Genomic DNA, 142,613 nt, shown 5'->3' on the forward strand with positions numbered 1-142,613 from the left:
ACTAGGCACAGTGAACGCTGGTTAGAAAGGGGGGATAGCTTTCCTTTATTCTAAACAATGTGGCAATAGTAATCAAAATATTAATAACCTTTGTTACTATGAAAATTGCCAAACGTATCAAAAGGTTTGATGTACGGTTAGAATGTATCTACAGTGGGAATGTGAAGTATTTGGGCAACTACAACAATTGAAAGCACTTTGTGCAAACCGGGAGGAACTAACGGAATACCCTGGGAGCGAAATGGCTCTCGACCACAGCAGGGGGGAAGGGGGAGACTCAACAAGAGCAGTTATGCCAAAGAGGGAGGTAGTTAATCGCTCACAGCTGGTTGTACCCAGGTGGGGAGTGCTGCTGCTGCTGTGTGTTAGCGGCTTTGGGGCGCTCTCATGCGCCAGGCACGGCAGGTTACGGCAGGTTACAGCAGGTTACGGCAGGAATGCCACGCGGTCGTCGGTGGGTTTGTGGCTTCAGCAGACGGCAGGGCTGTTAAGGACGCTATCGCGACGGGAGCTTGCTTTGTCCTGGGTGAATTGAGGCACGGCAACAGCTTGGTCGCAAGGGGAAGCAGGCTTGGCCCTAACTCCTAAGCTGGTGGCTCCTCTCCTAGCTTGCGGTATGTATGCTCGTGGCTGTGTCGCAGGCGCTGGACCGGGCAGCTCCAGGCTGTGCGACTGGAGGCAGTTTTAAGCCAGACAAGGTCCAAGCGGCTTCAAGCACTCAAGGCTTGGACAAGGCAAAGGCAAGGCTAAGCAAGGCACAGACAACTAGAAATCAGCCTGTATATAAATCTTGCCCAAGACTGATTCGACCAATAGGGCATGAAACCAGCACATAGTTACCCAGTAGGAAGGGGTTCTGCCAGGCTGTGGCCAGAATATATACCCTTACCATAGATACAGGGCTGTTTACCAGACATAGTATCATAATATCAGTCAGGGTTGGAAAGGTCCACCAAGGATCATCTAGTTCCAACCCCCCTGCCATGGGCAGGGACACCCCACACTAGATCAGGCTGGACAGAGCCTCATCCAGGCTGGGCTTAAACACCTCCAGGGATGGGGCCTCAACCACCTCCCTGGACAGCCCATTCCAGGGCTTCACCACTCTCATGGGGAAGAACCTCCTCCTCATGTCCAGTCTGAATCTCCCCACCTGCAGCTTCATTCCATTCCCCCTAGTCCTATCACTACCTGAGATCCTGAGCAGTCCCTCCCCAGCCTTCCTGTAGGCTCCCTTCAGATACTGGAAGGCCACAATTAGGTCACCTGGGAGCCTTCTCTTCTGCAGACTGAACAGCCCCAACTCCTTCAGTCTGTCCTCATAGGAGAGGTGCTCCAGCCCTCTGATCATCCTCCTGGCCCTTCTCTGGACACCTTCCAACACCTCCACATCCCTCTTGTAATAGGGGCTCCAGAACTGGACACAGTACTCCAGGTGGGGTCTCACCAGAGCTGAGTAGAGGGGGAGACTCAACTCCCTCGACCTGCTGGCCACACTTCTCCTGATGCAGCCCAGGATCTGATTGGCTTTGTGTGCTGCAAGTGCACACTGAGAGCTCCTGTTGAGCTTTTTGTCCACCAGCACCCCCAAGTCTCTCTCCTCAGGGCTGCTTTCCAGCCAGTCCCTGCCCAGCCTGGATTTGTGCCTGGGATTGCCTCGACCCAGCTGCAGGACCCTGCACTTGGTCTTGTTGAACCTCATGGGGTTGGCTTGTGCCCACCTCTCCAGCCTGTCCCCTTTGGTTGTCTTCCCACGTTACCCTGGCTTTCTGCAGGAATGAGGGGGGAGAGAGGGACCATGTCTAAGGCACCTTAGTGTCTGTCTGGGTTTGTGCTGGGGCCGTTTTGCCCTACCATGACAACACTGCAGTAGCTTTCTTCAACTAGAACCCAGATATCAATGCAGGAAGAAATGTTCCTACCCTCTTTCAGCCTACAGCATTTTCCAGATAGGAATTCATTTATAATGAAAACCATGATAGTCTTAATTTTTAGAAGATAAATGGTTGCTAATTAGTTGCAATAATTTGAAATGTTATAGCACTTTTCTCTGTGGATATCAAAACACTGCTAAGATGGTAAGTATTATTATCTCATTTTTCAGCAGAGATAACTGAGCCAGCCAGAGGTGAAATGGCTGATACACAGTGTACATATCATTACTGGGGTTGGAATTAGAATTCAGGCCTCTGAACACTCCACTGTGTATTTGTGCAACTATCTACTCTCTAGCTGTTCCTTCAGCTTGGGTGATAGCAGTTCTGTTAGCCTGTTCTCGTGAATTTCATTTAAATATATTGAGATATATTGCAGTTGCTTTCTTTTGATTGGTTTTCTGAATAGAAAACTTTCAGCAGATCTATTTTCAAGATGTTCTCAGTACTCCTGAGAGCTAAAGGTCATTTTTAATTTATAAATCAAATTATTCAGGAAAGTCAGGTTCTAGCAGACACTTAGAACTCTTGAATGAAGATTGAGTAGGGCAGTTTGACTAGTCATATAATAATAACAATAACAACAACAACAACAATAATAATAATAATAATAAACATAATAAACCAGGTTGGAAGAGACCTTCAAGATCATCGTGTCCAACCCATCAACCAATCCAACCCACCCAAACAGCTAACCCATGGCACCAAGTATGGAATGGGCTGCCCAAGGAGGTGGTGGAGTCACCATTATTGGAGGTGTTCAGGAGGAGACTTGATGGGGTGCTTGGTGCCATGGGTTAGTTATTTGGGTGGGTTGGATTGGTTGATGGGTTGGACACGATGATCTTGAAGGTCTCTTCCAACCTGGTTTGGTTTATTCTAAATAAAGTTTATTCAATGCTCCCAGGACCAGATGTAAGCAGGCAAAGACGTTTATTGCGCTATACAGCAAAGTTATATAGTCTCTCCTTCTCCTACAAACTTCTCCCCACCCTTAATGCTAAAGAGTAGGAAGTCCATTGTTGGGCAGAAGGAATTTCTTCTTTCACTGCTACAGGACAGTGTATTCATTTAACATGGCATTTATGAGCAAATTTGTCAGAAGGATTCATACTACATAATGTAATCTGTTGCAGAAGAAACTCCATCAACTGGAGAGGAGCAGGAGGAAGAAGCAGAGCAAGTGGAATCAGAGACTGAAAGCATTGGTGAGTACTGATGGCCACTGAGGAGATGTTGGCACAACCTTAAAAATTCCACTGCTTTCTTGTTTTTGGTTTTTCCTTGTTATTGGTATGAACAGCATTTCAGACCAGTGCTGTCATGTTACAGTTCCTGAGTTTCCCTTTCAGTTGACTGAACTTGTGTACTTGATTTTGCTCTTTGCTGTGACTGATGTCTGACCCCTCTGCTTGTTTTCCATCAAATGTCTAGGAGAGAAAAATTCAAGAGCAGCTTACAAAATAGGTAACACAGATTTGGTCTGAGGTATTTAACTGAAAAGTTCTTTTAACAAGTGCTTGCTGCAAGTCAAGTTGAGTGTGCTGTATTGCAGGCCAGAGAAGGGCTACCCTGGGTCACACTGTCAGTCTGCTTTTGTGAGGACAGTGGTGTCTGGTGGTCTGTTGTATGTGTTTTTCCTAACTTTTGTATAATGATGTGTCTCCAGTATCTACTGAAAAGGGTACTTGCAGCATAAGAAGGACATCTAACTGCTGGAACAGGTCCAGAGGATTGCATGAAGATGATCAGAGGGCTGGAGTACCTCCTCTATGGGGACAGGCTAAGGGAGTTGGGCCTATTCAGGCTGGAGAAGAGAAGGCTCTGGGAAGACCTTGTAGTACCCAAAGGGGGCCTTCAAGAAAGCTGGGAAGGGACTTTTTCCAAGAGCTTATAGTGATAGGATTAGAGGTAATGAATTGAAACTTGAGGAGGGCTGATTTAGACTGGATATTAGGAAGGAATTGTTTGCAGTAGGGATGGTGAGACACTGGAACAGGTTGCCTAGGGAGGTCGTGGATGCCCTCTCCTTGGGGGTGTTCAAAAGCCAGGTCCAATGGGACATTGAGCAACCTTGTCATGTGGAAGGTGTCCCTGCCCATGGCAGGGAGGTTGGAAATAGCTGATCTTTAACATCCCTTCCAACTCAAACCATTCTATGAATTTATGAGCTGTAGACTTTCTGTGGTTTTTAAGGCTGAGAACAAAACACTAAGCAAAGCTGAACTGAACTACTTTGGTAAGTCTTGAGTTTTAACCACCAACATTTTTAAAACTCAAAAATTTTCTTCCTCCATTATGAATATCCACAGTGAAGCTTTTAACAGCCTGATGGAGCACTTTTCCCAGACTCTCCCAGGACAAGTTGGTACTAAAGACATTTTACTCCTGTTTTGATCTGTGTTACTCTGTTGAAGGAGGCAAGGAATGTGTTCACCCTTTCCTTTTGCAGTTGGGTGCAAGTATCAGCAAAAAGACTAACATTTATGGTGATTATATATTTCTCTTTGTTCTGACTTTTGAAATGCAGAAGGTGATTTGGAAGAGCAAGACAATAGTGAGCAGACACCAAAAAGTCCTCAGAAGGTACAGAAGAAAATCTCAGAAACTTTCTTCTATAACTATGAAGATATCCATTCACGGCCATTGGTCACTGAAGGCTCTGGGATACCTGTTAACCTTCTTACTCTCAAGTATCCTTTCTGCTGAAGCTGTGCATATTTAAATCCCCAAATATTTCATAAGGGTTCTTTAAATAGCACTTCTCTAATTTGGAGCAGCCTATGTGCAGAATGGAACAACTCTGTGCAGCCAGCTCTACATAGCCGGCTCCATGTGGAAAGCACTCCATGTGGGTCTAGTGTAGGTGGCAGAATCACATGCAAGTCTTTTTTTCTGCTGTGCCTTCTTTCTTTCTTTCTTTCTTTTTTGGTGCAAGTTCTGCTGGTGGTGGTGGTGTTTTTCAATGATGTTTCACCACCCCAGCATCCTCCTCAGCCCCAGGCAACCACAAGTACGGGGAGCTAGCAGCTCCTGCTGGGGTAGCCTTTCTTCCCCATCTGCACAACATGCATGGCAGTAGCAGCACTGAAGTGACCACAGTGGGTGGTAAAAGGCAGAGAGGCAGCCACCTGCTCCCCAGCTACCCAAGGAAAATCCTCCTGTAGTTCTTCCCATCTGCCTTGCATCCCAACTGCACATTAGATGACTATGCTCATGCTGGCCAAAGTTTTAAATGTGGTAATTTAAGTTTTCAGGTTTGATTTAGTTGTCTTTATCTCATCACTGCCTTTATCTCATTGTGGTTTGTTTTGTTTTTGTATTTAACATTTGATTTAGTTGCCTTTATCTCATCATTAATTTGAATATTACTTTCTTCATGAGTCACTGAAAAAAGTTGCAGAGCAAAGTTGACACCTCTGGTGGCTGAGCACACTGAAGGCATGGGACTAATCAGCTGGCACATTGTACAAATCATGTGACTTGTTATTTCTTACACTTTGACTCCCTTCCCCATACACAATTTCCTTCTCCCTGTCATGCTCAGATCTGTAACTGCAGCAGCTCTTTCCACTGCTTCCCCTCTATCTGTGCCCACCCATGCTCCCCATAGTGCCATGCAGAGCTGCCATGGATGTTCAAGGGCTGTGTGGCAGGGAGGACTGGCCAAATCTGCTGACCAGTGGGGAGTTGTTCCCTGACAAGCTGGCTACATAGACTTGGCAGCAGAGTTGTCCTAGACCAGCCTATGTGGCATCAGTGGGATGCTTCCAGTTGAGACATGGGTAAGAATCCTGAGTGGTTATGATTCTGGATGAATTTAATCTTAAATGTTCTCTTGCCCTCATAAACTATTGTTACTGCTTACTCTCATAGAACTAGAGCAAGTTAACATGGCCAGGCAGAAGACTAGCATAAGAATATCCCCTGCAAAGCTCTCTCTTTTTGTATAGCCACACTGTTGTTCCCCAGGAAGCTGAGGGCTGGGGAAGAGCGGCTGCATACATTGTACCTCCTACAGAACTGCTAAGGGAGAAGTGGGGAAGAAACCAGGTAGATTTGTAGTCCAGTAGAATGAAGTGTTGCCTATCAGTTAAGAGCTACAAGAAGGCTTTTGCCATATATGTGTGACAGACGGTCAAGAAGGATATGTGTGACTTTCACAAATGCTTGTGGTTTTCTCTGCAGACACAGTCAAGTTGCTATTGAACATTGGCTTTTTCCTTTCCAGCATCTACCTGTAAACATTTAAGAAGTGAGCTGGAGCACTTCCTTGGTTTGATCTATTGTCTGTAGAACAGTTAGTGATAATCTGATACGTATCTCCTACATTCTGTTTGAAAAGAGAACACTTAGAGATTATACATTCTTTGCAGCCCCAAAGGATCCATCAGAGGCAAGAGGTGTGGCCTGTAGTGGAGATGAAAGAATGGAATATGAACTTTAGAAGGTGCTCACTTGTGCCTTCCTCTCAGCCATAGAGGCATGGTATATGTTACATTGACTATATACTGAACAAAACTATCTCCAACCATCAGGCTCTCAGTCACCAGATTCAGTATTCTCATTTCAGCTTTCATTTCTATCCTCTTAGAAAACCTTTCTACAAAGCCAGTGTCAAATCTTTTCCTTATTGAACTGTTCTCAGATATTCTTTTGGATATAACTTCACCAGAAGTGTAAATCTGCTGCCCATCGATAACCAAACCCTGATGTACATAGCAGGCAACCACATCGTGCTGCTGGACTTGCAAACTCAATCTCAACGCTACCTCCGGAGCAGCGGTGGTGGTGGAATTGGGTTTATCACGGTATGGCTTTGGTTTCATGTTTTGGGATCACAGAATCGTAGAATCAACCAGGTTGGAAAAGAACTCAGAGATCATCAAGTCCAACCTATTACCTAACATGTCATGACAACTAAACCATGGCTCCAAGTGCCATGTCCAATCCTTTTTTGAACACCTCCAGTGATGGTGACTCCACCACCTCTCTGGGCAGCACATTCCAATGGCCAATTACTCTTTTCTGTGAAGAACTTTCTCCTCACCTCGAGCCTGAACTTCCCCTGGTGCAGCTTGAGACTGTGTCCTCTTGTTCTGGTGCTGGTTGCCTGGGAGAAGAGACCAACCCCTACCTGGCTACAACCTCCTTTCAGGTAGTTGTAGACAGCAATGAGGTCTCCCCTGAGCCTCCTCTTTTCCAGGCTAAACAACCCCAGCTCCCTCAGCCTCTCCTCATTTTCTAGAAGCAAATTGTTCACTTGATTACCTGATGGGAGCTTTCTACAGCTGCACATACATATGCATAAGAAAGTGTGATATTGATTAGGGGGATGTGTGGACTCTGCAGTGTGGGCCTGTCAACATGATTGGCAGAGGACAAATATCTACATACCTGAGGCCTTGGCATAGATACCTTGAAGGACTGACAGGTGTCAGCTAGGATTAGTATTTAAAATTATTACCTTCCTATTTTGGGTCATATCAACTTTTTTTCTAAATCCAGTTGATATTAGTATATTGTTTTGCCTGCAGTTAAAGTGTAGCAAATCAAATTCCTAGATAAAGGAATCACAGAATCATAGAATGCCAGGGGTTGGAAGAGACCTCTTGAGATAATTTAATTCAATCACCCTTGCCAAAGCAGGATCATCTAGGTCAGGCCACATAGGAACACACCCAGATGGGTCTTCAAAGTTTCTAGAGAAGGAAACACTGAAACCTCTCTGGGCAGCCTGTTCCAGTGCTCCAGCACCCTCACAGGAGAGAATTTTTTCCTCATGTTGAGGTGGAACTTGATGTGTTCCAGTTCTTATCCATTGCCCCTTGTCCTGTGACAGGACACCATTGAAAAGAGACTGGTCCCTTCTTCTTGACACCCACCCACATTCATAGACATTATTAAGATCTCCTCTCAGCCTTCTCTTCTCCAGACAGAGCAGCCTCATAAGACAGATGTGCCAGTCCCTTAATTATCCCTGTAGCCCTTTATGAAGATAAAAAGTATCTGGTTTCACTCCAATAAAATCAGGTTGGATATAAAGAAAAAAAATCTTCACAGAAAGTTTCTCAGGCATTAGAACAGCCTTTCCATGAGGCTGATGGAGTCACCATCGCTGGAAGTATTAAAGAAGGACATTGAAACACTTGAACGTGTCCAGAGAAGGGCAACAAGGCTGGGGAGAGGCCTTGAGCACAAGCCCTATGAGGAGAGGCTGAGGGAGCTGGGATTGTTTAGCCTGGAGAAGAGAAGGCTCAGGGGAGACCTCATTGCCCTCTACAACTACCTGAAGGGTGGTTGTAGCCAGGAAGGTGTTGGTCTCTTCTCCCAGGCAACCAGCACCAGAACTAGGGGACACAGTCTCAAGCTGTGCCAGGGGAGGTTTAGACTCGAGGTGAGGAGAAAGTTCTTCACCGAGCGAGTCGTTCGTCATTGGAATGTGCTGCCCAGGGAGGTGGTGGAGTCACCATCCCTGGAGGTGTTCCAGAGGGGATTGGATGTGGCACTTGGTGCCATGGTCTAGTCATGGGGTCTGTGTTGATAGGTTGGACTCGATGATCCTCGAGGTCTCTTCCAGCCTTAGTTATACTGTGATACTGTGATGTGGATGTGGTACTGAGGGAAGTAGTGTAGTGGTAGTAGCTTAGCAGTAGTGGTGGGATCGTGAGCAAGCAGTTGGACTCAATGATCTCCAAGGTCTCTTCCAACCTCAAGAGTTCTATGATTACAGAATCATAGATACTACCAAGAACTTGGACTCTCAAAGGCTTCCTCTGCCTTTGTAGCACCTTACCCTGTGAAGGGCTCTGCTGTCTCTCAGTGGCATTCCTTGTGAGCAAGGCTGTCAGAATATCAGCCTGGGACCATTCAGTTCCATTGTCAGCAGCCTTTTCTGGGGAGTCATGGTACAGTTTCATGTCGTCTGAGCAACATCATTCAGAACAGCTTTCCTGAAGCTGTCTGCTGAAGTAGATGGCTGCTGACAGAAATGCTGCTCATGGAAAGATCAACTGCTGGGTTGAATGAGGTAGGAATAGTAGAAGAAGGCATGATAAAGCAAATTATTTCACAGTTTGTCATGGTTGTGCATTGTATGTCCAAAACACCCTTCTGTGTGCGTAGTAACTTCACTCTGATATTGAGCAACAGATTGGCGGTTCAGAAATCTGCTATTGATGGCATGATCTTTTGTCTAGTGAGTCAGTAAATGCAATTTAGTTATTACTCATAACTAGCAGAATAGAGTCAAAGCTGTCATTACAGCATGCAATGGGACTTTTGCTTTTCTCCAAGGCACACCCTACTAAGCAGTACTTTGCAGTAGGAGAAAAAGGCAAGAAGCCAAACCTCATCATCTACGACTACCCTTCACTCAGGCCCTACAGGATACTGCGAGGTACTGTAAGAAGCTCTATTTTCACATTACACAGAAAACCACCAGTGTTTATAGACCCCAGCAGATGGAGAAGTTGGTCACTTTAGAGGTTTAGGAGGAAATCAAAATAGAAAACACTGGTTTCAAGCTTTGTAATTATTGCATGGGAGGAAACATTTAGCAGAAATAGTGAACTGAGGGCTTTTACCTGCTGGAAAAAAAATTGCAGTCAAAGTTGAGCTGCTTCTATGTAGATTTTGCTATTGTGTCTTCCTCTTTTCTGTAAGTGAGTGCATGAGGTCTTGTCTGTTTCTTCAGGTGGAACAGAGGAAGCCTATGTTTTTGGGGATTTCAGCAATGCTGGCACTTTACTGGCCAGTGTTGGGAGCAGCCCTGACTACATGCTGACTATCTGGGACTGGAAACAAGAAAAGATAGTGTTGAGGTCAAAAGCTTTTTCACAGGATGTTTACAGGGTCTCATTTTCCACCTATAATGAAGAGCAACTCATTACATCTGGATCAGGACACATTAGGTAGGTTTACTGATTAGGGTTAATGTATATTATGAGATGACTAACAGGAATGTATCATTAGCAAACATGGACCATCAAGGAATGCTATTTTGTCTGCCCCTTACAATTACTAAAAATGAGGAAGTTCATTGGGGTACTTAGATGAAATTCAGTGAAGACCTTAGCCCCTCAGATTTACAGAGTTGAGCATCACATGCTCAAGACAGCAACCCTAAATAAGTGTATTGGCTGTAGCTATGTATGTTACACTTGCTCACTTTAAATAGTAGTTTAATGTTCATTCTGCCCATTCCAAATCCTTTTCCTCCCTTTGTCATGGGGAACAGTATAGGGAAAATTTTGTGTAATTAAAAGGCTTTATCTAACTTAAAAAATGAAATGCCAAGATGTCCTAGGAAAAAGAATAATGAATGAGCAGGCCTTACCTCAGGGGCACCCCTGGGAAGATTATTGCAGTGGCTGAAGGGGATGGAAGAGTGTGTTTAGGAAAGCTTGTGTCAGAGTGATATTTTTTCTGCACTCAGGTTCTGGAAGATGGCTCTCACATTCACTGGTCTGAAGCTACAAGGAGCTCTGGGCAGATTTGGGAGAACAGCAGTAACTGACATTGTAGGTTACGTGGAGCTGCCTGATGGGAAGGTGAGTCAGAAAAAGTTAAACTGATTTTATGTTCTCTCTCAGCCTTCTACGTTGGAGAGTTACTATTTGCTTCAAAGTTATTTAAATGAGACCCTCAGTGCACCTCTCCAGTGGGAACAGGCTGTGAGAGTTGGGGCCATCCAGCCTGAAGAAAGAAAGGCTCTGGCGAGACCTTACAGTGGCCTTCCAGCAGCTGAAGGGGGCCTACAAAAAAATGATGGGGAGGGACTTTTTACAAGGGCTTGTAGTGAGTAGGACAAGAGGGAATGGATTGAAGCTCAGGAGGCTCAGGGGTGACCTCATTGCTCTCTACGACTACCTAAAAGGTGGTTGTAGCCAGGAAGACATTGGTCTCTTCTCTCTAGCAACCAGCACCAGAGCAAGGGGACACAGTCTCAAGCTGCACCAGGGGAAGTTTAGGCTGGAGGTGAGGAGAAAATTCTTCACAGAGAGAGTTGTTAGCCATTGGAATATGCTGCCCAGGGAGGTGGTGGAGTCACCGTCCCTAGAGGTGTTCAAGAGGAGATTGGACGTGGCACTTGGTGCCATGGTCTAGTCATGAGGTCTGTGGTGACAGGTTGGACTCAATGATCTTCGAGGTCTCTATCAACCTTAGTGATACTGTGAAGCTTGAGGAGGATAGATTTAAACTGGATATTAAGAGGAAATTCTTTACAGTGAGGGTGCTGAGACACTGAAACAGGTAGCCTAGGGAGGTCATGGATGTCCACTCTCTGGAGGTGTTCAAGGCCAGGTTGGATGGGGCCTTAAGCAACCTGGTTTAGTGGAAGGCGTTCCTGCCCATGGCAGTGGGGTTTGAACTAGATGATCTCCACTCTCTGGAGCTGTTCAAGGCCAGGTTGGATGGGGCCTTAAGCAACCTGGTTTAGTGGAAGGCGTTGCTGCCCATGGCAGGGGGGTTTGAACTAAATGACCTTTAAGGTGCCTTCCAACACAAACCATTCTATGATTCTTGCCAGTGTTTCTGCATAGTGAAGTGTAGGTGCTCATGTGCCTATTTTCATTTGCATTGAAGGTTATCTCTGGGTCTGAGTGGGGCAACTTGCTGCTTTGGGAAGGGGACCTCATTAAAGCAGAGCTCTGCCGAGCTGGACAGAAGCCCTGTCACAATGGCCCTGTCAGCCAGTTAGTTGTGGAGGAAACAGAACTTGTCACTATTGGAAAAGATGGCTTCATTCGGGTGAGTTGCTCTCCTGCTCTGCCTTTAGTTGTGCAAATCTGTGGTCTGCAGGTAAATGTTATGTATTTTCTTTACCAGACTTTATTTATGAAGGCAATTTCTGTGTGAGAATGAATGCTTTTGAACAAATAGAATAAGAGCACATCTCCACAGTGTCTGTGTTTGAATAAGTGATTTTTTTTACTCTAGCTAATCAAAAGACTTTTCAGTCATTTCCTTAAAAGCTTTGTCCTTGCCTGTATTCTAACTATTTTTCTTTTCATTTGTAGTTTTGGTTGATCTTTTACTTTTCAGGCCTTGGTGTTATTGCAAAGGATAAACTACAGCAATATTTGAAATTAATTTTCTGAGTATTTGGAAGCTCAGATTATTATAATGACAAAAATTAACTAGCCTCTCAGATTAATAGACTGAGATATAGGAATAATTAAGAAGTTAAGGAAGTTAAGATATAATTCTATAAATTAAGGTCATAAAGTTTTCCATATTCATACCACCAATGTCTGATCTCCCCTCTCAGTTATCAAGGACTTTGCAGTCATGTTTGTCATCTCTTTAAGGGAAGACATGATGTGTATTGTGCTTATGTGTGGAAGACTCAAATAACCAACAGGGAGCTGAGTGCTATAGGCAGTGGAGTGTTTCAAACACCCTGGAGTTTCTGTTGTTGTGTTCTATAAATTGATATGATCCCATTAAGAAAATTCACTTAGTTACCAGGGTGCTGGCTGTTTTCTTGTCCTTATCCCACAGGACAGAACATGGATATGTTAGATTTCTCATTCTTTCTTCTGTGCTGCTTTAGTATGAGGAATGCTGAAAGCAGGCAGATAGCTTTTACTGTTTATATTTCTGAGTATTGTGTCTGGTTTTGGGTTCCCTAGTTCAGGAAAGACAGGCACCTACTGGAAAGAGTCAAACAGAGACTATGAGGATGATGAAGGTACTGGAGCATCTCTCTGATGAGGAAAGGCTGAGACACCTGGGGCTGTTCAGCCTGGATAAGGGTGGATGCCCAGAAGAAGGAGCCAGTCTCTTTTCAGTGGTGCTCTGATAGGATGAGGGGCAACAGACACAAACTGTAACACAGGAAGTCCCACCTCAACATGAGGAAAAACTTCTTTACTGTGAGGGTGATGGAGCACTGGACCAGGCTACCCAGAGAGGTTGTGGAGTCTCCTTCTCTAGATACTTTCAAGACCCATCTGGACACATGCCTGTGTGACCTGCCCTATATGATGTTGCTTTGACTCAATGATCTTCAGAGATGCCTTCCAACCCCTCCTATTCTGTGATTCACTGAGGCTGCTGTGTGTAGCTCTAGTAGTACCAGGGCTGAATTTAACTAACATGGCTTCAGAATTGGATAGAGAACTACATATACTTTGCATTGCACCCAAATATATCAGATAGTAGTTGCTGAATGTCACTAGTGCATTCAAAGCAGCAAAGCAGATATGAGAGGTTTCATACTCTGCCTGTAGAGTCTATGCTTCATGGTTTCTCATAATTCTGAATTCCCATATTAATTTTGTATCAAAACATAACCTGTTTTTTTCTAATGTCTCTGACACCATGAAGCTGTGGGACCTCAAATTAATAGAAGCTGCTGATTCTGTGGATGACACAGGGTTACTGGAAGTAAAGCCCATGAAGGAACTTGAGGTTGGCAAGAATGTGAGTCTGAGTTTCATGGCAAAAGCTTATGACAACAGAGAGCCTGTTTGGTATGCTCAGGTAAGACACACTCAAGTACATCCATCTCTGTGGAGAAACACAGTGAGGGAGGTACTGTTGAGTAACAGAAGGAGTACAATGCAGATCAGTATGTTTGCTTTTGTTAGAATTCCATCTTCTTCTGGTGATATATATATATGTGTGTGTGTGTATACCCACATCTGACTGTTTTATAGACAGATAATCTTCTTTCAAACACTGAAACAGGCTTTCTAGAGAGGTAGTTTATACCCCCAGCCTTTCAGTGTTTCAGAAGCATTTGGACAATGCTGAGACAATCTCATGAGGTTCAGTAAGCCAAAGTGTGAGGTCCTGATCCTAGGTTGGGGCAATCCCCAATATCAATACAGGCTGGGTGATGACGAAATTGGGAGCAGCCCTGCAGAAAAGAACTTGAGGATACTAGTGTAAAAGAAGCTGGACACATGCCAACAGTCTGTGCTTGCAGCCTAGAAGGCCAATGGCATCCTGGGCTGCATCAAAAGAAGAGTGGCTAGCAGATTGAGAGGTGTGATTCTGACCCTCTGTTCTGCTCTGGTGAGGCCTCACTTGAAGTACTGTGTACAACTCTGGGCCCCCAACACAAGAGGAGCATAGACCTACTGGAGCAGGTCCAGAGAAGGGCCATAAAGATGATCAGAGGGCTGGAGCACTTCTACAAAGACAGGCTGAGAGAGTTGAGGTTGTTTAGCCTGGAGAAGAGAAGGCTCTGGGGAGACCTTATAGCTACATTTCAGTATCTGAAGGGAGCCTTCAGGAAGAGTAGGGATTAAGTGTTTAGAAGGGCTTGGTGTGACAGGCTGAGGAGCAACGTTTTTTATATTGGAACAGGGTAGATTTAGGTTGGACATAAGGAGGAATTTCTTTACAATGAGAGTGGTAAAATACTGGAAGAGGTGTCTCAGGGATGTGCTTAAGGCCCCATCCCTGAAGATGTTCAGGATAAGACTGATATTGCCCTGGGCAGCCTGATCTAGTTGGAGGTGTCCCTGCTCACAGCAAGGGGTTTGGACAAGATGACCTTCCAACCTGATTTAACTTGGTCAAGCCTGAAGTGGTCCAGAAGTTGGACTGGATGATCGTTGTAGATCCCTTCCAACTGAACTATGCTATGCTATTCTGTATTTTTAGTGTATCATACATGACACTCTGGCTTTCAGAGCTAGAACCATATAATAACAGGACCAACATAACCACATTCCAGTTTCACAGTGACAACCATCAGGGAATTTTTAAGGAGCCACCTTGGGCAGTTTTATTTCCATATTCAGTTTGCAAATATTCAAGTTACATGTTTTGCTTTTTCTTCTTCAGGACACCAGTGGAAAAATCTGGAAGCTGGATTTGTCTTTTCAAAATACAGTAGGTTTGGTTTGTTTTTCTTCTGAATTCTTGGCAATAGCTTCCTTTAGCTGTGCTGGATGCATCTGCAGTGAAGTTTGTGTTTTCTCAAGCTGCAGAATTGTAGCATTGAAACATACTCCCCCCCCCCCCATTAAATTATTTGCATGATGTTATTGATTGTAATCATTCCATAGGGTTTGATTTGTGTTTCCTGGCATTTTGGCTGCCAAATTCAAGTTACCTTAAAGGAGTTCATTCTCCTGAAGTGGTGCTAAAAGTTGCATAGATGCAGGAAATTAATTCAAGGAGTATTGATACATACTATCTAGATAGGTGTTTGGAGCAATCCTTACTGTTGTCTCTAAATGGCATAAAGAACTAGGAAAAAACAAGAAGATGAGATGTACTTCACAGGTTTTATCCTGCTAGGTTCTAATTATACTGCTGGAAATGTTTTTGATGGAGAAAAATGCATGATGGTTAAAATAGGAGCATTTAACTGTTGCTCCCAAACATAAATGGGAACAATTTTGTTGAGTGTATAAAGGAATTTGACAACAGGTAAAATGATGTTCCAAGAATTTTATGGTAAATGAAAGATGTATAAAGCATACCATATTATAAACTAATGCAAAAAGTGTACAGCAAAACCTAGAATTTTTGGATGATGAAATGATTTCCCAGGCAGCATAAGCCCTAGGCTTGAAAGCATTTTCTTTGCCCTTCAGAGCAACAGCTCTTTGTTAAAACATCCTAATTCCAAGCCTGAAACAACTTAATGAAAGGCAGAAGTCATAATATCATAGTATCATAGTATTAGTCAGGGTTGGAAGGGACCACAAGGATCATCTAGTTCCAACCCCCCTGCCATGGGCAGGGACACCCCACACTAGATCAGGCTGCCCAGAGCCTCATCCAGCCTGGGCTTAGACACCTCCAGGGATGGGGCCTCGACCACCTCCCTGGACAACCCATTCCAGGGCTTCACCACTCTCATGGTGAAGAACCTCCTCCTCACATCCAGCCTGAATCTCCCCACCTCCAGAAATATTTTATATTGAGAGTGGTGAGACACTGGCTCAGGTTGCCAGTGCTAGTGTTGAGAGATGGTAGATGCCCCATCCCTGGAACCACTCCAGGTCAGGTTGTTCAGAGCTCTGAGCAATGTGCTCTGGTTGCAGGCATCCCTGCTGACTGCAAGGGGTTTGGACTTAGACGATCTTTAAAGGTTACTTCCATCACAAACCAGTCTGTAATTCTGTGGTTCTGATTCCCTTTTATTTTCACATAGAAAATGGTGGGCTTTTAAATTATCTTAATATAACTACACTAATTTTGCTTCTGATCTTCTTATGAACCTGCAAAAATAAGTTTAAAAAATGGGCATTGCATGTAGGTACCTCATGCATGCAAAATTTTGTTCACCCAAATAGCACCTGCCTAGATTTTTTAGGTCTGCTGTAGGCCTGTCTAGTAACACCTTGCAAGTGCAGCTCCAGAATCATAGGATCACAGAAGGGTTTTGGCAGGAAAAGACCTCTAAGATCACTGACTCCAACCATCAACCTAAGATCACCATAGCCATTATGCTATGTCCTGAACTGCCACATCCAAACATATCTTGAATACCTCCAGGGATGAGAGCAACCTATTCCAGTGCCCATAGCAGAACTTCTGTTCTTCTCCTCTGCATTGCAGACCCAGGAAGCAGTGTGCCTGTATACCTTTCATTCTGGAAGGATTGAGGCCATGAGTGTCTCTCCCATGACATACCTCATGGCCACCACTGCTCTTGACCGTAAGTACACTGTTCCTTTCTTCTCACACCACTGTATTTACTGGGTTTGAAGAGCAATGATGCTTAGTTTGGAACAATTCTCTTTCAAACTGAAGTTGTGTATCTGCTCTTGAAAAGTCATTTTAGAGACAATTGTTATTCCTAAGTGCTAGAGTAGAGTAGAATAGAATAGAGTAGAATAGAATAGAGTGGAATGGAATGGAATGGAATGGAATAGAATAGAATAGAATAGAATAGAATAGAATAGAATAGAATAGAATAGAATAGAATAGAATAGAATAGAATAGAATAGAATAGAATAGAATAGAATAGAATAGAATAGAATAGAATAGAATAGAATAGGAGTTGAATTAACCAGGTTGGAAAAGACCTTCAAGATCATCAAGTCCAATACTGGACTAACCAAACTTTCAGATGTTTCTCTAAAATATCATTGAGAATCTATTTGAGTATGCCACTGACACTCTTCAAACACACAGAGTGAATTCCAAGAAGCACCCAAAAGCTTTCTTGATATGGTCTGAAAGCTTTGCAAAAGTCTGTTTTAATATGAATAGAATAGAATTAACCAGGTTGGAAAACACCTCAGAGATCATCAAGTCCAATCTACCATCCAACACCATCTAATCAACTAAACCGTGGCAACAAGCACCCCATCCAGTCTCTTCCTAAATACCTCCAATGATGGTGACTCCACCACCTCCCTGGGCAGCACATTCAATGGCCAATTACTCTTTCTGTCAAGAACTTCTTCCTAACATCCAGCCTAAACCTCCCCTGGCACAGCTTGAGACTGTTCTGGTGCTGGGTGCCTGGGAGAAGAGACCAACCCCCACCTGGCTACAATCACCCCTCAGGTAGTTGTAGACAGCAAGAAGGTCTCCTCTGAGCCTCCTCTTCTCCATAATTAGGACAAATCATTAATGTTTTGCAATAATGCATTAAGACTGCTTCATCTTAAGAGCTTGTGACTTTAATGAGTGAAAATTCTAATGGGAAACTTAGTAAATGCCATTCTTTCTGAAGAAATGGCCGAAAAGATGAAACATTTGGTTTGAATAAGAACACTTGTGGACAAGGCTTTGGGTTGATAAGTGGTGGGATTTGTTTGGGGGTTTTTCTGAGGAATTACACGTAACACTATCAATGTATAAGTCATTGTGAATATCAACATCTGTGGCTTTCTTAGTAAATGCAATAGCTGTCATGCTTTCACCAACAGCTAATGCCTAATTACAGGTATGTTTATTTCACTTACTTAATATATGGCACTTCAGGCCTCTCACAATTGGCTTTATCATGCTTTGAAGGAAGAACCACTGTCCAGAACATTGTCAGTGTCATTGACATTTCTCAGGATATGCTTCAAGGGCTTTAACTCAATTCTTGTCAGCAGTATCTTGTCATTTGTCTGTGTTATACAATGTATTTGCTCATCTAGCCTCAAGACAAACTTCTACCAGTTGAGCAAATGACACTTAGGATATATGCCAGCTGGAATGTTATTTTATGCAGACCAATATGTGTGTCTACAAATCTGTTAATTTCACCTCTGGTAAAACTGGCTTTTCTTTGGATAATCTCCCATTTTCATCCATTTAAGTATTTTCCTCCCGTGGCAATCTCAGGTTTCCCTGGCATCCTGGCCTGCATCAGGAACAGTGTGGCCAGCAGGAGGAGGGAGGTCATTCTGCCCCTGTACACTGCACTGGTTAGGCTGCACCTTGAGTACTGTGTCCAGTTCTGGGCCCCTCAGTTTAGGAAGGAGGTTGACTTGCTGGAACGAGTCCAGAGAAGGGCAACAAAGTTGGTGAGGGGTTTGGAACACAAGCCCTATGAGGAGAGACTGAGGGAGCTGGGGCTGCTTAGCCTGGAGAAGAGGAGACTCAGGGGTGACCTTATCACTCTCTACAACTACCTGAAGGGAGGTTGTAGACAGGCAGAGGTTGATCTCTTCTCCCAGTCAGCCAGCACCAGAACAAGAGGACACAGTCTCAGGCTGCACCAGGGGAGGTTCAGGTTGGATGTTAGAAAGAAGTTCTATACAGAAAGAGTGATTGCCCATTGGAATGGGCTGCCCGGGGAGGTGGGGGAGTCGCCGTCATTGGAGGTGTTCAGGAGGAGACTTGATGGGGTGCTTGGTGCCATGGGTTAGTTGTTTGGGTGGGTTGGATTGGTTGATGGGTTGGACATGATGATCTTGAAGGTCTCTTCCAACCTGGTTTGGTTTATTCTGTTTATTCCTATGTTGTCAGTACAGATGTTCCTTACAGTTCTTACTGTACAGTAACCCTTAACAGACTTTCCTGACTTTGCCACAGTTCTATGATTATTGAAAATTACACATGCTAGTCAGCATGGAACTTCTTATTGCAACCCTCAGCCCCAGTAACTCTTCTGAGTGTGTAAGCTGAAGAGTGAACAAAGCTTATGTTTTTTTCATGAGGCCCATGCTACCTGTGGTATCCTATAACCATCAGTCCTCCCAGGCAGGCATTTGATACTCAAAGAGAAAAAGTAATAACATTCTATCTAGCTTTTAATTCAAATAAATAGACATTTTCTCCACAAATTTGAACATGTCAGAGATCACAGTATCACAGTATCACAGTATAACTAAGGTTGGAAAGGACCTCGAGGATCATCGAGTCCAACCTATCAACACAGACCCCATGACTAGACCATGGCACCAAGTGCCACGTCCAATCTCCTCTTGAACACCTCCAGGGATGGTGACTCCACCACCTCCCTGGGCAGCACATTCCAATGACCAATGACTCGCTCGGTGAAGAACTTCCTCCTCACCTCGAGTCTAAACCTCCCCTGGTGCAGCTTGAGACTGTGTCCCCTTGTTCTGGTGCTTGTTGCATGGGAGAAGAGACCAACCCCTTCCCAGCTACAACCACCTTTCAGGTAGTTGTAGAGGGCAATGAGGTCTCCCCTGAGCCTTCTCTTCTCCAGGCTAAACAATCCCAGCTCCCTCAGCCTCTCCTCATAGGGCTTGTGTTCAGGGCCTCTCCCCAACCTTGTTGCCCTTCTCTGGACACGTCCAAGTGTTTTGATGTCCTTCTTAAACTGAGGGGCCCAGAACTGGACACAGGACTCAAGGTGCAGCCTAACCAAAGCAGAGTACAGGGCACAATGACTTCCCTGCTCCTGCTGGCCACACTATTCCTAATGCAGGCCAGGATGCCATTGGCCCTCTTGGCCACCTGGGCACACTGCTGGCTCATATTCAGGCGGCTGTCAATCAGCACCCCCAGGTCCTTCTCTGTTTGGGAGCTCTCCAGCCACTCCGACCCCAGCCTGTAGCTCTGCATGGGATTGCCGTAGCCAAAGTGCAGCATTCGGCACTTGGACTTGTTGAATGCCATCCCACTGGACTCTGCCCATCTGTGCAGTCTGTCAAGGTCCCTCTGCAGAGCCTTTCTACCCTCTAACTGACTAACATCTGCTCCTAACTTGGTGTCACTTGCAAACTTGCTGATGACTGACTCAACCCCCTCATCCAGATCATCAATGAAGATGTTAAAGAGCACAGGGCCCAGCACTGATCCCTGGGGCACACCACTGGTGACTGGCCACCAGCTGGATGTGGCACCATTCACCACCACTCTCTGGGCTCGGCCCTCCAGCCAATTCTTAACCCATCACAGAGTGTAGTGGTCCAAGCCACGGGCTGACAGATGTTGCAAGAAATGAATTCTTACTGTCTCCTTTCCACACAGGGACAGTTCGTCTCTATGATTTCATCAGCGACAGACAAGTGGGTGAAATGAAGTTCACACAAGGAGGAACAGCACTGACATGGGCACCTACTGTGGTGAGTTTGTGCTAGTGAGTTAATAGAAATGCCTGCAGGACCTATAAACCTTCCAGCACCAAGAATGTTTGCTCACCATGGCCATCACAGAATTTACTGTGGTAGTGTGTATGTTTAGGTTTGTGCAATAGTATGCATGCAGTATGCATACAGTATGTGTACAGTTTGAATTTACCAGGGGTTATCAGGTATTTTATTTTGTGTTCCTGACATTTAAAAGTCCAGTCTCAGTGTGCAGGAAGCAGCCTTACTTTATAGACTAACAGCTTCTATGTAACCCACACAGGGTAATTGTCAATTAGCATGAGTTAGTTAACACATTTTGAAATGACAGCCCAGACAGTCCACAAACATTTAGAGAGAAATCATGGGAAACTCTTGCCAGAACTGATCATTTTTGGAGTGTGGAGTCTATCACTTTTAGACATATTTGCTAATTGTAATTAAAATGGTGTCTAATTACCTTCTTGAGGAAACATAGCAAGCCTGGTGCATTAATTATAAGCAAATTTATGGAGAATCCTGCTTACTTGAATTTCCAAGGCAAGGGTAACACTAGGACAGTGCTCTCACAACTGTAATTCTGGCCATGCAGACTTTCAGGGATGTTGTTAGGTGATTATGTATTCAAGAGGTAAGCTGACAGCCACAATAAATGGTACATCATTACAAAACTGACTCAGTTCAGTTTTACAAGTACTCTGAAGACCTGAAAAATCACACAGAATCACAGAGGGGTAGGTGTTGGAAGGGATTCCTAGAGATCATGGAGCCCAATGTCCCTGCCCGGGCAGGTTCACCTAGAGATCACACAGGAACACACCCAGGTGGGTTTTGAATGCCTCCAGAAATGAAGACACCACCACCTGTCTGTGAAGCCTGTTCCAGTGCTCTGTCACCATTAAATTAAAGAAGTACCTCCTCATGTTTAGGTGTAACTTCTTATGTCCCCCATTACCCTTTGTTGTGTCATTGGGCACCACTGGGAAAAGACTGGTTCCATCCTCCTGACACCCATCCTTTAAGTATTTATCAGCATTTAGGAGATCCCCTCTCAATCTAATCTTTTTCGGACTAAAAAGACCCAATTCTCTCAGTCTTTCCTCATAAGAGAGATGTTCCAGCCCCTAATCATCTTTGCAGCTCTTTTCTGTACCCACTCCATCAAGTCCCTGTCCTTGAACCAGGGAGTCACATGGACTTAGTCTATCTGGCTGCATTTTAAAATCCCAGTATGTACTTACACATAGTTTAGGATTATTAAACTAAGAAAAATTCATCCAACACACTTTGAAACATTGGCATAACATAATACCTTCATAGGCAGGCCAGTAACTTACAGGTTAGATAAGTGAACAGTGACATGGAGTTAAAACTGCCTAAGTGGCTGGTCCCCAGGTGGTAGGATCTGCAACAGAAAGTTTAGTTAGAGGCAAGTCTCTAGTGGTGTGCCCTAAGGGTCATTATGGGTGCCAATATTCTCCATTACCTGGACACTGGAACAGGGTGTACCCTCACCAGGTTTGCAGATGATGCAAATATGAAAGGAGGAGCTGGTACTCTAGAAGGTTGTGCTGCCCTTCAGGGGGACCTGGAGAACTGGGCTGAGGAGAATCTCATGGAATTTAGCAAGGGGAAATGCCAGGTCCTATGTCTGGGTAGGCATGCCCCAGGTACCAGTATGACCTGGTGGCCTACCAGCTGGAAGTTGGTTCTGCAGAGAAGGATCTTGAATCCTAGGAGGCACCAAGCTTACCATGAGCCAGCAATGCACTCAGAGAAGTCCATCAGCATCCTGGGCTACATTAGGAATGTGTTCCTGCTGATCAAGGGAGGTGATCCTTCCTCTTTACTCAGCACTGGAGAAGCCACATCTGTAGTGCTGGCTCCCTAGTAGAGGAAAGATAAGGAATTAATGAAGGGAGTCAAACACAGAGCCATACATTTGAGGTGCCTGAATGACTCCTCTTGTCATTTAGTGAGCAATGCTGTCATACACCTGTCTGCAGGGATGGGGCCTCAACCACAACCCTGGGCAACCTGTTGCAGTATTTTACCACTCTCATTGTAAAGAATTTCCTCCTATTGTCTAACCTAAATCTACCCTCCTCCAGTTTACAAACACTGCATCTTGTCCTATTGCTACAAGCCCTTCTAAACAGTCAATCCCCAGCCTCCCTGTAGGTCCCCTCCAGATACTGAAATAAGTTCTCCTCAGAGCCTCTTCTTCTTCAGGCTGAACAGCCTCAATTCTTTCAGCTTGTCTTTGTAGAAGAGGTGGTCCAGCCCAATTTGATGGCCATTATTATATTCAGGATAACACAATAATTAGTTTTTTGAGTTTCAACTCTTCTCCTTAAGAAGCAGCTCCTGATATATCCATGTGTCAGTATGAATGACCTTTTCCTCAGACATTACAGCCACCTCCTCATTAACATTTTCAGTTTCAGAGGCATGATGCCAGTAAAAAGAAAAAACAGTCAAAAAAAAAACTCCTAGTCCTGCCACTCCCTTTACAGCAGCATATTAGGGAGAACAAACAACATTTCCCATGTAAGAAACATTCTTTGTGCTTTAGCAACACTTGTATGAAAAAGGAGTTAAAGGGTAACCCCAGAGCATGTGCCATAGAGATTCTAAGCTCTCAGACGTTGGGATTGTTTAGCCTGGAGAAAAGGAGGCTCAGGGGAGACTACCTGAAGAGAGGCTATAGCCAGGAGGGGGTTGGTCTCTTCTCCCAGGCAATCAGCACCAGAACAAGAGGACACAGTCTCAAGCTGTGCCAGGGGAAGTTTAGGCTCGAGGTCAGGAGAAGGTTCTTCCCAGAGAGAGTTGTTGGCCATTGGAATGTGCTGCCCAGGGAGGTGGTGGAGTTACCGTCCCTGGAGGTGTTCCAAAAGGGATTGGATGTGGCACTTGGAGCCATGGTTTAGTAGTCAAGAGGGTGACAGTTGGACTTGATGATCTCTGAGGTCTTTTCCAAACTTATTGATTCTGTGATTCTATGTACACTGGGATTTTTTTTCGTCTTCATTCTTTCACTGGAAGGTAAACCCTGAAGGAAGCATAATTGCTGTGGGCTTCGAAGATGGAGTTGTTCGCATACTTGAAGTTTGTGATCCCAGAGGACTGTCTGTTCTTGCAGCATACATCAAGACAGAGAATGAAGGGATAAATCTGATACAAGCTTTCAAACCTCATACTGCTGCAGTTACTGCCCTGGCATATGAACAACATGGACACGTGCTTGCTACAGGGGTCTGTATCACTTCTTTGGGTTATTTTTATTAAGCTACAAGCTTATTTAAAGAGATAAGGTGAAGTTTGTTTCCTGACACCACAGTTCTACTTCTTTTAGTGCTGTGGATGGCTTCTTGTAGTACACAGCAGTGCCTGGGAAAAAGAAAGATCTGTTTGGACTCACATTTGTTTTCTGAAGGAAAGCAACCATGCAATTCATTCCACTCATTTGGTGAATTACTGAACTTTACTGTATAATGTAATCCCTTTGAAGATGGATTTGGGTCATTATGGAGTGTAGTGATATCTATTAGTTTAATGATATATCAGCAGTGAGGTTGAGTGCACTCTCAGCAAATTTGCAGCTGAGTGGAGTGATTGATAAGATTGAAGGGTGGGATGCCACCCAGAGGGACCTGGACAGGCTGGAGAGGTGGGCTGAAGAGAGCCTGATGAGGTTCTATGAGGCAAAGTGCAAGGTCCTACACCGTGGTGGGGGCAATCCCTGATAGAGGGAGAGAAGAACCTTCCTAGACCTGCTGGACACACTTTCCTTGATGCACTCCAGGATACCATTTGCCCTTTTGGCCACAAGGGCACATTACTCTGCCATGGAGAACTTGCAGTTCACTACAACTCCAAGGTCTTTCACCATGGATCTGCTTTCCAGCAGGGCATAGTACTTAGGGTATTCAGATTTTTGGTCAGCTTTGATTCAGTCATCATCTTTGTTGTTTGTTTGTTTTTCCTCAGAGTGAAGACAAAACTGTTTTCTTTTTTGATGTTGAAGATGAATATGAGCCAATTGGATTCATCTATGTCCCTGGGCCTGTACAGGCATTACAGTGGTCTCCACCTTCTCAAGTGAGTAATGTAGGTTTGTTTTCTTTCCTTCCCTACAGAGGGAAAATGTCACTTTGAAAAGAACTTCCAATGAACCCTAGCCATGTTCTTCATAGAGAAGCTGGGGTTGCCTAGCCTGGAGAAGAGGAGGCTCAGGGGAGACCTTATTGCTCTCTACAACTATCTGAAGGGAGGTTGTAGCCAGGTGGGGATTGGTCTCTTCTCCCAGGCACCCAGCACCAGAACAAGAGGACACAGTTTCAAGCTGTGCCAGGGGAGGTTTAGGCTGGGTATTAGGAAGAAGTTCTTCACAGAAAGAGTGATTGGCCATTGGAATGTGCTGCCCAGGGAGGTGGTGGAGTCACCATCACTGGAGATGTTTAGGAAGAGACTGGATGGGGTGCTTGGTGCCGTGGTTTAGTTGATTAGATGGTGTTGGATGATAGGTTGGACTCGATGATCTCGAAGGTCTTTTCCAACCTGGTCTATTCTATTCTATTCTATTCTATTCTATTCTATTCTATTCTATTCTATTCTATTCTATTCTATTCTATTCTATTCTATTCTATTCTATTCTATTCCATATTAAAACTGATTTTTGCAAAGCTTTCAGACCATATCAAGAAAGCTTTTGGGTGCTTCTTGGAATTCACTCTGTGTGTTTGAAGTGTGTCAGTGCAATACTCAAATAGATTCTCAATGATATTTTAGAAGTTCTCTAAAGTTAGAGTAACATCTGAAAGTTTGGTTAGTCCAGTATTCTTTTATTCAGAAGGAAGATTGTTAGTTATATTTAGATGCAAAGTGGCCAGCCAGATACATTATACTGGTGCACAGTGGAAAATTGTAGCTGATATTGCTTGTTCATGGGAACTGACAAGAAATGTGCTGGCAAAAGAGCTGTGGCTGGTATGAAATCTTACCTTACTGTAGGAATGACAGATCTGGATCCGACAGTTGTATTTGGAGTCCTTATCAGAGTATCACTAAGGTTGGAAGAGACCTCAAAGATCATCAAGTTCAACCTGTCACCACAGACCTCATGACTAGACCATGGCACCAAGTGCCACGTCCAATCTCCTCTTGAGCACCTCCAGGGATGGTGACTCCACCACCTCCCTGGGCAGCACATTCCAATGGCTAACAACTCTCTCCGTGAAGAACTTTCTCCTCACCTCCAGCCTAAACCTCCCCTGGCGTAGCTTGAGACTGTGTCCTCTTGTTCTGTTGCTGGTTGCCTGGGAGAAGAGACCAACCCCTTCCTGACTACAACCACCTTTCAGGTAGTTGTAGAGAGTAATGAGGTCTCCCCTGAGCCTCCTCTTGTCCAGGCTAAACAACCCCAGCTCCCTCAGCCTCTCCTCACAGGGCTGTGCTCGAGGCCTCTCCCCAGCCTTGTTGCCCTTCTCTGGACACGTTCAAGTGTCTCGATGTCCTTCTTAAACTGAGGGGCCCAGAGGAAGAGGTGGTATTCCTACTTAGTAAAAAGGCTCCCATAATTTCTTTAAAGTGTTAGGTCTCCTCTGAGCAGCTTTGTCTATTGGTGTCAGGTCTCCACTGCAAGATGTGAACACTTGCTAAACATAGTACAAATATCTTGGTGTTAACACTACTTTTTTTTCCTCTTTTAAAAACCCACCTTAGTGGTTAAATACTATACTTTGAATGAATACATTTGTAAGGCTGATTTTATAAGAACTATCATTGGAGGTGTTTAGGAGGAGACTTGATAGGGTGCTTGGTTGCATGGTTTAATTGATTAGGTGGTGTTGGATGATAGGTTGGACATGATGATCTCTAAGGTCTCTTCCAACCTGGTTTATTGTATTCTCTATCATTTCTAGCTGACCTTGCCATAGCAACTGTAATATGCCCCCTCTGTACATTTTTAGTGATTGGTCAGATAAATTAAGCCTTCCTCCAGACTGCTTAATAAAATTGGAACTAAATACACATTTACCTTTAAAAATGTCAAACAGTAAATAGTTATTCCCGACTTTGCCTTTTAAAGAACCTGGCAGCTACCAGCAAAGAACAAACAAACTCAAAGCTAGATAGTGTTTGGCAAGATTCCAGGCCTAGTCTTGAAGATAACTAGGATTTATTATGGTAGAAATGCATGAACTTCCAAGCAATTATCAAGACAAACCTCAGCTCCCAACTTTTGGGTCAGATTCACCCTTTAACCACACTCCCAAAATACAATCATGCTGCTTCTAAGATAGACATTGCCAGAATGATAGCTGGTTTAGACAAGCAGATGTTGGTCTCTTCTCCCAGGCAGCCAGCACCAGAACAAGAGGACACAGTCTCAGGCTGCACCAGGGGAGGTTTAGGTTGGATGTTAGGAAGAAGTTCTATACAGAGAGAGTGATTGCCCATTGGAATGGGCTGCCTGGGGAGGTGGTGGAGTCACCATCACTGGAGGTGTTCAGGAGGAGACTTGATGGGGTGCCTGGTGCCATGGGTTAGTTGTTTAGGTGGGTTGGACTGGTTGATGGGTTGGACACGATGATCTTGAAGGTCTCTTCCAACCTGGTTTGTTGTTGTTGTTGTTGTTGTTTGCATATGGCAAGGACTTCTTCAGATCCTTAGCTGAGGTTACAGAGTATAAAGCAGCTTCTGATGTCCATTTAAAGAAGAGCATAGTTTGAGCGAGTGCCTCCTGGATGGAGCTCAGCTTTGTGTTTATGTATCTTGTGACATTTTGCTGTTTCTCTTAATTCTGTGTATGCATCTGCCCTATACTTATGTTCTTTGTGGTTTTGTGCAGGTGAAGAGCACTCTGCTCATCCTTTGTGAGAACGGCTTTGCTCTCCAGGTTCCTGCCCCTTGCCCTGAGGAGCAGGATACATCATCCACCTATCAAATCAAAAACTTGCCCACGCAGTACTTCCGGTTTTCCAGTATTAAGTCTCGAATCAAGGTAAAGAACTCTCCTGTAGAGGAATTTCATGTTCTTCATGTGCCAGAGGACAAAACTACCCCCAAAAAAAGTTGCTCATCCTTGTATTGCATCACAGGATTTTTGCTAAGCTTTTTAAAGGGTGTCAAGGTGCTGGAGTGTGGTAGTTTTAGGCTATGCCTTTAAAATTCAGCTGCAGATTTCAAGCAGGAAAGTAGAAAAGTCTAGATAAATCACTATTGGGTGTAAAAAGGAAAACAAAAGATTATTCTAAACAAATTCATTGGATAAATGTCTGGGAGAAGAGCAGCTAAATTTTAAAAGCATAGCCTAAAACTACCTCATGGAGTCACTGTCCCTGAAGGTGTTCAAGAAACATGTGGATATGACACTTTGGGGTGTGGTTAATGGCCATGGTGGTGTTAGGTTGGTGGTTGGACTTGATGATCTTAGAGGTCTTTTCCAACCAAGGCAATTCTGTGATTCTACGAAGGGTTAGGGCTGGGCCAGCCACTAAATGAGTGACAGACTCTCTATTAACTTTTCTTCCTTCCCCAAGAGAGGAAGAAAGGGAATAAGGGAGAGAGACTTACAGATTGGAAAAGAAAATTAAAACTACTTCGGTGAAAATTGTAATAATAAAATGAAATAGATATAAAACCCATACTGAATCCAGCATCCCTGATGGTAATTTCTTCTCCATCACCACTGATGCTGTGGCAGAAATCCCAGACTGGACTAAGCAGATGAGAACTGAATTCAGAAGCTGGATTCTGGAACTGGATTCAGGAAGTCATGGATTGGGATTGAAGGCAAAACAGACAGAGTCCTCCTTGGATGCCAGCTGTTGAAGCAGAGAGCTTGATCCTTGTGATCCTTCAGCTTTCTACTGTATACATTGTACTCATGTGGAGATCTTGTTGGTCAGTTTAGGGTCACCTGTCCTGTCCACTCATCCCACACGTCCAGCCTTTTACTCTGCTACCCTCCAGCATAGCACACAAGATTTATCAGTGACCTTGGCCTGCACACCAATCCCTGGTACTAACTATAACCATCAAAGCATTGTCACTCCTAGAAGCAGACTCTGTGCTGTTTCTTTCAGAAAGTGCAATCACTGAGAAGAGGCTGAGCTGAAAAGTAAAATCCCCAAACAGTTTTGTCCTAACTCAGGTCAGGACAAAGGGGAAGGCCAGGTGGAGTCTGTTTGTGGCTGAGTTTCAACCTTTGAAATTACAGGTTGCTATTTGTTGATTCAAATAGAACATACACCCTGAAAGCATGAGGTGCCTTTTGATTAGGATGTAAAGATAGCATTAGTGAAAGGGAAAGGCAGTGTTGCATGTCTGTTCTGGAAGTATGTTCCTTGTAGTAATTTTCAGAAACAGTATGTTTCTTGTGGTTGGTTTTAGTCCTGTAGGAACTCTCTTTGGACACTCACACAGTCACTTTGAGTCAAGCATGAAATGTTGGGGTTTCTTGACAGCAGTCACATATTTCTGGTTTTTCTTTTAATGTTGTAACACCATTAGCTTAGGTGACTCCTTTAGTCAGTCCTATGTGGAGTGCCTTGGTTTCATGTCAGTTTCTCTGCTTGTTGTGGTAGCTGGAAGAGGAGATTGCACTAAGAGAGAAAAAAAAGCAGGAGGAGGAGAAAGCAAAGCTTGAAAGGATAAAGCAGCAACTGGAGATGGGAATGGAGATAAAAGAAAAATCTGGAGAGAAACCTAAAGAAGAGCCATTGCCTCCTCTCTACATGCCAGAGGAGCCAAGTCCTATCCTCTGTGGATTTTACTCATCACCAGGAAAATTTTGGCTTTCCTTGGTAAATAATGTTTTGTTTCACGTTGATGTGATTGCAAGCTGTGTGGCAACATGGCCTTTGCCTTTGGTGCCTTAGAAAGTGGAAACCTGCTAACTCAAGGACATGGAATTCCCTTCACAGTTGACAGTGTTTTTTGTGAATTAAACCATTAGTGCCTCTCCAATTCAGATTGCTCAGTAAATTTCCAGCAGGCACACTTCTTGGTGATGCCTGACTGAGCACAGAGACCAAGCTGTTCTCTCACAAGCAGAAACCAGAATCTTAACATATTGGTAGGATGGCTTGTACTGCCAGTGATCATGGTAGATTTTTCTCTGTGGGTGAACAGGATCTCTAGATGTTTGGAAGCAACATTTTCTAACTTGTATGGATCCTGAGGAAAGGAAAGATTAGTCTGAAAATTCCATTTACCTGTCATCTGCCTCAGTGTTCTCTTGTCACCATTTCTCTCTGGCCCTTCTCTTCTTCAGGGTGGGTATGACTCAGGGTTCCTCTATCATTGTGAATTCTCAAATGGTCACCAAGACGACCCTGAAAACAGGAAAGATGAACCCTTTGAAGTGATTCCTATTGAGGACACTGATGACAATCCCATCCACCAAATCTCCTTCAGGTAAAATGTTGTAGTTTAACAGGTAGCTTTGGGATAAAGCTTGGTGAAACTGGATTTTGAAGGGAGGGTGGTACCCTGCTTTGTGCCTTTCTGATTGTGGCTCAACTCCTCTGTGCAGGAAGTCTCTCTTACTCACTTCAAATTTCTAGTGGACATGGTTGGGCATTGTGTGTGACAGAATAATTCTAAAAGCCCTTTAAAGATTAAAGCATCTGATTTCTAATTAAGTATTGATTCTAGGATTCAAACATCCTAGATTGTAGATCTCTAGGAGAACCATTAGAAGTCTCTGTAAAATGTGATCACCAGCACAGCAATGCTTTTTAGTAGTTACCAAAAAGAGGACACAGCCCTCAAGGACAACAGGGAGAGATTGTCCCCTCCCTCTGCATCAAGAACAGTGTGGCCATTAGGAGCAGGGAGGTCATTCTGCCCCTGTACACTGCACTGGTTAGGCCACACCTTGAGTACTGTGTCCAGTTCTGGGCCCCTCAGTTTAGGAAGGAGGTTGACTTGCTGGAACAAAGTTGGTGGTGAGGGGTTTGGAACACAAGCCCTATGAGGAAAGACTAAGGGAGCTGGGATTGCTTAGCCTGGAGAGGAGGAGACTCAGGGGTGACCTTATTACTCTCTACAACTACCTGAAGGGAGGTTGTAGACAGGCAGATGTTGGTCTCTTCTCCCAGGCAGCCAGTACCAGAACAAGAGGACACAGTCTCAGGCTGCACCAGGGGAGGTTTAGGTTGGATGTTAGGAAGAAGTTCTATACAGAGAGAGTGATTGCCCATTGGAATGGGCTGCCCAGGGAGGTGGTGGAGTCACCATCATTGGAGGTGTTCAGGAGGAGACTTGATGGGGTGCTTGGTGCCATGGGTTAGTTGTTTGGTGGGTTGGATTGGTTGATGGGTTGGAGAGGATGATCTTGAAGGTCTCTTCCAACCTGGTCTATTCTATTCTATTCTATTCTGCAAAGAGTATAGTCTTCTCAAGGACATCCTTTGAACTGTATGAATGAAAAGGGTAGACTGTTTTCAGACTCCCAGTATTAGGTTTCCTGTAAGGCTTGGCAAGTTTTGCATCTAAGGAGGCAGGTTTAATTCAGGCTTTAATCTACAGATGGCTGTGCTTACCACATTCATACTAGATGAAGATCAGGGAGAGAAAACTGCTTTTCCAGCTCTGAACCTGGTGTCTGCTACCTGCCCAACTCAGGACTGAGAGCATTTCCATGATACCCAGTAAGGGCTGTAACATTCCTGGAAAAAAATGATGTATTAGTATCACACACACTTTAAATGGTCAAAAATGCTTTGCTCCCTGCTTACAAATTTGGGGAAAAATGCATTTATTAAGCTAGATTAGCCCTTTTCAAGTCTTTTCAAGTTTTGAGCTGTGGCCTTGTGACAAGTTCCCTGCTATTTCTGTTTCTCATTGTGTATTTGACAGTACCAGCAGACAGCTGATGTTCTGTGGGATGCAGAATGGTGCCCTGCGTGTTTATCCTCTCCAAGATAAAGACGTCTCAGTGAATACCCTGAAGGAATACTGGTCCCTCAATGTACATGACAATGATCATGGCCAAATCCGAGGGATCTGTCCTAGTTTTGATGACAGATTTCTGATTACTTGCGGTGAAGATGGAAACATTTTTACTTTCAACATGTTGTCTTCGGAGGATGTTCACAAAGAGCTAAAAGCCCGAATCCCCTCACTCAGGGTAAATTGCTGCCTTCTTTCACTGAATTAGGCCTATTTAAACTACTGCAGACTGACAAAATGCAGCTCAATTACTTGGCATCACAGACCTTTCATAGCAAACAATTGAAAGAATAGCTCTTGCAAAACATGCCCTAATAGAGGCCCTGTGACTGCATTTTTCCTTCTCAATGTGTTGTGATTGTCTCCAAATAAACATAGTATGTGCTGCTTACTGCAAGATAAACATTGAGGTGCAGGACTGTGTCCAGAAAAGGGCAATAAAGCTGGTGAAGGGTCTAGAGAACAGGTCTTGTGAGGAGTGGCTGAGGGAACTGGGGTTAGTTAGCCTGGAGGAGAGGAGGCTGAGGGGAGACCTCTTTGCTCTCTAGAACTACTTGAAAGGATTTTGGAGTAAGGTGGTGGTCAGTCTCTTCTCCCTAGTATCAGGTGATAGGATGAGAGGAAACACCCTGAAGCTGTGCCAAGGGAGATTTAGGTTGGTTATTAGGAAAAATTTCTTTACTGAAAGACAGGTCAGGCATTGGAAGAGGCTGCCCGGGGAGGTGTGGAGTCGTTGTCCTTGAAGATGTTTAAAACACTGAGTAGATGTGACAGTTTGGGACATGGTTTAATGGCCATGGTTGCCTTAGGTTGACAGTTGGATTTGATGGTATTAGTGGTCTTTTCCAACCAAAACACTTCTATGACTCTACTAGTCAAGGGTATAATCATGCACATTCCTGAAAGGAAAGAACCACAAGAATTCGTCGCACTTGTCTTGGATTTAATGTCACTAAAGCAGGATTCTGCCCTGGGTGGAGATTCCAGAAATAATGCTGGAGCATACCAAATGAGCACTTTCATGGTGCATCTAGTATCATTCATATGCAATTCTGAGGTTGGATTTTTAGATTTGGCAAGTGGTGTGGACCGATGCTGATCCTGTTGCTCTTTCACCCTTGTACAGCAGTTAGTAGTAATGATTTTAATAGGTGTCTGGTAGTCACTGTAGAGCTCATCACCTTTAGCATGTTTGAACAGATGACACTGGAACATTTCAACTGATAAAACACAAAAAGAGAGAGCTGTCAACTGAAAATCATAGAATCATAGAATTGTCTTGGTTGGAAAAGACCCTTGAGATCATTGAGTCCAACTGTTGACTTCACACCATCGTGACCATTAAACCACGTTCCGAAGTGCCATGTCCATGTCCACATGGTTTTTGAGCACCTCCAGGGATGGTGACTCCACCACCTCCCTGGGCAACTTACTCCAATGTCTGACCACTCTTTCAGTAGAGAAATTTTTTATAATATCCAACCTAAACCTTCCCTGGCACAATTTCAGACAAATTCCTCTCATCTTATCACCTGATACTTGGGAGAGGAGACTGACCCCCATCTCCTTGCAGGTAGTGGCAGAGAATGTTCAGGCTTTACTGGATTGAAAAAAAAATTCTCTTGAGTTCCTGAATTAAAATAATCTAACTTGAATGAGGCAGTGAGACCTGTTGAATGAAGAAGTGCTGTCATACACAATGAATTTTCAAATAGATATACACTCAGTACGGGGTCAACATAAACCAAATCCAACGCTGAAATATTGGTAATAGGAGTTGGTAACTAGTTTTGAAAGATGCTTGATGGGGGAGGCAGGGAGGAAATTGTGATTTTTATCATTTAGCTAAATTGTTCTTGGCTGGTTGGAATCCTTTACCAGTATCACAAGAATATGTAGGGCTGAGAACAGGCTCAACATTATTTTCTTAAGCTAAGTGCATGATTGGAACCGGAGATATCAGAACCTGAGGCTCAACATTATTTTCTTAAGCTAAGTGAATGATTGGAACCTGTGATATCAGAACCTTACTATCTCCAGTATTACAAGTAGTGATTAATTTGCATTTATAAAGCATAGATAAGGTTCTATCATTGTGAGGATGTAAGTGGCTGTAGATAAAGACCTTTATGGTCAATCTCTATTGTTCAGAGTAGCAACACAGCTTAATGACCATCCTAATAGAACTTTTCCTTTATGGAAGTATATCTTAATTAAGTATCTAGTCTACATTGAAGTCATGTGGAAGGTTTTAAAAATTCCATCTTTATTAAACTTAATGGGATTCTTAGAGAATCAAATGCAAATCCTCTGGAACTAATTGAGTTAAATTACGGATCAATTTAGTATGACTGCATTCACTGCAGGGTGATAGTCGTCCCCCCGCCCGCCCTTATTTTAGAGCATGATTGCCTGGGGAAATGAGACTCATGCAACTACAGTGTCCATCCATCTGTCATTTCTTCACAGCTAATAATTGTGAACCCATTATGCAGTCAGCAGAAAGCAAACCAGATTAATTGCACATGTAACTTGGAGTTATTCCAGGATGTGTTGTCTCTTGTCAACGTGGCAGTGAGGAGAGACCAGGGAATTGGGTTTGGGGACTAGAGAATCAGAGGTGTTATGGGACAAAGTGATGTTAGAACAAGCATTGGTGGAATGGTTAATGTTGATGGGGATGATACAGGATTTCTGTTCTCTCTTCCTAAGAATGCTTCATCAGTTCTTTTATATGTAAACCAACTTAATTGTTTTTCATTCTTGAAACATTAAAGCCTTATTCTTAAGACCTCTATAGCAATATTGATCCTGAAGGCTTGTTTTGGGGTGGTGATAGGCAGTGGGAGCCCTGTCTTAATGTTTGCAAAAAACTTCATTGTCTGTTGAAACTATTGCTTTATTGTCTGTTGAAATTACTGCTTGTTTAAAGGCAAGATAACATTTTTATTCCAGAGTGGTCTGAAGAATGTGAAGCGTACTGAAGACATTAAGAATCCCGATGCCTACAAGTAAGAGATGCTTGGATAATGATAAAAGAGATTTCAAGTGCTGATAGCTTTTCCTTCAGACCATGGGTTGGTTTTTCTCCCCCTTTTAAGAGGAGGGAGAATTAGATCACCCTGAATTTGGGTTGTTTCATTGTTATACACAGAGTTTTTTCAGTCTTTTCTGTACTAAGAATTCAAATATGGTACTTGGAGACTTCAGAGACATCACGAAGGCAAGGCCAAAGCTTCATGATGTTAGGACTGTACAAATAAACAGGAAGATGATTCCTTTCTAAGTTACTTTACGAGCCATTGAGTTCACTGGGAGTTTAAGGTGGTCAAGGTTATAGGAGGTAGTGAAGGTTACATAAAATAGAATCTTTCCACTTTCCCATTGAGATAACACCGTTCCCTTTTCCATGCGTTGTCAGCATTGAGCAAGTCAAGCAGAAAGAGGAGTATGAACGGATAATGAAGGAAGCTGAAGAGAAGAAAACCAAGAAAAGGCAGGAGTTGCTTGCACTGAGGAAGGAGTTTCTTTTTCTTCTTCAAAAGAATCAAGAACTGCCCAAGCACATGCAGCTACAGAGAGAGGTACATGTGTTTTTCATTTACCTGCAGAGGTACCTCCTTCTAAAGTGCTGGGTGCCAATGTGTCAGGGCCAAAGAAGTTGAACTCTTTGGATTAAGGTAGTTCTAGGAATACATAATTTGCTGGGACTTCTGAATCACAGCTGATGATCTGTGCCATTTAAGAAGCATGTGGGCAAAAATGTGGTTCTCTATGGAGATCTGAATAGCTCCTGCAATAAAGGATTGTGGGATGTGTATGGAACTCTGGCACCTGGGCAAAAATACTTATTACCAAAACCTAGTAGCCAAGATAATGTGATGCTGGGGTTTCTGACTTTCTGCAGGAGTATCAGATGGACCCTAGGATCTTTGAGGAGCTGACTAGACAGACAGCACAGAGAATCCAGCTGGTGCAGAAAGAGCTGGCTTGGGAGCATGAGAAAAGTTTGGTTGGACTGCAGAAACTACAAAATCAGTAAGTACCACTTTCCTTCTGCTTCTCCCTCTGACCTTGTGTGGAGGTAGTCATTTATGAAGGTGTACCTGACACAAGAAAATAGAATGTGATTTGGCTTTTAGCGGTTTTTTCCCCCCACTCATATAATTAACATTTAATCTGTTCTGGTGTAATTCTGTTCTTATTTACTTGGAACATATCTGAGGGATACACTGATACGTGGGTGTGCTTACTTCTTTTGAGACTTTGGTCAAAATTCAGATACTCAAGGAAGGAGTTTCATTCTGATTCACATCTCTATTAATAAAACTTGTTTGGGTTGTTGGGTTTTGGGTTGGTTTTTTTTTGAGATTTAAGTTTGCCTGGATTTTTGCCAGTTAGAAGCCAGAACTCTTACTAAAACTCTGAAGAACAACTTGTGAAATGAACTTCTTTTTTTTTTCCAGACATGTTGAGTATCTGCCAGATATTTTAGTGTCATTGCTAACACAGTGTTCCCTATGCAATTTAAAGTCATGAAATTAACTTTCCCAAGAACACAAGTGTAAACAGGGGATGCATGTTGTGTTGGTTTTCTTAAATCTAAGTGTCTAGCAAAAGATGAATTTCCCATAAAGAAATGCACAATTAAAATAATCCACAATAACAAGAACACCTCAAGCATGCAGGATGTGTGACTGGATAAAAAGGACTTGAATTAACATATTTTTAATCAGCCCTTAAGAGAAAATATTTTCATGAAGAGCCTGATTTAAATTTTGATAGTGGGAGAGGTCTGACTATGCTTATTGTAAAGCACCTCCATTACTAGATTGAATAAAAGTCAACAGGTAGTGTCATATGTCATAGAATCATAGAAATATAGAATGGTTTGGGGGTTAAGAGACCTTAAATATCATAGATCTTAGAATCAATAAGGTTGGAAAAAACCTCAAAGATCATCAAGTCCAACCTGTCACCCAACACCTCATGACTAACTAAACCATGGCACCAAGTGCCACGTCCAATCCCCTCTTGAACACCTCCAGGGACAGTGACTCCACCACCTCCCTGGGCAGCACATTCCAGTGGCCAACAACTCTCTCAGTGAAGAACTTTCTTCCCCCTTCCCACAGCACAAACCACTCCTGAAGTGAGCACAAAGCTTCCCCACATGAGAAATCAGCCCCAGTTGCTCTGTGCCCTGGCAGGACATGGGGGTACCATGCTCAAAGCCACTCAGCCCTGCCCTGCCAGGTGTCACATCATGTCTGAGCCATGCTGAGGGCAAGGGGAAGGTCACCAAGCAGCCCTGGGCCTCATCATCTAGTTCAAATCCTCCTGCCATGGGCAGGAAGACCTTCCCCTGCACCAAGCTGCTCAAGGCCCTGTCCAACCTGGTTTTGAGTACTGCCAGGGAGAGGGCATCCACAGCCTCCTACTGTTTGGTGAATTTGCATGCTATGGTTGTATGTGCAATAAGTAAACCACCATATTCATGTCCTTTTGGTCAAAGGAAGTGGTAGGTTCTGCCTCCTGACATCAGACAGTTTTGTCTAACTTGTCTTTCTAGGTTTCGGGACTCACTGGAATTCGACACTGTTGTTGTTCACGCTATTCAGAGCAAGCATGAGATTTCCACCTACAGGCTTCTGGCACTGCCTGAGAAATGCTACCAAGATAAACAGATGGGGGAGAAAGCAGAAGAGGAGATTGTCACAGAGACAACACGTATGCATTGGGCTAGTGATGACCATTTGCAGTGTACTGGTGATATGGTTTCTGTCTTTCATCCCAATTTGTTCTCCTGAGTCCATGCTAAGGTGTCTGTATTTTGAGCAGACAGAAGCTCTTTTACCCCTTCCCAAAGGAGTAAAAGAAAAATGCTCCACACAGGCTCACAACTATATACAACTATACCAAAACATACAGGATACACAAATCCATGTTTAGCCTTGGCCTGGTTCTCTCCAACCAGGGCTTACCAAAACCTCACTAGACTAGAACCTTCTCAAAACCTTCTCACCAGGCCACAATGCACCATCCCCCTGTCCCACTCACCCACCCTGCCACCCCATAGCTCCCTAACTAGGGATGCAGTAAAAACTATCCAGGCCACTCAAGGCCAAAAGCCTCTCCTGAAATACCAAACATGAGATAGCAGTCTGCACTGGGAGCAGGAGAGAGGGAAAAGGGGAGAACAGCCTGTGCTGTCCATTTATAAAGGGGAGCTGCAGGCATGATGGGATGAATTAACAAAAGATTACACTTTCTGGTGTCTACTTCCCTGCACCTCTCTGGTACTTGGAGGACTCCAAGGTTAAGACATTCACAAACCCACAACATAAAGAAAAGATAATTTCATTAGCTCCAGGTAAAGAAATATAACCATGGTATATTTTTTCAGTACCTACATCAATGGTAAGACAGAGACATAGTTACAGTATCACAGTATCACCAAGGTTGGAAGAGACCTCAAAGATCATCAAGTCCAACCTGTCACCACAAACCTCATGACTAGACCATGGCACCAAGTGCCACATCCAATCCCCTCTTGAACACTTCCAGGGATGGTGACTCCACCACCTCCCTGGGCAGCACATTCCAATGACAAATGACCCCCTCCATGAAGAACTTTCTCCTCACTTTCTTCCATATTTAGGTCAATATTAGCAATTGTCTGTGAACCCCACGGGTATGATGTGACTAAGAGTCAAGTCAAAGAACCCAAGGATGTTCAGAACATCCACTACACTGAAACTAAACTGACTGACCCCAGCTCTACAGGGGCCATCCTGGGGGAGTTCCAGTAGTAGGGCCTGCACTGTGCTGCATGCTATTTACAGCTTCACATGATGATTTGTTTGGTCCAGATCCTAGAATTGTTGAGGAGGAGGCAGCTGAAACACTGGAGACATTAGAGGTCCAAAAGCCAACCACAAGTTACATAGAAAGCAAATATGAGCAAATCAAAAGAAGCATTGAAAGATCCAACGAGGTGAAAGCTAAGATCATGAAGAGGAAGGCAGAGTGGGATGAACTGTGAGTTTTGAACTGGGGTCTGTGCCCTTTTAGTTCTGCTTCCTGTTTGAGGGCAGGTAATGCTGTTTAGCTCTCATATGGCACTATATTCTCCTTGGCCAGCCTTTTATATTCCTAATGTTTGTAAGTAAAACAGAGGAGTTTTCATGTTTCTCTCAGTCTCAAGAGAGCATTACATTCTTTTTGTGGTGCTTCTAAACTATGAACTTGAATTCAGCTGGGTGGCTGCATTTTCAGATAAGAAGTGTCTAAATGACTGAGATGCCTAGACCATTACAGTCAACTCTTAGTTCACAGCATCATAGAATCACAGAATGGTAGAGATTGGAAGGGACCTGTGGTGATTATCTAGTCCAACCCCCCTGCTAACACAGGTACACCTAGATCAGGTTGCACAGAAACGTGTCCAGGCAGGCTTTGAAAGTCTCCAGAGGAGGAGACTTCACAACCCCTCTGAGCAGTCTGTTCCTGTGCCCTGTCACAAAGTAAATAAAGTTTCTCCTTAAGTTCCAGTGAATTAGCACATACTTAGCACATTCCTAAGGAAGGAATATATTGAAAAGAAAGAACTGGGGGAGAATATGTTATAGAATTAGAGAATCATTTTGGTTGGAAAAGACTTCCAAGATCATCAAGTCCAGCTGTTGATGTCACACTACCATGGCCATTAAACCATGTGCTGTAGTGTTTTGAATGCTTCCAAGGATGGTGATTCCACTGCCTCTCTGAGCAGCCTATTCCAACACAAGGCTTTTAAGGCTAGTGAGTATTTACCAGTTTAGAGTAGAATCAGGTATTCTGCACCAGAGGCTGCTGGAGTGTTGAGGCAGCTCCCTGAGATGGCAAGCAACAAGTACTCCCAAAACCCAGGATTCAGCCTGTGTGTAAAAATTCAATGTCTCATGGAATTGTTATAAGACTGGTGGGGTGGTGGTGGGTGTGGTATTAATCTGATGTTTTCATTCAAATGTGCAAGGATATTCTTCCAAAAGTAGCCATTCCTTCTTGGAAGAGGTGTGTGGTTCTTGATCCCTGCTTCACCTCCCAGGCCTTGCTGCACAGAGCAGAAGATACGCAATGACTCCGTTTGTTCTGTGTGCTTTTTCTCCTAAAGTTCAGCTTTGATTTGTACCTCCCAGATACAAGAGCAAACCTTCTGATGACTATGAGGATCCCAAAGATGCTGAGGAAATCAAAGCAGCACAGGAGAATATGGGGTTTTATAGGCTGAAGACTGCCACTAACTACAGAGTCCCTGAACACAAGCATATGAACGTTGAGAAGAAGACGATGCAGCTTACATCCCTGGAAGTGTTGGTATGTAAACCAATTTATTCATGTGTATATTTGTCCCTTTTGGGGGAAAGTATGGAGAGTTGAAATTACACCCCCCCCCAAACTAATTGGAATTTACCCTCAGAGTAAATCACCAAAAATACCTTTGGAACTGGGGAAGCAAAATGAAAGTCATGTTTGTTAGAAAAGGCAAACTAAAATCTGGAAGTGTAAAATGCAGTGAACTTTGTTCCACTTCTGACCCCCTGCAGTAGCTGTGATTTCAGCTTCACTATCACATATTAAAGGCAATAATTCCATCTGTCTTCCAGGACCTACAGTTATGGAGGAGTATTTCAGTGCCTTTGTTTCTATCACTATGTCAGAGCAGTCTAGATTTCTGTACAGCTGTGCATTTGGTAATGTTTACAGTAAGGATACTCTCAGATGTGATTCTTTTGTCTTGGAGGTGGAAGCTTTCTTTACAAAACACTAGAACAAATCCATTTCCATTTTGTTAGTGTATTATTTGTACTGTATGTCTGAAGAGAGGGCCATATATCAAAGCTGAGATGCTCTATATTTAATGAGAGGCAGCCCAGATGACTAATCCTCTACACCCCACAGCTTATTCTCACAGCCTCTGTCTGCTTTCTGCTCTGCTTCACCATCTCATATCAAGAAACTCTTCATTCAGTCAGGAGCTGAGAGAATGAGGAAATTTTTTTCCCCTTCTTACACCTTTACTATTTTCTGTGAAGGACAGGAGGAGAGATGGTTCCAGAGATTTTAAAACCACAGACTGAAAGACTGCAGTGTAAAGTGCTGATGTGTGGAGATGGTACAGAAAGGAAAGCTAGTGTGGAAAGGAGGAAAGCCAGTGTGACAAGCCCCTTAACAATTACTTGTGTGGGGAAGACTGAACGCTGTAAGTGTTCCTTGGGAATTGTACTGAAGTTAGTTTTCCTTTGCAGATCCATGAAAGGAAAGCAGATATGAACAAAGAGATCATGTCTTTGAGGGATCTCAAGGTTTCTACTATTGAAGAAATCAAGTGTTTGGTGCGAGACTTGGAATCCGCACAGGCAGCCTTGGATTTATCAGAACGTCTCCCTCTTCCCCCAATCCCTCAGTTACATCCAGATGAGTTTCCTGAAAAGAGATTTGAGTGTGACAGTGACATCCTCCTGAAGTTCAAAGGGGAGCAGGAGGCCAAGGCAAAGCTCCAGGAACACCTGGAAGGGTCTTCTTCTTCATCTCGTGCATTTGGGCATGAGTTTCTTCGAGCTCCTTCCAAAGAGGAGGCTGCGGGTGCATACCCACTGAAAACAGCATCATCTCAGGGCACAGGGCAGCAAAAGCTTTTTGAGATTGAGAAGTCAGAGCCAACAGAAATGGAACTGGAAATGTTGAAGAGAGAGAAGATTAAAAATCTGTATTTGCAGGAGACCCTGATTAAAAAGGTAGGATCAAAAAAGGTATTTTTTTTCTGACTGAACAGCCCTACTGCATCAGAAATAAAGCCCCAAACCCTTCCATCTCAGGACTGGAGCTACTCAGAGGGCTTTTCTAACCTAAACAATTCTATGATTCTACTCCTGCCTTTCTGAAGACCAGGAAAATGCTGTCTGGCAGGAGTTGATCTGCTGGAGGGTAGAGAGACACTGCAGAGAGACCTCGACAGGCTGGGCAGATGGGCAGAGTCCAAGGGCAGGAGATTGAACACATCCAAGTGCTGGGTTCTGCACATTGGCCACAACAACCCCATGCAGAGCTACAGGCTGGGGTCAGAGTGGCTGGAGAGTAGCCAGGCAGGGATGGACCTGGGGGTGCTGGTTGATGGTAGGCTGAACATGAGCCTGCAGTGTGCCCAGGCAGCCAGGAGGGCCAATGGCATCCTGGCCTGCATCAAGAACAGTGTGGCCAGCAGGAGCAGGGAGGTCATTCTGCCCCTGTACACTGCACTGGTTAGGCCACACCTCGAGTACTGTGTCCAGTTCTGGGCCCCTCAGTTTAGGAAGGAGGTTGACTTGCTGGAACGAGTCCAGAGAAGGGCAATGAAGTTGGTGAGGGGTTTGGAACACAGCCCTGTGAGGAGAGGCTGAGGGAGCTGGGGCTGCTTAGCCTGGAGAAGAGGAGACTCAGGGGTGACCTTATTGCTGTCTACAACTACCTGAAAGGAGGTTGTAGACAGGCAGAGGTTGGTCTCTTCTCCCAGGCTGCCAGCACCAGAACAAGAGGACACAGTCTCAGGCTGCACCAGGGGAGGTTCAGGCTGGAGGTCAGGAGGAAGTTTTACACAGAGAGAGTGATTGCCCATTGGAATGGGCTGCCCAGGGAGGTGGTGGAGTCACCATCACTGGAGGTGTTCAGGAGGAGACTTGACAGGGTGCTTGGTTGCATGGGTTAGTTGATTAGGTGGTGTTGGATGATAGGTTGGATGTGATGATCTTGAAGGTCTCTTCCAACCTGGTTTATTCTATCTGTTCTACCTGTTGTCAAATTCCTAACTGTGACAAAAGAGACTAACCGAAATGCTCAGTCCTGGGAGAGCTTCTTTTAAAGGCACCCCTAGATGGATAAAGCATCTTTGGCCTGAAAAGGGGCAACTGAAAGGCTTGCAACAGAGGTGATAAAATTATGAATAGCACAAGAAAGGAGAGTAAGAATTATCTCTTAAAAGAAGGTGAGATGACAGATGAAATCATAGAATCAATAAGGTTGGAAAAGACCTCAAAGATCATCAAGTCCAACCTGTTAGCCAAGACCTCATGACTACTAAAACCATGGCACCAAGTGCCATAGACAATCCTCTCTTGAACACCTCCAGGGCTGGTGACTCCACCACCTCCCTGGGCAGCACATTCCAATGGCTAACAACTCTCTCTGTGAAGAACTTTCTCCTCACCTCAAACCAACACTTCCCCTGGCACAGCTTGAGGCTGTGTCCTCTTCTGGTTGTGTAGAAAGCCTGAAACATGCAAGTGGAAACAGTTTTCCTGTGCAACAATAACTAAGCTTTGGAACTCAGCTTTAGGATGTGGGGAAAACTACAATTTGATGAATTCTGGGGATAAAAAATGCATTCAAAGCTCTTGAAGACAAATATACTGCTTCAAGCTCAGGATGTCCCCAAGTCAGAGGTTAGGAGAGTACAGAGAGAAGTGTCAGAGGTGTACAACTGTTGGCTTGTTTGCTCTGGTTCTTATCTTTTCTCTAGTATCTGCTGTTGGCCATTGCCTCTTTGGTCTACTCCAACACAGACACCCTTATGCTTGTGCATGAAGGTTTTGAGGGACTATCTAAATGCTGGTGTGACTATCACACAGACCTGTTAGCAGCTGCTAGTACTAGTTTGACTGTAAATGTCTAAGGGAAGAACTGGCAGGTATTCTGAAAGAAGTCTGGCAAGGCAGAAGATGTATTTATTGTTGCAGCTGGGATTATGAACTACTTCAGGCTAGTGTAAAACACTCTCTACATTGGTGATGCCCCACTTGTGTCTAGTTTTGGGCACCTCAATACCAGAAAGACATCAAGGTGCTGGAGTGGGTCCAGAAGGAAGGAAGGGTCTAGAGAACAAGTCTTATGAAGAGCAACTGAAGAAGCTGGGGCTGTTTAGTCTGGAGAATAAAGCTGAGGCGAGATCACATTGCTCTCTACAGCTGCCTGAAGGGAGGTTGTTGTAAGGTGGGTGTTGGTGTCTTCTCCCATGTCACTAATGATAGGACAAGAAGGAATGGCCTCAAGCTGCACCAGGGGAGGTTTAGTCTGGACATAAAGAAAGTTTTTTTTCAGTGAAAGGGTTCTCAGGCATTGGAACAGGCTGCCCAAGGAGGTGGTGGAGTCATCATCCCTGGAGGTGATTAAAAACCATGTAGATGTGATGCTTGAGGATATGGCTTGGTAGAAAAGTCTTAATGGTCGGACTCAATGATCTTGAAGATCTTACCCAACCAAGATGATTCTATATCAGTAAAATACTTCTGGGGTGGAGTAGAATGCAGTGAAGAATTCCTGTGAAGCCCTGGTGATGTTTTTGCTCTCATGCTGAGAATGAAGACACATTTGGTGTTAACTTTGCCTTTCTAATCACTTCAGAAATCCACTGTAAATTGCATGGGTGAGCTGTTGATTTGACAGAGAGAGTCTTCCCCCTCTGCCCCTTTCTCCAGATTTACATGCTTAGCTTCTCTCCTGTGGACACAGTCTCAAGCTGCACCAGGGGAGGTTTAGGCTGGATGTTAGGAAGAAGCTCTTGACAGAAAGAGAGACTGGCCATTGGAATGTGCTGCCCAGGGAGGTGGTGGAGTCACCATCCCTGGAAGTGTTTAAGAAGAGACTGGATGGGGTGCTTGATGCCATGGTTTAGTTGATTAGATGGTGTTGGGTGATAGGTTGGACTTGATGGTCATGGTCTAGTAGTCATGAGGTGCTGGGTGACAGGTTGGACTTGATGATATCAAAGGTTAATTCTATTCTATTCTATTCTAATTCTATTCTGTTCTATTTGACTCTCTTGTGTGCTCCAGATCCATGCCCTGGTGATCAGTTTTGATGCTGAACTTTGCATTCTGCGGCACAAGAAACTGAAGCTGGATGTGCAGATGAAAAGTGCTGACCTGCGCCACATCACATGGTATGAAGAGCTGCTTATCCTGAAGCACCTTGAGAAACATGAGAACTTTCTCCAGGGCCGTGTTCACACCCTCACCACTGAGCAGGAGGCCACACAGGTCAGTAGGCCATTTGTCTCTGGGTTTAATGGTACCACTAATGCATGGCTTGGAAGAAAGCAAGCCATACAGTAAATGGTGGCATCTTTTTGCTTCATTATAGCACTGGTCCACTGTCTCCCCCTGTACTCAGCACCTTGAGTGCTGTGTCCATTTCTGGGCCCCTTAGTTTAGGAAAGATGTTGAGTTGCTGGAATGTATCTAGAGAAGGGCAACAAAGCTGCTGAGGGGTTTGGAGCACAGCCCTGTGAGGAGAGGCTGAGGGAGCTGAGGTTGCTTAGCCTGGAGAAGAGAAGGCTCAGGGGAGACCTTATTGCTCTCTACAACTACCTGAAGGGAGGTTGTGGACAGGTGGGGGGTGGTCTCTTCTCCCAGGCAACCAGCACCAGAACAAGAGGACACAGTCTCAAGCTGTGCTAAGGGAGGTTTAGGCTGGATGTTAGGAAGAGGTGCTTTACAGAAAGAGAGATTGGCCATTGGAATGTGCTGCCTAGGGAGGTGGTGGAGTTACCATCACTGGAGGTGTTTAAGAAGGGACTGGATGAGGCACTTGGTGCCATGGTTTAGTTGATGAGATGGTGCTGGGTGATAGGTTGGACTTGATGATCTCTGAGGTCTTTTCCAACCTGGTTAAATCTATTCTATTCTATTTTGAAAACCAAGAAACTCTGGATGATCAGCTTAGGATGGTCACTTTTAACTTCCAATAGTTAATCTTTTCATAGCTTTAACAGCTGTACTTTAATAGGTACTTTGTTATGTGGAATAATAACATACTTCCAGGTTTTTCATGGCTGAAGCAAGGGTTTAAAGAGGGAAAGGCAAGTTTAGCATTTCCAGATCTTCCCAGAAGCATCCTGTATCCACACAGGAGGGCTTTGACTTTTAGCTGATGTAGGTTTTTTGTTTCTTTAGTCAGAACTGAACAACTACCTTGCACAGCTGGAGGACAGGAAGCGTGAGATTGCAAAGCTTCAGGCATGTGAACGGTCTCTTTATGCTACCTTCCAAATGTCCCTTGGAGAAAACAATGAGTTTGCCTCTTTTCTGACTGAGGTTCTGGAGAAGAAAACCAAGGGCATGGAAAAAAAAGAAGCAGGAAGAGAAGCAGGTTAGAGATGCTCTCCTTTTTTTGTTTTATGGATTTGTTACACATGTTCCTGTGTGGCCAAGGGGTCTTGGGTACAAGCTCCTCCTGGGGAGGTTCCAATTGGATTGCAGAAGAAAGTTTTTCACCATGAGAACAGTTAGACATTGGAATCCCCTCCCAAGAGAAACAATGGATTCCCCTACATTAAACAGTAGCCCAGACACCTCCAGACTCATTCCTTGTGTCCTTCAGGACCCCCAGACCCTAGCCCTGTGCCCCAAGAACACCCTAAATCCACTCCCCGTGTCCCCAGTCCCACTCGTGCCCCCCTAGATCCACTCCTTGTCCCCCCAGACACTCCCAGACCCTAATCCTGTACCCCCAGACCCTTACAGATCCACTGCCTGTGCCCCCACACCCCCCTAAATCCATTCCCTGTGGCCCCAGCCCCACTCTTATGCCCCCTAGATCCACTCAGCTTGACAAGGTGCTGAGCCATCTCATTTAAACTATACTATTCCCTAGAAAGGTTGGAGCAGATGATCTTGAAGCCCCTTCCAACCTGGCATTCTATGATTCTGTGAAATGTCTCTCAGTCTAGCTGAACCCATGGATGCATGCAACACAGCTCAGTTCAAAAAGCCCTTAGATACAACTTGCCCAGACTGGTTATGTGGTGTCCCATGCCCTGTGGCAGCCATCTTGAATGATGGCAATGCCCTGATTCAGTCTCTAACATGACTGCATTTGGTCTGGTGACAGCTCCTGCAATTTGCTTCCTGTAACTCAGTATTGAGGACTGATAATTGGTATGAAGAAGAGGCAAAGCTTTAAATAGATACTTCCCACCAATGGGAGCTATGGAAGAGTGATTAGTTTGCCACATTCATGACATTCTCCTTTAATTTGTCCATTGATTAATGAGAGCACATAGACCTCATCTGCAGTTGTCTCTTAGGACTAAACATGTGATGAGAATATAATTTATCTCAGTGCCTCAGGTTTAAACTGGTGCAGCTAGGCAGTCTTGTTGAGCTAAAGTACTCATGCTCTCTCTCTGACTTGACTTTTGATTTCAAGTGGGGGTTGGAACTAGATGATCTTTAAGGTCCATTCCAACTGAAGCCATTGGACATGGCACTGGATAATCAGCCTAGGATAGTGACTTTTAACTTCCAATAGTTAATCTTTTCATAGCTTTAACAGTTGTATTTTAATAGGTACTTTGTTATGTGGAATAAGCTATGGTTTAGTTAGTCATGAGGTATTAGGTGATAGGTTGGACTTGATGATCTCTGAGGTCTTTTCCAACCTTGTTGATTCTATGATTATCAAATCAATGCAATAGGCCCAAGGTGCTGGGATTCATGTGTTACCAACATGATCTCTCATGGGCTATTTGGGTTGTGTTCATCAGCATATTGGCATAATGCACAGCTACTGGGTCTGAAGATGTTTTGCAAGCCAGCAGTACTGTCCTTTTCTTGCAGGTGAAGAAGAAGAGAATGAAGAGAAGGATGAAGAGTCCACCTTGGGGACTGATGAGGAAAAATCTGGACCTGAAAATGAAGTCTTTGATGACTCTGTGTGCCCAAAGAGTACTTAAGAACCATTTTCTTGGGTTGACAGTTTCTTTAGCTGTGTGTTTAAAAAGAAAACTCAGAATATTTCATTATGCACTGCAGAGTAATGCCATTAAGGGCCAGCATGTGTGTACCTCTCCTGAGTGCAGCATTTCCTCCCAGGAAGTGTCAGGGAAGCTAATGAAACTGTGCATGGGGTCTGCTAATTTAACATTTGGGGGAAACATAATTTAGCTAAGCACCAGGAATGAATTGCTTTCCACTAAACCACAGAATCACCAAGGTTGGAAGAGACCTCAAAGATCACCAAGTCCAACCTGTCACCACAGACCCCATGACTAGACCATGGCACCAAGTGCCACAACCAATCCCCTCTGGAACCCTTCCAGGGATGGTGACTCCACCACCTCCCTGGGCAGCACATTCCAATGACCAACAACTCTTCACTGAGAGAGATTTCTCCTCACCTCCAGCCTAATCTTCCCCTGGCGCAGCTTGAGACTGTGTCCTCTTGTTCTGGTGCTGGTTGCTAGAGAGACGAGACCAACCCCCTCCTGGCTACAGCCTCCCTTCAGGTAGTTGTAGACAGCAATGAGGTCTCCCCTGAGCCTCCTCTTCTTCAGGCTAAGCAACCCCAGCTCCCTCAGCCTCTCCTCACAGGGCTGTGCTCAAGGCCTCTCCCCAGCCTTGTTGCCCTTCTCTGGACACATTCAAGTGTCTCGATGCCCTTCTTAAACTGAGGGGCCCAGAGCCGGACACAGGACTCAAGGTGTGGTTTCTGTAAAGAACCATTCACCGTTTCACAGCTGTTTTCTGGAGAGAAAAGGCCCTGCTCAGGAGTGGGACTGGAGCGAGGCTTTAGCTGCTCTCTGGAGCTGCCTGGTCTTGCTGGATGCCTGTCGGGGAAGTTCAGCGGGGCCCCACCATGCTGTTGAATCAAGCTCTTTGTTACCACCTCGTGGATTTATGCAGCAATTGCCTGTTGCTAGGCTGCTCTCTTTAAGGGTGTCTGAAAGGAGCTGAGCTTTACAAAATCCCCTTCCTTCCGTCCTCCATTCAGCAAAGGCAAGCTGCCTCCCCCCCTCCCCTCTTCTTTTGTACCCGTTTAACTAGGTTAGGGTGTTGCTCTAAACAGCATCTGCGAGTGGTTTGTTAATGACCATGTAACAGCACTGCTTTGTTTGCAGTCAGAGCTTACTACACTCATTACCATAGAATTTATTTTAGTTTTCCACTTGGATTTTAACTTCTTTTCCACAAATTGAATTTTTGATTAACTCCCCATTCATCTACATCTTCAGTGCCATGTTGGAGAGAAATGAGGGGTTTGACTCATTTAATGGGGAGATTACATGTGGTGGTAGCCTCCTCATATTTGTCCATGAGCCATTTACTTTCCCCTGATTGGACTCCCATTTTTTAATGTATTTGGTTTTTTTAATGCCCTCCAATTTGGGCATAATTATGCACTTGATTAGTGTAAATGAAATCAATGAAATGATAGGATAGGATAAGATAGGATAGGATAGGATAGGATAGGATAGGATAGGATAGGATAGGATAGGATAGGATAGGGATAGAAATAGAAATGGAATGGAATGGAATGGAATGGAATGGAATGGAATGGAATGGAATAGAATAGAATAGAATAGAATAGAATAGAATAGAATAGAATAGAATAGAATAGAATAGAATAGAATAGAATAGAATAGAATAGAATAGAATTAACCAGGTTGGAAAAGACCTTCGAGATCATCAAGTCCAACCCATCACTCAACACCATCTAATCAACTAAACCATGCAACCAAGCACCCTGTCAAGTCTCCTCCTAAATACCTCCAGTGATGGTGGCTCCATCACCTCCCTGGGCAGCACATTCAATGGGCAATCTCTCTTTCTGTCAAGAACTTCTTCCTAATATCCAGCCTAAACCTCCCCTGTTGCAGCTTGAGACTGTGTCCTCTTGTTCTGGTGCTGGTTGCCTGGGAGAAGAGACCAACCCCTACCTGGCTACAACTTCCCTTTGGGTAGTTGTAGACATCAATAAGGTCTCTGAGCCTCCTCCAGGCTAAGCAACCCCAGCTCCCTCAGCCTCTCCATTCACTGATCTTCCTTACCATGAAACAAAAGAAACAAATCCTGTGAAGCACAGCTTTGATTACAAACAGAGCTATAAATGATTTATGGTTGGGAGCTTTATCTTAAAGATCTTTTCCAATCTAAATGATTCTATGATCACTACAAGATGTATAGTGAAGGGTGGAATGGATAAACAAGTATGTGTTTAGATTGGCTATTGGCAGAAAATTCTTCCCTGAAAGGGTTCTCAAACACTTGAAATAGGATCCCCATGGAGGTGGTGGAATCCCCATCCCTGGAGGTGTTTAAAAGATGAAGAGAGGTAGTGCCGAGACACTTGAATGTGTCCAGAGAAGGCAACAAATCTGGGGAGAAGTCTCAAGCACAAGCCCTACGAGGAGAGGCTGAGGGAGCTGGGGTTGCTTAGCCTGGAGAAGAGGAGGCTCAGGGGAGACCTTATTGCTCTCTACAACTACCTGAAGAGAGGTTGTAGCCAGGTGGGGGTTGGTCTCTTCTCCCAGGCACCCAGCACCAGAACAAGAGGCCACAGTCTAAAGCTGTACCAGGGCAAGTTTAGGCTGGAGGTGAGGAGGAAGTTCTTCACAGAAAGAGTAATTGGCTGTTGGAATGTGCTGTTCAGGGAGGTGGTGGAGTCACCATCCCTGAAGGTGTTCAAAAAAGGATTGGATGTGGCACTTGAAGCCATGGTTTAGTTAGTCATGAGGTGTTGGGTGACAGGTGACAGGCTGAGGTCTTTTGCAACCTTATTGATCCTATGATTCTGTAGTTTAGCACCAGACTTGGTGGAGTTAGGTTGGACTCAATGATCTTAAAGGTCTTTTCTAACTGTAATGATTCTGTGTTCATGTAATTGAGGATTGTACTGTAACATGGATTAATTACTGGGACTGAATTACTTACAAAAGCTTATTTTTGAGCACTTGGCTTTAGTACTGACATTGATGCATTTAGTCTTCTGGAAGCAGAGTGAATGTAAAGAAAAAAAGACCCATCCAGCACATTCATCTCCTCCTGGAGGGACATGGCCCATGTGGCTTATGTTTGAGAAAGCTCCAGGGAGCCAAGAGCATGGTCTTATTATGAGGAGCAGTGGGCAATGTGTGCAGTAGGAGAAGCTACAAGCTGAAGCCCATAACTATAGTACAGTTACTAGTCAGTTTCCTCACAAAACAAAGCTCTTCTTTGACTCTTTCTTTCCTCAGACTGCGATGAGGCGCTCTTCCGAAACACCATCCAGCTCCGGCAGAAGCTGCTGGATATTAAGGAAGCTTTAGCAGAGGAGAAGAAAGTTGCTGCTAACCTAAGAAAGAAATATAATGCCTTGGCCAAAAAGGTACTGTAGTGTTTTCTTCTCAGCAAGCATCAGCTGGCTGCATTACAGTAAAAATGTTGTGCTAGTGATTTTGGCTGAGATTTAAAGACAAACTCCTAACCCTGTGAGAGGCCTCAGTTTGGGTAGAAAAATCTGTGGTAGCAGAGAGGCAGAAGGCAGCTCAATGTGGGTCATCTGTCCCCCTGAAAAGGGTGAATCAAGGTGGTCTGACCTTAGCTGCTATGAGGCTGGATCCAGAGTTTAGATCCAGTTCACTACAGCTATTGAACCATCATGCAGGTCTAGGGAGCTATCTGAACGTCCAGCAGGTCTAGGGAGCTTCTCCTCTCCCTCTTCTCTGCCCTGGTAAGACCATACCTGGAATAGTGGAATAACAGGTACAACCTGGAGCACAGAAGTTCCATCTCAACATGAGGAGAAACTTCTTTCCTGTGAGGGTGCTGGAGCACTGGAACAGGCTACCCAGAGAGGTCATGGAATCTCCTCTGGAGACTTTCAAAACCTGCATGGATGTATTCCCATGTAGCCTTCCCTAGGTGATCCTGCTTTGGCAGGGGCCTTCTCCTAGATGATGTCTAGAGGTCTCTTCCAACCCCTACCATTCTGTGGTCCTATGCAGCAACAGAAACTCCATTCCCTTGTTCATGGTGTAGCTTTGGCCTGTCCTCTGGGCATGTATATGGGGATGGAGAGGCTAAAGAAGACTTCTCCTGACACAAATGCAGGTTGAAATAAATGCATTAAAACGCTGCTCTTCAACCTATTTCTTTTAGCTCTTTTCCTTTACTTTTTGTCACAGTGATCACTGAATCAACTCCCTTGGTGCAAGTTTTCCTTTTAGCTTCTTGGAGCTCCTTGCATTCACCAGGATATTTGATTTATCTGAGTTCAAAAATATCTTCATTTGCAGGGCTGTCCAGGATGGTGAGAGAGTTCTGCCAAAAGAACATTATGCAAGCCTTGCTTTTTTATTGTCTCTCAGAAATGTTCCCTCAAATATGTTTAACTTACAACGGTTTTTTGTTTAGTTTTTAAAGGCTTTCCTAAGTGCCAGCTGCCACATACTCACCCTGGGGTCTGACATTTGGGTCTGAATTGTTTCTTTCTCATGCAGAATCAATAAGCATTTACAGGCATAACACAATAAAAAAATATCTTGCAGGCTCTGTAGATCCAGAAGTGTTTTAAACACTAAACAAAGCAGCTGCCTCTTGACACATGCAGGGCTTCTCTGCTAAGGAGACATTTATGAGGGTGTATGTGCATGGGAGGTAATCAGGGTTAGAACCTTGCTTGAATATGTAGAGGAGCCTTGTGCTTGCCTATGAAACTATCATAGTGTGTCAAAGAACATACTTCTTTCCCTTTGCATCAGGAGTCTCTCATATAGAACCTTGCTGCCTCACACACTTGAGTACAACAGGATCTGTGTTGGTTCACAGTTTGTCCTTTGCAGGCAAAAGAAGTGGAAACCAGTCTGGAAACTGCAGAGAAGGAACTGGAGACCTTTCTGTGGGAAAAGCAGCAGAGAATGAACGAGCTGTATGTAGCTGTGCCTTTGAAACTCCATCAGGTAAGTCAAGATACTGTGAATCTGCAGGTGCAGGATGGCCTGTGCACGTCTAAACGGCCACGCTGTTACTGTTCTTTGGGACCATTAGTCCCTGATGCACCAGTGTCCTGGGAGTGCCACTAACTGAACTTCATTCTAGGCTTGTTTTTCACCCTTCTCCTGTACAAACAGAAAAGAGGTAAGAACAGGCAGGTTGTCTCATTGCTGAAATGTGCATAGTCTTCAAGAGCTCCATAGGTTTTGCATTGGCTTTTCCTTCAGGTCTGTACCTACTGATAGTTTCCTGGGGAAAAAAAACAAAACCACCAAACCACCACCCCAAAAAAAAAGGCAACAAACCAAAAAAGACCCCAAACCAAACCAGAGCACTGAAACTAATGGGAGTTTTGCTCAGTTCAAACATGCTGGACTGGATGCAATGCATTCATCTACACAGCTGTTAGCACATGGATAGGAAGTAGAAAATGAAGAGGAAAACTCAAGACAGTGCTGTTATTTCCTCTGGCCTGAATCTTGTCCTCAATGAGAGAAGATAAACCTCTGTCTTTCTGGTTTATATACCACTGAGGCAAGCTCAGCCCTCTCCATTTCTTCTATCTCCCTTCATTAAGAGGTTGGTGGTAAAGACAGAAGAAGAGTCTAAGGCCTGAGCCTGCAATTCTGCAGCTCCCAGATCATTCAAAACTCCCTTCTTTGTTCCAGGTGCAGTGGAAGTGTTGACAGCTTTATACATAGGCAGTCATTACAGCTCTAAGGAGTCTTTAAGCTGTGCTGAGTGGTAGTTAGTCACTCATTGTTACCCAGAGATGACCAGCACCCTTAATAAGTCAAGTCAAACTTTGCTTGTGGCTGTTTTTCCCAGGTGGAGTACTTGGTTGATGGGGAGATGCCCAGTGACCTCTCCCAGGCTTTGGTGTTTAGCAACCAGACCTTAGAGTATCTGCAGAAGAGAATTCCAGAGCTACGTGATGAAAAGAGAATGCAAAGAGAGATCTACAAGAGGGCCCAGAAACACTATAAGCAGCTTGTCCAAGACAAAAAGGAGATGGAGATAAAGATTCAAGGTGAGTAATGGAGCCTCTGAACAGCGCGGTTCGTGACCGCGCGTTCCGCGCCCCCGCGCTGGGTGTGCGCTGTCACCAGATGCCTGTCTCTGTGCTCACACAGATGTCACAACTGGTTACTGCAGACCAAGTGGACTGTTTTGATGAAGTGTTGGTAATTTCCCAGCACTGCAGAGTCATTACACTGTGTGAAATATTTTGGGAGCTTCATATAAGGCGAGTTGACTGAGATGAGACACTGAGTCAGGACACAATTGCTGTTTCTGGCTGTAAACCAGAGCTGTTAGGAAAGAAGTATTTTCCCCAAAGCTACATAAGCTTTTATTTGGCAGATTCCTTCTCTGTGTAACACAAGAAGAGTGAAACAAAACCTATTCAAAACACTTACTTTCCCAAGGACCAACCCAAAGATGGGTCTAGCACCACAAAACCTGAGGTGGCCCCATATAGCCTTTGGGGTGGGAGCAGCTTAGTAGGGCTGGCTTAGCATGTGGCTTGGTGACCTCACAGCCATGGGTATGGGCAAGGGCAAACAGCAATATTCTGTTGTGAGCTCTGTGTGGTTGTGTGGGAATTACCAAATCAGCAAATACCAAATAGCTCAGATGGGCTGCTGGGGTAAGGCAGAAATCCTTATTAACCAGTTGAAGACAGTGCTGCTGTTTGTGCCATGTCCCTTCTGTTAGAACTGGAAATGAAGTGCAATGATCTGATGGTGAAGAAGTTTGGCCAGCTGGTTGATTTCGAAGCAGTTCAAACACACTCTGGCAGCATCCGCATGGAGGAGCTGCAACTGCAAATAATGGAGAAAGAATATAGGCACTCCCAGGAGCTCAGGAAGTGGGAGGTAAGGAGCAGGAAAAGGAGGAAGAGGTATGTGTTGTGATGGTTTGTAAGGTTTCATTTCCCTGGGGCTAAAGACTTACACTAAAATCTTCTATGCATGTTCGTGTCCAGGGCAGTGGTGGAGTCTCTGCCCCTGGAGTGTTCAAGAGACGTGTGGGCATGGCACTTCAGGACATGGTTTAATGGCCATGGTGGTGTTAGGTTGATGGTTGGACTTGATGGTCTTTGAGGTCTTTTAGAAACAAACCAATTCTGTTCTGTGTTTGTTTGGGTTTTTTTCACTTGTCATTAACAGACCATAATGTCCAACTCTAATCTCCCTTCATCATTTCTACTTCTGCTCCAGCTGCTAACACTCATCCTATTTCCTCATGGAGGTAGTTGATCATCTTTTTGTTTCACTCTCCTCAAAATGCAACCTTCTGCTTCCTTTTTTATGTGAAGTTACTGCACTTACTGCCTTCTCCCACCACCTTTGGTGGCAAACTATTTGAGCACAGGGCAGCCCTGCTCATGCCTGGGGTGCCAGTCTGAGATGTTCATGTGTGTCTCAGGGTGTTGGGGGGGAGCTGAGGTTCAGCTACTGTGGTGCAAGCAGGCAACACCTAACATTGCCCTTGCAGAAGGGCACATATGGAAGTACTGTCCCCCTCATGGCTTTCTCTATCCCACACCTCTACCTAACTGCTGTACCTCCTTAGGCAAGCCTGCTTCAGTGGAAGCTGTCCCTGCCCATGGCAGGGGGCTTGGAACTAGATGATCACTATGGTTTCTTCCAACTCAAGCCATTCTATGAGATTTGTAATCATAAAATGAAAGAAAAGGGGGGAAAAAGGGTATGCTGCCACCAAACTGCAGTAAGGGTTCAGTGGGATCAGGTAGCATGCAGGCTCTGTCCAGCCTGATCTGGCTCTGTCCAGCCTGATCTAGTGTGGGGTGTCCCTGCCCATGGCAGGGGGGTTGGAACTAGATGATCCTTGTGGTCCCTTCCAACCCTGAATGAAACTATGAAACTATGAAAGTCTGTTCTGTGACACACTTCTTCCCCACTTCAAGCTTTTTCATAGACTCATAGAATCAGTAAGGTTGGAAAAGACCTCAGAGATCCTCAAATCCAACCTATCACCCAACACCTCATCACTAACTAAACCATGGCTTCAAGTGCCACGTCCAATCCCCTCTTGAGCACCTCCGGGAATGGTGACCCCACCACCTCCCTGGGCAGCACATTCCAATGGCCAATTACTCTTTCTGTGAAGAACTTTCTCCTCACCTCCAGCCTAAACTTCCCCTGGTGCAGCTTGAGACTGTGTCCTCTTGTTCTGGTGCTGGTTGCCTGGGAGAAGAGACCAACCCCCACCTGTCTACAACCTCCTTTCAGGTAGTTGTAGACAGCAATGAGGTCTCCCCTGAGCCTCCTCTTCTCCAGGCTAAACAACCCCAGCTCCCTCAGCCTCTCCTCACAGGGCTGTGCTCAAGGCCTCTCCCCAGCCTCATTGCCCTTCTCTGGACACATTCAAGTGTCTTAGTATCCTTCTTAAATTCAGGGGCCCAAAACTAGACACAGTACTCAAGGTGTGGCCTAACCAGTGCTGAGTCCAGGGGCAGAATGACCTCCCTGCTCCTGCTGGCCACACTATTTTTGTCTTCTCTCACCCCAGCTCAACCTTTTGTATCTTTCTAGGAAAGGATCTTAGCCCTGCGTCAGCAGCTGATGAAGCTGACAAAGGAGAACACCACCAAGCTACAGCAGCTGAACCAGTTTTGCCTGGAAAAGCAGCAATTTGAAACAAAGATGGCTTCACTGAAAAATGACCTGGTGAGCCTTGGAGCTATTGCACTCACTGGGGTTGGGACTGTTCAAAATGGGTAAGAGATCTCTGCCCCTCACCAGCTCTCGCCTCTCATCCCCTGCTCTGCAGGCAGCAGTTTGGGCTAACATTGCCTCGTGGCACAGGCTGAACAGCTGCCTCAGGCCTTCTAGGAAGGGAGATGAATGAGCTGATTCTGAAAGCAGGCCATACCTTAGCTTCTCTGTAATTTCTTACTTGGCTGCCTTCTGCTGTTAAAACAAGCTCATTTTATTTCTAATTCAAAACATCTTGCAGCAAGTCAAAATGATTCCTCTGTTACAAGAAAACAGCCAAATGGATGAAAAATGTTTTTACTGTCTACAACTACCTGAAGGGAGGTTGTAGCCAGGTGGGGGTTGGTCTCTTCTCCCAGGCAACCAGCACCAGAACAAGAGGACACAGTCTAAAGCCAGGGGAGGTTTAGGCTGGATGTTAGGAAGAAGTTCTTGACAGAAAGAGAGATTGCCCATTGGAATGTGCTGCCCAGGGAGGTGGTGGAGCCACCATGACTGGAGGTGTTTAGGAAGAGACTGGGTGGGGTGCTTGGTGCCATGGTTTAGTTGATTAGATGGTGTTGGGTGATAGGTTGGACTTGATGATCTCGAAGGTCTTTTCCAACTTGGTTTATTCTAGTCTAGTCTATTCTCTGATTAGGAAGTAAGGCAGCCACCTGTGACAGTCTATCTTAGTGGTCCCTCACTCTGGCTTCAGTGTAGTTCCTCATGAGGAGTGAAGTCATGAAGATGTCCTGCCTCTTGGAAAGCTTCATTTTCCTGCTTGAAATAAATTTCCATTGTTCATTCTTCTGTATTTTACAAGAGCTATTTCCCCCCACACACACTTCACTCTCCCATATTTTACTGGAGCTATTCTTTTTCTCCCTCTTCATACAGGGGATAGAATTTCAGGCCACCAGAACTACGGATGTCAAAGAGAAAGCCAAGCTGAAGTCACGGCTCAAGCGCTTGACTTGTGACACAGCTCTCCTCCGAGAGGAAATCCACTTTCTACGGAGAAAAGATGGATGCCTCTTTCTACAACCTTCACCACCACAGGACTGAAAGACAGCAGCTGAATCATGCCTTGCTCTTACACCAGAAATGGTAACTAACAGTCTGAGTTTCCCTTAAAATGGATGTGGTTAGCTGTGGCAGTAGTCGTACCTGGAAGTGTGCTTTGGCTGTGCAGGGGGTTAGTTGTAAAGGGTTGTATTTGTTTTCTCTGCCACCAAAACGTGGCTGTAGTGACAGAGAGAGAATTAAAAAGTCCAAATGCTGTTACCAGTCCATTGTTTGGGTACCAGAACAAGAGGACACAGTCTCAAGCTGTGCCAGCAGAAGTTTAGGCTTGAGGTGAGGAGAAAGTTCTTCACAGAAAGAGTAATTTGCCACTGGAATGTGCTGCCCAGAGAGGTGGTGGAGTCACCATCCCTGGAGGTGTTCAAAAAGGGATTGGATGTGGCACTTGAAGTCATGGTTTAGTTAGTGATGAGGTGTTGGGTGACAGGTTGGACTTGATGATCTCTGAGGTCTTTTCCAACCTTATTGAGTCTATGATTCTGTGATGCCTGTGTTCTCAAATGTGGTAAGAGGTCTGCCTTAAGTGTGTGTTGTTACTTGCTGATCATCCCAGCAGCAATGGCCCTTCTCTGCTGGGACAGTTAAAGAGAAGTGCTAGTTGGAGAAAGCAAAGGGACCTTCTCATGCCCTACAGTGATCAGGTGAGTGTGGAGCCACTTGGAAGACTTTCCCACTGCAGTGGAACACTGCAGTGCAGGGTGTGGTATCTACCTGGCAGGAGGTGAGTATAGCAGATGGCACTTTGGGACATGGTTTAATGATTGGACTTGATGGTCTTAGAGGTTTTTTCCAATCCAAACAATCCTATGACTCTCTAGGAAAGAGGGAGTCATCCTTTAATTCCACTGGCTTGCACTTGTCTGATCAAAGTGAGAATGCACTGAGCTCTGTCTGCTTTTAGGTTTTACTCTTTTTTGCTGCTGACATTTGGTATGATGTTGGTGTCATCATTTGTAGCATGCACTTACCCTGTCTTACTGTGAGACCCTCCTTCAATCCCCTAAGCAGAAGGGTTGTGTGGCACTGCTCTTCCAGTACAAAGCTTCTGAGGAAAGCTTGGGGTTTGCTGCTAAATTTAAGTTAAGACTGAACAACCTGCAGCTGTTCTTCCTTCTCCTCCTCCTCACTCCCTGCCTTTTGCCACTGGTCTTTGCTCCTGTCTGCTGTATGCTCAGCCAGGCTCCAGCCATATCCCAGCCAGGCTTGAGCACTGCCCCTGTTGGCCCAGCACCACCAGTGATAGTGGAACTGCTGGCCTTCTCCCTGGGTCCTTGCAAAGGTGCTGAGCAACCCTTGTTACCTTAAGAGAATAAGCTCACCCTAATCCACAGGATGCTGAAAGCTCTTGAAGCTGGAAAACCACAGGATGGGATTGGCAACAAAATTGGCTGAGATTTGAGTGTGTCTCCCTCCCACCATCAAACTCATACAGCTGCCCTGGTTGATAAATGAAAATGTCTCCCAGCTGTGCTCCTCCTGAGAAGTTTTATGTCACTTAACTGGCACAGGTAGCAACTGTCCCTCTTCTCCTAAGAACAGCAGTAAGATTTGTGTTGGTGGCTGTCTGGAAAACTGTAACTGCAGGTACACGTTGCCTTTTCCCTGTCCTGCTTGCTGTATGTCTGCAAGAAGAGAAGAACAGGTTCCTGCTGTGGGAGGATTCAGCATGGAGGCAGCTACAGGAAAGACTAAAGCCTTTATTTGAGATGTCAAAGCGTGGGTTTGTCTTTACAGATAGGCAGATGCAGATGGTGTGTCCGTGAAGGGTTAAGGTGATTAGGCAGAGTGCATAGCTCCTCCAGTCCACTCCCAGGATCCTGCTCCTGGGACAAACCTTCCTGTGGAGGAGAGGAAAAGATCTTTCTGACAGCATTAATTTCTGTGAAGCCCTCACTGCAAGAGGGTGCTAGATCTTGGTGGTGGCAGCTCTGGACCCATGTCCCACAGTGTCGTTTTGCTGCTCTCTCCGTGTTATGCTCTGATGAACACCATGGTGCCATGGCCAGCTGCTGCCTTGTTAACTGGACCCTCCTGTGACCTTGCTGAGGATGCTTTATGTCTCCATAGCATTATAAAAGGCACATATACATCTATATACAAGTGCATAAATATATAAATAGGGGTGTTATACAAAAATAAATACTCATTCTCTTTGTCTCTTTAGAATTCAAGTCTTTTGCAAAGGCTGCTTGGCCCCTAGCTGGTGGGAGAATGAGTCTCTAAGGGCCTCAGTGCTGGTGGGCTTCTGTTCAGATGTCTTGGTAGGTCCTGACCCAAGGATGTGATCACTGGATTCTGGGGATGGAGATCTCCTCTGGACTGGCAGCATTCTAGTCTTTCTACCTCTTCAACTGGCACTAGGCCTAGGCAACAAGGGCTTCCTGAAAGGGAAAGGAGCAACAAACAATTACAATGCATATGGAAAAGAGAGATGCTGTGGTAGCTTTCTAGTCCACAGTCCACTTCATGAGGATAGGAAAAGGATGAAGACCTGCTTTGGGAAAGGCCTGGCTACATGAGAGTTTGATCCTACACTTGCACACAAGTCTGATCCATGCTACAGGGGCGGATCAATGGATCAGGTCCTAGCAAGAAGCATTCAGATGATTTTTTCAGGGACCTTGTTATTTCACTGTTGGTGTGGAAAATCCAGAAGTCAGAAGGAGTGAAGAATGACAACTCTGCAACTAGAGGTGAGCATGTGCCCTTCTGGCAGCACACAGCTCAAGCTTTTGGAGAAGTCAGACATTTCTCTCAAAATGACTGAGGCAATGTACAATCTCCAGCTGTGAGTAGGGCCTCTCTGTGCTGTTGTTCTAAGCAGTGTCAAAGCTGTGTGCACTGCAGAAGCAAACATGACCAGACCCATCAGAAAGGCTTTACAGTGAGATTGCCCTTCAAGATCAGCCTAGAATGGTGAGATGAAGCAAGAGTGGAGTTTTCCAGACCACTGACCTTGGTGGAACAGGGGATCCCGTCGAGCATCCAGGCTGGGGCCTCCCACTTTGCTGCTCATCAATGGATGATGGAGGCCAACAAAGTGCTCTTGAAGGTGAGGACAATCATCTTGTGGCTGGAGAAGCTGGTGAGTGGAGTCATCTGGGAGACTGTAGAGGAAAGAGCTGTCTTCTGTTCTTGAGCTGGGCAATCTGGGAAGGCAGACAAAGATTAACAGATCTTTCCTCCCTGAAAGACATGACTTATGTAACATCTCTGTCACTGCATTGCTGCAGCTGGCTGAGAACATTCCTCAGTGAGTAGTAAAAATTGGGATGCACTTGTGGGATGGGAATGAGGTGATAGGACCTGGTCAAAGTACCTCATGGGGAGCATGGTAATAATGACTGGACATCTGAACAGTGAGACACAAAGCACCCACAATGGGACCCTGGCCAGGTTTATCAGCCTCCAGTCACAGAGACCAGCTTCTCTCATCCTACTTTTCAGTTGCCCACTTGGGAGCAGGGGGAAGAAAGGGGAGCAGAAGGTAGTTCCTGGCCATCTCTACAATTACAGTATGCCTCCCTTGAACCATAAAAACAATGAGCTGTATGGAAATCATTTATAGAATCATAGAATTGTTTAGGTTGGAAAAGACCTCTGAGATCACTGACTCCAACCATTGACCTAACACCACCATGGCCATTAAACCATGTCCTGAAGTGCTACGTCCACGTTTCTTGAATGCCTCCAAGGATGGTGACTCCACCACCTCCCTGGGCAGCACATTCCAGTGCCTGACCACTCTTTCCATAAATAATTTTTTCCTAATATCAAGCCTAAACCTTCCCTGGCACAATTTCAAGCCACCTTGTCTCATTCTATCACCTGATACTAGAGAGAAGAGACCAACCACCACCTTGCTCCGACCTCCTTTCAGGTAGCTGTAGTGCACAATGAGGTCTCCCCTCAGCCTCCACTTTTCCAGACTCAATAATCCCAGTTCCTTCAGACCAAGAAGACTACTTAGACCCAGAAGGCCTATTGCTGGAGCATGGATTTTTCTCAAGTGAATCAGGAGAGATGAGAGCATGGTGAGGGCAAGCTCTTGTGAGAATGTAGCCTTGGGGGTCCCACTAAATTGTTCCACCCTCCTGCTCCACAAGCCAGGACTAACCTGGAGGGCTGGTAGTCTTGCTGGGCATTCCCATTCTGCAGCACTCTCGCCTGCAGTAAGGCACTGGTCTCCTCATGTGACTGCAAGAGAGAGAAAGACTGTCAGCAGAGCAATGCCACACAGCAGCATGAAGAGGCAGGTGCTGATCTGGGAGCTGGAGCCAGAGCTGTAGGGCAGACTGGTGAAGCTCTTCTAACAGAAGGCAGAGAAAGTTTGTGCTACAGAGGACAGTGGAACTGGGCACCAAAAAAGTCTCCTCAAGCTCACTGCAGAATCACTACAGACTGATCAATGTACAGTCTCACTGTGGCAGTGCCTTGGCCTGGGTTACTGTTTACACAGAGTCCTTGTGGTGGGCTGAAAAACTACCACAGTCCTCAACACTATCAGTCCCTGTGAGCTTCCTTCAGGAGAGATAGGAACCATTCCTTTAAGAGCATCCTTTGCTCACTGCCTTGTCCTTACTTAGAGCCACTGTCCCAGTACCTTGTCACCAGTGTTTCGGAGTCCTTCCTGCTCCTCTCATGTCTCAGACTCCACTACAAAGGGGAAATCTCTTCTAAGATGCCAGTCTTGCCAATTCTACGTGCTGGGAAGGGTGGCAGTCATGACTGGAGAAGCCCTCTCACTGCAGCTACGGCCTCCAGCTCACGTCAAAGCAAGTTTTAACCCCGGGTAGGACATACCGTCGGCATTTCATCGGGACTGTAGTCTCGGGGCTTGGTGCCGGCGTAGCCCACCCCCGCGGCGGGGCAGATGCCGTTCAGGTGCGCCCCGCTGGCGTAGGGCTGTCCGTTCACATAGGGGTGTCCACTGGCACGAGGAGCAGAGATGCCCCGCAGGGGCACCATGGTGTACTGACAGGATGATACCAGCAGCCCAGCTCCTGGGAAGCCCATGTCAATGGTTTGCTCTGCAGAGGGAAGGAAAAGGAATTCTAAGGCTAAAATCAAAGGTAAGTTGAGCCTCTTGAAGTTCAGCAGGGATAGCGTTAGGCTGTCCTACCAGGCAGCTATTTTAGCACCCAAAGCACCCTTGGAGACAAATAGTGGAAAGGGACCCTACATGAAGGCAAAGGGAGTGTCCCTTTCTCCCTCTTCTAGTCCCAGAACTTCTTCTCTACAATGTAATCAAGGACAAGGGATGAAGAGTAGCCTTGTTCCTTTATGGGGTTCCACGAGACTTGAGATTTTCCCTCTACCCATCTCCCCACCCCCAAATGGTGGGTGTTTGATGCAGCCACACCCAGGGTCAGGTCAGAGGGAAAAGACTGTTTTAAGGAGCCTTACTCTGCTTGGACCACGCTCTCCACAGACAGAAGGGGATGAAAGCCACGATGAGCAGTACGATGGAGCCCAGCACAACGCCTACGATCAAGTAGGGCAAATCGCTGGAACGGGCCACCATGGCTCCTGTCCCCAGGCCACTGTGCCCACCACTGAGCGGAGGATGCTGCTGGGGGGCGACTGTGGAGGGTGGAAGGCGACCTGGCAAACCAAGAGACTTGCGAGCTGCAAAGGGAAGAGACAAAGTGTGTAAGGCAGAGACGTGGCAGGGGGAATGGCAGCCTGCTCCAGGGACTGTGATGTGGGTAGTCTCCTATGGGGGCTTTAAAGAAGTACTTCTGGATGACAGAGGACTTCCTAGGCTGATTCATATTGCAGTACAGACAAGTCCTCTGCTTGGCTCACAGACTTGCCAGGCTCTTGGGCTGCAAAAGGAAAAAGGGCAATAGCTTCTCTTGGGGCAGGGACACGTGCATGCATTTAATGCTCTTCCTGCTCCTTGAAAGACCACCACGTAGGACCTGCTCATACCCAAACACAGGAGTTTGGCACAGCAAAGGAAAAGTTCCAGCCACTATGTGATGCTCAGGAAAATAAAAGGTAACTACTGCTCTGAGGGAAATGGTGATGGGACTCTGCAGAAGGGTCTGTGGGTACCAGTATGGGTAGATACACATCCTGATCAACAGCATCAACAAACCTTTGCCTCTCTTCTCCCCAGTGCTGCCTCCATCACCTTGCCTGAGCAGGCAGGGATGGTATCTGCCTTCACAGATTCCATTGGGTTGGAAGGGACCCTCAAAGCCCATCCTGACCCCACCACTCTGCAGTGTGAAGGGACACCTCCAGGCTGACCAGGGCCACATCAAGTCTAACCTTGAATGTCTCCAGGGATGAGGCCTCAATCACACCTCTGGGCAGCACACTCCAGTATTTCACCACTCTCACTATGAAGAATTTCCTCCTTATGTCCAACCTCTATCCACCCTGTTCCAGTTTCAAACCATTGCCCCTCATCCTATCGCTACAAGCCCTTCTAAACAATCCTTCCCCAGCCTTCCTGTAGGTCCCCTTCAGATACTGAAATGCTGCTGTAAGGTCTCACAGAAGCCTTTTCTTCTCCAGCCTGAACAGCCCCAATTCTTTCTGCCTGTCTTCATAGGAGAGTCTGATCATCTTTGTGGCCTTCCTCTGGACCTGCTCCAGCAGGTCCATGTCTCTCTCGTGTTAGGGCTCCCATAGCTGGATACAGTATTCTAGGTGAGGTCTCACCAGAGCAGAGGGGCAGAATCACCTCTCTCAATCTGCTGGCCACTGTGCCCTGACAGCTGCAGGCATTGCTCCCAGAGGTGCCCTGTGAAGCTGCTTACCTTTGGTTTCACAGATCATCACATTACTGAACTCGCTTTCACCACCCTCATTGAAGCATTGCATCTTAATGTCATAGGAGGTCTCTGGCTGCAGGTGGCTGATGGAGTGCCAGTAACGATCTCCTGGGGAGGGAGCAAACACATGGTGCCTTGTTAGCTTCCTTGGGAGCAGGCAGCTGGCCCAGCTTTGCAGCACTGCTGGGTAAAGCAGGCCTGGGCAGCAGCAGACACTTTTGTGCATAGGGCTCCTTCTGGCTGTGTACTCTTCCAAAAGGAATCAGCTGCTGGGAGCAGGCCCTCAGTGTCTCCTACCTTCCACCACATCCTTCTTGTAGTCGCTGTCATTGTCACTGTCAGTGGGGCGGTAGTAGATGTAAAAGCCGTGGATGGGAGTGTTGTTGTTGCTGGCTGGGATGTACTGCAGAGAACGGGGGAGAGAAAGAAATTAGCAGAGATGTCTGTACTCTACATTGTGCTAGGTGAGGAGCAGTGGGGATCAATGGGAATTCTTCCTTGTGCTGCCAGTGGTTTGCACAGTGAGGTTTTCCTTCCAAGAGCTCAGTGTCATTTTGTATTCTCACACCTTGCTTCTCCCAGGTAGCAGAGCGTGGGTGTGATACAGTCACCCCAAGAATCCAGCACTCCATTCCCTCTCAGCAGCCACAGCCAATGCTTCAGAGAAAAATACTCCTCAGCAGTGACTCAGCTGGGCAAGGGCAAGCACACCTTCACCTTGCCCCCAGTGGGCTCAAGGCTTCCAGACAAACTGTATCTTGCCACAAACAAGTGACTGCAGGAGTCTCTTGTTTCTGAAGACAGCTCTGTTCCTCCCCCACCCACGCCAGTACTGTCTCAGCTCCATGTGTTCTTGCTCTCTTTCACCCAGTAAATACTCAGCTACTGTTTAAGTGAACAGTGCCCATTCTGCCCTGTAGCAATTGCTGGCTAAAAGCTGCTCAGAGAGGGCAAAGTGTCCCTCTGAAAAAGCTCTAAACTGTTGGAAATACTTGGATCTGGGCTTGTGATCCAAAAGGAACTGCTAACTCCTAAAAATCATCTGTGGTGGACTGCTCTAAGTTAATATAAGGACTTAGAACTGCTACCTAGTAAATGAGAGTGAAGGACACACCTGTTGAAAACTACCAGGACAGAGGTGCTAGTGGCTTCCAGGGATTTGGCCAGAAGAACAGGTAGCCACCATGTTCAACTGTGCTTGCTGAATAAAATCACAGAATGGTTTGGGTTGGAAGGGACCTTAAAGATCATCTAGTTCCAACCCCACTGCCATGGGCAGGGACACCTCCCACTAGACCAGGCTGCTCAAGGCCCTGTCCAACCTGGCCCTGAACACTTCCAGGGAAGGGGCATCCACAGCTTCCCTGGGCAACCTGTTCCAGTATCTCACCACCCTCACTGTAAATAATTTCCTCCTAATATCCAGTCTAAATCTACCCCCTTCTAGCTTAGAGCCATTCTCCCTGGTCCTGTCACCACAGGCCCTTGTCAGAAGCCCCTCCCCAGCTTTATTCAGGTACTGGAGGTCAAGATCTCTAGGATTATCCAAGTCAAGATTCTGAAATTATCCACTGCAGTGCCTCCTGTGTACAACACTGGATTCAAATGAAAAGGGTCTCCTAGGCTCTCTGACTTCCTCCACTTCTATGTGGCCCAAGCCCACTCCTCCTTTGGTGGAGGGAGCTATTGGATCCCAGATCCGTTTGTGATGGTGACAGATCCAGTGTGGTAACGTGGAATCGTGTACATGGGGCAAGTGGAACCCTCAACACCAGCTTCCTGCACACTCAGTGGTCTCCACCCCTACAAACCTTACCATCCACTTGAGCATGATGGTGGTCTCATTGATGGCATCTGTGAAGGTGATGTATGGGCCGGCCACGGGGCGCTCGTAGACGCGGTTGCTGTACCCGGACACCACATAGGGCCGGGACGCCGCGCTGGGCTCGCTCTCGCCCAGGATGTTCAGGGCACGGACACGGAATTTGTAGGATGTGCCTAAGGGAAAAAAGGGAAATAAAGGAGTTGCAGAGATTGGAGTGTTCCAAACACCTACTCTCAGCACAGGCCTGGCTACGAAGAGGGGCTGCTACATCTTCTCCAGAAGATGGAGAGCCTACAAAAGGATTTTGATCGAAGCACAGGCAGGATTTCAGCCATGTGCTAGATGGAGCTTTTGCCTTCTCCCAGTTCCTGTCTGGACAGTCCAGAAGTCAGGTAGCAGTTCTGGAAGGTGTTTGGGTGGGTTCAGAGATGCCTGAAAGGATGTCCCTGCTGGCCACACAACTTTTGATGTGGCTCAGGACAGGTTGGCTTTTTGGCCCTCTTAGAGCACACTGCCAGCTCATGTTACGTGCCTCATCAGTCAGCACCCCCAGGTCCTTCTCTGCAGTGCTGCTCTCCATCCATTTGTCACCCAGCCTGTATTTGTGCTGAAAGCCTAAATAAATTTCTCCTGAGCATTATTTCATCAGTTTTTAAGTAGAAGTAGACATGCTGCCCTTTTAAGCTGTCCTGTTCAGCAATGCTTTTCTCATGTGAAGTGCAACAGGAACTGTGTGTCCATCTGTCTTGCCTGTGGCTAAGGAAAGTTCTGTCTAGTAAATGGCAAAGCCAAATGCCTTTAGTAACAATATCCTGTAATACAGCAAAGCATGCAGAAGCCTCCCTGAGGGAGGTCAAATCTATGCTGGTCTTTGCAGCTGGAGAAATTGGAGAAGCATCTGCAGCTTTTCCCCATACATCTAAGGCTGGAGCTGGGGAGGCTTTGTTTTGCTCTCACATGCCAGGGCCGAGCACGATGTGACAGATGGTTAACCATCCTACAGGGACTGCACAGATTTCCTAAGACCTCCAAGAAGCAGGGAGGAGAACACCTGCCCACCTTTCTCCAGGCCTGGAATCTCCACAGAGAGACGAGAGGGAGGAATGTCACTGGTGGCCAGGGCCCAGTCTCCCAGCTTCTTCAGTTTCTTGTACTCCACACGGAAAGACTGGATGGGGAACCCACCGTTCCCACGGGGGATCCAGGTCACGTACACAGAGGTCTCTGATGCCATGGAAATGGTAGGGCGGTCTGGTGCCTCTGGAGCTGCAAGTGGCACAGAAAGACATCAAACACATTGCCCTCCCCTGTCTGGAGAATCTTGTAGCTTAGAAACGTGTGTATGGGGGACTCTACCTGCACTGCACCCACCCACATGCTCTGCAAGTCCTGAACATTCTCATTTTTGTCTCATCATCAGAGCTGGCAGCTCCGAATCCTCACTCCTGCAGGTTAGTGCCCAGCAGTCATCTTTTACTCCTGTATGCATCTTGCTCCTTTTCCACTCCCAACTCAAGTAGGATGAGACCTCATAGGAGGGGGAGCAGTGAGAGGTCTGGATATGGGGCTGGAGATAGAGCCAAAGGCCTGGCTGATGTGGAAGCAGTGAGCAAGGGGACACTGATAATGGGGACGGACAGGCAGAGGAGATGAAAACAGGGGAACCAGCTGATCAGGAAATACAGAAAACCCCTGAACTGCAGAAATATAATTTGATAGGAAAACAATCCAAAGATGGGAGACAAAGAGATGAACAGAGCTGTGGAGATGAAAGAAAAGGCCACACATGAATGAGTGTGGGGGACTGAAGGAGCAGACTTCACAGAAAGGATCAGGTTGAAGGAGAGGATTTCACAGAGAGGATAATGGTGCTAATGGACAAGAGCAACGGCAGACACAAGGTGGGAAACTGAACTGCATTAACCAGCAAGGAACTGATGTTTTTCCAGTACAGGAAAAACCAAGAATGGGCATTAACTGTCCCTTGCCAGGGCTTGGCTGAGGGAGGACAGCAGGAGCTACAGGGACTTGGCTCCCCTTTCCCTCTCACATTCCCCCAGCAGCCCTCCCTCTCCCTCCTTGCCCAGTCCAGGGGGAGCCTTACGGGACAGGCGGCTGTTGTCAGCCTGGTTACTGCTCTGAGTGCTTGTGCCAGGATCATCCCTCTGGATTTGCTGCTCTTTGCTGGCAACAATCTCTGGTTTGGGGCGCCGGCCTGTGCAGAAGGAGGAGGTGACATTAGTGACAGGGAGATGCAGCTCAGAGTTCAATTTGCTCTGATGAGCAAAGCAAAGATTCCCAGCATCAGTACTGAGTGCTTTCTGGACTCCAACTGCCCTGGGGGTTCAGTGCACTCAGCCTGCAGGCAGGAACCAAAGCCACAGGGGCAGCTTTGTTGAACTGTTAATAGATCCCTCTCACAATTTTACTTTCTAAAAGTTGTAATTGGTTTTCTTGAAGTGCTGCTAGATTTCTGCCTGAGAAGGCAGTAATTAGCACAAGATGGGGGCCTGAGGGGAGGTGTGAGCAAGCCCACCACCACAGCCAAGGTTGCTACAAAGGGAATACCATTCCCCACACCTGCTGGAGACATGAAAAGCAGCCAGGGGACAGGAGGACTTAGCATAGACATTTGGAATATCCTTTTAGTGGCAAAGACAGCTTGGCATCAAAGCAGGCTGCATGGGAAGGCTTGAGTTTCCTTTGGTGCACAAGCTTTGAGGGCAGATTAGACAAACACCTGTTGGGAACAACCCCCAGAGGCTGATCCTGTCTCCAGGCAGAGGATGGATTAAGTGACCTCTTGACATCCCCCCCAGATCTATTTTCTATGGTTCTGCAGGTGTTCCACTGACACATGAGGAAGGAAGGAAGGGACTTACTGCAGCCCAGGCAGAAGGGGAGACCTGATTTTGCCCATCCTGTTGCAATCCCACCCTCCACTTTCTCTTCTGACAGAGCCACTCTAAGCTAAGGCAGATGTGTCTCCAGAACAGAAACAGCCCCTTTGTCCCAAGGCTGGTGCCTGTGCCTCAGGGGTGGGGCAGGACATCTCAGAGGGGCCCTTCCCTGACTCAGAGCAAAGCACCCAGGGACAGGTTTGACCTTTACCAGTCCGGAAGGTCACCATGGCCGTCTGTCCTTCGCCAGCGCAGTTGTGAGCAGCCATCTCCACCTCATAAAGGCTCCCAGGGTCCAGCCTGGTGAGGGTCAGGCGGTGCTGTGAGGCTGGGACGTCCTTAACTGCCCAGCTGTCCGAGGCATTGGTGACCTGCTGGGAGACCAATACAGACATCACAAAGATGGGGGCAAGCCAGGCTTGCCTGCACTAAGATCAGAAACTTTCATGACAGGTTTTGTGCCAACCAGGGCTACCTTCACTGCCCAGAGGCTTGTTTCATGTCTGGAAAGGAGGGAAATGTCACTGGCCAGGTCTTAAAGCTGAGGGGTTCAGGTATAAGCAGCAGCACAGGCTACCAAGCACCCATGTGGTTTTTTGACCTCATTTCTATCCATTGGACCCCTCTGATACCAATGCCCCTCAACAGACATGTAAAACTCTGGAGCAGGTGTGTCCACATCAGCTAGAAGCTCCAACTGCCTTAGGAGCTAAATGTCTCCTGCAGCTGCTGAGCTGCTCATTTAGATGCTGGCCATTTCCATGGGATGATTTACCATTTTGGTCACCTGGACCTAAGTCATTTGACTAATGGCTTTTGATCCAGTTTTATGCAGCTTCCAGGCTGGCACTTTTTGGCTGGAATGAGCAACTGTAATGTTTGAGCAGAGGGTACCGCAGGGAAGAGACCAAGTATGGCCCTAGCCTCCCCCAAAAGGCTTGGAAATAGAGTTTGGTTTTTGGTGATACCCTGATGCCCTGTATGAAGGAGAAGGGAAGGTAGAACCTTCCTCCTTCCCAGCTGCAAGGATAATATTTTTGCAGGCAAGCAGGCAGGAGATGGAAGTGACCCAGCACCGAAAGGAGCATTAGCGATGCAGGCAGTACAACGGAACGGAAATGCCAGGGCCCTGCCGTATCATTCATCTTCCCCCAGCGTTTGACACTGACTGATTAATGCCCGCCTCATCTTATTTTCATTCTTGAGCCTCTGGAGCTGGGAGGCCAGGGAGGGGAGCCCTAAAGACTGCTTAATATCCAGGAACGAAAGAGCAGTTCTTAAGAAACAAAGGTAATGGCTGCACAGCATCTAACTGCTTGCAGGCTGCTGAGATTTCAGGGGCAGCGTAAGAGCAGGGGGGGAAAAAGAGACATCTGCAAATATTTTCCAGAGGAGAAGCAGACCCTTGCCCAGGACAAACCTAAGCCTCCTGTCAGTAGGTTTTCGCTTTCCTCATGGCCATCTTTAACACAAAGAGCCTTTTCTTTTCTTGCTGCATTGATTCCTTCCCTCTCCACACACATGCTTTTCCAGTCAGAGATGTCAAAACCAGATCCCTGTATAACTTGATCTTAAGGATCTCTGATAGAAAGAGACTCCTTCTGAACAAGCTTAAGGGTTATTTGGACTAATTCCTTTCCAGACAATCCTTAAGCATCCCAAGAAAGAGTCTCCAGCTGAGAATTTGGACTACACTGAAAACATATTACTGCAAACTGCAGTGACCCATGGTGACCTCCACTGCCCTACAGCCCCTTCCAGGTGAAGTGCTGAAAAACAACTAAAATGTGGACAAACTCCAGCCTGTAATTTCAGACTGCATGCAGAATTGGTAGTTACATGATACAACTGGGGGACAAATCTCTTCTTGGCAGACAACCACAGCCAATAGTCTGGTAAGCTTGCCCTATTGTGTTCTGGTGTTGGCAAAGAACCCTCTGTTTTAAAGGGTTCTTTAAAGAGTTGGTTAGCTAAAGCCCTTCTCAAGTTTTGTATGGCAAGAAATCAAGGATGTGTAGGGATTAGACCAGCCTCCTATCACACTGTATTTTCACAAAATCAAGTAATTCCAGGAAAACAGATACCACATATGCACATCAAATTGAAAACAATGCCTTGCAGTGGCTGGAAATCCCAAACATGCAAGATCTGGAATGTACTAAAACATTAAAGCAAGACCTGCCTCTCGCCTGCAGCTCCCTACCTGATCAAAAGAAATATGAGCAGCAAATACAAATTCAAGCCCCTTCTTCCTATTTATCTGCAGCAAAATGGAAGGAGATGGTCCACACCTCAAAAGCAGAATTTTTACCTCAACAACTGCTGGGCTAAAGCTATGCAGAACCCAGCAGTGTACCATGTGCCCACCTTGTGCCATCAGCCAAGAGACACGCTAAGCAGTGCACTACCTTTCAGCTTCCAGAATTAAACTGGTAGCCAAGGACCTTCCCAGAGGATTTAGAATGGCTACAGTGGCTCTGTGGTGTTGCTTCAGTGCTGCTGAGCAGGGCAGGTACATGCAGCAGGGAGGCTGCTGCTCTGTGTGCTGCAGCCCAAGACTTTCAAGGCAGAGGGCTCCCCCTGTTTTGTGGCAAAAGCATACAGAGCAATTCACTCTCTGATCTGCCCTCAGACTGTAAGCACACAACCAGGAGTTTGATGTGGAAGCTCTTCAGGCTGGGAATGTGTGTGTGTGCATACAGCCTCTGCATACTCAGGCAGATGGGCACCACTATGGTCTCTACTTCAACAGCTTGACAAACCTCCTCTTGCAGCCTGTACTCATCACAGAATCGTTTCAGTTGGAAGAGATCTTTGAGTCCAACCTTTAACCTAAGACCACACCTTAAATGAGGTGTACTGAGGCTGTAGCTGAGGAGGACCCACCAACCAGTGCCACCAGTGAGCAATGTATGCCCCTGCCCCAATGCACCTGCTAAAGAGGTGTGAAAATGTGCAGTGAGGCCACCCTCCTGCCTGTGGAGTGGCACAGAGAAAAGATGGGAGCAGGGCAAAAGAGCAATACCTTGCGATGCTTCACCACATAGTAGAGGATGGGGGCTCTGCTGTCGGGCCGAGGTCTCCACACCAGGTCATAGCTGTCCGTCTTCGATGTCCGGGGAGAGCTGAGGATGATGGGGGCCTCGGCTGGAGACACCAGCTCTGAGTTGGCTGCACACTGAGGAGATGCTGCCAGTGGGGTTGTCTCAGGCTTTGGCAGTACAGCTTTATCCAGGGGCAGCTTTAAGGCACTGTCTCTGGAAGGTGGTGTTGGAGGCTGAGCTGAGCCCAGCTGGGCATCTCGTCCAGGTTTGTGTGTAGCTCCTGAAAGACAACATGGTGAAGCAGGGTAAATGCTTCAGTTGGCAGTGATTAAGACCCATGGTAAACACCTGCTGCAGCAACAGGTACCTTAGAGGTACCAGCCCAGAGGCAGTGCTGCCTGCTGGGCCACTCAAAGAGGTGTTGGCAATCATCTCTCCTTCTCCCACTATAAATCTAACACACCTCTCTGGCCCTCTGAGAGCAGGCCTTGGCCACATGAGGCTTCCTCCCTCTCTGAAGCCACTCTTACCCTGGATAGGTTCAGCAAGGTTCAAGAATTGTGTGGTACACTCTTACCCCTGTGAAGTCCACCCACATGACTCTTTATGCTTCTTGCTCAGTGCAAACTCAGAGGCACAGCTGAGTAAATCACACAATGGTTTGGGTTGCAAGGGACCTTAAAGATCATCTAATTCTAACCCCCCTGCCATGGGCAGGGATACCTTCCACTAGACCAGATTGCTTAAGGCTATAGGCTAAGGGCACTACACTCTCATGTCTTACATCTATCATGTAGAGATAGCTCAAGTAAGCACATATGGCACTGCACTCAGAAACAAAACTCCTACCATCTGCTCCCCCAGGGAAACAGAGATATCTCAGTCCAAAAAAGCACTCAAGGAGTAGGGTTAAAAGGGAGAGAAGAGTCAGGCAGCTTAAACACAAGTAGAATGGTTATAACCAACTTTTCTTCTCCCACTCTCCCTACTCTGTTAGGCTCTGGGATCAAATGCTCACAAGCTGGGAGAGAGGGGTTGGACTTCATGATCTCTGGAGGTCCCTTCCAACCCCTAACATCCTGTGATCCTCATCCTGTGATCCTGTGACTTACCAGGCCGTGCTGTCCTCAGCTGCACCATGGCTTGTGCGCTGCCAACCTCATTCTCTGCCATGCACTGGTAAATGCCCTCGTCCTCGGGCCCCACGCTGACCAGCCGCAGTGCCCGGCGGGACAGCCGGAGCCGGTGGCTGGCGGAGAGAGGGACAGCGTTGCGCAGCCACATGACAGAGGGCTGCGGGTTCCCCCGCACCTCGCAGGTGAACTTGGCGCTCTGGCCCCAGGGAATGATTTGCTGGGACAGCTCCATGGTGACCTCTGGGGGCTCTGTGTGGAGAGAAAAGGGAAAAAAAAGGATGCTGAGTGCCAGTCGGCAGCGGGCATGGCACGGTCATGGCTTTGCACTTTCTTCTCTGGCAGGGATGGGGGCAGAGATCCGCACCCCTCCTCAAGACCCACTCCCTTTGTAGGGCCCTATGGGAATTCACTTCATTACACTTCCCCTTCAGTATGGCCCAATGCCATCTGCCCCTCTCAGATGGCAGCAGCCACCTACAAGTTCCATTTTCCGGTCTGGACTGCACTTGTGTCAAAACAACACATCAGCACCTGGTTGAAATGCAATCCAATAAATGATAGGCTTCACCTCCCTAATGCTTGTGAGAAGAGGAGGGATGCATGGGAGAAAGCTAAGTGTAATATCCCTTCCATTTCCCATCTGATAGAGAGCTTCCCTACAGAACAGAACAAAAAAGCAAGACATACTGATGGCTTCCCTATGACAATGTTAAATGTGTCTAAGAGGCAAGCCAGTCCTCCACTAGAAAGTGTTAGAGCAATGCCAGTGCCACAAATGACAAGAGAAGAGCTTCTGCAGAGGAAGGGAGGATCCACCATCTCCAGCCAGTGGAACCACAAGCAGAGGTTTGCATTACATTGTGGTTTGCCCAGGGAAAGGAAGAGCACAGCAACATTAGTGTTTTCCCCTGAAAGCAGTGAGAAAGTCCAAGTCCTTCCTGAAACAAGGGCTGCAGCAGCACTCACCAAACACCTGCACGTTGTAGAAGATGAATGCAGCTCCAGCCTCCCCAACCCCATTGTCAGCTGTGCAGCTGTAGGTGCCTGAGTCCTCCTCACTGGTAGGGTCAATGAGGAGGTTGCTGAGCAGGAAGCGCGTCTTGTTGTACGCAGAGACACTGGAGCCATCTTTGGCCCAGGTGACACGTGGCGGGGGGAACCCGCTCGCCACACACTCCAGGATGAGGCTTTGGCCCTTGGTGACAATGATGGTCTGAGCTTCAGGGGGGTAGATGATCCGGGCTGCCTCTGCTGTGGAGCCTGGTGAGGAGAGGAGGAAGAGGAAAGAGAGATGGGTAGGAAGAAAGGAGGCCTATGGGAAAGCAGCCTGTGCAGAGTGTAGGCAGGGCTAGCGTGCTGCTACCCTGTGCTGGGGGCAGACAAACAGCAATACAGCCCAAGAGGGACCTTCCTTAAGGGATGTGTGCACACAGAGAACTAAGAGCCTTTGCTTGTCCATCACCAAGAACAAACCTTGAGGAGATCCCAAAATCCCAGGGTTGCACACACATACCACAGGAGCAGACTTTGGGAACTTCTGCTGCTGGAAGGGAATTTTGGTTGGAAAAGATGGCTGAGCCCAACTGTCAAGCTAAGACCACCCATGGCCATTACCCCATGTCCTAAAGTGCCACATCCACATGTTTCTTGAACACCTCCAAGGGTGGTGACTCTGCCACCTCCCCAGGCAGCCTGTTCTAAATGCCTGCCCATGCTGTAGGTGAAGACATTGTTCCTGATGCCCAGCCTAAACCTCCCCTGGCACAATCTCAGGCCAAACTGTCAGTTCACACAGAATGCCAGCTTCACTAGCACTGGTACATGCTCCCAGGGCTGGAAGTTCTATGGAGAAGAGATGCAGTGGAAGGCAGGTGGCTTACGTCTCACACGGAGCCTCTCACTGGAGACTGAGGTTTTCACCTCCTGTGTCACAGGGTTGTAGGCAGCACATTTGTAAGTTCCCTCATCCTCTCGGCTGGCATTGACGATCTGAAGGTTTCCAGATGGCATGATAAGGTAATTGTCTGAAGAGAGAGAAGAGGAGGTGGCATGTGGTCACAAGATAGGCTCCCACCCAGCCTCTTGAAAGACATGCAGAGCCCTGAAGGAAAGGTGGACAAATGGGAAGGGGGAAAATAACATTCTAACACCAACAGCACTGAACTGCTGGTTGGTTCAGATCTCAGAGGGAGCAATAACAGAAGGAACAGAGCCTCAGGTGAAGCTAGCTCATCACAATGCACTGAGTTGGAAGGGTCCCTCAAAGGTCATCTTGTCCAACTTTCGAGGGTCCCTTCCGCTGGTCCGTGCAGCAGACGCAGAGAAGCTGCAGAATTCAGATCCACATTTTAGAGATTTCCCCAGAATCAAAATTGTCCTTACCCAGGTTGGGCTGGAAGAACACTTCACCTATAGCAGATCACACAGGAACAGGTCCAGGTGGGCCTTGAAATTCTCTGGTGATGGAGACTCCACCACGTCTCTGGGCAGCCTGTTACAGTGCTCTGCCACCCTCAAAGTAAAAACTTTCCTTCTCGTGTATAGATGAAACTTCCTATAGTCAACTTTATGCCCATGACCTCTTGTCCTGTCACTGGTGACCACTGAGAAGAGTCTGGCCCCATCTTCCTTACTGCACGCTGGTGTTACAAATGCCAGGCCCAGGCGGCAGGGCTATCAGAGAGATCTGGGAGAGTCCCTAAACTAACCTGTGCTCAGACTGGTGGTGAACGGACAGCAAGGAGGCAACTGACAGAGAAATCTACTGCAGGTAGGGAAGGGTAAAACTGGGGGTTCTGGAAGGGACCCAGCAAGACAGACACTTAGATACTTGTGGCACTCACCTCGGGAGGCCTCTAGCCACTCCTGCTTCACGCTGTAGCGGACCTGAGCCTTGGGGTGACTTTCAGGCAGGTCGCAGGCGATCACAGCTGTGTTCCCCTCATCCACCTCGATCACATGCTGGCCATCAAACTTGAAATCTTTCAGATCTGCAGGGAGAGTGAAGGACAGGGCATCTCAGTGGCTGGCTCAGCATCTTGGTGTCAGTTCATCCTCTTCCTCTGGCCTGGGGACGTTTTCTTTTGGTGCTGGCGGAGCTTTGCTCCATTCCCAGCAGTTAGGGAAACTGGCCTGGTTTCAGCAGTTTATTTTTTTTTCCCTTCCTCCTCCTCCCTACAAAATGGCTAAGTCAAAACACAACTTGTGGAGAAACTGCTTGCTCCATGGCTGAGAAACTGGGTGTGAAAACCCTGGCCTGAGAGTGAAAAAGGAGCCAACTTGCTGCAGCGCTGAAAGGCAGCCAAAAACGGTCCTTCTGCCACCTGCTCTTCCCAGTGCGGCTGCTGTCCCACTACCCAGAAGCTAACTTCTCAGTCATAACTCAGGGACTACAGCCTGCCTCAAGGGTGTCCAAGACATTGAGCAACACAGTGGGAGAAGATGTGTGAATGCTGAATGCTCCCAGAGCTGCCCTGAGCTCCTCCAGTGCCTCCACTCCAGGCACTTTGGCTCCCATCAAGTATCTCATGGCTGAAGGCTGCTTAACCTTGACGCTTCACATGTTCCCAAGCACAGCTGCCCCCTTCTTCGAGAGGCCATGAAAACACCCCACCCCACCACACATCCCCCAATGAGGCTGGGATGGAGACTGCTCCCACAGCAGGGCTGATACAGGCAGCAGGGCTGATACAGGCAGCAGGGCTGATACAGGCAGCAGGGCTGATACAGGCAGCAGGGCAGGGGGGAGTGGTGCTTGACTTCTGATTTCCCTGTTTTTCAAAGCAGGAACAGATGACTGCAGTGAAATCCAGCAGATCTGGCAGGGCAGGCAGCAAGCCAGCCTGGCCCTGCTGAGCTTCCCTGAGATAAAACCAGTCCCTGCTCTATCTGGGCACAATGGTAAAACTTTCCTGGGCACTGCAAGCCCAAACTTTGTCTGGGTCAGCCTGTGCTGGGAGGAAAGAGGTTTTGTGCCAAGGAAAGAAGTCCCACACATGCATTTGTACAGTGCTGTGCACCAGCCCAGGCAACCACTAGTGCCAGCTGCATATCCCACAGTCAGTCACAAGTCACATTGTTCTATCAAGGATCAAGGGGACACATCAGCTCCGGAAAGAGCTTACAGTGACCTTTCAGTACCTGAAGGGAGACCTACAAGAAAGCTGGGGAGAGAGTTTTCACAAGGGCTTGTAGGGATAGGACAAAGGCTTTAAGCTGAAAGAAGGTAGATTTATACTGGATACTAGGAAATAAATTCTTTCCAGTGAGGGTGCTGAGACACTGGAACTGGTTGCCCAGGGAGGTTGGGGATGCACCCTCCCTGGAAGTGTTCAAGGCTGGGTCAGATGGGGCCTTGAGCAACCTGGTCTAGTGGAAAGCATCCCTGCCAATGGCAGGGAGATTGAAACTAGATGATCTTTATGGTCCCTTCCAACCCAGGCCACTCTGTGATACTCCCTGGGACCCAGGACTCCCGAGTGGCACGCTGCTAAATACGGACAAGACCGCACTTCTGTTCAAAACCCCACACCAAGGCAGAGTGTTGCATCCATCACTATGGCACAGCCATGCGCTGTCAACAGCTCCCTCGCCCCTCCAAACCCATCCCAGGACGTGGTGCCTGTGACCTCGGGCAGTTTGGAGAGCCTGGGGCTGGTGGGGGAGCAGGAGGGCTGGCGGCGGGCGGGCGGCAGGCTGCCTCCCTTGGCAGCCTCGGCCAGCAAAAAAATGTGGTTTTGTTCTCTGGGAAATGCAGTGGCGCTCCAAGAGCAAAAGACAACTCTGGCTCCAAGCTTCTCCCACCCACAGTCATGGAAAAGTGACATGAAATTTCTCAAGTAGACTTTCTGATTAAAACAAGATCCTTTATGGAGTTTAAATAAAAACCAGCTCTCTTGGCAAGGTAGAGAGAAAGCCTCCCCGAGAGCGGCGTGGAGGGGCTGCTGGGCAGCTGCCGGGGGAGCCGGCGTTCCCGGGCCCAGATCTGAGGGAGTGGGAGGAGGCTGGAAAGAAAAGGGGAGGTTTTGCAATGTCATAAAAATGATTTGCAGCGAACATGCTTCATACTTCTGGAATTTCTTGGCATCGTTCACTTTAAAAACAATAATAATAAAAAGAAGGACTGGGGGGGAACTTCAGCAAGGGGATTAATCCTTTCAGACAGGCTGGGGAGGGGAGCCGTCTTTCCACTGGGTATTAAAGCCAGATGAAGGTTAACTCTTCACTTGTGAAAGGCTGGCAGCGCCTCGCGCCCCTCCGACAAGGAAAGTTACTGCTGGGGAGGGGAAGGGTGCTGGCTGTTTTCCTCTCTTTGCTTTTCCTGTTTGATCAGGGAATAAAATAATCAGAGCCACAGGAATGGAGGGAGGTGGAGAAGGGGCAAGAGCCCAGCGTCTGCCTGCCTACATCACGCATGTTTCTCCGATCAACAAAATACAAACGAGCATCGGGGAAATCAATGTGCGCCTTGGTGGTCTGCGCTCAGCACAGCCAAGGTGAGGGCTCCGGCAACGCTGGCAGGGATCTGCACACACACACATGCATGCACAGACCCCGAAGAGAAGGGATGCCGGAGCCCAGAGCAAAAGCAGACCCGCAGGCCCAGCACAACAGAGTCCACCGAGGAGCACCACGCTCTCAGAACTGGAAAATGATGTTCCTGTGTCAGGGGACCCCCAGGATGACCTTGGGCTGGGCAGATGTCGGTCCCCATCGTGTGCAGCCCCTCAGATGGCAGCTCAGCCCGCTGCTCACAGCTGCGACTGGGTGGTGGGGAGTGGGACCTCTAGCTTTTCCTGCCTTTCCCTCCCAGCCTGGCTGTGAGGGGTGAGAGGTGAAGCTGTGGATGATGGGGGAAAGCACAAAGGACAAGGAACTTGGGGCGGCTGGGGAGCAAGAAATGGGTGCCACCAGCAAGTTGGAGCACAGCTGTCAGAGCAGAGGAAAAACACCAGGTCAGCACTGGGGCGGCCTGGTTTCCAATACGCAAGTGTAAGGGCTTCCTGCCAAACTACTCCCCCAAATTCCTGCTCCCCCACAGCAAACAAGAATGTTTTCTTTGCCAGTTGTTTTTGGCCATGGGCATTCTCCACCACCCTGCTCCCTGCTGGTACTAGCACATACTGCTGCCCATCAACACCGATGGGTCAGCCAAGGCCGGTGAGCGGTGGTCAGGAGCACCCCATGCTTCCCTCCATGCATGGGACGAGCCCCTCCTCACACATCTCATTGCACTTAGCCCTAGCACAGCAAAACAGAGGGCGCTGCACTGGGCTGGGACATCCAGCTCCATCCTGGGGGCTTCAAATAAGCCACCCCTCAGATGGGAGTAGGGCACATGTATCTCCCCCTATCAGGAAGGGCAGTGCAGTGCATGGAGGGGTGGAGGAGAGGGTCACTGTCAGGAGGGATGCAGGACTCGCCCCTTCAGCTGCCCAGCTGGCAGAAGCCATGTAACATGCAATTTGCACCCTGAGCCTAACCCTCACTGCAGCTGGAAGAAACCACATCCCCTCTCCACTGGCTGGGTTTTCCTTTTCATATGGCGGCACCCGGCGTGCCAGCCCCTGTCCTTGTCCTTAAAAGACACAAGTCTTCAGCCACCAGCCCAGCTGGGAGGTGCTATGGACACACAGAGCACTGCCCCAGCCCAGCTGGGAGGTGCTATGGACACACAGAGCACTGCCCCAGCTGTGCCAGGGTAACAGGGATTATTTTTCTGTTCTTTTTGTTTAGAAGGGAGTGCAACCAAATGCCACTGCTTGTGTCCGTTTGTGTCCTGCTCTCAGGCACAATGGGGCGAGCTGGGGTGCACAGAGGGTGAGCCCTGCAACTAACTGTGCTGCTGTCACTGGGGAGGGAAACCAGCTGAATCCCAGGGCTGAGGGCCAAGCAACAAGGCAGGCCAGACAGACCAGATTAAATGAATGGGAGACCATAAATAACTTTGGAGAAGAAGCTGTAGTAAATAAAATGTCATCCCTCAAGGTGAAAGTCATCTCTGTTGTAGAGAAGGGTGAGGGAAGGGAAGGAGAGACTCCAGCAAGAGGAATGCACAGGAATAGGAGTCCCACAGCCTGGGGGCAGGCACCTTCCACTAACCCCCTCAGCTCTCAGAGAGGCCTGGGCTTACAGCTTTTGCTCCCTGTCTGGTCAGCACCACAGAAGCCTGGGCACCGGGGCTGTCACCACCAGCCCCCTCCTTGCCCCCTGGGACAGGCACAGCCCCCAGCCTGCCCACTCACCCCCGAGCACACCTCCTTATACCATGACCCAGCCCCATCTCACAGCACTTGTGCCACAGCTCCACAGGCTCACCAACCACCACCTGTGTTTTCCTGCTCAGACCACCTCTGCCCCCGGGGCCAGAGCCCCCATGCCTGCTCAGCAAAAGCTTTTCCAGCAAGCAGCCTCCCCCTTCCTTCCCTCCTGCCATGGCCTCTGGAGAGCCGTCAGAGGAGAGGCCCAGGCAGTGAGGAAAATGAATGAGGCTGTCTTCAGAAAGCAGCTGCAAATTCCTGGGGGATGCCCAGCCCGACCCCGCGCAGGGTCACTGCCCAGGAGCGCCGCACACTGAGGCCCAGCTTCCCCGACCTGCCGCCACGGAGCCGAGGGCTGCCCTCGCCGCTGCTGCTGCTGGAGGCCACGGGGCAACAGGCCTCCCCTGTTCCCCAGCGTCCCCAGGAGGCAGTCCCCCTGCGCTCCTCATGTCCCTGCTGCACTAGAGCAGGTGGAGTTCCTTTGCTGCACCCTTCATCTCTGTAAGTGTCATACCTCTGCAGGTCAGGCTTGCTGCTCTGCTCACTGCACTGACTGTCCGCACAGGCAGCTAAAGGCTGGGAGTTGCACAGTCTTCCCCACCCCTGCCCACCAGCTCCAACCCCAGACTTCAGCTTTCCTGTGAGCCCCACCAAGGGCTCTAAACCTTCTTAGTCTTTTGTTGTTACAGGGACAGCCCACAGCACTGTGTTTGTGTCCCTCATGGATTTATCCTGCCCCACCAGAGTCCACTGCTGCTGTCCCTCTCTCACATAGCACCTCCACCCAGGACAGGGGCTGGAGCAGGACTTCTGGTGTGATAGTAACTTTGCTACCAGAAATGGGGCAGAGGAAATCTCTTTCTCTTTCTTGAATGCTTAGGGCCTGGCATATCAACCCGGGAATACTCCTGCCACATCCATTCAAACTGTCCCAGACTCCAGCCCATCACCACTAGGCCAAAGGGCTACCTCAGGGCCACACAGGGCTGATCTTGTGCAGCACAGCCAGGCCAGCAGTGATCAACAGGCATCCATCTGCACCAGTGTGCCACAGGCTGCCGCAGCTGAGTGTGGAATCATCAAGCACAAGGTTGGCTGTAACAAAAGTGTCCAAGTAATGCCTGAAGTGTTGCTTCTTGTGTTGTTTAAAGACATCTTCCCCTTTCTGCAAATCCCTCCCTCCTCCACCTCTCAGCTCTACATGATTAGGTATTTCATCTCAGCTGGAGGAATTAAATGCTAGTTTCAAACAGCCCTCTGAATCAGGGAGAGCAGAGATGGACCCAGTATTGCTGTGCCACAGGTGGGAGAAAGAGGGATCAGTCTCAAGGCCACATAGTGGTTGCCAGCATTGCAGTGATAGTTATCTGCTTGCTGTGACCATCAGCAAAGACCACAGAGGCTCTCAGAGTCAACCATGCACAGGCTCGAGGGTGTTTCCTCCAAGAGAGACAGAAGGGGGTGGAAGCAGCCTAAAGCTGGCCAGATGATGTTAATGTACACCCCTTGAAACCTAGAAAGACACTTCTTCCAATAACTCCAGGACCTCTTCCAAAATAAACCTAAATCTTGAAAAGATTTACTCACACACCCAACCCTCCTTGCTTTCAGTCACATTCCAGTGTCACTCTTCCTCTGGCCCTTCAAAATGATTGAAATGAGGATAAAACTTGCAGAGGGTTTTCCTCCAGCCCAGAAGGTGATCTGAAAGGGATGTATCAACTGCAATGCTGCCCTCTTCACACTCAGGACAATGGTCCCCACTGAAGCAGCTCAGAGCAAGGCCCTGTAGAGAAGGTCTGGAGCAGGAGTGAGAGCCGGTGGCACACGTGCTACCACAGCTTTCAATCTCAGCCCCACAACATATCGGTGCCCACTGTTACTCCAGACCCCTTCAAAGCCACTGTTGGAAGCAGCCTCCAGCTCACTGGTTATTTGAACCCTTTCAGAAGGTTTCTTTCCCATACCTTGAGCCTCACATCTTTCATGGGCTGCCCTCTCTCTCTCCAATAGCTGAAGGTGATTTGGTGCCTGGAGAGGGCTGACAGGACTACTCAGTTGTGGCTTCAATTTGTCCTAAGGGACACCGTGGGACCTACTGGTGCTCTAGGACCTGTTTCCACCACTGAGGCCAGACCAAAGCAGAGACAGGTCCAACAGTCATGCTGATTTGCTGTGCAGACCCTGCTCTCCTAAATGCAAACCATGCCCTTGCTAATCCCATCCACCTCTCCCCTCCTCTGCTTCCCTCTATCAGGCCACCAGCGCACACAGCTCCCTTTCTGCTCTGGAATGTGTTCTCCGAAACTTAATCTCAGCATGGGGCTCAGGCCAAATCCCCTGACAGATTCGGCCCCGTGACAACCCCCTCCCTCCTCGCTTCAGAGCTCAGCAACTCTCCCCTGGCTTTCCTTCATCTCCTCCTCCCACCAGCCTGGCCTAAACATTTCACTCCTGATTAATGTATCAGTGACAAGCCAAGAGCTCTCGGCTTTAAAGCAAAGCCAGCCTGCACTTTGCACAAACATCTTCACTTCTTCATTTTCTTAAGACTTAGCTCCAAACTCCCCTTTGCCTGGAAGATGAAGCCCATTCCACACCCCTGTCACTGCCAGGGATGGTGATCTCCTCTGCACGCACTTGCTCCACCCAAAACTGCACAGATCTCTGAGCAGATTAGACTCCATGTTACTTAACAAGGGTAGTGTCCCTATCTCAGAGCAGGTTTGGGTTGTCCTTTCTCAGATGCATCCAAATACAACACTTCTTCACATTTAGGTAACATCTGGCCCAAACCAGCTGCCAGTAAGAGAAATTCCCCACTCTAAGACACCCCCTCCCATCCACACTGCTCCCTTTGTCTGTTGTCAATGCCAGAGGGCAGCAGTGAGGGACACTAAAGCTCAGGGATAGCAGCAGAGTCCCTCTCTCAGAGCTGTGGCTCAGAAACAAGGTGGTTCTTTTCTGCCATGTCACTGCAACCTCACAGGAGAAGGACAAAGCCCTGGAAAGGGGGAGCATGCCCCACTGAGGCCACAGCAGTGGTAATGAACACCATCTCCCATCCCTTAAAGAAGAAAAACCTCTGTAGGAGTGCTTTTAGACACTCTACTCTCCTGAAACCCCTGTTGACTTCTGTGCCTGCATTACCAAATGAGGACAGTACAGTCTCTGCCTTCAACATCTCCATGGAACCCTCCCTCACATTGCCTTTTGGCATGGGACCTTCCCTGTGGTGCAGAGAGGACCACCAGCCACTTAATGCAGGTGCTTAGGAGCACCTCCTCACCACAAACAGATTAACCTTTCTTTGGTGTGAATGTAGGGGCTGGTAGTTTGGCTGTGATGAACCCAGGAGCAACTCAGGCCCTATCACAGCACAAGCAGGGCAAGCGACTTCATTTTCTGTGCCTCAGGAAGAAAGCAGAACACAGCACACACTGACCCAGTGCTGGCAACAGCTCTGCAGCAGCATAGGCAATGGTTTGGCCACCAGCAGGTACTTTGTGGTAACCTTGGTCAATAAGTCAGTAATCAGATGTGGCAGCATGACAGCCAGGAAAACAATCATACACATAAACCCCACCACTCAGGTATTTCCTGCTCTTTGTGGTCTTGCAGCAACTGGCACTGAAGGACAGGTCTGCAGCCTGCCACATAGGAGGGCTGCAATGGTCATGGCTGGGCCACAACACAACAGCCAGGCCATGATCAAAAGTGCTACAAAATAGCCTAAACCAAAGCAGCCCTCCCTGGATGCCAACGTGAACAAAGTGATCATGGATGAGATGTGGTGGTCTGCAATGAAGGGGATGGTAGGGAACTAAAGGTACTCACTAGCTAATGTGACCACTGCAGGGACGCTGGCGATGACTCCTTCGGGCACTCCAGCGATGCACTGGTACCGCCCCACGGTGTAGTTGTTGAGAGCCATGATGACAAGCTTCCCTTGCTCGATGTGGATACCCAGCACCTCATCCGATCCAGGCAGCTCCTTCCCGTTCAGTCTCCAGCTGAGGTTCACTCCAGGGGGGTCCACCACACACCCAAGGCTGACTGGGCCCCCGAGCTTTTGGACAGTGGAGGCAGGTTGCACCGTGACCTGCAGAGATTCACCTGCAGAGAAGGAGAAAAATGGGAATAACAAAATTCAGTGAGACAAAGGACAAAGGGAAAAAAGTGCAGTGCTGGTACATTTGGCATGCTCCATTGCTTCCGTTTAGGTCCCCTAGTGCTTGGAGATGCACACCAGTCCCATTTCTTCTTGGCACCAACCAGACAGAGTCACAGAATACATCAGGTTGGAAGGGACCCTTTAAGGTCATCTTGTCCAACTCCCCTGCAGTGAGCAGGGCTTTCTCCAACTACACCAGGTTGCTCAAGGCTCCATCAAGTTTGATCTTGAATGTCTCCAGGGATGGCACCTCCACCACCTCCCTGGGCAACCTGTTCCAGTATTTCATTACCCTCACTGTAAATGTCTCTTAATGTCCAACCTAAGTCTACCTTGGTTAACAACCACTGCCCCTCATTCTATCACTACATGGCCCTTTTAAACTCTGAGTGTATCCCCTTCTGCTCTGGAGGAGTGTTTGAACCCAGATCTTGGGTCGAGGCTATTAATGAAGCAGTGGAGAAAGGAAACTACCCTGTGTTTGAGGCATGGCTACACTAAACAGCACCCAGGCAAAACACAAAGGAAATGGAACAAACAGGTAAGAGCAGGAACTCACTCAGTTCAGCAAAATAGGTGGCAGCTGCGAGGATCAGGCAAGGGATGGGGGACAGGGGCCTCTTCTTTCCACGTGTCATTGCCATCCCATGCAGTGTGTCTTGGGGCGCCCAGGGAAGGGTCCCATAAGCTGCCTCAGGGGATGCAGTCGGTATGTGACAGCTGATTCCTGCAGATGACAAGAGACACAAGGGATGAAACCCTCAGACTTCTCTCTGCTTCCCAGTCCTGCCTGGCTTCTCTACCAAGAAAGTCCCAGGGATTCACCAAGCCAGCGGTCTGAGGAGGCCACAAACACTTCTCCAACCTCTCCCCAAGCATGGTTGTGATTCTTCAGAGACTCATCCTCAGCACACATCTACATGTATGCACACACATCCTCCTCTTGCCCACTTCACACCTGGCACTGTGAGCAGATGTCTCTACTGTGCCAGCAATGCACACAGAGCAATGTCCAGGAGCAAAACACAAACATTTCCACCAAAGTGTCACTGGAAACATTTGCTGCTGCCACTTCTTGGCTGTGTCTGGATTGTATTCTAGCTTGAGCACTAAAGTAAATGGGTAGTGCAAGTTCCATGAAAACAGAGGTGATCCTGCAGTTTCACAGTCTCATCCTGAGACACCAGCCATGTGGTTACTGGGCATACCTGCAGAATCATGCAATTGTGTTGGTTAGAAAAGGTCTCCAAGATCTTCAAGTCCAACCATCAACCTATGACCACCATGACCATAAAACCACGTCAACACATTTCTTGAACACATCCAGGGATGGTGACCCCATCACTTCCCTGGGCAGCCTGTTCCAATGCCTGACCCCTCCTTCCAAAAAGAAACTTTTCCTAACTTCCAGTCTACTCCTCTATTTTCTCTTGTCCTATCACCTGATATTAGAGAAGGGACTGACCCCACCTCACTGCAGCCTCCTTCCAGAGTGTTGGAGAGAGCAGTGAGGTCTCCCCTCAGGCTCTTCTCCAGACTAGACAATCCCAATTCCCTCAGCTGCTCTTCAGAAGACCTGTTCTCCAGACCCTTCACTAGCTTTGCTGCCCTTCTCTGAACACACTCCAGCACCTCAGTGTCTTTCCTGCAGTGAGGGGCCCAAAACTGAACCCAGTATTCAAGGTGTGGCCTCAGCAGTACAGGGATGTGGTATTTCAATCTTGATGGAACTCCTTAGGAGATGTAGAAGAGTTTCAAGGCACCTCTGCTGGGAGTTAATGTGACAGAGAGCTGACACTTTTTCATCAGAAAAGAAATGCCCAGTTCTAAATTTGTTCAGGTTCAGTGCAGTGAGCTGAGGGCAGATTACACTTGACACAATTCACCTTGATTCTACACTAGGAGACAAAACCTGTGGAAAGATTTCAAGTTAGATATTAGGAAGAAATTCTTTACAGTGAAGGTGGTGAGACACCAGAATGCCTTGCCCAGAGAGGTTGTGGATGCACCCTCCCTGGAGGTGTCCAAGGCCAGGTTGGATGGGGCCTTGAGCACCCTGGTCTCATGGAAGATGTCCCTGCTCATTGCAGGGGGGTTGAATTTAGATGATCTTCAAAGTCCTTTCCAATCCAAACCATTCTATAATTAATTGATCTGCCTGTTCTCAGTTGAACTACCCTAGCTGAACAAATCACCAGGTTCATATTCCAAAGTATCAGCAATCTCCAAAAAACTTGAAGCCCAAGACTGCCTGTCACAACTCAGGTTGCTGTGAAGACCTGCAGACCACAGCAGCTGTTTTGGAGAGACTGTCATGAGTGATATTAAAGCAGACATGCCAGGACAGGGCAATTAAAGACCTTAAGAGGCTGCCCCAAGGATAGCAGAATGAATTTAGCTTCAACCACAGGCAAAGGCATGAAGTCAAGAAGAGACTTGCCTCTATGGACATCACAACACAGCTATAGGATTTTGAGTTCCCTCCAGCTGCAGCATTAAGGTGACCTGCAAGTCTCAAAGGCATTTCAAAATTGCTCCTGTGGCATGTCTACACTGGCAAGGAAGAAGCCCAAGACCAAACTAGCCACGGCAGCCAGCCCAAACAGCAGTCATAATTCCTGTTCCCCCTGCAGATACACAACAAATTCTAGCTACAACCAACATTTTCAAGATCACCTGGACTCCACAGAGCAGCATTTCCTATTTCCATCATGGGCACTGCTCAAGCTACTACCTGTTTGAGCATGTCTTTTCCCTAACCATCTCAATCAAAAAGAGGGGACAAGTCCCTCAAACCTAACTCCCAAAATTAAACCTCCTAACTCCTGAGGTAAGGACAACCACACATTCCCCCCAGGAGAGGCTCAGTGAGTTGCTCAAGGCAAGGCTGGTTGCTGATAGCAAGAAAATGCAGCATTTGGGGAAATTTCACCAAGCTACTCTCTGGTGACTTTGCTTAGCCTCTGGTACAGCAAGGGTGCAAGAGCACAGCAGAGTACAATGTCCGTGGTCAAGACATGCTGAGGTCCACATGGCGACAACAAGAATCCGCCTAGGCAGCTTGCATGCATCCTTGTGCCCCTTCCCTGCACCATGCCTCAGAGCACTGCTTAGGGAGAGAAGGAAAAGAAAACCTCCTCTGAGCTGGAGGAACTTTCTTCAGAAAGAAGCAATGCCAAGTAAAGTGACCCCCAGCTGGAGTGCTGCAGGTGCCACAAAGAACACTTTTTACCTGGCACTTCGCAGGCCAACGTGAGCTCACCCTACCCAGCAGGCTCAAGGCAAGGTAGGTCTTTCCCAGGAGTCACACAGTCATGGTTAGTGTAGCTGTGAGGCCACAAGCCCTACTGAGAGCTAGGACAGACTAGGTCAAGCTTGGCATGCCCCAGTATGGCTTCCAGGCAGACAGGAGCATGCACAGAGCTTGGCCAACGTGCATCAGGCTGGGAGTACTCTGAAGGCAGGCAGAAAGATCAGCGACTCATACTGTCGTTCTACAAACCCATTACATCTGACACCTTGGGTACCCTCCAGTGTCAAACCAAGAAGAGAGCAACTTCCCTCCCACACACCTCATCCTTCCCTCATTTGAGGACAGAAGGGAGTCTTTGAAGTTTCCCCCATCAACCAGCACATGCTGTTACATGAGATCCTTTAGCTATTGACTTGGAGACTGTCTGAATACAGAATTAACCAGGTTGGAAAAGACCTTCGAGATCATCAAGTCCAACCTATCACCCAACACCATCTAATCAACACCAAGTGCCTCATCCAGTCTTCTTATCAGTCTTCTTCTTACCCAGTCTGGGTTACTCAAGTTAATTTCTCCATGTGAGAGAGCCACCAAAGCACCCTTTGTTATACCACAGCCATCTTGGGCAAATCACCACTGACCATGACCATAAAAGTGCATGAGGCCTGAAAGTCCCAAAACTGACATCACTGCTGATGTGCAAGTTGATCCCAAAAAGACTTTGAGGTGGTTTAGGCTTAAAAATACTTCACACTAAAAGGTTTATTTCAGGAGACAGAAAGCCTTCCACCAGTGTAGAAGAAACATTTTGGAGCAGGACTTAACATCTTGTTCCTCAGCGCTGGAAGCTTACAGAGCAAAACTGACTCATTCCCTCTATCTGGATGGGTTTGGCAGCAGGATGGAAAAATGTTGGACAGAAGAGAGTTGCTCCTTGGAGCCCATGCTGGGGGAGGGGGTAGGCAAAGATGTTTCCAACCAGACCTCCCTGCAGCTCTGCATCACGCAGAGCCTCTAGCCAGACGGGCAAAGCCAAAGGCACAGAGATGTGTAACGGACCCTTCGTGAGCTGGGACCACCCAAGCACATCGATGGAACCACTAAACTGGCTGCCTTCAGGTCTGTGAAAAGATGAAGGGCAATAGGTGGGGAGAGAAAAGGGGAGAGCAAAAAATTTGGCCAAGGCCCTGGGCCAGTTGAAGAGCATTGAGCGAAGACTGAGGAAAGAAGGTGTGTTGCAACAAGTGTATGGTACCTCCCCAAAGCTGCAGGCAGAGTCTCAGCTCTGAACAGGGACATGTGGCCATTCCTTTCACAGCTGAGTGAAGTACAAAAAGTAAACGGCCAGCATAAAAATAATGAGGAAAATGAATGAAAACATCCATTCCAAAAGGGCTATTAGGATCCAGGGCCAGATTTCGAAATGCTCAGCTTCCACAATTGAAGCCAGATTTTCAAAAGCATTCAGTTCTTGACATGCTGAGCTCTCCTGAATAGGCAACCAACTTATTTCGATGCCTAAATGGGAGCTGACCTCTTTTGACAATGCTGCCCTTAAGCAGCCTGCAGTAGTGCAAAGCAAGGAACTTTATTAATCAGGCAGCTTTCGATCTGCCCTGGCCTCCTTGCGAGCACCAGAGTGGAGTGCAGTGGGAGAGGCAGTAGAGCTGGGGAGTGAAAGAGGCCCCAGGCCCTCCAGTTGCCTTCCCAGAGCTGGTGGTTCCGGGCAGGAGGCTGTGCCAGGGGCTGCAAGGAGAAGAGAAGGCTCAGGGGAGACCTCATTGCTCTCTACAGCTACCTGAAAGGAGGTTGTAGCCGGGAGGGGGTTAGTCTCTTCTCCCAGGCAACCAGCACCAGAACAAGGGGACACAGTCTCAAGCTGTGCCAGGGAAGGTTTAGACTCGAGGTGAGGAGGAAGTTCTTCACCGAGTGAGTCATTCGTCATTGGAATGTGCTGCCCAGAGAGGTGGTGGAGTCACCATCCCTGGAGGCGTTCAAGAGGGGATTGGACGTGGCACTTGGTGCCATGGTCTAGTCATGGGGTCTGTGATGATAGGTTGGACTCAATGATCCTCGAGGTCTCTTCCAACCTTAGTTATACTGTGATACTGCACGATGGGGTCCTGCTCTGCTGCCTCCTCTCTGCAAGGCAGGTACACTACAACAGGGCACTCTGGGACATGGTGTAATGGCCACGGTGCTCTTGGGTTGACAGTTGGGCTTGATGATCTTAGAGGTCTTTTCCCACTGAAATGATTCTGTGATCTCTGATTGCCAACACTTCTGCAGCCACTGACACCAGCAGCCCTGAAAGCTCATGCTTATTTGCTATCTGGGAAAAGAAAGAGTTAAAAGTAATTTAAAGAGCTTTAATTGGGGAGGGAAAACAAAAATTGTTTATTTATTTGTAATTCTTTCCTTCTGGGTTAAAATAACAATTTCCTGTCCGTGGAGCTCTAAATCCCTTTCAGACAGCCCACTAAATCAAAGGAGGGGCCATTAGGAGAACAGAATTAACAAGAGCTTCATCAGATATGGAGAGGTGGTGGGGGTGTAAAATCTGTCGGCTTGGCTTCCCACCACAGACCTAAGCCCACCGAGGCCCCTGCCTGCAGTCCCAGTGGTGCCCCAGTGATGGAGGGCACTGGAAAGGGAGCAGAGCAAGAAAGAGAAACCAGAGGTGAAGATATAAAAGGGAAGAAAGGTGTGTGGTGCAGGGGTGGGTGATAAAGCCTGAAAGGAAAAAGGGATCTGAATTAAGGGCTGGCAGCAGGAGAGGTGTTTGGTGATTAGAAGCTGAAGGTTTTACTGAGGAAATGCTGCTCACAGCTCCAAGCCCCCTCCTGCTTAACGAGGGCCAGCCAAGCAGCCCTTGTTACTGCCATGCTGTCATTTACAAGGCTCCCAAATAGGAACCAGCCCCCAGCTCCGGGGCAGCATCCCTGCACCACACAGCCCAGCTCTGTGGGTAGGCTGGAGGTGGGGAAATGAAGGCAGGCTGGGAGATGGGGCAAACTGGACAACGTACACAAAGGTGGTTTGGGGCTGTGTCAAGCGGCCAGACTGCGAGCCTCTCCTCATGCAGGATTGGAACAGCAGGAATAGGAAGAGGCTGATCTGCACCAAGGCAAAGGCTGCTACGACTCAGGTCCAGCTGGGGACACCCTGGGTGACTCTGGAGAATTCACTGCAGCTGGTCTCCATTTCCAACAGGTCAAGTAGGGACAATGATACTCCCAGTTCTCTGTGTTATACATTGACACTTAAGCTCTGCAGAAAAAGCAATGTCTCACACAGTACAATGTGCCAGTTTTACTTGCAATCATTACTTTTTAATACAAGACAGTGGCTTTTTTGTTGTTCCATAGAGCTTCAAGCTCTGAAAATGCAAAAGAGAAGAGGGCCACATTACCCCCTTTTGCTTTGCAAATGAGGGAATCTGAAGACTCAAAAATGAAGCTAACCTGGCCCAAGGTTACACAGCAAAGCAGTGGCAGGACTGGAAATCAAAAGCTCTCTGACCTGGATCTCTAACCCATCAGGCAAGTTGTTCTTGGATCCCAAATCTTACGTGCCTCTCTCAAAAACAGGCCACCACACAACTTTGTAATCCTCTAGCTGAGGAAATTCTGTCCAGGTGGCACACCTGAGCAGGTCAGCTGTTCAGTCCCCACATCACTCCTGGGTATGGAACTCAACCTGGGCACTCCTGATTGTTTGTCCCAAAATTATCAAACAGTAACATTCCAGAGAGCAAAACTAACCTCCACCAAACTCCCAGCTCCACTCCACAGTATTAATTTCACACCACTAAGTTAACACTCACTCTCTACGAGTGGGTTTGGAAAAGGAGAGGTTCGCAGCAGGAGAGACACTCCCCCTTCCATGTAACAGTACAGGCATACAACAGAGATGAGGGTGCAGATTCCATAGGCAGCAGCAGAATGCCAAATGGGAAGTGGGTAGTGTCAGGAGGGGGCAGAAGGAGGCAGCATCCAATGCTACACCACCATGCTTAAAGTCAAGGAGGTAGCACAGTGTATGTGCAAACAGGAATAAAAGCTTGACTGCTTCTCCCCGCAGCTCTGAAAGCTCCTGACTTCAGAGTGCATTAGCTCTGTTAACACAGCCCTTGATTAACTGTGTGAGGAGGTGCCCCCGCCCCCCGCCTTTTTTAAAGTGATTAGACAAAAAGGACTCTCTTACTGGCTGCTTGTGAGCTCAGCTAGTCCATCAAGAAGCCGCAACAGAGAAAGCCTGAGGTAAATTCGAGCTCACAACTGGGAGAAAGAACATATACAGCGCAAAACCTAGCATGGCACCATCATCCCTACACAGACGAGCAAGTTTGCCTGCAAGCCACAAACTGTGCTTGGGTGCTGGGAGATCCTAAAAGAGAACCACAGATTTTCTTCAAGCAAATCCTGAGTGACTCGGTGGCAACAGACATCTCTCTAAAAAAGTAAACTTGCAGGTAAAACAGTTCTTGCTTGAACAGAACTGCTCATGCAAACCAAACCAGCAATGAACCAAACAAAACACACAGTGACCTTTGCGACATATTTGGGGGTCTTTCTCAAGATGAAGCTACTGCCCTGGGCAGCTCCTCTCCCTAGCAGCCTGTGGTTATAACCAGGGAGGGCACTGGGCATGCTGGGTTCAAATTAGCAACAGGATACAAAGCCTTCTCATTGCCTGCCTGACTTTTGCCTGCACCCCCTAAAGACCCAGCGCCTGTGGTTTTTGGCACCTCTCCATCCAACGGTCCCTCTGAAATGAGTGCCACTTTCCAGCTGGCACTGATAGACTGACTGCTGAGCCCCAGTGAACCCCTTCACTTTGGCATTTCAACAGCCAGCGAACGTGAGATGGCTTGAAGAAAGAAATGCGACTCTCATGCCAGCCACCAGCCCCCCAGTGTCACCAGGGTGTGGCATCACAGTCAGCATAGCTGGCCTTGGGCAACGCCTGTGGCACGGTGGTCCCAGAGCGGCTGGACCCACCAGCCTGAGACAGCCCCGCTGCAGGTGGGCTGGGGATGTGAGGATGGCCTTGCCCTGTGGGATATGGCACCATTTCCCCGCAGCAAGCAGGAGAGGAGCCCCACGCTACAATGCGGTATGCGCGCTGGCATTCGCTGCCCCTCGGTGTGCCCCGAAACAGCTCTAGCCCTTGAAAAGACAAGGCTAAAGCATAAGAAAGAAAGAAACCCTGCGTCCTTTCTTCAATATTGTGCTCCCCCCAAGCTCTAGACACTTAATTTCCCTCCTTCTCTCCACCCCCCCCCCCCCCCGGCTTCCCCTCCATTCTGAGTAAATTCAATTTGACAACCCTGCTAATTGGATAAACGCTGCTCCCTACGCTCCTTTAAGGCTGTCTGCTTTTCTCTTCTTGTTTTTGGAGGGTGGATTGTGGCTGTTCTTTAACATGAATTCCATCTGCTTTATTTCTCCTCTGCCCATTCAAGACCCCTCCTGAATATGTATGAGAGGCTGCACCCCCCACCCCCTTTCTCCTCCATCCCACCTCCCTCCCTCCTCACCCCCCTATCCCTCTCCCTGCCCTCTCCCATTGCCCGGGACAATAACCCCCCAAATGCCCCCTTCTCCCACCCCGGCCTTTTTCGCTTTAGATAAACACAAGCAGTGTCAAGTGTGAGGAGGGGGGGGGGAAAGGATGGGGTTCAACTGCCAGTCAAGCCTTGGGCCCTCAATGAAGCCCAGAGGCCTACCCTAATCTGCTGCATGCTTGCCATATGGGAGCTGTGTTGCCCTGGGAAACACTAACAGGCAGAACGGAGCTTAATAGAGTCCATATTCATTGTAATGCAGTGAAATGGCTCGAGGGACTATTGCCCCTTGGGTCTGTTTTCATTCTTCTGTTCCCCCTCTTTCTTTTCTCTCGCTCTCTTTTTTTTGTTTTTAAATAAATTTTTTTCCTCCCCTCCTCCTCTCCCCCCTAGCACACCCCCCCCCTTTTTTTTTTCCACTCCCCCCTTTTTCTTCCTCCCCCCCCCCCCCCCCCCCCCTTCTTCCTTTCAAAAGGACCAAGTCCCTGGAGAGCTCTAATCTGGAGAGGCTGGGGGCTTCCCGAAGGGCCAGTGGGGCAGAAGTGGGAAGGGGGAAGGGAGAGAGGAGGGTGGAGGTGGTTAAGGTGGCAAAGGAGAGGTGGAGAGCAAGGGGAAAGTAGCAGCTAATAAGCATGCAGCCAGCCAGCTGTCAAGATGCTGACAATGCTGCTTTGGGTGCAAAGAGCCCAAGAGGCAGCACTGGCACAGAGGCTGGCGCAGGGTCCTCCCAGGGAAGCATTGGCCTCCCCTGAGAGCCTGTGTCCTCGTCTGCCCAACACGGCACAAGCGACACACACACAAGAAGAGAAGGGCGCAGATGGAGCGTGCTGCGCAGCCTCTTCAGAAACAAAGTGCACCTAGGAAACAGATGTTGTTGCTGCAACAAGCCCAGAGCTGCTGGCTGCTCTCTGGCCTCTTCTCCCAAGTGTGTGAGGGGGGAAAGCAGCCCCACAGCAGTCGCTGGCATTGCCCCTGGGGCCAGGAGAGGACACCTCTCCCATCAGAACATTTCAGTCCAACTTCAGTCCCAACCTGGGAGAGCTGTTATAACTTTAGTTCAACTTTTCTTCCACATTCACCATCCTTCTCATCCTTGACCCACTCCTAGATTCACCAGCTTCTCAACTAACATCAAGAGCTGAGGACTCCCAAAGGGATTGCACATCTGCAGCACTTACTCAAGGGGTGCAGGTCGTGCACCCAGATTGAATGTCAAATGTCAGAGAGCTACCAAAAGTGCTTGTAATGAGACACCCTGTGTGTCCTGTGAGACACCCACCAAGTGTACACAGAGTTGCAGCTAAACCTACTCTCCTGCCAAGGCTGTTAGGAGAAAGGGTCAAGATCCCCTCAGAAAACCACATCGAAGTAGCCACACACTTGTGGAGCTCAGTTACACGCCCTGGAGCACTTTCAGTTTGCCCCATGTCCCATGGTGCAGCAAGAAAGCCTAACTTACTTGAGGCTTTGCAAGGGGGCAACATTGCATCTTCGTGGTGAGAAACACTGCAGAGGAGGCGACTCATTGACAAGTGTGATGTGAAAACAGACCTTCAGTCTTAGAAGCAGGGGATCTACTGCACTGTATTACTTGCATGCAGCATCACATCTCATTAGGAGAAAACAACACCCACTTCATCATTCAGAACTAAAGCCAGAGATCAGGGTCAGTGCAGTAGCCAGATGCTGTACTAAACAGAGTGAAAACAATCCCATGTCCTACAGATTTCATGTCAGTGGCTAAAAGAGCTTACTCACTTCAGGATGTTTGATAACAAGAAGTAACAATATTCATCTGTGTACACATTTTCCTTCTTAGACAAAGAGGTAAAGCATGTAGCAAGGAGCTGGGAATGAGTGAGAGCATGCACCTGGGCAAGGAAAGCCCAGGGGCTGGCTCTGCTGGGGGCTGATGCGGTGGGACTTGTAGGGTGGGCAGCAAGTGCTAGCTCTGGTCTGGCCTTCAGGGCACTGAATCCCACTCCAGCATGAGCTGGGTATCAGGTTGTTCCCCCTCCCTGTCAGCAACTGCAGTGGAGAAGAGCACTGAGAGGGACAGGCACTTCCCACCAGGACCTGTCATCACGCAGGCACAGATGTGCCTGTGGCTAGTTTACATTAGTCAGGGCACTGCTTTTGTTTTTCCCTTCTCATCCTTTCCAAACAAATAAATTTAAAAAAACCAAACAACAAAAACTTAAAGTCTGAGGCTAAGGCTCTAATTGCCTCTTGGGTTACAAAGAGGTCGGAGAAGGCAGGCCCAGCAGACACAGGGAAAGTAATGCTGGGCAAAAGCCCTGAGAGATACCAAAGGAGAGTGGGGAATAAAGGTGGCAGGAAGGAAAAGACAGGAACATTCAACAGAGATGAGGGAGCTGTGAAAGGAGAAATGGAGGAGTGGGGATTTTAGTCAACTTCCCTGTGCTGCATTTGTCCCCACTGTACCAGGGTCTCAGCAGGCAATGAATGCCATGGCTCACTTGCCATGTGTGTGCCCAGGCTCAAGCCCTTGCCCTGCCTTCCTCAAGCAGAGGCTGTCACCTAGGACTGCCACATCTCTGGCAAGTCTCTTTCCCCAGCTGCCACTTTACCACTTTGTTTAAATGTGAGTTACTTGTGATAGTGGGAAAACCACTCCTGCTCTCACCAGAAACTCCATCCTGCCCCGAGACAAAACTTGAATCAACAGATGCAGATCCATAGTATGCTCTGGTCCCAGTGAAACAGCAGCATTCTACAGGAAGAGCAGGATGCTCTCTTCTAAAGTTGGTTTTGCTCATCTCTAAATTGTTTCCCCCAGCAGCTCCTGGGGAGCATACACACCCAGCCAACTCTCACCCCCCAACCACAGGACACCACCATGTTGGCCAAAAGAAGCATTTCACTACTGATATGGCAGCCATGCTATAAACCCCACAGCCCAGGCTGCCTAATATGCTCATTCAGTATCACTAAGGTTGGAAGAGACCTCAAAGATCATCGAGTCCAACCTGTCACCACAGACCTCATGACTAGAGTAGGGAGGACACTACTGCCCACTGCAGGCTTGAACTCACAACCTTCCCATTAAGGGTCTTATGCACTACCAACTGAGCACCCACAGCCTCTCTGCAGCTGGATCAGTAGTCAAGAACAGGCCCCAGGGAAGGAGGACCACAAATCATGGGAAAGGTGTGATCTGGAGCTACCCATCTCTGTTTTATCATCAGTCATGTGATAGGGTCAGCCTTGCAACAGGACAGACAAGTATCACCATGTCCATTCATGCTGGTAACCACCAGATGAAACACTCCTTTCTCTGAAAGCAGAATCTGTAGAACATGAAAGCAGAAAGCAGAGAGGAGTGAGGTACCAGATAAACACCACCAGCCAGCAGCTGCACGACATGCTGCAGGAGTGCCTGGGAAGCAGGGAGCATTTGAGAGTGTCTGTTGGCCAAGGCTACCTTCAAACCAGGTCTCAAACTCTTGTTGACAGTGGCTGACAAGCCAGAGAGCAGCTGTGGTTGCTTTTTTGAAAGCAGCCCAGATCTTTATATGCTTCAATATGAATCTACCTTTCAGTACTGAAAAAAACCGACCCTAGAAAAATAAAATCATCTTTGTCTAGGAACAATAGAAAAATCTTGTCCATGGCCAAGTGGGAACAATAGCCTGAAATAAACACAGAAACAAAAATTCCCCAAACCAAACAAGCCCACAGAAACTGCCAGGGACATTGTGAAGCCTTCCTTAGGGAAATCTGCAACGGGGAAATTTTACTGGTGGAGCAGAGCAAAGCCTTTGGTAGCTTTCCTAGCTTTTGAGCCTTCTTCCAGTGTATATTTGAAGGGCAGGGGTGCCTGCAACTGCTGAAGTGAAAAAAAACCAGACCAAGCTTATGCTAACCACGAGCCGGCAGCAGGGCAAAACCCTTCCTACCACAGGGCCTCCAGAAGATCCTAACAGAGGACTCGGTTCTGCCGCCTCCAAAACCAGCCTGATCTTTGCCATGACTTCAGTGGGAGCAGGCCCAGAAGCTGCATTAACAAGCACGAGGCTAGTTTAACACAGCTGACATCAAAATCCAGAAGAACATACAAAAGAGACAGGACAAAGTACTCGCCAGTAACCTCAATGCAAAGTTTAATCCCCAGATGGCTGGCTTTAGAGACATCCCCATCACCCCCATAAAGAGAAACTGCCTTCTCGTTTGCACTCTTTTCAGCAATGACTTGTTGCTGGGATGCAAAAGAGCACAGGCTCATTTTTCTTGCCCTTTGAAGATGGTATTTAAAAGTTGGTTGGGTTTTTGTTGTTTGGTTTTTGTTGTTTGGGGTTTTTTTTCTTTCCTTCCTTTCATAAATTGGGGAATAAATGGGAGCTTTTACTCTCCATAGCTGGCACTTAAATGCTTGTCATTAGCAATACTCATTTTGGTATGGGAGCAGGTCAAAAGCCTCTAAGAGACTCTGCTGGGACAAATTTCCCCTAGAAGACGTGTCACTTCTCCAAAAAACACAAGTGGAAGCTCGAGGCCAGCAAAACAAAGGGGCAGAAATGACAGCCCACAGCAAATGGTCTGGCCAGGGACAAACACCTAGGAGAAGCCAGGCTGAGCCACTGCCCTCATTCATGCTGTAACCAGCAGCCACTGTGCTGCCCCCCAAATGCCATAGGGCCCACCTGGAGGCAAAACATGATGGGGGACACACTTGGAACGGAGTCTTTGGATGGGTGACAGATTTCCCCCACCCCAGAGATAAAAAGCAAACAGTCACATCTCTTGGGCTTTTAAAAAGACTTTTCTTATACATCATTTGCCCTGCTTATCATCCCAGCCATAAACACATCTCTCAAAACAATACAGTCTAGTTGAGGACAGTGTACCAAACATAGGAAGGAGATGGATCAAGACCCTGCATCTGCGTGCAGAGATAGGCAAGGCAGGGTGGTGAGACACTGGAACAGGTTGCCCAGAGCAGTTATGCAGGTCCCCTGTTCAAGGCCAGGTTGGATGAGGCCTTGAGCGAGGTGGTCTAGTGGGAGGTGTCCCTGCCCATGGCAGTGGGGTTGAAACTAGATGATCTTTAGGGTCCCTTCCAACCCAAACCATTCTATGAATCTGTGAACACCTAGTTTCTCCCTTCTTGCAAATGGATGCTCAAAACAACAGAATAGCAAAACACTGCTGCCCCAGAACCTGGGAAGGGCAGCTCACCTGGCTGTCCCCTAGCTCTGCAACAGTGCCCACGCCAGTGGGGCACAGCACAGAACTGGTGACAGCTCCCTGCTCTTCACCCTTGCCCATGTACACTCAACAGTCATGTTGAGAGTGAGTATGAAGCCAAAGGCACCTCCCCAGGCCCTTCACACAATAAGGCCCAGCAGCAATTCCAGCTGCAAAGTTTGCTTTCTTTGACGCACAGTTTACTTTCTCCATTCCCCCGCATGCCGCCCCTGCCACTTACCCCTCACTCCAAAAAGGCTCTCTCAAACAGGCTTAAGCTTTAAACAAATAAGGGCTTGGAAAGCAGCAGCCTGCTCCTGTTTTCCCCACCACCACCCCTGCTCACAAGCTCCCCCCCAAAACCTCCACCTCTGAGCCACAGCGCAAGCAGAGCTGGCGAGCGCCGCGCAGGCATAGAAAACAAACACATGGAGCAGAGCCAGCTGTGAAGTTGGATTTGGCATACGGTGTTTGAAAAACGAATAAAGGCACAGGGGAGGGGGGGGAAGGGGAGAAGGGGGTAGGGCAGGGAGCTGGGGGTGCTCTGGCCTCAGTGAGAGAATGTGGCTCCACTACAAAGCCCTTAAGGGGGTCTGTACTTAAAGGGGCTGATCTTGTGCTGGGTGTGGAGCGGAGAGACAGGTCCACGGCAATGTTTCCTGAGCTATTCGGCATCACACTTCCCCAGCCCTTTCCCAGCAAGCTGGACTGTCCTTGCTTGCCCTCCCTCCTGGGCAAAATGAATGTGTTCTGATGCAACATGTGAAACATAAGTATGCTTTTACCTCCCAGGGCTTGCCATTCTCCCCCTTTCTTTACAGGGGCTTCTTATTCCTCCTGCACACCAGGTGCCAGAGCACAGGACAGCCTGACACTACTTCCCCATCACCTCAGCTGATGTGTGTTGATGACATACATTCACACTAATCTTCTTCCTCCTCAACGTTTATTTAAAGCTGATTGTTTCTTCCTCTCAGCTGTCTCTTTCTGGAACCTTTTCAGACACAATACCCCTCCTCTTACACCCAAGCTCAGGCATTATTCTGCTCTTACCAGACTGCTCTAGCCAATGGGAATGGCAATTGCAGGCTGTAGGAACCTATGTGATGCCCATCAGTTCTGGATACACGCAGGTTTCCCTCCATCTCCCTCCTCTCTCAGTCATCTCCAAACAAAACAAAGCAAGCCCATGCACTCTGCCCGGTTTGGGGTAGAACCCAGCTATTTGATGAGGTTTGCTTGTGGTTTCCACCCAAAACCATAAACCAGCCCAGGTTTGCTTGGAAGGTCCTCAGCTGTGTTTGGAGGCAGTAAGAAAAGCAGCAGTGTCCTACCTGGTCTTGAACCTCATCCAAAACAGGCCAGACAGGTTAACAGTCCAAGCTGATCACCCAACCACCTGCAGGCATGTTTTCACCAGTCTCACTAGCACCCCTGAAACAGAGCAAGATCTTTCCCCTCTCTGGTACACTGTGAATGCTTGTCCCTCAGCACCACTCCAAGCCACCAAACAGCTAACAAGACACAATGCTTGGATCACTTTTCCTGTCAATTACATTATGGGCCCCTGATCATGTAGCCAAGGAAGGTAACTTACCCTGGAGAAATCTTGCCACTACCATTTTGTTCTTGGGTGGAATTTAATGGGCCATGGATCACCACAAATAAAGTGTTGCTCAACCAATTCACTCTGATCTCTTTCTTTTGGGGGTTAAATCAGGTGTTACAAAACCTAGTCATGGTAGTTATGACACCACATTTCTGGAACTGCTTCTTCATCTGTTGGACAAAACATAGCCTTATCTTGTGTCTCAGATTCCCAGGTTGCACAAACAGGAATAGCAAACCTCAAGCAATAACCAGAAGAACATGAGTCAGATAATTTCAGATTCTCAGATGAAAGGTGCTAGACAGGTATGCAGTGCTATTATCTGTACTGCTTCCTGGTTGCCCCAGGATTTCTGGATCAGTAAAATACAGATGTCAGCATCCTGAGGACACAGCCTCAGTAACTGAACCAAGCAGGGAGGGGCAGGCTGATTACAAGGGGAACAATGTGAATTTACACCACACACAATATTGTGGTTAAGGGAGACAGCAACCAAGAGATTGTTGACAACAGAAAACAGGATAATTCAGTGGGGTTTGTCAGACTAAACCTATAATCACAGACTCCAGGGAAAGTGTTTGTCAAGAAAACATTCAAGCATGCAGCTGCCAAGAACTAAGTAAACAGAGAAGGAGAAGCAGCAGAGTCAATGTGGCACCGCGTGCAAGTGCCCCATGATCAGCTGTCACAGGCCAAGCGAGTCAATCAGAAGGCACAAGTGAAGCCAAGGGGTTGAGCTGCCATGGGAAGACCCACCACCAGGTTACATGAACAAGGAGCAATTCATGCCTTGGAAATATTTCCAGTCAGCACAGCACTTGCAGGCCTGGGTAGGTGTGGGTATGGTGGTCTGCTTGGGTTCAGCAGACACTTTCCTGCACCACACATGCAACCACCTGGGTGAATGAAATGAAGCCAAACTCCAGGCTGAAGGGAGTCCTCCAATACAATGCAAAATAATCAACAGCTACCTGTATCACCCATTTATTTCTAGCCCCACAAAGATGATCAGAGGGCTGGAGCACCTCCCCTTATGGGAACAGGGCTGCAAGAGTTGGGGGTGTTCAGCCTGGAGAAGGCTCCAGGGAGACCTTACAGCAAGCTTCCAGTACCTGAAGGGGAGCTACAAGAAAGCTGGGGAGGGACTTTTTACAATGGCATGTAGTGATAGAGAGGGAATGGACTGAAGATTGAGGAGGCTAGATTTAGACTGGCTATTAGGAAGAAATTCTTTACAGTGAGGGTGGTGAGACACTGAAACAGGCTACCCAGGGAGGTTGTGGATGCCCCCTTCCTGGAAGTGTTCAAAGCCAGCTTGGACAGGTCCTTGAGCAGCCTGATCTAGTGGAAGGTATCCTTGCCCATGGCAGTGGGGTTGGAACTAGATGACCTTTAAGGTCCCTTCCAGCCCAAACCATTCTATGATCCAAAAGCACTTACTATGCTTATGAGGAACCAGAGACCTAGGCCAAACACAACAGATCTAAGGGCAAGTCAGCTGATCCTAGCCCTGAAACCAAGGGTGCTATGTAGCACTGAACAAGAGAAGGGAAACATTGCTCTCCTGCTTCCCACCCTAGTGCCCAGCCTCTGGTCCGTGCCTCCCACCCATGGTTTGCAAGACCACTGAAAAGGTTACATGGATGACTTAAGGGGGCCAAGAAAAGAGGAAAAATGTTCCAGTTCAGACATGCTGTGCAGTAAAATGTGTACATGAAATTTCCAGTCAGATCCACTGACCTCCATGGGAAATAATCCAAGACTGCCCATAGCAAAAAATAAAGCTGAAACCATCAGAGGCAATTCTGCACACAGACCTTCTGTCCACATGCTCCTATTCTCCCCCACCTCATCCTGGTGGGTGACATCACAGTGGTGTTATGTTCATTTCCTACACATCAGACCTCTCTTGGCTGTCTAGAAAGAAGTGTGCAAGACATAAGGCATGTATCAAGGCCAGCACTGGATGCATCACTTCTCTGTCAGTCACTGGCCACCAATGTATCCACAGTACTGCTGCTATAGCCAGCCCTTGGTGTGTCTGGGGCCAGGGGCACACTCTGCAAGTGGCCAAAAATTCACATGCTGCAGTCAAATCTGCTGAGAAGTACTTGTCTGTGGTCTTCAGCCCAAAGTCACTGAGACCTTCTTTGGAGGTAAAAATGATGTTCATGTTCAGGAGGTTTAGAGGGAAGTTAGGAGAGCTGTTACCTCCTCAGACAGAGAAAAGGAGTTTTCAGGTTTAGTTAGTGGGAATAGTGACACTGCCTGAAGTTTACACAAAGGGACTTTGTGCATTTTACACATACAGCATTGGTTGCCTCTAGCTCTGTGTCCCTCCCAGGAGAATCCCATCCAGATTGAAGAGGCTGGGTCTCCATACCAACCAACAGCCCAGCACTGTATCTCAAAACCCCTGCAATTTTTTAACCAGGAGAAAAACAACCTGGTCTGGAGTCCTGACACAAGTGCTCCAAGCATTTACAACCTGGAAAAGGTCTTAATGAAAAGACAGAGTTGCCTTAACTTCCTCTTCTCTGCTTCACTCTGTCCTCACTGCCAGTCTGCCACCATGCAACAGTGCTGGGGCAATTAACTCAGCAGCCTATGCACTGTGCAATGTTTGTGGCCCAAGGCAGTCAGAAGTACCTGTCTGTGGAGGTCTTCCACACCCCACACCCTCCAATAGTGCAATTTGCTTGCACAAGAGCCTGGCTGATAACAGAGAGAAGGAAACACCACTGTGACCTCCGAGCAGACCCCAGCACAACTATGAGCTACCCTGGGGGCTAAGTCTTGCTGCTGCCCTGGGTCCAGCAGCAAAGGGCTCCTTTGGTCAAAGGACAAGGTGTTCCCAAGCATATCATAAGGCAAAAGTAGTCCCTGCCTCCTGAAGGGAACAGCTGAAGCAGAGTTCAACAGCCTCCCAAATCCCACCAGGTGCTTCTGACAGAGCAGGAAACAGCATGGTGGTCCTGACTGTCAAGAACATGCTGATTTTGTTTTTCAAAGAGCAACCACACTGGTTCTGGACCCTCACTGGCAAAGGAGTACAGATACCTCATTCACTCCTGGTTTCCAAAACAGAACACTGAACTATTGCTAGCATTTAGTCACAACAGCAGATTTTGGCTTGAGACCATTCAGGTCACCTGGGCCACATAACACAGTCCTCTTTTAGGTCTGGGACTTCAGTGTTTCCCTGCATGGCAGAAGTGTGAGGACAAAGGGTTAAGTCTGGTACAGCCTCAGATACTGCTCTTTGCTTTCCAAAGCAAGAACATCTTTGGCAGGGTCCCCATCTGGGAAATGACATCCCGTCCCCCCTCGCTTCCCCCTCTTCTCCCCCTTCGCTCAGAACAAAGCACTGCACTGCCCAATATGCTCCTCCACTGGTTTCATCTTGGTCCAAGCACTTCTTGTGTTTCAACTCCTGCCAAACAGAAATGCATTAAAGAAAAAAAAATAAGAAAAGGCATATGTGGGGCAGGGGCAGAGGAAGCAGAGAGAGTAGAGGGAAGTCATTAGAACTGAATCTTGATTAGCTACCACTGGTGGAAAAAGAAAAAGAAGGGAGAGGAGACTTTTGTGATGTATCACCTTGAAGCTGAAACTAGTAGGTCTAGAGGAGACAAGACTTCTCCACACAATCATCCACCTAGGACCAAACCTTACTTGCTTAATCTTTCCAGCCTACCACATGCCACTCCATCACTGCCAGAAGAGACAATTTCTTCCATTCCAGTCACCACACAGTTTTTCACAGCTCTCACAGCTGGAGCCCCACCAGCATTCCTCCACCCTGCAGTGAGGCCTCGTTGGCAGAGGGCTGGAGGACACAGCACAGCTGGCCTGCCTATGCTGGCCTTTCCACCTTGAGTATCTAACACAAAGGCTTGGCCATTGCAAAGCCATGGGGAATCCTAGAGGAAATAAGCACAGAGGAGAGGGCTTGTACATGCTCTATGGATAAGCTGGATGGGCCAAAAGAAGAGCTCCTGACTGACTGTCTCCCAAAGAGACACCCTCCAACCAAAAATAAAATCAACTAAAACCCCCACATTGGCTAAAGAAGCATTTAAAAGCAATAGAAAAAACCAGCCCAATCTGAAGTCTGCAAGAGCTGAACCCAGGGACATGCAGAGGATGTTTTTTGTTCCCTCAGAACAAAAGCCCTTGGTTTCCCCTCCTCCTCATTCCAGCATTTCCCCATTGTGGGTGTCAGAGACAGTTCAAGGCCTCCCTCCCTGACCAGCACAGACAAAATTTGGTCTTGCTGCCCTGAGGACCAGTGGCTTGGGGGGCTGCAGGAATCAGGGATATTTGTGGATGAGCTGGGCAGGCTGAACTTGCTACCTCTGGAGGATGGCCAAAGGTCATTACTCCAGCATCCCTTTGGACTGCCACTCAGGTCAGTGCTTCCCTCTGGAGTTTGGCTTCCCTAGGTGTGACTTCAGCTTGTAGAGTGCAGGGCTACACCATTGTGACTCCCCAGCAGCTGGTGCTCTACAGCATGGCAAAGAGAGGAAGAGATGAACTCCTTTCTGAAGTACCTCATTACTGTTATATTTTTAAACACAGCTGGTCAAAAAACTTTCAGCAAAGCCATAAAGAAATAAATATTCAGGAAATTTCCTGACAATTTGAAAGCTTTACCTACTAGCTTAGCCTTTATCAGACCACATTCTCTCTCCAGTATGCCTAAGCTCCGTTTGCTTTTGCTCTTCTCCTGTAAGGACCAAACCCATTGAACCATCAGAAGAATGTCAAGATTCCCCTGCTTGTACAGGTTGAGATTTTTACAGCCACCTTTCTGACCAATGAAGCAATCACTCATTAATTTTACTCCTCCTTGATGACCTTTCATTTGCCCTGTTACCACCTCCCAAGACCCAGACACTTCAGAACAATCTTCCAGCCCCATCTGCAAAATGCTTTTGTGCCCTGCTCCTCAGGAGCAAAACAACAGAACACAGCCCCTTGGCACTCTGATCAGTTTTCCCCTTTTGTGGATCATCCCACCTCTCACCAGCTCCCAGGCCTTCAGCATAGTCAATTTCATTTAGAAAGCAATCACTTTTCTATGGCCATGGACAACATTCAAAATCATCATCTGGGGTGACATCCTACATACGGTAAGAAACACACCACCACCCACCACCTCCTATTAACAGTCTGTGAAAGAAAGCAAGCAGTCTCCCACTTCAGAAGAAGCCTAATACAAGAGGTGGCATTTCTCTTCTAGCCTGTCTCTGCCTGGCAGGGGCAGACCAAGACCCTTCAGCAGCAGTTACACAAGACTCTGCTATTACATACGCAGCAAATAGCGTTTTGGGAGCAGCTGAGAAAAGGGACCCAAGCATCATGCTCTGGACATGAAGCAGTGCTTGGCCCCCAAAAGGCTGCTTTTCTACAGTACATTTTAACAGTATGGTGCCCATTTAAAGCCCCTTCAGCTTTGGAAGTGAAGAGATGGCTTTCAGCTCCCAGCCTCTTCACCCAAATGCTAATCCGCTCCTTGTAGCCCAAAAAAGGAAACAAATTCATGACCAAATCACTTCCAGTACTTTTTTTTTCCCCAGCCTATTGTTATGTGTCTCCATTTGGATGTAAGAGAGGAAAAACAAACACATGACTGTGGTCAGTATGTGCCCTAGAATATGGGAAGGAAAAAAAAACCCACAAAAAACCAACCAACCCCCAAACTCAGTCCTTGTTTTAAATGTATAGAGAGAGATAGATATAGATACAAGTCATCAAGAATGTAAGATATAAAATATATAAGAATATATTACATAGATATATAAGACATATAATAATATATGAGATATATAAGAATATATAAGATATATAAGAATATATAAGACATATAAGAATAAGAATATAAGATATAATGCATCAAGAATAGTGTGGCCAGCAGGAGCAGGGAGGTCATTGTGCCCCTGGACTCTGCATTGGTTAGGCCACACCTTGAGTACTGTGTCCAGTTCTGGGCCCCTCAGTTTAAGAAGGACACTGAGAGACTTGAATGTGTCCAGAGAAGGGCAACGAGGCTGGGGAGAGGCCTTGAGCACAGCCCTGTGAGGAGAGGCTGAGGGAGCTGGGGTTGTTTAGCCTGGAGAAGAGGAGGCTCAGGGGTGGCCTCATTGCCCTCTACAACTACCTGAAGGGTGGTTGTAGCCAGGAGAGAGTTGGTCTCTTCTCTCAAGCAACCAGCACCAGAACAAGAGGACACAGTCTCAAGCTGTGCCAGGGGAAGTTTAGTCTCGAGGTGAGGAGAAAGTTCTTCACTGAGAGAGTCGTTCACCATTGGAATGTGCTGCCCAGGGAGGTGGTGGAGTCACCATCCCTGGAGGTGTTCAAGAGGGGATTGGATGTGGCACTCGGTGCCATGGTTTAGTCATGAGGTCTGTGGTGACAGGTTGGACTTGATGACCTTTGAGGTCTCTTCCACCCTTGGTGATTCTGTGATTCTGATTTTTGGAGAAAACCGTAAGCAGTGAATGAGCACTGGAAGAAACAGTGGCACCAGCCCCTGGGCTTTGTGGGGTGACAACAGGAGAAGCAGAAATGAATCTTCTCCAAAGTGAATCTATTAACATATACTGCTCAGTCCAAGCAATTCTTAAAAGCCCCAGGAGCAGGCTAAGCCAAGAAGTCTGCTGCGTCCTCTGTTACGAAGGACTACGAAGATTTTGTGCTGTGGATGGCTTTACCGATTTTCAAAGCCTTTCTAATGAAGATGAACAAACAAAACCCACCTTTGCTTGAAGGGCTTTTGTAGGAGTTTCACAGAAAAGATCAAACTATCCTCTCCAAGCAGTGGTGTGGGACAACCCAGCAAATCATTTGTCATTTGCTCATTTGTCTACTAGGGGGGTAAAAAAGAAGTATGTAAAACTCTTTGGATCTTCCCAATATTCTTACCTCATTGCTATCCAGTGAAGGAACATAAGGAGTATCTGATTCTCTTATTTTACAGAGAATCCTTTAAAAATCTCAGTATTAGGTACTCTACAAAACCACAAGACATCCTTTGCCTCATGGACATTTATCTTTTAACTGCTTACAGAGACTGTCGCTCTTCTGTTGAGAAGGAAAGTCAGTGACTGTCCCACAGCACTAAACATCCCTAGGAAAAAAAACACCACTAAACTTTCACTACCCACTGCAGTCATCTGTAGACCATTTCAGTCAGTACCTACCCTCCAAATCATGCTAAACACTCACTTTTTTTCAGGCCCCAAATGCAATGTTAGAAGTGAAAGGGAAGGAGGACTTTCCCCCCCTCCCTGTAGCACTGGGAAAATGCAGCTATGTAAGGGAAATACAATCACAGAATTACCAACAGGGAAATTATTGACCACTTCTTAATTTGGAGAATACCTAAAACTCCATCATTTTGTGGCTCCATGATTTTAAATCCAGTTGTGCAGCTGGCACACCCTGCCCTGGGACGGATAAAGCAAGCTGTTCTCCTTCAGTCACGTCCACAACACACTGCAGGATTTAACAGTCTCTCATGAAAAGAGAGGAACTATGTACTAAAACAGGACAAGAGGTAATGGCCTCAAGCTGCACCAGGGGAAGTTCAGGTTGGATATCAGGAAGGACTTCTTTACTGAAAGAGCTGCCAGGCATTGGAACAGGCTGCCCAGGGAAGTGGTGGAGTCACCATCCATGGAAGTGTTCAAGAAGCAAGTAGATGTGGCACTTCAGGACATGGTCTAGTGGTCATGGACATATTGGGTGGAAGGTTGGACTTGATCTTAGATGTCTTTTCTAACCTTAATGATTCTATGACTCTATAAACATAAACTGTAACAATGGGACCAAAAAAAAACTGGCTTCCAGAATTCCCTCTACAAACCCAACAGGGAAGCAATGCTAATTTTCTTCAGCATTTCTCAGCAGCTGAAGCTTGTCTATTCCTCTGCTCTGCTGATAACAAACATCTGTCAAAAGCATCCTTCCATATGCAAGAAGGAAACACATGCATTGCAGCCTCTGGGGCTCTGTAACCCAGCAAAGCCTCTGGAAAGCCTTCACTGTAAAAGCCAAAGGGAAACCTCTGTTGTGCTTACCTATCAGAAGTGTTACATGGAAAATGAGTTGGTTTGGGTGGTTTTTTGCAGCCCCCAAGTTAAGGAGCCCTTCAGAAAAAGCACAAGTAGCCTCTGGCAGAGGCAATCTCTTGAGGTCCATCCCTGACCTGCCTTTCCAAGGATCTTTACTTTAGGGTCTTCCTTCCCAACACTCACCTACCACCAGCTTTTACTCATCTATTTCTTTGGCAGAAAGCTCTAGAAGCTCAAGGCAGCAGGCTCCCAGATACAGCTGCCAATCTGTGGCTCATTAACAGCTCATTGCTTTGGCCCAATGCTTATGAGCCCCTTTCAGATGCTGGCATCTTGGTGCACACCATGTCTGCTGGCCCCACTGGGCTCCTCAGGTCACCACAACACTCTCCCAGCTCACAAAATGTGGTGAGACCGGAAACAATGTCGGAGACTTGAAAACACTGCCTTTGAACCCCTGAGCCCAAATCTACCAGCCAGGGGGAAAGAAGAGCAAGAGAGACATGGCTCTCCTTTCAAGGATGGTATTTCTCCAGAATAACCTCTGGGGAGACAGCAGCCCTGCCTGCAACTGCAGGCAGCCACCGTGCCCGGGCAAGGGCTCCCTGAACCCGCTCCGACATGCCAGCACCCTGAGCTCGCCCCGGGTTGGTGAGGGCTGGGATCACTTCTCTAGCAGTGGGCTGGTGCCTGAGGAGGCACCTCTAGTTGTTCCTTATCAGCTTTCCCCAAAACAAGTAAGGACAGGGGCACCCAGGATATGGCCCAACAAGCCTTTCTCAGCATTGGCAACTGCTGCTGGCGGCACAGGGATCTTCAGAGGAGGGGAAATGAAAAGACAGAAAACAGGGAGAAAGTGGAGAGCAAGGGGCTGGTGGTGGCCCCCACCACATCCTGTGGGAGAAACACAGACATGGAGAACAGAGCCATGCTTGCAGCTTGTCCCTCCCCATTGTTGGGTCTGGGGACAAAAAAAAGGTGCCTCCTTCACAAAGCTGGGTGCTAGGAGAGAGAAAGAGATTATTTTCCTCATGCACAAGGAAGGATTGATGGGACAGCATAAAACTGTTTCTGGGCATCTTCTCCATGCCATGACTTGTGTAATTCAGATAAACAGAAATGAAGGCAATGGCTCTGTTGGGGCCTTCTTGCACAAGGTCTTTCATGCACAAGGACAGGGGCACCTGAGACCAACAGAGATGAAAAAGCCATACCCGTGCAGCTGTCTGGCATCTCCCACCACCTTTCCACTCCCAAGGAACTGACTGAGCCAGGAAGAAACTGCAAAGGTCCAAACATCTCATCTAAGATCTCTTCCATAATTAAATTATTTAGCTTGCAGAGGGCAGATCAAACCCACTTGCATAATGGAGGAGACTTGCTTCAGATAGGTGCCTCTCCCTTGCAGAGCACAAGGAGTCATCTCTCCACCCAGCCACAGGGAGCCCTTGGCATCAGTGCCATTAAAAACATGATGTTCCAAAGCATTCTTCCAAGCAGAAAGCTTCCAATTGTAATTCAGGCTGTTATTGAGACAGCAGCAGGGCACAGCCACAAGCAGCCCATCAGAAGAGTTTGTCCACAGCTTTCTGCAAACAAACAGGTGCATCCTCACCTGCTCCCCAAAAGCTGCTGTCAGACAAGAAAGGAGGAAGGAAGGACCCTGCCCAGGTTTCACTGAAGCAGTCCTAGCCCTCTAGACAGGTAGTTCCCAATTACCCCATCAGGTCAGGTTTTGCTCATACCCTGCTTTTGGTGTCCACACAGCTGCTCCACGCTGGGATGCCTGTGCTTGCTGGGGTCAGGCTAGCATTCAGGTACTCCTGTGTGTCCCTAGCCACATGCTCAACAGGGCCTGCAGCTCTCAAGAAGAGCAGCTCTTTGTAACCCTGCAACTCCCTATAGCACAAGATACCTCTGTGCCGACCATGAAGAGATGAGCAAAGTGTTCTCTTCCACCTGGGCCACAGTGCAAGCCAAGAACTTGACCTTAGTAGCATCTCTAAGAATTTAATCCTTGGCTTGTGAACTGAAAATCAGTGCCTCCAGAGCAGAAGGAGCAGTCTCAGACCTCCTGAGAAAGAAGGCACACGTAGTATGAGATTTTTTAACCTGAGATTACATGCTGCAAGCAAAACTCTTATGGCACTGGCTCTGCTCTCCCAGGTATCTTTCAAAGCATGATGGCACAACTTAAAACTACCTGGCAGGGGCAAACTGAAGTCATAACTGGCTCCTTTCTGCAGACTGTGTCCATATGGAGCTTCTGCTCTGTGTGACCAGCTGCTTGTTCCAATTTAAGGCATGCCACAGCAGCAGCAGCATGCTAAAACCTGCAGTACCAAGTACCCCATCTGGGCAACCACCTACCACAGCATATGAAGCCACACCACTCTTTATTGACTGATGTGACCTGTAGGCTAAGGAGGAGAAGACTCTGCTATGGACAACTTCCAGCTCCAAGGCAGACAAGTTTCAGTCAAGCCCTAGTGATGCTTAACACCGACCCTCTCTTCTGAAGAGCAGAGCAAGGTGGAAAATGGAGCACAGGAACACAAGGTCTATACTAAGCTCCAGTCCTGACCTCCTGTGTCACTCCAAGGCAAGCACATCCTTTCCATGCTCTGTTTTTACCCCCTGTGGTGCATTTCTCCCGCTGTTTTAGAAGGGGATGTAGGAACTATTCCCATTACGTTATTAGCATGACATCCAACATAGCCAGGTACCAGCCTTGGTTAGAGCTCGTAGACATAACTGTAACACAAATAGTAATTTAGGTTTTGGAATAGGGTAATGAGGGAAAATGAGGTGACAGGTCTTTCTCAGGCCTTTATCCAGAGAGGCAACGTTAAGAAACCTCTACTTATCTTCAGTGCTAGAGCTAAGCAAAAGCTGGGTTATGCTCACATTTTTGTGGCTGCTGGATTTTTGGCTTGTTTGCTTGGTCACTAGTTTGGGAAATTTTTTTAATGGTGGCTCTTTGAAGTGGCTCAGAGGTTAGGGATGCCCAAAACTATCCCAGAGGAGACAGATTATAAGGCAGAGCAAAGGTCAGGCATCAGCGATAAACACTGCCTGTCACTTTGCTCTCGATGGCGTTCTCCTGGTGCTCCTTCTCCCTCCTCCCCAGATCTGCAGTCTGGGCAATCATGATGAAAACTGGACAACTGGACAAGTATGTTCCTGCTTAACTTGCTCCATGATGTGAATAGTTACCCCTTGCTCCCACAAAAGACAACAGGCTTCACAGGATCATAAAACAGAATCACAGAACTGTTTAGGTTGGAAAATACCTCAGATTTCTTTGAGCCCAGCCACTACCTGACTCTACCAAGGCTGGTGCTAAACCATCAGCACCACATCTCTGCACCTTTCATGGTGCAGTTAGCAGGATCCCACAGCTTGCACAGCTATATTCATACCAAGCAAGTACAGCTAAGTCTTACCAGCAGATTGGTGCCTGCTTGATGAGATGGAGCTGGCTTGCCTTGCTGTAGCCATGTAAATCAAATTGCTCCTCTCTAATGCTTCCACAAACTGGCTACTCACATCCCTACCATGACAGGAGTATATCCATGCTCCAGCAGACCCAGGTCCATATGTTGGTAACAACCTCCCTTTCTCAGCACCTGCCACTGAGCTAATGGCCTGCATGGTCACTGAGCAGAGCTGACCATGATCCCAAGACCTTCTCCCCCACTGCTGGGTGAGCAGCCAGCTCTGACAGGGTATGGAGCTGAGGTGGCAACATGCTGAACTCCTCTTGCAACATTACCAGCAGCTCAGGAACCCGAAGCAGCAAGATTTTCAAAAGCAGATAGCCACTATGCTGCCTTGGACTCTTTCTCTACAGCATTATGGAAATGTTCATGAACAAGCTGGCATGCAAACAGGAGAGCTGCTCCTCATCTGCTAGGAAGCACAGACTTTTTCCCTTCAGGCCAGTCCTAGATATCCCAAGAGCGACATCAGAATGATGATAACAGTGATGATGGACTCATCCAGAACAGCTGACATGCCTCTCTGAGAAGCCCTACACGTTCCAGATTCTGACAGTCCTCTCTCAACCTACAAGTCTTCAGGTCCAGAGGTGGCTAAGGGCTACAAGCCAGATACCCAGCTTTGCCAGATGAGGGGTTGGGAAGTCTCCATAGGGATTCAAGAGCTAATAGATGTCAAACCCTCATCCTGACAGGGTCCCACAGCTCTGCTGTAGTCTGACTATGCCACAAGGCCCCAGAAGAAGCCAATCACAGAGTACTCCTCACTGGTTTCAGACCCCATTACGGATAATGGCTGGTTAATTGGGCCATCTTGCTCTCCTTCTACCCAGACGGCTCTGGCTTCAAAGCTGCACTTCAACTGCTTGCAAGCCCAGATGTGCATGATTGCTACTTGTGAAATAGAGTCCACTTCTATACAGGCATAGGTGGTCAGGACTAATTTGGGCAGCTGTTAGAGTGGTGACAAGTGGGACCCTCCCCAAGCATGACACTGTGCTTAAAAGTGAGGGGAGAGCTGGCTGGCCTCTCAGTGCATTAGTCTCATGGACTCTCCACCACATCATTAAAGTCTCTCCAGGTGTTTCTGAAAAATCCCACCCAGCATGTTTTTGAAAACATCCCTTCATGCTGGGACTCAACCCCCCCCTTCAATCTGACACTGCTTGGGCTGTTGAAAAAAAGCAGCTTTCTTCTGGGGGGGAAAAAAAATACTGAAAATCACATTCCCATCACCATTCATGGGGCCCAAAGGAATCCCTCACTGACAGCTGCAAGCTCTGAGAAAGCGGGGCAAGCTTGTCCTTACCACCCACGGCCCAGGACTGCGCAGGCAAGCAGCACCTTCCTGCCCCACCGGGGGCTGCCATCCGGCGGAGGACTGGAGCAGCGAGAGCGCTCTGCATGCCAGCTACAGCTCGGAGCAGTTTGAGACAGAAGGCAGGAGATGAAGTAAATTATTATTCAGCATCCAGAACACTATTGGCTTCCAAATAATTGTCTGTTTGTGTGCGTGCAGGCACAAGGATCCTCGCTGCGTGGCCTGTGCCAGCGCGCTCCCAGCGCTGCGACTCTCCAGGGACAAGGCCCCTGCTTGTATTCCAGCTTGGCTTCGGAGCTCAAACACTAAGGGTTCAGATTGTGTTTTAAAAAACATTTTCTCTGGCAACTGGGCTGCTAATGGATTTGATGTTTTTGCTCTTGCCTCCTCCCTACCTTTAAAAGCTTGGCACTAAAGGGCTGCTTTGAAGATAAGGCCAAATTTGCAATTTAAGGGGAGGAACTTCATAAAGCTAGACGTGAAGGGATGGAGGGGGGAACCCAACCCAGGAGCCAATGCTGCTCGAGATGTACACCCTACAGTACTTGGGACTACAATGGCCTCTCTGTACCACCACTGGCTGGAGCCATAAATCCACTGCAGCTGCAGCACTACTACCTATGCTAGACTCCCCAAGGGTCAACACTCTGAGGGGCTTCTCTACAGCTGCACTACCAGCCCACCCCCCAAATCAAAACCAGCCCTTACACAGCCCACATCCACCCACCACGAAGGGGACAACATGCCCAAAGGCAACCACAAGAGCCTCCCACCTGGCCACCAATGCCTCAGAAGGCTCTCTGCTGAAACCAACTGTGGTCCTTATCCAAGAGGTTTTCCAAGGGCCTGCAAACCTGTGGTCTCTACCTTCAGCACCACAAGGAGGCAGGGAAGTGCCACTCAGGTTTTGCAGGTGAAGAGCTGAGGCAAAGATCAACCTGCCCCAACTTGGGGGAAAATCTGCTTTGTAGAGGAAAACCAAACCAAGGTCTCTTCACATCCCAGGCCTGTACTCTAAAATACTGGCATCCCTAGGCGAGGTGGCTGCTCTGCCTAACAGTGCCATGAAAAATTACAGTGACATTAGCAGAGAAAGCTGCATTTTAGCCAGAAATGCCAGCAAATCCTTATCTGAGGTTTATTTCTCAATTACTACCTCTGGAGGTTTATATCACCACAAGCTTTCTTAACCACACTAAGCTCAACACAGCAATTCACAGGGCTCTGCCTAACCTGTCCATTTGTTAGTAAGAAGAAAACCAAAAAGCAACCTTACTCTGGTATTCAAAAGCTGATGACACAGTTCTGTCAGGGATCTTTACACCCTTTTTTCTCTCTCCACTCCTACCATTTAAAGAACAACACAAGGGCCCAAAGAGCAGTCTTTAAGCACGTAAGCTTGCTCAGACTCGCTGACACTGCAACCAGTGAGCACATCCCTGCATTTGGCAGGGTCCCAGAACTGTGGCTCTGCATAAGAGTATGACCTGCTGGCTATTCTCATTGCCAGAGTGGCCTTTAGAGAGCCAACATGGCACTGATGCTGCAGGACTCAGGGTGAAAGCCGTACTGCCTACGCTGGGCACAGAAGTTAATGAAAAATGACCGGTTTCCAAAATACCATCTGGCTTTCCCAGACATATATAGAGACACCACAGCCCAAAACCTCTGTGAACCTGACAACAGTGGGTTTTCATAGGGGGAACACACTGTGGTGTGGTTTGGACTTTACCCAGCAAGCCTCCACCATGCTGCACAGGCATAAGGTGCAGTCGCCATCCTCAGGTCTAAGGGGAGCTCGGGGGGGGTTTCGGCCACAGGGCAGCAGCCTCCCCAGAGCAGCTGAGCAGAAAGCAAGGGTAAAGTTTGGCTCTCACTCTGTGCTGGCACCCTGCCTGTGAGGAAGGCAAAGAAGCTTGAGCACGTCCCACACGCTCCCTGAAGCACATTTCCCCCCATCGATCCCACCAGAGCCAAAATAAATTGGCACTGCCTCTTGCTCCAAAGCTCCTACAGCACACAGAGCAGGCCCGAGAGCAGAGCCCCTCTCAGGCACCCTGGCTGCACTGCGCCAGGTGCTCTGCTAACAACCCCATCAGGCACAGCTGAGCCTCCCATCTCATTTGTCCTCTTCAAGGCAACAGGAGAGGCCATTTTAATAAAAGGAGCATGGAACATCCTCAGGGCAGGGATCTGTTGCTCCCTGTTCATGTAGAAAACCCTGTACTGCCTGCAGCAGCTTTGGGACTCCTGCAACAAACATACTTCTGAGCTCTTCAGACAATTCGCTTCCACTGCATCCATGCTCCTTTTGTTTGAGCTTCCCATGGACATGGGAATCATACAGCTATGCTGCTGGAGCACAAGCTCCTGTGGAAAGCAGATTTAAGAAAAACTCTTCTGTGAAAACATGCATACAAAGCAGATTTTGAAAGCTTCCTTCCCATCCTGCAAGCATTCCTTTTAGAAAACCAGCTTCAAGCACCGTGTTCAGCCAACGAAGCACCATCAACAATGTCCTATGATTCAAGGCCAAGAGGAACTAAATGAGACACCAGGAAATGAAAAAAGATGCTTGTGATACTTTTTGTTGAAAAGTACCCAAAGTACCTTCAGAAAACTGGATGCCAGTCACTCCCTCTTTCTACCTAAGGACCATCAATTCATTTAGTCATTACTTGCTTTAAACGGTTCTTGTGGCCTGGGGACTGGAATATGTAACAACCTCTTAAGCTGAGACTGACCACAGAAGCACCAGAATACACAGCAGCAGGTTTTTCCCTCAGGATGTTTTCAGTTTAACCAGAAACAGGAAGTCTCCACAGATTTTGCAAGAAAGCTTTCTCCTTGTGGGATATCCCATCCTAACTGTACGCTTCCCACTGCAAAGTTTTAGCCCGGGACGTAATGGCTCAAAGCAAGAGATTTGCAAGCCTTGGTCTATAACCTGCCAGCCCAACAGTAATGTACCAAATCATCTTTGCACATTAAAGAAGTCCAAAGGAACTGTGCCTCACACCTCTGAGGCACCCGACATCAGGCATTAGAACAAACAACCCCTTGTTATTTACTGCCAAAGAAACTTTTGGTAACCTGAAGTTACTTTGGCCGATGACTAAACTGAGATCAACTGAGCCCAAGGTCTCCAAAAACCTCCTTGCAGGCTAGCCTGGGATAAAACAACCATTGTGGTCCTCAATGCATTCTTCCCTGTTACTGCTCCCCATCTTCCTAAGGCACACAAGGAAGGAAACTGGGAGTTAGCCTGTCTTTGCCTGGGAAAAGGGAGTGATTGTGGAGGTGTAGGAGTGCCTCTTCAGCCCTGTGGCAGTCCCAAGGAGGCTCAGCACAGCAGAGCGTCCTCTGTCATGTGTCTGAGCTCTGCTCTGAGATACAAGGGTGGGTGCCACTTGGTAGTACCTCCCCCACCACACTGCTTTTGCTGGCATGGGATTTAGAGCTGGTTTCCACTTGGGAAAGGAACAGGGCTGTGGAGGAAACTGCGCGTGACCTGTGTGAGCTTAAACATCAGCTGAAGACACAGCCTAAACACCTCAACATCCAAACCCATGCTTCCACCTGAAGTGTGTCCTTCCCACCCTACCACCCATCTTCCCACCCACAGCCTGGATAGCAGAAAGTTCTTTTTGAAGCTGTATATGTTATCAAACTGCGAGGCTGGAGTGTTCCTGGGGACATACAATTCATGAAGAAGCACAGGCAGGTGGATTTGGTGAGGTTTCAGGCCAGTGTGGTCATTGAGTAACAGTGACAACAAACTACAAATTGTCTGCCCTAAATGGATTAGCCTTTTAAACTCAGGAAAGGAAGTTTCCCTTCTACATCACTGGGGAGGATGTGGACAAAGTAAGACTGCTCACTTCATGGCCCCATCTGCAATGCCTCTTGCTCAGCAGGAGGCTCCAACTGGCTCCCAAAGGGCCAACTCTGCCAGTTCTAGTCAGGAGCAAGTAGCTGCATGAGCACCCAGAAAGTACTGCAGGGATGCCAGTTTGGTACTGAAGGTTTGGCAGGATTTGTCTGCTCTTAGTTCTGAGGACAGAATCTCTGACTCTAGGAATTTCAAGGAGTGAGGGGGATGGGGCAACGATTCACCTGTTCTTCAAGAGCAAAACTGCAAGCTGGGAGTCTAATGCTCAAAAAGGCTGGAAAGACATCTGCAAACTTCAGACAGTGGGTTTCACTCTGCAGTCTTTAAGTACCTCTTGCTCTGTCCTCCCCTGTCATGTCAGTACAAGGTATAGAAAGGCTGTATTCTCCAAACTGTAGGGATACAGGGCACCCATAAGAGTGAAGCGCAAGTTTGTACCACATACATTCACCTGCAATATTTCTCTGCACCAATCAGAGAAGAGGTTATGTGGATTCAGCTACTTGCACTGGGGTATCTCTCCAAAGACAGGTCCTGTGGGTGTGCATGGGTATGCCTTTCAAATCTATACAGCACCTTTGTGCACCCTTCAGATGAATTTGCCTCATTTTCCCTAACAGGAATTATACCAGCAGGGAGAATTGCACTGTACTTGACTTCAACCCCCACAGCAAATACCTACTGGGACCTCCTCTGCATTGTATGGGCAGGATGAGACTCTGTAACTGTATCTAGAGGGGTGAGTTAACAAAAGTACATGGAACAAAACTCCATTTATTTCTTGTCAGTATCATGCACCCAGCAGGGGAGCTCACAGCTCTCACTTTCTGTCCTATTTACTTCAGAAGATCCCAAGATGACTCCTATTAGCATGGCAAGTTATTTCACCTTTATTTCTTTAGATCACTTAAATAAGCAGAATAAATCTTGAATGCAAACCCAAGATGTGTTTTGGCCAAACTCCCTCCTCAAGCCATAAAGCTCAATGCCCAACCCATTAAATGAAAGTGCCCACACGTATGTACATGTGTGTAAATACATACACATGTGTGCAAGAACCCTCCCCTGAACTTATAAAACACAGAGGCAGTTAATTTCACAAGGAAAGAAAACTGAGATAAAAATCCCACTTGCAAGACGCCTACATTCTTCTGACATTTTCCATGGCAGCTTTCTAGCCCATGGGAAAAGAAAGTTTAATGGCAGACTACAAATGAACATATCAAACAGACACCACAGCAGTGAAGTGGAAATCAAGGAAACTGGGCACCAAGAAACCCACTCAGTTTAAGACACATCAGGAACTACAGGGGAGTGCAGGGCAGGGGGTGTGTGTCTGTTCCTCTTACCCCATTCGCACAACGCTGCGGAGAGGTCAAGAGAGCTTCTTTAAAACAAACAAGGACCAAAAGAAAACCAACACCTTTTTAACAGACCTGGATTGCCTTTTCCACAATGCCAGTGAAATAACACCTAGGGTACCAGAATTAATTGAGGAAGTACCAAAAAGCCTAAGGGATCTTTTGCCAGCCCAGTGGTATTGGTTAAAGTCTATTTTTTCCAACTTAAGTATCAGCACCTTTGGAGCACTTTAAAAACATCTCATTTGGACACATCTACACACATCGACAAATTCAGCATCCCACTTTCTCCCCAACACCATTTCCATTTAGTCACCATCCAGAGGACCTGCCAAAGTTGCAGTCCTAACAGCAAGGCGCGCACACACACACACAAATCCTACAGCAGCATCCCACCACTGAGCAGAAAATTGCTTTCCCTGACCCAAATCACTCCTCATTCTCGCACCAGAGTTAAAAACTCTATGGTCACAACATGAAGAGGGAAAACATTTCACTCGAAGATTCCCCACTCCTGCTTTTCCTTGCAGCAGCAGCCCCTTCACAGACCACAAACTAAAATTCCTTCGCATCTGCAGGAGCCGCGTCTTGCCTGCGAACTCCCATCAGCTTTTGACAAGAGCTGGAGCAACAGAGGGCGAGTCTGGGGTTTATTTTGCAGAGCTTTTCTCGCTCCCTCTCTCCACTGGGAACTGTCCCTCCTCGACTAGCCGGCAGTGAGGACCGGGCGACATCAAGGACCAAGCTTTTGGGAAAGTTTCAGGCAAGCGCCGGAGCACCACGGGGTTTGTGCATGCACTGGGCCCTCCATTAACGCCGACCGACAGAGGAGGAAGAGCTGGAGGGGAAACAGCTGAGCCCCCCACATCTCACCTGCCTGAGCAAACACAAGCCCCGCGCTGCTGGTGACCAGCGGGTCTCCACTCCTCTCTTGTCACATCTCCCGTGTCCCTAGGCAGACCCCCTTCCCCACATCCCCACGCCAACTTCCCAAACTGTGACACAAAGATCGGCCACCGCTGCCGCTAGCTGAAGCGGGGGTGAAAGCCTCGCCCCCCACCACCCACCACAGCCATTCTCCTGGCCCGGGGCTGCCGGGCCCAGGCCCCCTTCGCTTCACTCACCACGGTCTCCAGTGGAGCAGGCGGGGGAAACACAAAGATGCCCCAAACGAAGGGAAGCAACAAAGAGGCTTAACTCCAGGAGCTGGGAACTTCCAGGCCGGATCTGCGGGGAATTCAGCACACACACACACACAGAGAAAAAAAAATACAAGCGAGGGAAAGAGAGGGCAAAAGCCTGAGTCTAGGGGGGCAAGGGAAGGCAGAGGCTCCGTGTTTTGGGGGCGGTGGGGGTGGCTGTGTTTTTTCTGCGGGCTGCCGCTGGGGATGGGGGCCGTGCAGAGCTCAGGCACGGCGGGAGGAGGAGGAGGAGGAGAAGGAGGAGGAGGGAAGAGGCGCCGGGATGCGGGAAGCCAGACCCTCCATACGGGAGACGGCTTTTGGATGACTGAACTCCCAAACAATTCCCTGCTCTAGCTACTCCTGCCCCAAAGCCTCCCTTCTCTCCTCCCCTCCCCCTGAGGAGGAGGGAAGAAGAGGAGGAGCCAGAGGAGGGAGAAAACGCAAAATAAACCCCTTCCCCAAAAGCCAGGCAGCGACTGCCTCCCCCTCGTTCGTCCCTCATCTCCTCCCCTCACCCCGTCCCCCATCGCCCGCCACTACCACTACCCGGCATCATCTGGCCGCTGCCTACCCCAAAGGAGGCCGCCGGCACCCGCTGGGCCGCTCCCCGCCGTCCGCCACGCTCCCCCCGGCAGGCGGAAGCGGGAAAGTCGGGCCGAAAAGTTCGGGCTGGGCAGCTGCAGGCCGGCTCGCTGTCCGCGGCCGGGGAGCGAAGGAGCCGTGGATGCACCATGCCCAGGGGAGCAGCAGAGTTGCGGGGGGGCAGCCGCTAGGCCTCGCTGCCCCAAGCGGCCAGGCGCAGAGCCCCCCCGGGGGCACCCACACCGGGGGCTGTCCCACCTCATCTGGCTCATCCCGCGCGGGCACGCTGCCGGGGCCTCAGCGTTGTGGCACACCTCCTGGGAGACCTTTCCCTTTTTCCCGGGAGGGACCAAGCCCAGAGCTGCACAGAAACTGGTCAACCACCTGTTGACCTTCCCAGAGAAGAACACCTTTTCTGTACGTCTGTCCCTGCACCACCAGACACTTGGGAAAAGGAGGCTGCGAGCACTGCCGCGGGTCTGCCCAGCCCAGGGTCCTACCCTCTAGGCTCTGGTGGTGGCACACTGCTGGGTGGGATTTGGCACGTCCTGTCATCACTTCTGTGCCACAGTTTGCCCGCTTGGGTAGCTGAAGTCCACGCATCTGCTCAGCTGTGTCACCAGACGTAATCAGTGTTTGTGGGGGCACCTGAGGAGTTTTCCCTGCCCACAAGGTCACTCCCTCCAGGAGAGCGTTCTCATCCCCTTTGGGCTGTTGTGGGACTCAGGACAGACCATCTGCATCAAGAATCCTGAAATAAAAATGAAGGCAGGGAATGAAAAAGAGGAGAAAGAGAAGTGACTGTAAAAGGCAAAACTTTGCCTGCATCCAGGTTAAACAATATGCACCCAAATGTTTATTTCAAGTTGCAGTTTTCCCCCCAAAACATGGGGAGAATTATTTTACTACATGAAAATATTCAGTTCCTATGGGATCAAAGAGTCTTAAGTATGTGTGATTTTTAGCCAGCTGGTTTCAAGAAAGATGACTGACTGACGCTCTGAACACGTAAGAAATACAGGTTCTCAGGAGGTGATGTGGAGCAAACTGAGACAAGAAGGAAAATACCTTTCCTTCCAACTATTCTTTCTAGGAGGCTCTCATGAAAACTGTCTCAGGCACCAATTTTCAGAAAAAGCAATGACACCTCTCCCAGGGATTAAACCAAACCAGCTCCTGCTCAGTGCCTTCCCCCACTATGAAGCATGAATACATGACCCAAACCACAAATGTGCAAAGGTGCAAGGAATTCTAGCTTTCAAAGCCCCTCAATAAAGACTAGCTTGAAACAAATCTGTTGTCACTTCAAGGTTAGGGTAGGTTTTTCACAACTTTGCCATGCACAGAGCATAGATGGTAAAAGTGATCAACAGTTTCTAAACTGGAAATCCCTCAGTCAGAGAAGATGAGTGAGTTTTAAGGTTTATCCTTAATGCCATCATTAGGTTTCAGAGTTATTCCTGTTCAGACACAGTGGCCACCTGGATTTCTCACACATAAGGATGATTTGAAGCATTTGGGGCTTTTTGGATTTGGATTTGGGTTTCTTATATCCTTTTTTATGACAGGGGTATTGAAAATGTCAAAGCTGGGGATTTTTTTTCAGGGCTTCTTGGGTTCCAAGTGAGTATGTATTGACGGCTCTTCAACTTGCATTTGAATGGGCAGGCTTATCAGGTTGAACACAAACTTCCTTCCCCTGCAATGTTAACTTTGCTGTCTAATTACCTCTTAAAGAACTGTTCCCCAGATTCCAAGGTTTTCCTTACACTTGTCAGTAACACAGTCCTCAGGTGCTAAATCCATACGTAGACACCTCACTAAATGGCCTAACTTTTACAAGTGCTGAGACCTCTAGCACCTGCCCCGTCTGAGAAACAGTGGTTTCCTAATTTAGAGCAGTCATAAACTGTCCTAAATTAAAACAGGAATTGAATTAGCCCTGGCTAGTTCTAGGCGTAAAGAGGTGGGAAGAAAGAGGTTAGTGGTGGGAGCAGAGTTGGTGCTACCTTGTTCAGAGAAGAGCCCTAGGGCTTGTTTAATGCTAGGGAAAAAACCTTGCAGCCCTGCAGGTTTACATTCCTTCTCTATCCCCAGGGAGGAGGAAATGTGAGGCACAGAATGCTGCTCTTCCCACCTGTCTCAGTTATTATCTCTGGAAGAAATGCCTTGGGGATGAAACAGAATGCTGATTTGTGTGGCCATGTCCCCCCAGCAGTGCCAGATAAGCTAGTGGCACTCCTGCTTGCAAGTAGTTACCCTGTTACTATGCCAGGGATGCTGACTTTAGGCTGGCACCTGTTTATTTCAAATTACCTACCAGAACTGACTCCTGGGTGCCACTGGCCTGGCTGAAGCGCAAAGTATTGTGAACACTGAACTCCCCTCTTTCAGCCCCATTCCCTCAGGCATAAACAAGCTTTTACTGTGGGCATTGACTATGTACACACCGAGTGCCAGAGCCCCCCAATTCTCAGCTACCTGCTTGCCTGGATCAGCCCCATCCTTCTCTGATTTCAGATGAAATTCCCACTGCTGCTGCCTTCGGATGCAAAGGCTTCTCCTCGGGGCTGCAGAAGCTCCAGCTGTTTGATATTGTGCTAAGCAAGGCAGGGGGCACGAAGGGACTCTGCATGAAAGGGCGAGCTCAAAGGAAACCGGACCCTGGCATGTCGGCATGATACTCAGTGGGTAACAGGCTCAGTTAAATTTGCTCATTCAGCCAGCTAAGAGGGAGAGTTTTCTCATCCGTCCTGCTATGTTTAATTCATCCACACATGCCTCCCAATTACGGCAGGAGTCATAAACAGAAAGAGATGGTGGGGGGCAGGCAGCCAGGCTCCAGCCCCCAAACCTAAGCGCCCCAAGAAAATGTGAGCTGCACACCGCTGGAGTCTGCTGTGAGCTCATCAGCACCCCTGGCTCCAACCCCCTCTCCATTTTAGCCTATGCTCAGGCCTGTGGGTTTTTGTGGGTTTTTTTTTGTTGGTTGGTTTGGTTATTTTTTTGTTGTTTTTTGTTTGTTGTTTTTTCTTTGTTTTGGGTTTTTTGGTTGGTTTTGTTTGGGTTTTTTTGTTTGGGTTTTTTGTTTGTTTTGGGGGGTTGTTGGTTTTGTTTTGTTTGGGTTTGGGTTTTGGTTGTTTGTTAAGTTTTATGGTTTTTCTTCTCCTCCAGAAATACACAGTGCAGGAGGCATGTGTGCAGAGAGTTGCTTTGAGGTGTCCATGCCTGGTGCCTGAGTCAGGCAAAAATGCCCACAAAAATCAATATGGCATCCTTGCCTCCATGGAGGCTCCTGAGCTCACTCTCAGGTTTTTCTAGCTCTGATTCTTTGCAAAAATGGTAACTTGTAAGGAGGAATTGAGCTATAGAGCCAAAGACAAGATAGACAAAATGCTACTTCAGAGAGTGGCTTCAAAGCTGTCTGGCCATACTGGGGGAAATTTGTGGTGAGTTTGGTGAAATGAAGAATGAGGAGGTGATGACTAGCTCAGCCCTAGCAGCAGGCTAGTCTGAAAGCAGCAGCCACACTCCAGAGCGACCAGAAAGTCATCCCTTGTATGGTGGGGAGGAGAAGAGAAAGGCTCACACTAGGAAGGGGACATGAACAGAAAGCCCCTGGTTCAAAGGACTTTTGGTGTGAGTTTTACTTTGTTTACCCTCTTGTAAAGCTATTTGTTACTTTGATAATCCATAGGAAATGGGATCATTTCTCTCTCGGCATGTCAAATTAAATAAACAAATACAACTTTGTTTGGCTGGCGAGAAGCTCAGAAAGGAAAGTGTATTTGTGCAGGGATTCAGCAACTAAGCATCTCTCAGGAGCAGAAGATTAGGAAAGAAGTCAGAGAAACAAAAGGGAAGTGATTCAGTCATCAAAACTCAGCAAGCCAAATTAAAGAAGGGGGTGGGACAGGAGGACAAGAGATAGGGCCTGTCTATATTAGGAAATCTGTGCTAGTTTAAACTAAACCAACTCCATGTCAGTTTAGTTTTACTACTAGGGCCCAAGCCAGGGGCACAGACTGGGCTGTGATGAGCTCACCCTGATGTCAGGCTGAAATATGGTGCGTTCGCTGTACCAATGCAAACGCACACGAGGGGTGAGATAGATTCTGAACTGAATCTCAGTGAACCAGTGCCAGCCCTGCCTTCTCTGCCTTCCAGCTGCCTTCACACACTCACCTAGTTCTAGAGTAACTTTCCCATTCTGGAGGGGGGTTGGGAACAAGATGACTTTACTGCTACAATTCCTTTTGCAGCTACAGTAAAAACAATAGAAAAGAAACATACCCCACAAAGGTATCACTCTCCTTTTGTGCAGTGGCAGGCGTGTCGGTATGAAGTGTGTGGTGTATATGGGTACAGCTGTGCCTGTGCTCTATCCTGTGTATAGCCATTGTAAAGAGCTAGCCTTCTCTTTGTACTTGCTTCATTGATAGGAAATATTGGGACAGGCTTCCAGGTCTATGAGATGACTCAGTTCAGGTCCATTTGTTTCCTTGTCTTAAAATGTTCAGAGATTGGTAGTCAGAGAGATCCTCTTGTGCTTGGGGAGTTTTACAACGTCACTGGACGTTGTGGGCAGAGGACAGGGTCTTTAAGAGAAGGTTTTCTTAATTGGAAATTATCAAATGCAGTGGATAAAGTTTTTGGCTTGAGTTCAAACAAATGTCCTAAATAAATAACCCTTTTCCTTCCCCAGAGCATAGCAACAACTCTTTTACAGTTTAAAGCTCCTCATGCAGTGAAAGCCAATGCAACCACATCTGTGCTCATGATCACACACTTCACTGCCAGTGCTGGGTGTGAGGAGTTGTGAGACTGGATACAAGAGCAACACGAACCTGCCATGTGCAGAAAGAGGTAGTGCGTGCCCCTCTGCCTTAGGGTTCATCACCACAATCTCTCTGAGAGTAATGATACTAAATGCTCCTCTGATGGCCAGGATGTAGAAGCAAGACCATGCATGCCATCTGTTTCAGTGTCAACACTGCTATGTGCTATGAAATAGGTGTTTTGTTTTACCTCGGAGAAGGTGACGTTTCAGCAGCAGGCAAGTTTATTCAGGTCCTTGAATGGGAAATTACTTGGAAACTGTAGGATGCCTGTGCAGTGGATGGACAAGGTGGGATGATAGAAAAAAGTTCACTCTTTCAAGAGGAGAAGAGAACTTAGGAAAATCATGGCAACTCATGGAAAATCAGGAGGATGTTCTGGTGTGTGCACACCTACAGCTGGGAATCATGCAGGGAGTGTGAGGTGTTTGTGCAGTATGGGGTTAGGTGGCTCTTCCTGATGCTTTTCCTCTGCTATCCATTTTTAGGCTTTGTTGTTGTTGTTGATGGGAAAAAGCAGTTCTTCCCATCTTAGATGAAACTGCTCTGCTCTCTGCAGAGAACCTGGTGCATGGAAACCTGGTGCCAGAGTAGTTACTGGTAGTCTTATGCCCATCAGTATAGACTTCACTGGGTTTAGGATTTCACACTTTTTTCTGATTCTCTTAATCTGAAGTAAATTATTGAGGGTTTACAGACATTAACAGTCAAGATAGAGAGACACCTTAAAGGTATTCCAAGTTAATGCTGAATGCCTAAAAGATCCCTTTAGCTGGGGCACAGTCCATGGGTAATTACACCTATGTGAAATAGCTACCTGTCATGTCTGTCAACAAGGGAGCTTACACTTTAAGGCATGCAGATCTCCCTTTACATCACATTCTGCCTTTGTTGTAGTCCATTTATTCACCTATTATCTACCTCTAATCTCTCCTCCTTCACCACTTTCCCACACACCTGTTGCCTTTCCTTCTGTATTTTTCATTGGCTTTCTCTTCCCTGAAACAGCCCTCAAGCAAGTCCTTCACTTTAGCAAGTGAAAAGGTTGGGGATCCCCAGTCCCCCAAACCCCCTGCTAGCCCTGCATCTGTCCCCGTGCCCCCCCAGCCTGCCCATTGCCCACATCCTGAGCATGAAAGCCGGCCGGATTAATCCGGCACAGAGCACATTGTGTGTGAGTCATGACAGGCTCACTAAGGCGTGCAGTGCTGATAAAAGGCAGCTCTGATGGGCTCTGTCAGGGATCCTGGAGAAACAGCGTGGAAAAAATCTGCTAACCCACATCCCAGCCTGGCAGCCAGGGCCTGGAGACATCCAGGCACCGAGGGGAGTGCGGGGAAGCCCCCGTGCTGCTCGCAGGTCCTGCTCTGGGCTCAGCCCCCAGGGAAGCCCCTGGGCCTGGGCACAAGTTGGCAGGGATCAGGCCAGAGGTCACAAGGCCAAAAGTGGGCTGGTGCATGAGGATGCATCCTTAGGATAACCACACTTTAGCCAGAGAGGCCGGTTGGCCAGAGGACATTCCTAACCTCGCAGGCAATGCCAGAGCTGTGCCTCCCCTACAAACCTACCTTCCCCAGCTCTGCTGCAGTGACTAGCCCGACTGGGGGAGCCTGCGGGAGGCACCAAGACAGGACTGATCCTTCCTGTGCTCTTGTATAGCTTGCACATACCTCAAAGCATTACTATTTTACCAACTTGCCATTTCCTTTTTTGTTCACCAGTCCTAGTATGACCTTTTTATAACATTCCCAGGAATATCACCAACTCTTGGGTGTAAAGCCTTGCAGACACTGACTGCTGAATGGCTTTAAACCCCTCTCTTTTAGGTCAGGCTGGCTATGCATCTTCAAATATCCTTTTAATACTCTCTACTCTTACATGGTGTCTCCACTGAATGCTGTCTGTCATTCTACTGCAATCTGGAGAGAGTGTAAAAGGCAAAAAGAGAAAGAGCTGCTCTTACAGCTCTGTGCAGATATGCCCTGTTTTGTCTTCTCATTAGGCTGTGTACATGTGCACTTCCATTGCATTTTAAAGAGCAGGATAGCACAGCACATACCAGCCATTTCTTTGCAACTTTAGGAACCGGGTCTCCTTTTAGAAAGAAAGAATCACAGCTGATAGCACGGCCATGGTGCTCAGGAATTTACAGCCTCTGAGAACAAGGGGTTAGATGAACTTCAAAAGGTTATACAGCTAAGGGGTTTCCAATCCTTTTTCTGTTTGTTTTAATGCAAATAACAAACAAACTAACCTTGCAGGGAAGAAAGAAGAAATCCAGAGATACTTTTTGTGGTATGGTCACACAGCAGACTGTGGTTATAGCCAAATGAAAATCAGGCTAAGCTTTGAAATGCTGCATGCTACATTTCTGCCAGCTGCTTGTATTTGTCACCATTTCATTTGACTGCACATGTTAGTATTGCATGATGCATGAGTGTATGGGTGGGGATTTGGAGAAAGGTGCTGTAAGCTACTTATGGACCTCCTTCTGAACAGTTATGACTCCTAAGTGCTCAAAATACTCATAGAATCATAAAAGTTGGGAAAGACCTCTGAGATAAGCAAGTCCAGCCTTCTACCCAACACCTCCATGACCCCAAGACCATGTCCCAAAATGCCATATCTGCTCATGATCTAGTCTGCCTGCTGCTTGCCAGACCATGCTAAACCCCAAACCCATTTAATGTCTTTTCCTGACTGATGTAAGTCATATCTAGAAGCCTGTCGTGGAAGGCAGAACATCTTGGGGAAAGGATGTCAGCTGCAATACTTTCTCTACATTACTTTCCATTCTTCTGATTCTAACATCTTTGGACCACTTCTGCTTAGCATTTACAGGCCTTTGATTCTCTCTGTTGGTCAGACAGATATGCTGGGTCTGGGACCAGTTCTCTAGCGGTTAGTCAGGCGTAAATGCCCCTGAATTCACACCAGCTAGATGCAATGTAACATGAGAAGTCTGTGAAACCCTTTATTCTTTCAGCCTCCCCTCGTAAATCAGCTCCTGCTGCAGCACCTGAAGTCATTTTCTCAAGACCAAAGCATGCATGGAGAAGTTTTTGTCAAAAGCCAAGGCGATCAAATGGTCTCAGAAGGTTTGCTGTTCCCTACAGCTCGGCCTGGGTCGCTGAGTGTAAGGACCATGCACAGCACATCCTGGTGCCAGGCACACTCACTCAAGGAGGATGTTAAACCATCAGAGAAACTGCAGTTCTATCTGCTCCTTGCAGTGTCTAAGCAATATGACCCCAGTTGAGGGATTGAAGCATAATGATATTGCTGTTTCATGACAGCAGAATACAAAGCCAGTTTATTTGCCCAGGAGGTTTCAAGTTATACTAGCCTTCTTGTAGTGGAACTTGCCTGGGAGACTGAACTGCTAAGCAGCTTTCTTTTGGTGGCCCTATCTGCAGTGTCTCTTACATGACCTGGAACAAGACTGGAATCCCCTTGCACCACAGTGATTTGTGCAGGTCCCCCCTGTGTCTTCTGGTGGCAGAGACAAAGCTGGGAGATCCCTGACAGCTCTTACAGTGTCTGTATGAGGAATGAGCTAAATATTGGTTCCAGTTTCATCCTGTGGCTCTAAGCACATGATACTGAGCAGTACCAAGATTACCCAGTGCAGCTGTGCTATGGTGCATACCACATTGTCCTTCACCCACCTCTACCTCAGCATGTCCTTGTCCACTCTCCACTCCCACTAAGGCACGGTGCTCTCACTGCCACAGGATCAAGAGGAGGGACTGGAGGTAGGTCTCTTCTTGTGCTGTTAGAGCTATGCTACAGGGTCATTCTACACCCCAAAAATGTAAGACATTGGGTGGTAGACCTAGGGGTACCTACACACCAGGAATAGAGCAAATGGCTCTAAGCATCACCTTACCCTGCTGTTCCTTGGGGGTGTGTTTTTTGTGGGGTACTTCACATTTTCTAATCTAACACCTAATTCTTCCTCCTAGATTTTTACCAGCCAAAAGCCAAGCCCCAGACCCCTGCCTCCTGCCAGAAGCCTCCTAATTGCTCCTTAGAGGACAACCTTCCTGTGGGCAAGTGGCTGGGCTCCCAGTAGGGGAAGCACAACATCAGTATAAAACACAACACAGCTTGGCCAGTTTAGTTCCTCGCTACCGGCATTACAATCATTGCAAAAATAAATACATCTCTACCCAAGAGATATTTGTGTCAAAGATGTTTTCTTTAATGAGCTATTTGGGGAAAACCAGAAGCTACCTTGCTTTCTGAAAGGCTAGCCTGGCTGGTGTCCTCTGACCTGACAGAGCTGTGATTTTCTAAGGCCCCTGAAGGAGCTGAATTTCCCTGCTGCGGCTCAGTGGGATTTGGGGGTGGGGTGTGTGTTTCTTCCCTCCCTCCCTCCCTCCCTTGAATATTCAAACAAGTACTCCTCAGACATCTTTCTTCTGCTTGTCACTTTGCCCTGTTTGTTTATTTTTTGCACTTCTCACAGCCCAGACAAGGCAAACAGGCAAGTCTATTGTTGGTGTGCATCTCTCTCACTGCAAGATTTGTTTATGTCTTAGCACAGTGATGCAATATTTGGGTTGAACGCTTCAAGGGGAAATGTTTATAGAACTAAAAAAAATATTTCCATTTGATTTGTTTATAGCAAGGGTTTTGTTTTTTTCTCTTGTGGTCTTGGGTTTTGAAAAGGGCCTTTGCATGTTTTCTTTTCCGCCTCCCCCACTACCCCTCTGCACATTTGAAGTTTGGAGCCAAGTTTGGTCATGATAATGCCATGACTGACACTTCAGGCATTTCTACCATGCTAAGCACTGCAGCACTGGAGTAGCTTCATCCTGACCTCCTAGGTCTTCTCTCAATGGTGCCACACTTCCCATGTGCTGAGGTTCCCAAAGCCCCCTGGCAGGCTGAGGGGTTTCTAGCTTCGGAGTCCCACAACTCCTCCTTGTTCCTAAATTGCCTCTGACCTGGGCCAGCCCTCAGGCAGGGCAGGCTGCACTAGGGGGGTGGGGAGAGTTGGAAGAGTTAAATAGGAACATTGCTTAGAAGGAAAAACAAAAGAGTAATAGGAAAGGCATCTTTGTGTGACTGAGGGCTTAACCAAAACCAGGCCCTCTCTCTCCATCCCAGCCAGGAAAACAAGGGAGTATGTGCAGGCAGTCACCGGCAGTGCATGTGTGGGTGTTCTCTGCCTCCAAGCATATAGGTAAGGCACAGCCACTCACAACCAGAGAGAGGGCAAACCTTGACTCCTGCAGCTCCTGGGGCATGTGGCCTCCCTTGTCCCCTGTTCCTGCACAGCAGCACCTGGCATTATACACCTGGCATTATACACCTTGCACCCTTCATTATACACCCACTCCTCCTGTTCTGCCCCTCTCCCATCTGCTTGATGTTTCTCACCCTGAAGAGGCTGTTTTACACTACTCTTCTCCAGGCATTGGGTGTCTGACTCTTTGGAAACACTGGAGTACTGCAGGGCCAGCTCCTTGTCACATTTGTCATCACAAGAGTGATGAAAGGATAAATGTCACTGTTTCTGCCATCACAGAAAGTGCTGTGGAGAGCACTCCCTGGCTGTGGAGAATTTACAGTGTCTCCTGTCACAGCTTGCTAGTGAGAGGCATGGACAGGGCAGGAAGAGGTGCAAGCTTTCTCTCCTGCCTTGCATTTCTGCTGCCTTTTACCCAAACCAGACAGAACAGTCAGACAGTCCCTCCAGCCACTTCACTGTCTTGCTAAGTTATCCCAACATCATCAATTGCCAGCCTTGTTTCTCTTGGCAGGATAAACCATCACCACCTTTAGTTTGCTATACATGTGCCTACCTGGGGCAAAACAGCAGAGAACACTGAATATAACAACATGCCCCAGACTTTTTAAACCAACAAATACTATCAGCCCTCAATGTTTCTCCCAGGAAACTTCACACCTATGTCACCACAGTTCCAGGGCTGGAAATCTTCAGAAGGGGACTGGCCCCTGAGCCCAGGTGCAAGTCACTTTCCATGAGCTCATTAACCAGCAGGGCCTCACAGACCATAATCTGGCAACAGCTGGTGAAGGAAAAACTACTCTTAGAAATGTTTCCAGCTTCTGCCTGTGCAGCAATAACATGAGATCACTGGCTCAGAGGAAGCCTTGGCTTTCCCAGCCCCTGGCCATCAGCAGGTGGCCCTGAGAAGTGGAATAGACTGTGTGTGCTTTGGTGAAGGGTACCTCATGCCTGGGTACTGGAATCATACCTAAATGAATACATAAAAGTTTGCCCCCCTTGCTTTGCAAGCTAGTGGGCTAGTGCTGCAAGAGAAGACTGTCATCAGTGTTTGTTTTTTCCCCTGAAGGCTCCTAACTTCAACACATCCATGGCATGCTAGCCACCTGCTGCCACCAGCTCCCAATAGCCCTCAGGGTCTCTCTTCCCAGCAAACTGCCCCATCACCGTGGAGGGGTGCAGGATAGGTATGGCTTCCTCACTTCCAGCCTGCCTTCTCCCCAAGGCTGAGATCAGACAGAAAGCAAAGCCAGAGGGAATCAACAGGCTGGCTCTGGCCCCTTTCATAAGGTGGGGAATGGAGGGCAAATGAAAAGAAAACACACAGCCTATTTTTTTCTGCAGAGACAACAGACAAGTGTATGAGTTGGCAGCCCTTGTTCTGGGGCACAAGAATGCTTTCACACTTACTCTGACAGTCACCTCACTGGAGAGAGACTGTTTGTGGTGATAGGACAAGGAACTATGGTTTTAAACTAGAGCAGGGTAGAGTTAGATTAGACATCAGGACAAAGTTCTAGAGGGTGGTGAGACTCTGGAACAGGTTACCCAGAGAAGTTGTGGACTTCTCATCCCTAGAAGTGTTTCAGACCAGGCTGGATGAGGCTTTGAGCAGCCTGGTCTAGTGGGAGTTTGGAAGTAGGTGATCTTTAAAGTCCCTTCCAACTCAAGCCATTTTGACTCTGCTCTGTCTCTTTCACAAGCTGTGGCTAACTGCACACCTTCATGCCATCTCAGTACCTTGCTGGGCATGATAACCACACCCTCCCAGCAAGGAAGGTCTATGGAACACACCAGTACAGTAACTGTGTTCCCCACAGATGGCTATTGCTCATCTGTTTGTGTGCTGCTCTCAGACGCTAGATGGTGGCTCCTAAGAGTGATAGAAATAGCTTATTTATTCTGTTTGGCATCTATATCCATTCCCTCTTATTTCTCTCTTCTCCTCCCAACCCATAACCCCCCTCCCCCAAAAGCCAAGCTAATGCCTTCCAGATGAGGTGCTAGAAGCTGCTAATTGCACCCGGATCTGTCCTGATTTGTGCTTCAGTCAGCAAGGCACCTCACTAATGGATCTGAGACTTGGCAATGGGCCTGGGACCAGTGTCAAAGGAAATGAATGGGTAGGAAGGAGAGAGCAGAGCGTTAGAGGGAGACCAGAGAGACCCAGAAAGGTAAATGATCCCTCCTCCTCACAGCAAGAGGCCGAATCCTGATAAGGGCTTGTAGTTGTCCCCAAAGCTGAGGGGATCATGTGTGGGATGGCAGCAACAGAGGCACAATGTTGCCTCCTCCCTAGGCCACGGTCTGCTCCCTGCTCCTGAGAGGACACTCGTGCTCACGTTGGGGCAGTAAGACAGAGCTACAGCTTTCCTGGGCTTTGCCAGCTCCTGCACTGGCCAGGGCTGGAGATTTCCTGGCATGGAGATGGAAGCCAGGGCCTGAGCTGCTGCTCTCTGTTGATTCAGGGCATCTGTCACACTTCCCTGGTGGCTTCCAGGAGAAAAGGAGCCAGCTGGGGTGACTGGATGTGAATTGGAGGTGGAGATGAGAGAAAATAAGAGGGAAAGGGGACGGGGAGATGAAAGCAAGGTAAAATAAGAGGCAACTTGGAGAGGAAAGAGAGAATAGGAGGTACTGCAAAGAGAAAAGCAAGAGGCACAAGGGGGAAAGCAAGGAGAAGTGAAGGCAGGAGTATAAGATGGGATAGAGTACATTGATCCATCTCCTGTGCAGCCTACAACAGCCTTAGTGCTGCCTGGGGAGGCTGTGCTAGCAGCCAGGCAGGGCTGCAGCTTCCCCTCATCCCCACACTCCAGGACCCCCAAGCATACTGTACATGCTGCCCTGCCCAGAAGCCTGTGAACCCTGCTGCAGAGCCTCAGGGATGAGGAGCTTCCTAAAATTGTGCAAATATGTAGGGGCTGCTCTTCAGTGGCTTCCCAGGAGCTGCCTGAGGTGCAAGTCTGCTCCTAGGTGCATCGACAACACCGACACAAAAAGATGTGAGCAAAGTGCCTGAGCAGCCAGGAATCCAGTTGGGCCTCTCCTGCAGAGCCATGGTGACACTCCACATTAAGTTCCTGGTGATCACAAAAGGAAATGCTCTGGCTGATAACACTAGGGTGTTTCTCATAGTAACTTTTCAAAATGATCTGCCAGCCCAGCTTAGTCTGGACTGAGAATCTGAAGACCTCCAGTGCTGCATCACCCAGCTTCAGGTGGAGGTTAGCTTGAGGGTGGCATGAAGTAACCTCCTTTTTGTCTGCTGGAGGGCCCTAAGAGACCACACAATGGTCAAGAGATATCTCTCCAGCCTTAAATCTAGTGTGTTCCCCAAAGCATTTACAAAAGGGAGTTTATTACACTTGTTTCACTGGTGGAGAACACAAGTGGCAGGGAAGCAAAGTGACATTGCCTGGGGTTACACAAAGAATTGAGGCCCTATCTGCAAGAGCAGTTGTGGTTGTCAGTTTGAGGGCACAGTGCAGGTATACCATGAAGAACCAGCAGAGCTGTGAAGTCATCAGAGAGGCATGTGATGTTGAAGGACAGAACTGGACTAGATAACTGAAAACAAGAGAAGGTGTTCAAACTCACCACCAGTGATCTGGATAGATGGGCACTTGGCCTCAACAAGTCCTCCTCACTTGTGAAAAAGAAAAGCAGACAGGGAACACTGTGGAGGAAGGAAGTGATCAACCAACCTTCAGCTGCCAGGAGAGCCCTGGAGGTGTGGTGTGGCATGTAGCAATCAACATGATAATCCTGGGAAAGATGCTGCAGGTGGAGAAGTGCCAGGTTGAAGGCAGAAACAGGAAAACCAGAAAGAACCAATTGGAATGGGAACCTAGTTGGTTGGAACCAGTAAGGCACTGTGCTAAACTCCCTTTGGCTGCAAGTTCCATTTTCATCAGCTTTACAGTTCTTGGCAGAGACTGGGGGGAGTTTCCACTAGACTGTGATTCATTTACTGAAATCTGATCATGGCCAGCAGGGGAGAGAAGTAGACAGACAGACTGACAGAGAGACAGTGTACTTTGAGTAGAGGCAAGGCTGTCAGGCCTCTGCAGAAGGGACAGAAAGGGACCTGTTCTGTCTGATAGGGATCTTGGTAGGCAGTCTGCTGGTGGAAGAGGTAAGGAAGTAGAAAAGCAAACTAATTACAGACATTGTGTGTGCTTGTATGTGCCTACAGACTGATTAGCTCATGTCTCCAAAGCTCTTGGAGAAGGAAACCAGTTAATTACTCTTATTAATTTTCCCCTTTTGCAGTCCTGGTGTGTTTTTGGAGACCATTTTAAACACAATTCACCACCCAGGGGTTGGCTGCTCCAAAGCCCAGTGGAATTCACTGTGTGTCTTTTCCTCCCCTTACACAAATGACAAGAAAATCCCAATGAGACTGATTCCTCCTACCTGAAAGGAGGTCAAACCAAAGAATAAACACAAAACAAAACAAAAAGAGAGAGGAATAATAAAATCATTAATGTTGGAAAATACCTCTAAGATCATCAAGTCCAACCTTCTACCAACACCTCTGAGACCACTAGACCATGTGCCAAGTGCCATATCTACTCATTTTTGAACACCTCCAGGGATGGTGACTCCAGCGTTGGCATGCCCAAATCATATGACACTTGCCTGCTTCTGTGCCTCTCAGGAGCCAAAGGCAAGGTAGATAACTGCATCTGCACTCACTGGGACCATGGGATACTGGCAGATGGGTACTTGGATGCACAGGAAACAAAAGCATAATTGCTATGCAGCTTGTTTTAGCACAGGTAAGACCCAGCTGTAGCTTCTTACCAATCTTGTTGCTGTGGGTACCCATCAGAGGCCCCAGAGAGAAGCCCTGGTGAATGCCCTGAGGCCATTTCTGGCAATAGCAGCACTGCAGGCTTCTGCAGTGCAATAGGACAACTCATTTTCTGAGGTAAACCACAGACAAAACTGGCTTTAAACTTCATCTGCCACCTACTTCCTACTTCCCTTGTTCCCAGATGGAAGACATGGCCTCAGGGTGAGCCTCAGCAAGTTCTATCACCCTCAGCTGATGACACCTAGCTGTGTGGTGCGGGGGACTCTCTTGAGGGCAGGGATGCCATCCAGAAGGATCTTGACAGGCTTGAGAAGTGGTCCAGTGCCAACTGCATGAGGTTCAACAAGTATCATAGTATCATAGTATCATTCAGGGTTGGAAGGGACCACAAGGATCATCTAGTTCCAACCCCCCTGCCATGGGCAGGGACACCCCACACTAGATCAGGCTGCCCAGAGCCTCATCCAGCCTGGGCTTAAACACCTCCAGGGACGGGGCCTCAACCACCTCCCTGGACAACCCATTCCAGGGTCTCACCACTCTCATGGTGAAGAACCTCCTCCTCACATCTAGTCCAAGTGCAGGGTCCTGCAACTGGGTCAGGCCAGTTCCAGGTATAAATACAGGCTGGGTACAGAGTGGGTTGAGAGTAGCTCTGAAGAAAGAAGCCTTAGGGTGTTGATTGATGAGAAGCTCAAGCTGAGCCAGCAGTGCACTCATGCAGCCCAGAAAGTGAATCTTATCCTGGGCTGCATCAAAAGGAGTGTGGCCAGCAGGTCAAGAGAGGTGATCTGCCCCTTTACTCTACTCTTATGACATCCCACCTCAAATACTGCATCCAGTTCTGGTGTCCTCATCATAAGGACACAGAGCTGTTGGAGCGAGTCCAGAGCAGGGCCACAAAGATGATCCAAGGACTGGAAGGGATCCTACAGGAAAGCTGGAGAGAGACTTTTCATAAGGGTGTCTAGCAGTACGTTTTAAGCTGAGGGAGAGTAGGTTTAGACTTAGGAAAAAGTTCTTCAATGTGAGGGTGGTAAGACTCTGGAATAGGTTGCCCAGGGAGGTTGTGGATGCCTGGATGCCTCCTCCCTGGGGATGTTCAAGGCCGGGTTGGATGAAGCCTCAATCAGATAAGTGTAGTTGAGAGGTCTCCCTGCCCATGGTGGAGAGGCTGAAGTAGATGATCTCTAAGGTCCCTTCCAATATAAGCCATTTTATGATTCTATCATCTTTGGTCTCCTGTTTGCTTGGAGAACTAGAGAAGGAGCTGCAAGATCCTTGGATGCGAATGAGGAGGCTTTGGGGTTGGTCTTGGTTGCAGTGGTCTTCTAGTCTTTGGGTGCTGCTGTGCTGGGGCTTCCTCAGGCAACTCAGTCAGGAGTCCCCTCAAAAAACATTCGTGAACTGCCTGGCCCTTTCCTTCCCCTCCTTCCAGTTTCTTGATGCATGGGGCCAGGGCACTCCCTGGACAGCCAGGTGGGAAGCCACAGCTCAAGAACTGGAGAATTAACAGTTTTTCAGTTCTATGCCAAAGCATTTAGTGCTAGGAAACCAGACCATGCACACCATGTTAAAATAAAGGCTTAGCTGAAGACTTCCAGACCATGACAGGTTTGCTCTGGTTTGTTTATTTTTTGGCAAGAAGGAACCTAGGGAGGCCAGGGCAGGGACAGAGCACGTGTTATATGTACCAGAGAGAACACGTCTGCTCCGAGTCAGCTGCGTCCTGGCTGCTTTCACACGTGGCCCATCAGCCCCATTATGGTGCTGTGCTGTGCTGTGCTTGGGGGGCTGAAAGCAGGGACATCTGTACCAGGTTCATTGCAATGAACCTGGTTAATGATTAATGAATCCTCTCTGAGGTCCCATCTTTTCCTCCTCCTCTTCCTTTTGGGGACTTGGGGATTTTGCTGTTTTGGGGGTTAGGGTTTCTTAATAAAGAGCACTCCAAGTTCATTGGAGGCAGAACCCCTTGGCTTACTGTGCTTTGATTTCAGAAGTAAAAGACTTTGGGGGCAGGGAATAAGCCATTTAGGGTTTTGGGTATTGTTTCCTGTTATACATCAGCCTCCCTCTGCAGACAAAAAGCATGGCATGGCATAATGCCAGCACACACCTGGCACTGAGAAGGGCCACAGGTGCTCTGTCAGAGACTCTCAGAGTGATCTCTGTGCTGCACTGCTTCCACACAACTTGGTATTTGCTGAGATCTTGGGACTCAGCAAAGTCAGAATGTAAGATTTTGACCAAGATACAAGAAGTAGTGTTACAGATGTACAAACCAGAACAACTAGAATGAAAGTGATTGAGCTTCAGTGAGGAAACATTCCTAACTCACAGCTTCTCAGGGGGCAGAAAGGGTGCAGAAATTGGAGAATGGTAGGGATTAAAAGGGACCTCTGGAGATCATCGAGTCCAACAACCCTGCCAAGGTAGATTCACCTACAGAAGGTCACACAGGAACACATCCAGGCAGGTTTTGGAAGTTTCCAGAGAAGGAGGCTCCACAACCTCTCTGGGCAGCCTGTTCCAGTGCTTCATCACCTTGAAATGAATTTAAGAAGTTTCTTCTCATGTTTAGAGGAAACTTCTTGTGTTCAAGCTTGTGCCCATTACCATAGTATCATAGTATCATAGTATCATTCAGGGTTGGAAGGGACAACAAGGATCATCTAGTTCCAACCCCCCTGCCATGGGCAGGGACACCCCACACTAGATCAGCCTGGCCAGAGCCTCATCCAGCCTGCTCTTAAACACCTCCAGGGACAGGGCCTCGACCACCTCCCTGGACAACCCATTCTGGGGCTTCACCACTCTCATGGGGAAGAACTTCCTCCTCACATCCAGCCTGAATCTCCCCACCTCCAGCTTCATTCCATTCCCCCTAGTCCTATCACTACCTGAGATCCTGAGAAGTCCTTCCCCAGCCTTCCTGTAGGCCCCCTTCAGATACTGGAAGGCCACAATTAGGTCACCTCGGAGCCTTCTCTTCTCCAGACTGAACAGCCCCAACTCCTTCAGTCTGTCCTCATAGCAGAGGTGCTCCAGCCCTCTGATCATCCTTGTGGCCCTTCTCTGGACACCTTCCAGCACCTCCACATCCCTCTTGTAATAGTGGCTCCTTGTTCTTTCACTGGGTGCAACTGAAAAAGGATGGCTCCTGTCCTCCTGGCACCCTCCCTTGAAGTGCTTATGTGCATACTTTTCAGCACCTCTCTCCCAGCATCATACCTCATTATATGCAAACCTCCAACAGCATAGTTGCATCTGCATCTTGCATCCTCCATGATACATATGCATAAGTTCACAGACCTCAACATGAGACAAAACTTCTTTACTGTGAGGGTGCCAGCACACTGGAACAGGCTGCCCAGAAAGGTTGTGGAGTCTCCTTCTCTAAGGATTTTCAAGACCTGTCTGGACACATTCCTGGGCTTGGGCAGGACTGTTGGACTGGACAATCTCTGGAGGTCCCTTCCAACTCCTACCATTCTATGATTCTATGACCTGGGGACATAGAATTATAGATTCATAGAATTGTTTCAGTTGGAAAAGACCTCTAAGATCATCAAATCCAACCAACAACCTAAGACCACCATGGCCATTAACCATGTCCCAAAGTGTCATATCGACACACTTCTTGAACACCTTCGGGGACAGTGACTGTGCCACCTCCCTGGGCAACCTATCCCAATGCCTGACCACTCTTTCAGTAAAGAAATTTTTCCTCATATCCAACCTAAGCCTTCCCTGGCACAATTTCAGGCCATTTCCTCTTGTTCTATCACCTGAAACTAGGCAGACCATCCCCCACCTCACTACAGCCTCCTTTCATGGAGTTGTAGAGAGCAATGAGGTTTCCCCTAAGCCTTCTCTCCTCCAGACTAAACAATCCCAGCTCCCTCAGCTGCTCCTCATGAGACTTGTTCTTTAGACCCTTCACAAGCTTCACATCTATCCAGAAAGGCCCATTGCAAAGCGGGGGAAATAGGATTTCTTTATGTCACCCTTGCAAAAGTGAGCAGGATAATGCAAGACTTCACAAGCTGGTGAGAGACTTCAACAGCTAGTGCCACTAAATGAGTCAAACCCTCAAGAGTAACTGAGTAACTCCATACCTACAGTTCAGGAAGGAACTCTTGCATGCTTTACCAGCAACTGAGCAACAACAGCATCAGAGCAGGGCAACAAGGCTGGGGAGAGGCCTTGAGCACAAGCCTATGAGGAGAGGCTGAGGGAGCTGGGATTGTTTAGCCTGGAGAAGAGGAGGCTCAGGGGTGACCTCATTGCCCTCTACAACTACCTGAAGGGTGGTTGTAGCCAGGAAGAGGTTGGTCTCTTCTCCCAGGCAACCAGCACCAGAACAAGAGGACATAGTCTCAAGCTGCACCAGGGGAAGTTTAGGCTGGAGGTGAGGAGAAAGTACTTCACTGAGAGAGTTGTTCGTCATTGGAATGTGCTGTCCAGGGAGGTGGTGGAGTCACCATCCCTGGAGGTGTTCAAGAGGAGATTGGACGTGGCACTTGGTGCCATGGTTTAGTCATGAGGTCTGTAGTGACAGGTTGGATTCAATGATCTTTGAGGTCTCTTCCAACCTTGGTGATTCTGTGATACTGTGATGATTCTGGCTCCTTAGTGGTCTTGAGAAACTGTCCCAAGACAAAGCACCACACAACAGTCAAGGGTCAAAGCCAGAATCCATTGGGAAAAGCAATTTGTGCCTATAAGAATCCCCACACTTGGACCTTTCCTGGCCACTGGGGCACCAACAAAACCCTGAGTGCTGCCTGAGACCCTGCTTGGGGTGCAGGTGGTAGAGAATGGCCTCCAGTTCTCTCCATCTGCTCTGGAAAGAGAAGATTTGAGAATAGAGAGGATGCAGACAAAGGTTAGCAAGGACGGCCGGGGAAGAGGGTGCCTATCATGGGGCAGGAGACTGCTGATTTATTTTGCCCAGTGAAATGCAGGCTGGGAATGGGTATGATTGTTCTTGGTAAACACATCAGAGGGATAAGCACCAGGGAGGGAGCAGAGCTATTTAAGCCTTGGAACAATGTTGGCGCAAGAACAAGTGGGCATGCTCCAGCCAGGAATAAATTGAGACTGGAAATAAGAAGAATAGTTTAAGCCTCAGAGCTGTCAAGTTCTGGAAAAGCCTACTAATTGGGGTGGTGGGAGAATCTTCAGACTTGTTAGGATTGTTTGGAGCTTCCCATTCCTGTGGAAGATTGCACGATGTGATTGCTGACAATAGCAAGAGATGAGACATGGTAAAATAGGAGACCCCTTCCAGCACTGCATCCCTACTGTGAAGCACTCGGGATTGATTTCTTTCTCATGTGTCTGTGTTAAGGCAGGAGAGTTGCAGGATCATTTGCCATCCAGCCCTGCAGCCAAGCTGTTTGCAAGCAAGGAGATGAGGAGGATACTTTCTCAGATGGCTGAAGATGATAGGAGGGTTCCTACTAATGAGCTGTGAGGAGAAACGTGTCTCATGTCCCAGGGGGACATTAAGGCATTGCACCAGGCCACAGCCAGGCAGCAGGGCACAAACAAAGAGCAGAGGCAAAGAGCTGAAATTCCAGAGGTGAAAACCAAGTGCAGGCATTTGCTCATTAGAGAGCAGGAGGTTTCATGTCTTCTTTGTCTTTTTGAAGGCAACAGAGGTTGAACAATTAGCAGGAAAAAATTACATAACCCCTCTGTCATTTTGGGCCATGGCAGCTCTGCCTTAAGATCACTCAAGCCACTAGGGCAAGGAGTCTCAGTAAAATAGTGACTTTATGGAGCCATATATACCCTTCAATTCTTAAGGAGAAGATTTCTCACCCTAGCTACTAACCACCCAAAAACCTGTGCCTCCTTGTTAGTGGCCACTGCTTATTTCAGCATATCCCAATGGAAACTGCTGTCAACCTGTGGCAAGCTGTGACTATCTCATCTGGTTCACTTCAGCCCAAGGGCTCAGGTATGAAGTAAGAAGCCCCTGTCCTGACCTGAGGGAAATTCCCAGGATGAGGGAGCTGTGCAGCCCTGGGAGCAGAAAGCAATGCAGCAAGGAAGAGTCAGCCAGCAAGCAATTGCCTCAAGATTGAAATCACACCTCTGAGATAAACATGAAGGAGAGAGCTTGCTGGCCAAAAAAGGTCCTGGAGTACTGCATCCAGCTCTGGCGCCCTCAACACAAGAAGGACATGGATCTGATGGAGCAGGTCCAGAGGACTGCCACAAAAATGATCAAGGGGCTGGAACACCTCTTCTCTGAGGACAGGCTGAGGAAGCTGGGGTTGTTCAGCCTGGAGAAGGAAAGGCTCTGGGGGAGACCTAATAGCAGCCTTCCAGTACCTGAAGGGGGCCTGCAAGAAGCCTGGAAAGGGACTGCTTCCAAAGGCCATGGTTTTAAATTAGAGAAGAGAAGATTCAGGTTGGACATTGGGAGGAATTTTTTTACTGTGAGAGTAGTGGAACACTGGAACAGGTTGCCCAGATAATTGAGGCCCCATCCTTGGAGATATTCAAGGTCAGGCTCAACAAGTCTCTGGGCAGCCTGATCTAATGGAGGATGTCCCTGCTCAGTGCATGGGGGTTGGACTAGATGAACTTCGGAGGTCCCTCCAACCCAAACCATTCTATGTGACAAGACTGGGGTGCCCCAGACAAAGACCAAGGCATATGTCTTCCCTTGCATGTGAGATGCCTCACCTCTCAGCCCTGCTGGGCTTCCCCAGAGCTGTGTCCCCAAGCCATCACCACTCACAGCACCTAGCCCTTGGCAAAACCTCCATACTCAGCTTCCCCCAGGTGCATTTCACTGGAGGGGTGTATGCTGGGACCAGTCTCCATCTGAATGGGCTGATCTGTCCTCAATGCATTTTGGCAGAGCACAGACACTGGTCTTTTGTGTGTCACCAGACAGTGGTCTTACATGTGGTCAGTCCAGGAGAGAGGATACTGACCAACTGTTCAGCCAAGTAATTTCTCTAGTCCTCTAAAACCAGTGGTGCTTGGGCAAAACCACAATGCCACAACTCTGAGTTGCTCCTAAAAGTCCTCTCTGTCTCCTGCATAATTTAAACCTTGGCCTCACTTAGTTGCAGCTAAGCAGATGGAGGGGCTTGTGCTCAGAGAAACATCATCCTTTCTTGTCCTCAGGGGCTCTACCTGAGGCAGTGGGGGAGTGAGAAGGTGAGCAATAATTCAGTGGGTGAGTAAGAGGGAATAAATGTAACAGCAGCTGGCTAATGTACAGCTTTCCACAAGGGCATGATAAGATCAAGCTCTAAATTCCCTTTCTTTAGTTCACTGCACACACATGCACAAACTCCCTCCCTTCTCCTTAGGAAATTGAAAGAAAGGAAAAGCAATAATAAAATATTTCAGATGAGAGAGAAAGAATTCTCCATGATTGAGAACATTTAATGGGAACCAGCTGCCTGAGCAAGACCAAAGGCCAATCCTGCTGGGGTTTTGTTGACAGGGTCACTTTCTGCAGGTACCTGCTGAGGAAAAGGGAGGGATGCTCAGGAGACAGCACAGAGGAGGAGGAAAGTGAAGGAATGCATTGCACAGTGTTTTACCTCTGTGCAACCTCAGCTCCCCCTTTCCCTTTCAAGAAACTGTTCAAGCTCTTGGAGAAGAGCCATGGCAGGACAAAATGAAAAAGCGAGAGCAAGTGTGATGTGAGCGTGTGGGAGGCTCCAGCTGAGGAAAAGGGGGTGGGAGGAAGAAAGAAAAGAGGAGCCCAAAAGTGCAGCACATGAAACAAAAGCCAAGGCTGGCCCTCTGCTCCCCTTCCTGTTCTTCCTTGCAACCAGACAGCCCCAATTAAAATGTAATTGATACATTGAGAGCTGCTCCCTTGGGCTGTTGCTCCCTTGTTGTCTCCTTGCCTGCCTGCCACCAGTGGTGACAACTGCCCAAGCATGAACCCAACTTCTGCATGATTATCAAACCCTGCCAGAGCAACTCTCAGGTCTGGAAATTTTATTGGCATGAAATGAGGAGTGCTTTCAAGTTGCCCTTTCTCCTGTTGGCAATACATGGCTGCCACCTATGTGCTCATGAGACAGAGGGACCTGCC

General features: G+C 47.7%; 2 protein-coding genes across 5 annotated transcripts; one reads left to right on the forward strand and one right to left on the reverse strand.

Moving 5' to 3' along the window:
- Positions 1-292: 292 nt before the first annotated feature.
- On the forward strand, positions 293-57,320 carry CFAP44 (cilia and flagella associated protein 44). Its single transcript, XM_068160581.1, has 35 exons — positions 293-454; positions 609-740; positions 3,071-3,142; positions 4,387-4,520; positions 6,583-6,745; positions 9,231-9,333; positions 9,631-9,847; positions 10,372-10,486; positions 11,523-11,687; positions 13,269-13,424; positions 14,739-14,786; positions 16,467-16,566; positions 20,295-20,389; positions 23,438-23,647; positions 24,383-24,493; positions 27,246-27,398; positions 28,984-29,202; positions 29,673-29,815; positions 31,262-31,532; positions 34,310-34,365; positions 34,776-34,938; positions 35,262-35,392; positions 36,927-37,084; positions 38,227-38,395; positions 39,535-39,712; positions 40,645-41,133; positions 44,203-44,406; positions 45,322-45,517; positions 46,987-47,094; positions 50,382-50,512; positions 51,969-52,085; positions 52,948-53,149; positions 53,836-53,996; positions 55,680-55,814; positions 56,742-57,320. The coding sequence occupies exons 1-35, from the start codon at positions 293-295 to the stop codon at positions 56,907-56,909; spliced, it is 5,535 nt and encodes a 1,844-aa protein (XP_068016682.1). The 3' UTR covers positions 56,910-57,320.
- A 1,284-nt stretch (positions 57,321-58,604) lies between these two features.
- On the reverse strand, positions 58,605-112,655 carry BOC (BOC cell adhesion associated, oncogene regulated). Of its 4 annotated transcripts, none has more exons than XM_068160609.1 (19): positions 112,580-112,655; positions 84,613-84,780; positions 83,717-83,995; positions 75,464-75,610; positions 74,501-74,644; positions 73,587-73,880; positions 72,597-72,869; positions 71,466-71,764; positions 68,652-68,811; positions 67,645-67,755; positions 66,600-66,806; positions 65,532-65,713; positions 64,013-64,118; positions 63,701-63,823; positions 62,334-62,555; positions 61,731-61,957; positions 61,045-61,124; positions 59,883-60,076; positions 58,605-59,308 (listed from the first exon to the last, which is right to left on the reverse strand). In XM_068160609.1, the coding sequence occupies exons 1-19, from the start codon at positions 112,638-112,640 to the stop codon at positions 59,124-59,126; spliced, it is 3,462 nt and encodes a 1,153-aa protein (XP_068016710.1). In that variant the 5' UTR covers positions 112,641-112,655; the 3' UTR covers positions 58,605-59,123. The 4 variants fall into 4 exon arrangements, with proteins under 4 accessions (XP_068016710.1, XP_068016708.1, XP_068016709.1 ...); XM_068160607.1 differs by having other exon boundaries at positions 68,646-68,811; XM_068160608.1 differs by having other exon boundaries at positions 68,652-68,814.
- Positions 112,656-142,613: the final 29,958 nt, after the last annotated feature.

Source organism: Melanerpes formicivorus, unplaced genomic scaffold (genome assembly GCF_026170545.1).
Source record: "Melanerpes formicivorus ecotype bairdi unplaced genomic scaffold, bMelFor1.0.p_v2 SCAF_51, whole genome shotgun sequence".
NCBI lineage: Eukaryota > Metazoa > Chordata > Aves > Piciformes > Picidae > Melanerpes > Melanerpes formicivorus.

Coding starts and splice junctions, on each gene's coding strand:
- CFAP44 (XM_068160581.1), top strand. CDS start 293: ATGCCAAAGAGGGAGGTAGTTAATCGCTCACAGCTGGTTGTACCCAGG. Junction 16,567..20,294: donor GGCCACCACTGCTCTTGACC/GTAAGTACACTG, acceptor CTTTCCACACAG/GGACAGTTCGTCTCTATGAT. Junction 34,939..35,261: donor ACATGCAGCTACAGAGAGAG/GTACATGTGTTT, acceptor GACTTTCTGCAG/GAGTATCAGATGGACCCTAG.
- BOC (XM_068160606.1), bottom strand. CDS start 112,640: ATGGCAGCCCCCGGTGGGGCAGGAAGGTGCTGCTTGCCTGCGCAGTCC. Junction 74,645..75,463: donor GTGGCTAGAGGCCTCCCGAG/GTGAGTGCCACA, acceptor CTCTCTCTTCAG/ACAATTACCTTATCATGCCA. Junction 59,309..59,882: donor GGATCCCCTGTTCCACCAAG/GTCAGTGGTCTG, acceptor TTTCCCTTTCAG/GAAGCCCTTGTTGCCTAGGC.